The following is a 144179-nucleotide window of genomic DNA, read 5'->3' as shown; positions in this document are numbered from 1 at the left end:
CTGATACATCCACCTCATCATCACCAAACTGATACATCCACCTCATCATCACCCAACTGATACATCCACCTCATCATCACCCAACTGATACATCCACCTCATCATCACCCAACTGATACATCACCCACCTCATCATCACCAAACTGATACATTCACCTCATCTCAGCACCCCAAACTGAAACATTGACTTCATACATCACTGATCTAAATACATCAACCTCATTATCACCCAACTGATACATCCACCTCATCATCACCCAACTGATACATCCACCTCATCATCACCCAACTGATACATCCACCTCATCATCACCCAACTGATACATCCACCTCATCATCACCCAACTGATACATTCACCTCATCATCACCCAACTGATACATCCACCTCATCATCACCCAACTGATACATCCACCTCATCATCACCCAACTGATACATCCACCTCATCATCACCCAACTGATACATCCACCTCATCATCACCCAACTGATACATCCACCTCATCATCACTCCAACTGATACATCCACCTCATCATCACCCAACTGATACATCCACCTCATCATCACCCAACTGATACATCCACCTCATCATCACCCAACTGATACACCCACCTTAATCCAATGATACATCCACCTCATCATCACCCAACTGATACATCCACCTCATCATCACCCAACTGATACATCCACCTCATCATCACCCAACTGATACATCCACCTCATCATCACCCAACTGATACATCCACCTCATCATCACCCAACTCGATACATCCACCTCATCATCACCCCAACTGATACATCCCACCTCATCATCACCCAACTGATACATCCAACCTCATCATCACCCAACTGATACATCCACCTCATCATCACCCAACTGATACAATCATCACCTCATCATCACACCAAACTGATACAATCCACTTCATCATCACGCCAAACTGATACATCCACCTCATCATCACCCAAACTGATACATCCACTTCATTATCACCCAACTCTGCATACATCGACATCATCATCACCAAACTGATACATTAACACCATCATCATCACCCAACTGATACATCCACCTCATCATCACCCAACTGATACATCCACCTCATCATCACCCAACTGATACATCCACCTCATCATCACCCAACTGATACATCCACCTCATCATCACCCAACTGATACATCCACCTCATCATCACCCAACTGATTCATCCACTCATCATCACCCAACTGATACATTCACCTCATCATCACCGAACTGATACATCAACCTCATCATCACCCCAACTGATACATCCACCTCATCATCACCCAACTGATACATCCACCTCATCATCACCCAACTGATACATCCACCTCATCATCACCCAACTGATACATCCACCTCATCATCACCCAAATGATACATCCACCTCATCATCACCCAACTGATACATCCACCTCATCATCACCCAACTGATACATCCACCTCATCATCACCCAACTGATACATCCACCTCATCATCACCCAACTGATACATCCACCTCAGTCATCACACCAACTGATACATCCACCTCATCATCATCACCAAACTCATCACATGCATACCACACTCATCATCACCCAACTCATACATCCACCTCATCATCACCAAACTGATACATCCACTCTCATCATCACCAACTAGATACATCCACCTCATCATCACCAAAACTGATATTCATCATCCACCTCATCACATCATCACCAAACTGATACATCCACCTCATCATCACCCAACTGATACATCCACCTCATCATCACCAAACTGATACATCCACCTCATCATCACCCAACTGATACATCCACCTCATCATCACCCAACTGATACATCCACCTCATCATCACCCAACTGATACATCCACCTCATCATCACCAAACTGATACATCCACCTCATCATCACCCAACTGATACATCCACCTCATCATCACCCAACTGATACATCCACCTCATCATCACCCAACTGATACATCCACCTCATCATCACCCAACTGATACATCCACCATCATCATCACCCAACTGATACATCCACATCTCATCATCACCGAACTGATACATCCACCTCATTAATCACCCAACCTGATACATCTAGATACACATCCACCTCCATCATCACCCAACTGATACATCCACCTCATCATCACCCAACTGATACATCCACCTCATCATCACTCCACTGATACATCCACCTCATCATCACCCAACTGATACATCCACCTCATCATCACCCAACTGATACATCCACCTCATCATCACCCAACTGATACATCCACCTCATCATCACCCAACTGATACATCCACCTCATCATCATCACCCTAACTGATACATCCACCTCATCATCACCCAACTGATACATCCATCATCATCCAACTCAATGTATCATTCATCATCATCCAACTTGATACATCACCTCATCATCACCCAACTGATACATCCACCCATATACACCCAACTTGATACATCCACCTCATCATCACCCAACTCATACATCAACACCTCATCATCACCCAACTGATACATCAAAATTCATTATACCAACTGATACATCCCACCTCATCATCACCAAACTGATACATCCACCCTCATCATCACAAAACTGATACATCCACCTCATTATCACCCAACTGATTACATACATCCACCTCATCATCACCCAACTCATACATCCACGCTCATCATCACACCAACTGATACATCCACCTTTATCATCACCCAACTGATACATCCACCTCATCATCACCCACTGATACATCCACCTCATCATCACCCAACTGATACATCCACCATCATCATCACCCAGCCAACTGATACACTCCACCTCATCATCACCCAATGATACATCCACCTCATCATCACCCAAAACTGATACATCCACCTCATCATCACCCAACTGATACATCCACCTCATCATCACCCAACTGATACATCCACCATCATCATCCACCCAACTGATACATTCACCTCATCATCATCACCTGAACTCATACATCCACCTCATCATCACCCAACTCATACATCCACCTCATCATCACCCAAACTGATACATCCACCTCATCATCACCAAACTGATAACATCCACCCATCATCATCACCCAACTGATACATCCACCTCATCATCACCAAACTGATACATCCACCATATCATCACCCAACTCATACATCCACCTCATCATCATCCAACTGATACATCCACCTCATCATCACTCCAATGATACATCCACCTCATCATCACTCCAACTGATACATCCACCTCATCATCACCCAACTGATACATCCACCTCATCATCACCCAACTGATACATCCACCTCAAACACTGATACATCCACCTCATCATCACCCAACTGATACATCCACCTCATCATCACCCAACTGATACATCCACCTCATCATCACCCAACTGATACATCCACCTCATCATCACCCAACTGATACATCCACCTCATCATCACCCAACTGATACATCCACCTCATCATCACCCAACTGATACATCCACCCATCATCATCACCTCATACATACATCCACTCAACTCATCATCCACCTCATCATCACATCCAATCATCCATCTCATCATCACCCAACTGATACATCCACCTCATCATCACACCAACTGATACATCCACCTCATCATCACCAAACTGATACATCCAATTCATCATCACCCAACTGATACATCCACCTCATCATCACCCAACTGATACATCCACCTCATCATCACCCAACTGATACATCCACCTCATCATCACCCAACTGATACATCCACCTCATCATCACCAAATCTGATACATCCACCTCATCATCACCCCCAACTCATACATCCACCACCTCATCATCACCCAACTGATACATCACCTCATCATCACCCAAACTGATACATCCACCTCATCATCACACCAACTGATACATTCACCTCATCATCACCCAACTGATACATCCACCTCATCATTACCACAAAACTCATACATCCACCTCATCATCACCCAACTGATACATCCACCTCATCATCATCACCAACTGATACATCCACCTCATCATCACCCAACTGATACATCCACCTCATCATCATCACCCAACTGATACATCCACCTCATCATCACCCAAATCTGATACATCCACCTCATCATCACCCAACTGATACATCCACCTCATCATCACCCAACTGATAACATCCACCTCATCATCACCCAACTGATACATCCACCTCATCATCACCCAACTGATACATCCACCTCATCATCAAACTGATACTGATACATCATCACCACCTCATCATCACCCATCACTCAACTGATACATCACCTCATCATCACCCAACTGATACATCCACCTCATCATCACCCAATGATACACATCCCTCATCATCACCAAAACTGATACATCATCATCACCCAACTCATACATCACCTCATCATCACCCACTTGATACATCACCTCATCATCACCCAAACTGATACATCCACCTCATCATCACCCAACTGATACATCCATCATCATCACTCAACTCATCATCCCAACTGATACATCCAACTCATCATCATCACCCAACTGAATGATACATCCACCTCATCATCACCCAACTGATACATCCACCTCATCATCACCCAACTGATACATCCACCTCATCATCACCCAACTGATACATCCACCTCATCATCACCCAACTGATACATCCACCTCATCATCACCCAACTGATACATCAACCTCATCATCACCCAACTGATACATCCACCTCATCATCACCCAACTGATACATCCACCTCATCATCATCACCCAACTGATACATCCACCTCATCATCATCACCAACTGATACATCACATCTCATCATCAACCCAACTGATACATCACCTCATCATCACCAAACTGATACATCCACCTCATCATCACCAAACTATGATACATCAACCTCATCATCACCAAACTGATACATCCACCTCATCATCACCCAACTGATACATCCACAACTCATCATCACCCAACTGATACATCCACCATCATCATCATCACCCAACTGATACATCCACCCCATCATCACCCAACTGATACATCCACCTCATCATCACCCAACTGATACATCCACCTCATCATCACCCAACTGATACATCACCATCATCACCAACTGATACATCCACATCATCATCACACCAACTCATACATCCACCTCATCATCACTCAACTGATACATCAACTCTCATCATCACCCAACTGATACATCCACCTCATCATCATCATCCCAACATCATACATCATCACCTCATCATCACACTCAACTCATACACATCCAACTCATCATCATCACCATCATCACTCAATATACATCCACCTCATCATCACCAAACTGATACATCCACCTCATCATCACCCAACTGATACATCCACCATCATCATCATCCAAACTGATACATCCACCTCATCATCACCCAACTGATACATCCACCTCATCATCATCAACAAAACTGATACATCCACCTCATCATCACCCAACTGATACATCACAATCATCATCATCCACTCATACATCCATCATCACATCAACATGATACATCATTCACCTCATCATCACCACACTCATCACATCCACCTCATCATCACCCAACTGATACATCCACCCATCATCATCACCAAACTGATACATCCACCTCATCATCACCAAACTGATACATCCACCTCATCATCACCCAACTGATACATCAACCTCATCATCACACCAACTGATACATCATGATCATCATCATCCACAACATCATCATCATCATCACCAACTGATACATCCACCTCATCATCACATCACATCATACATCCACTCATCATCATCATCAACTGATACATCCACCTCATCATCACCCAACTGATACATCCACCTCATCATCACCCAACTAATACATCCACCTCATCATCACCCAACTGATACATCCCACCTCATCATCACCCAACTGATACATCATCACATCATCATCACCTCACTCATCATCACCATACATCCACCTCATCATCATCCCCAACTGATACATCCACCTCATCATCACCCAACTGATACATCCACCTCATCATCACTCCAATGATACATCCACCTCATCATCACCCAAACTGATACATCCACCTCATCATCACCCAACTGATACATCCACCTCATCATCATCACCAACTGATACATCCACATCCTCATCATCATCATCACATCCACCTCATCATCACCCAACTGATCATCATCATCACCACAATCTGATACATCCACATCATCATCACCCAACTGATACATCCACCTCATTCATCACCCAACTGATACATTCACCTCATCATCACCCAACTGATACATCCACCTCATCATCACCCAACTGATACATCATCACACTCATCATCACCCAACCTGATACATCATCATCCACCTCATCATCATCATCTGATACATCAACCTCATCATCACCCAACTGATACATCCACCTCATCATCACCCAACTGATACATCCACCTCATCATCACCCAACTGATACATCACCTCATCATCACAATCACATACATCCACCTCATCATCACTCAACTGAAACATCCACCCTCATCAATCACCATCATCACCAACTGATACATCACCACCTCATCATCACATCCAATACATCCACTCATACATCCACCATCATCATCATCACCAAACTACATACACATCACCTCATCATCACCCAACTGATACATCATCCACCTCATCATCACCCAACTGATACATCCACCTCATCATCATCCCAACTGATACATCCACCTCATCATCATCCAACTGATACATCCACCTCATCATCACCCAACTGATACATCCACCTTCATCATCACCCAACTGATACATCCACCTCATCATCACCTAACTGATACATCCACCTCATCATCAACACCACATGATTCATCACATCCTCATCATCATCCAAGTACATACACCACCTCATCATCACCCAACTGATACATGAAACCTCATATTCACTCCACTCATACATCCGCCCATCATCATCACTCCAACTTATACATCCACCTCATCATCACCCAAACTCATACACCAACCTCATCATCACAAACTGATAACATCCAAACATCCACCTCATCATCACCATCAAACTGATACATCCCACCTCATCATCACCAACTGATACATCCACTCATCATCACCCAACTGATCCCACCTCATAATCACCAATACTGATATCATCCCACCACATCAACATCCCAACTGATACACATCACATCCATCATCACTCAAACCTGATACATCCCACCTCATCATCACCCCAACTCATACATCCACACTCATCATCACCCAACTGATACATCCACCTCATCATCACCCAACTGATACATCCACCTCATCATCACCCAACTGATACATCCACCTCATCATCAACCCAACTGATACATCCACCTCATCATCACCCCAAACTGATACATCCACCTCATCATCACCAACTGATACATCACCTCATCATCACCCAAACTCATACATCCACCTCATCATCATCACCAAACTGATACTCACCCTCATTCATCACCAACTGATACATCCACCTCATCATCACCCAACTATACATCCACCTCATCATCAACCCAACTCATACATTCCACGTCATCATCACCAATCCACCTCATCATCACCCAACTCATACATCCACCTCATCATCACCAAACTGATACATCCACCTCATCATCACCCAACTCATACATCCACCTCATCATCACCCAACTGATACATTCATCACCTCATCATCACCCAACTCATACATCACCTCATCATCACCCAACTCATACATCCACCATCATAATCACCAACAACTGATACATCCCACCTCATCATCACCCAACTGATACATCATCATCACTCTAATATACATCCACTCACATCAAACTGATACATCCACCTCATCATCACCCAACTGATACATCCACCTCATCATCACCCAACTGATACATCCACCTCATCATCACCCAACTGATACATCCACCTCATCATCACCCAACTCATACATCCACCTCATCATCACCCAACTGATACATCCACCTCATCATCACCCAACTGATACATCCAACCACCTCATCAATCACCCAAACTGATACATCCACCTCATCATCACCCAACTGATACATCCAATCACCTCATCATCACCATCAACTGAAACATCCAACTCATCATCACCCAACTGATACATCCACCTCATAATCACCAAACTGATACAATCCACCTCATCATCACCCAACTGAGATACATCCACCTCATCATCACCCAACTAGAATACATCACCTCATAATCACCAAACTGATACATCCACCTCATAATCACAAACTGATACATCCACCTCATCAACATCACCAAACTGATACATCCACCTCATCATCACCCAAAATGATACATCCACCTCATCATCACCAAACTGATACATTCATCCACCTCATCATCACCCAACTCATACATCCACCTCATCATCACTCAACTCATAACATCCAACTCAATCATCACCCAAATCATACATCCACCTCATCATCACACCATCTCATACACCCATCATCATACATCCAACTCATCATCACTCCAATGATACATCCACCTCATCAATCACCCAACTCATAACATCCACTTCATCATCACCCAACTGAAACATCCACCTCATCATCACCCACACTGATACATCCACTTCATCTTCACCACATTTGATACATCCACCTCATCAACATCACCCAACAGATTCATCCACCTCATCATCACCCAACTGATACATTCACCTCATCATCACCCAACTGATACAATCCACCTCATTATAACCAAACTGATACATTCACCTCATCATCACCCCACTTATACATCAAACCTCATCCCTCACCCCACTTATACATCCACACCATCATAACCAAACTGATACACCCACCTCATCATACACCCAACAATACATACATCCACATCATTCATCACCACAACATGATACATCATCACCAAATCTTAAATCATCATTATCACAACCCAAACTCATAACATCCACCTCATCATCACCCAAATCATATACATCCACCTCATCATCACCCAACTGATTACATTCCAATTCATCATCACCCAACTGATACATCCACCTCATCATCACCCAACTGATACATCCACCTCATCATCACCAAACTGATACATCCACCTCATCATCACCCAACTGATACATCCACCTCATCATCACCCAACTGATACATCCACCTCATCATCACCCAACTGATACATCCACCTCATCATCACCAAACTGATACATCAACCTCATCATCACCCAACTGATACATCCACCTCATCATCACCCAACTGATACATCCACCTCATCATCACCCAACTGATACATCCACCTCATCATCACCCCACTGATACATCCACCTCATCACATCATCATCACCCATCATCAACATGATACATCATCATCACCCAACTGATACATCATCTCATCATCACCCAACTGATACATCCACCTCATCATCATCACCATCAACTGATACATCCACTTCATCATCACCCCAATCATACATCCACCTCATCATCACCCAACTGATACATCCACATCATCATCACCCAACTGATACATTCACCTCATCATCACCCAACTGATACATCAACCTCATCATCACTCAACTGATACATCCACCTCATCATAAATCCAATGATACATCACACCTTATCATCACGTCCAATGATACATCCACCTCATCATCACTCCAATGATACATCCACCTCATCATCACTCAAATCACCTGATTCATCCACTCATCATCACGCAAACTGATACATTCCACCTCATCATCACCGAACTGATACACCCACCTCATCATCATCCAACTGATACAATACCAAACCTCATCATCAGCTAACTCATACATCCACCCTCATCTTCACCCAACTTATACATCCACCCTCACATCATCACCAAACTGATAAATCCAATTCATCATCACTCAACTGATACATCCACCTCGTCATCACCAAACTGATGCATCCACCTCATCATCACCAAACTGATACATCCACTTCATTATCACCCAACTCATACATCGATTTCATCAATCACCCAAACTGATACATCCGCCTCACATCAACCAAATGAATCATCCACCCCATCATCACCCAAGTGATACATCCACCTCATCATCACCCAACTGATACATCCACCTCATCATCACCCAACTGATACATCCACCTCATCATCACCCAACTGATACATCCACCTCATCATCACCAAACTGATACATCCACCTCATCATCACCCAACTGATACATCCACCTCATCATCACCCAACTGATACATCAACCCATCATCACCCAAGTGATACCATTCACATCATCATCACACAAGTGATATACCCACCTCGTCATCACTCCACCGATACATCAACCTCATCATCACCCTCTGATACATCCACCTCATCATCACCAAACTAAAACATCCATTTCATCATCACCCAACTGATACATCCACCTCATCATCACCCAACTGATACATCCACCTCATCATCACCCAACTGATACATCCACCTCATCATCACTCCAATGATACATCCACCTCATCATCACCCAACTGATACATCCACCTCATCATCACCCAACTGATACATCCACCTCATCATCACCCAACTGATACATCCACCATCATCATCACCCAACTGATACATCCACCTCATCATCACACAACTGAATACATCCACCTCATCAATCACTAATACAATCCATACATCACATTCCATCATCATCACCCAACTGATAAATTTCACCTCATCATCACTCCACCGATACATCCAGATCTCTAACCTCAATCACCCACCTGAAACATCCACCTCATCCATCACCAAACTGATACATCATCCACCATCATCATCATCACCTCATCATCAACACCCTATCTGATACATCCACCTCATCATCACCAAACTGATACATCCACTTCATCATCACCCAACTGATACATCCACCTCATCATCACCCAACTGATACATCCACCTCATCATCACCAAACTGATACATCCACCTCATCATCACCAAATGAATACATCCACCTCATCATCACCCAACTGATACATCCACCTCGTCATCACCAACTGATACATCACCTCATCATCACACAACTGATACATCACCTAATCATCACCCATCTGATACATATCCACTTCATCATCATCACCAAACTGATACATCAACCTCATCATCACCCAACTGATACATCCACCTCATCATCACCAAACTGAAAACATCCACTTCATTATCACACAACTGATACATCCGCCGCCATCATCAACCAAACTGATACATCCACACCATAATTACCCAACTGATAAATCACCTCATCACACAACCAACTGATACATCCACCTCATCATCACTCCAACATGATACATCCAACCTCATCATTAACAACTGATACGATCCACCTCGTTTATCACACCAACTGATACATCAACCTCATCATCACCCAACTGATACATCCACCCTCATCATCACCCAACTGAAACATCCACCTCATCATCACTCAAACTGATACATCACCTCATCATCACCCAACTGATACATCCACCTCATCATCACCCAACTGATACATCCACCTCATCATCACCCAACTGATACATCCACCTCATCATCACCCAACTGATACATCCACCTCATCATCACCCAACTGATACATCCACCTCATCATCACCAAACTGATACATCCACCTCATCATCACCCAACTGATACATCCATCCTCTTCATCACCAACTGATACATCACCAATCATCATCAACTGATACATCCTCAACTCATCATCACCCGAACTGATACATCCACCGTCATCATCACCCAACTGATACATCCACCTCATCATCACCAACTGATACATCCACCTCATCATCACCCAACTGATACACTCCACCTCATCATCACCCAACTGATACATCCACCTCATCATCACCCAACTGATACATCCACCTCATCATCACCCAACTGATACATCCCACCTCATCATCACCAAATGATACATCCACCTTCATCATCACCCAACTGATACATCCACCTCATCATCACCCAACTGATACATCCACCTCATCATCACCCAACTGATACATCCACCATCATCATCACCCAACTGATACATCACCTCATCATCACCAATCTGATACATCACACCTCATCATCACCCAACTGATACATCCACTTCATCATCACCCAACTGAATACATCCACCTCATCATCACCCAACTGATACATCCACCTCATCATCACCAACTGATACATCCACCTCATCATCACCCAACTGATACATCAACCTCATCATCACCCAACTGATACATCCACCTCATCATCACTCAACTGATACATCCACCTTCATCATCACCCAACTGATACATCCACCTCATTCATCACCCAACTGATACATCCACCTCATCATCACCAAACTGATACATCCACCTCATCATCACCCAACTGATACATCAACCTCATCATCACCCAACTGATACATCCACTCATCATCATCACCAAACTGAATACATCCACCTCATCATCACCCAACTGATACATCCACACTCATCATCATCACCAACCTGATATCATCCACTTCATCATCACCAACTGATACATCCACCTCATTATCACCCAACTGATACATCAACCTCATCATCACCCAACTGATACATCCACCTCATCATCACCAAACTGATACATCCACTTCATCATCACCCAACTGATACATCCACCTCATCATCACCCAACTGATACATCCACCTCATCATCACCCAACTGATACATCCACTTCATCATCAACCAAACTGAAACATCCACCTCATCATCACTCAAATGATACATCCACCCCCTCATTACCCAACTGATACATTTCACCTCATCATCACCCAACTGATACATCCACCTCATCATCACCCAACTGATACATCCACCTCATCATCACCCAACTGATACATCCACCTCATCATCAACCAAACTGATACATCAACCTCACCTCATCATCACCTCATCATCAACCAAACTGATACATCAACCTCCATCATCAACCAAACTGATACATCCACCTTCATTATCACACCCAACTGATACATCCACCTCATCATCACCCAACTGATACATCACCTCATTATCACCCAACTGATACATCCACATCAACCTATCATCACCAACTGATACATCCACCTCATCATCACTCCAACTGATATATCCACTTCATCATCACCACACTGATACATCCACCTCATCATCACCCAACTGATACATCCACTTCATCATCACCCAACTGATACATCACCTCATCATCACCAACTGATACATCCACTTTCATCATCACCCCACTGATACATCCACCTCATCATCACCCAACTGATACATCCACTTCATCATCACCCAACTGATACATCACCTCATCATCACCCAACTGATACATCCACTTCATCATCACCCAACTGATACATCCACCTCATCATCACCAAAACTGATACATCCACCTCATCATCACCCAAATGATACATCCACCTCATCATCACCCAACTGATACATCCACGATCATCATCACCCAACTGATACATCCACCTCATCATCACCAAACTGATACATCCACCATCATCATCACCCAACTGATACATTTCACCTCATCATCACCCAACTGATACATCAACCTCATCATCACTCAACTATACATCACTTCCATTATCACCCAACTGATACATCATCATCATCACCCCCACTGATATATCCACCTCATCATCACCCAACTGATACATTTACCTCATCATCACCCAACTGATACATTTACCTCATCATCACCCAAACTGATACATCCAACCTCATCATCACTCAACTGATACATCCACGTTCATCATCACCAAACTGATACATCCAACCTCATCATCACCCCACTGATACATCCACCTCATCATCACCAACCTGATTACATTCACACCTCATCATCACCCAACTGATACATCCAACCTCATCATCACCCAAACTCATACATCCAATTCATCATCACCCAACTGATACATCCACTCATCATCACCCAACTGATACATCCACCTCATCATCACCCCACTGATACATCCACCTCATCATCACCCAACTGATACATCCACCTCATTATCACCCCAACTGATACATCAACCTCATCATCACCAACTGATACATCCACTTCATTATCACCCAAACTGAAACATCCACCTCATCATCACCCAACTGATACATCCACCTCAACATCACCGATCTGATACATCAACTTCATCATCAGCCAAATGATACATCCATCCTCCTTATCACCCAAATGATATTCCACCTCATCATCACAACAACTGATACATCCACTTCATCATCACCCAACTGATACATCCACCTCATCATTACCCAACTGATACATCCACCTCATCATCACCAACTGATACATCCACTTCATTCATCACCCAACTGATACATCCACCTCATCATTACCCCACTGATACATCATTATCCCCAACTGATACATCCACCTCATCATCACCCAACTGATACATCCACCTCATCATCACCCAACTGATACATCCACCTCATCATCACCCAACTGATACATCCACCTCATCATCACCCAACTGATACATCCCACCTCATCATCACCAAACTGATACATCCACTTCATCATCACCCCACTGATATATCCACCCATCATCATCACCAAACTGATACATCCACCTCATCATCACCCAACTGATACATCCAACTTCATCATCACCCAACTGATACATCCACCTCATCATCACCCAACTGATACATCCACCTCATCATCACCCAACTGATACATCCACCTCATCATCACCCAACTGATACATCCACTTCATCATCACCCAACTGATACATCAACTTCATCATCACCCAACTGATACATCCACCTCATCATCACCCAACTGATACATCCACTCATCATCACCCAACTGATACATCCACCTCATCATCACCCCAACTGATACATCCACCTCATCATCAACCAACTGATACATCCACCTCATCATCACCCAACTGATACATCCACCTCATCATCACCCAACTGATACATCCACCTCATCATCATCATCCACTGATATATCCACCTCATCATCAATCACTGATACATCTCACTCATTATCAACAACTGATACATCAACCTCATCATCACCCAACTGATACATCCACCTCATCCTCACCCAACTGAAACTATCCAACTCATCATCACTCCACAGATACATCCACCTCATCATCACTTCACTTGATTACATCCACCTCATCATCACTCCACTTATACATCCACCTAATCATCACTCCACAGATACATCAAATTCATCATCACTCCACTTGATACATCCACCTCATCATCACTCCACAGATTCATCCACTCCATCATCACCCAACTCATACATCCACCTCATCATCATCACCCAACTTGATACATCCCACATCATCATCACCCACTGATACATCCACCTCATCCATCACTCCACTGATAAATCCACCTCATCATAAACCAAACTGATACATCACACTCATCATCAACCAGCTGATACATCAACCTCACTCCATCTCATCCAAACTGATACATCCACCTCATCATCACCCAACTGATACATCCACCTCATCATCACCCAACTGATACATCCACCTCATCATCACCCAACTGATACATCCACCTCATCATCACCCAACTCATACATCCACCTCATCATCACCCAACTGATACATCCACCTCATCATCACCCAACTGATACATCCACCTCATCATCACCCAACTGATACATCCACCTCATCATCACCAAACTGATACATCCACCTCATCATCACCCAACTGATACATCCACCTCATCATCACCCAACTGATACATCCACCTCATCATCACCCAACTGATACATCCACCTCATCATCACCCAACTGATACATCCACCTCATCATCACCCAACTGATACATCCACCTCATCATCACCCAACTGATACATCCACCTCATCATCACCCAACTGATACATCCACCTCATCATCACCCAACTGATACATCCACCTCATCATCACCCAACTGATACATCCACCTCATCATCACCCAACTGATACATCCACCTCATCATCACCCAACTGATACATCCACCTCATCATCACCCAACTGATACATTCACCTCATCATCACCCAACTGATACATCCACCTCATCATCACCCAACTGATACATCCACCTCATCATCACCCAACTGATACATCCACCTCATCATCACCCAACTGATACATTCACCTCATTATCACCCAACTGATACATCAACCTCGATCATCACCCAAACAACGATCATACATCAAGCGCTCATCCTCACACCCAATCTCCAACATCCGCCTCATCATCACCCAATTCATACATGCACCTCATCATCACCCTATTGATATCAAAATGCTTGGTAGACGACGATAAAGTAGATGACACAATTAAGCATTGAAGTCAACATCTAGTTTAATACTTCATTGTGTTTGCATGTTATCTCAAAATATCCTAATAGTAACATGTTTCGTTTAATTATTTCATATGTCTTCATACTTGATTATACAACTTTCATTAGCAATGATCGTAATAGCCAATGTCATATGACATTTGTCATTTGCTTAATTAAGGTGAACCACCAGAAGAGCCACGCGTTGCTATAGAAACACCTTATGTGATGAATGCCGGGAACTCCATTACTCTTGTGTGTTCAGTAGCTGGTGGCATACCAAAACCAACGATAAGATGGGAGAGAGATGGTGCAAGTTTGGTTACCTTTGAAACCTGGGCACCTCCTGGCAACAAAACAATGTTTTTCGGGAGAACATCCTTTACGACCTCGCCTGGTGACAACAATGCATGTGTAGTTTGTGTCGTTCATTACCAACGGAGTGACTTGTATTATAGACGTAATATCACCTTGGATGTGCATTGTAAGTATTTGCATTATAGACATAACATCACGGCCATGCACCCTTGATATCCATTGTAAGTATTTGTATCATAGAGGTAACATCACCCTCGATGTCCAATGTAAATATTTGTATTATAGAGGTAACATCACCCTCGATATGCATTGTAAGTATTTGTATTATAGACGTAACATCACCCTCGGTAAGTATTTGTATCATAGACGTTACCTCACCCTCCATGTCCATTGTAAGTATTTGTATTATAGACGTAACATCACCCTCGGTAAGTATTTGTATCATAGACGTTACCTCACCCTCGATGTCCATTGTAAGTATTTGTATTATAGACGTAACATCACCCTCGATGTCCATTGTAAGTATTTGTATTATAGACGTAACATCACCTCTCGGTGTCCATTGTATGTATTTGTATATAGAGGTAACATCACCCTCGATGTCCATTGTAAGTATTTGTATTATAGACGTAACATCACCCTCGATGTCCATTGTAAGTATTTGTATTATAGACGTAACATCACCCTCGGTGTCCATGTAAGTATTTGTATTTAGATGTAACATCATCCTTATGTCCACTGTAAGTATTTGTATTATAGACGTAACATCACCATCGATGTCCATTGTAAGTATTTGTATTATAGACGTAACATCACCCTCGATGTCCATTGTAAGTATTTGTATTATAGACGTAACATCACCCTCGATGTCCATTGTAAGTATTTGTATTATAGACGTAACATCACCCTCGATGTCCATTGTAAGTATTTGTATTATAGACGTAACATCACCCTCGATGTCCATTGTAAGTATTTGTATTATAGACGTAACATCACCCTCGATGTCCATTGTAAGTATTTGTACTATATAGACGTAACATCACCCTCGATGATCCATTGTAAGTATTTGTATTATAGACGTAACATCACCCTCGATATCCATTGTAAGTATTTGTATCATATAGACGTAACATCACCTCGATGTCCATTGTAAGTATTTGTATTATAGACGTAACATCACCCTCGATGTCCATTGTAAGTATTTGTATTATAGACGTAACATCACCCTCGATGTCCATTGTAAGTATTTGTATTATAGACGTAACATCACCCTCGATGTCCATTGTAAGTATTTGTATTATAGACGTAACATCACCCTCGATGTCCATGTAAGTATTTGTATTATAGACGTAACATCACCCTCGATGTCCATTGTAAGTATTTGTATTATAGACGTAACATCACCCTCGATGTCCATTGTAAGTATTTGTATTATAGAGGTAACATCACCCTCGATATCCATTGTAAGTATTTGTATTATAGACGTAACATCACCCTCGATGTCCATTGTAAGTATTTGTATTATAGACGTAACATCACCCTCGATGTCCATTGTAAGTATTTGTATTATAGACGTAACATCATCCTCGATGTCCAATGTAAGTATTTGTATTATAGACGTAACATCACCCTCGATGTCCATTGTAAGTATTTGTATTATAGACGTAACATCACCCTCGATGTCCATTGTAAGTATTTGTTATAATAGACGTAACATCATCCTCGATGTCCATTGTAAGTATTTGTATTATAGACGTAACATCACCCTCTATGTCCATTGTAGTTTTAGAGTATTTGTTATTATAGATGTAACATCACCCTCTATGTCCATGTAAATATTTGTATAATAGATGTAACATCATCCTTTATGTCCATTGTAAGTATTTGTATCATAGACGTAACATCACCCTCGGTGTCCATTGTAAGTATTTGTATCATAGACGTAACATCACCCTCGATGTCCATTGTAAGTATTTGTATTATAGAGGTAACATTACCCTCATGTCCACTGTAAGTATTTGTATAATAGACGTAACATCACCCTCGATGTCCATTGTAAGTATTTGTATTATAGAGGTAACATCACCCTCGATGTCCATTGTAAGTATTTGTATTATAGACGTAACATCACCCTCGTGTCCATGTAAGTATTTGTATTATAGACGTAACATCACCCTCGATGTCCATTGTAAGTATTTGTATTATAGACGTAACATCACCCTCGTATGTCCATGTAAGTATTTGTATTATAGACGTAACATCATCCTTTATGTCCACTGTAAGTATTTGTATAATAGATGTAACATCACCCTCTATGTCCATGTAAGTATTTGTATTATAGACGTAACATCACCCTCGATGTCCACTGTAAGTATTTGTATTATAGACGTAACATCACCCTCGATGTCCATTGTAAGTATTTGTATTATAGACGTAACATCACCCTCGATGTCCATTGTAAGTATTTGTATTATAGACGTAACATCACCCTCGATGTCCATGTAAGTATTTGTATTATAGACGTAACATCACCCTCGATGTCCACTGTAAGTATTTGTATTATAGATGTAACATCACCCTCGATGTCCATTGTAAGTATTTGTATTATAGACGTAACATCACCCTCGATGTCCATGTGTAAGTATTTGTATTATAGAGACGTAACATCAACCTCGATGTCCATGTAAGTATTTGTATATAAGGTAACATCAACTCGATGTCCATGTAACATCACAATTCCATGATAGTACGAACCAGTAATCCAGGTTAAGTATTCTGTTTCATCTACATTTAAATCTACACATAACTTTTACTTTTGTATGTACTTGGTCGTTATTTCGCACTTTGATATCGACAACCTATATTTTTTCTAACCGAAATTTAATGTAAATGAAGGATTATATTTGAAGACATACAATTATAATACCAATATATCAAGTTACAAATATTTCAGTTCCACCAAGAATTTCGTTGGTAGACATTACAGTTATTGATGAAATGGATGAAGTCAGCCTGCTGTGTAATGCCACATCGAACCCTCCGGCAACTGTTGTATGGACTGCACCAAACGGAAGTGACATTTCAACGAAAACGGCCTTGAATTTTACCCGTATATACCGTACAGACATAGGGAATTACACATGTAGTGCTGAAAATACTCTCGGCACGCACGAGAACAAGACTGATTTATACATAAATGGTGAGTGTATCAAACTAACACGATATTGCATTAAAATATGTTGCCACGTAAAATCATTTAGAATAGAACAATATAATTTATGCAGTTACAGGTAAGACTACAATAACATTAATCACTGTAGTAACATGCTTCTTAAACAAATAAGGAAGTAAACATTTCTTATGGCAATACTAAAGAATATAAAACACATTATTTGGGGATATAGGTCAAGTAGCGCAAATAGAAAACAACATTATTTCAACAGTTATAGGTAAAATAGACAAAAAAGTAAAAGTGTTAACATCTTAAGAATATTTGAACCTGGTCGATCATGCTTGGGAGCTTTACATATTTGACAAGAAGTAATGTAACCAACGCAGAATCGATCAGTACGATTGACCAGTGCCTTCCTACTTAGCCAACATAACATTAAAAATTTTGTTTCTATTATAATTTTTCTCTTCTTTAAGTATGAATACTTGATCACACGGGAAATCCTTTCGGATTTTATCTTTTATAATATAGTTGAATATATTCCATAGTGTATATTTTAGTCAGTATATAAATAGGGTAATTATTCAGAACCATTCACGAATAAACATATGCTTTAACATTGCACTAGATGACCTACCGAGGGAGTGTGAATGAAAATGATTAATATGTCTAAATAGATGGTGATATAAAGTTGGAAGTATGTTTTTGTTAACATATGTAAAAAGAGAACCAATGAGTGTAAACGAGAATTAAAATTAATGTAAAAAACCATTACCAAATAGAACATCAGAATTTTCCATATTGAATTTAAAACTGCCAGATATGAGTATCGCTAACATTCCAATTTCATTTCAGCACCTCCAAAATTGTGTCTACATCAGTATGCGTTCACGGACGGAAATCAAACCATGACGATAAGATGTTCCGCCACAGGAATTCCAACTCCGACCATAACCTGGTATAAGAACAAAGAGATGATCACTGGTTCTGCCACTACATCCACCGTGACCCGAGTCGGCCCTACCAATCCCTACCTGGTGGTCAGTACCCTGAATGTGTCTGATACAGGAGACGAGGATGTGTTAGGGTACACATGTAACGTCACTAATGCAAATGGCATCAAGCACAAAAAGTTTAGGATCCGTGAGTATAACATACATCTGTCATATATGTACTACTGGCGACATAGCATTATTATGGATATGTAGATTATCATATACGTATATGTTGTTGACGCTTTTTATGGATTAGTTGATTATGTCATACAAATATACTGTTGGCGCCTTTATTATGGCTTAGTCGATTATCATATACATATATACTGTTGGCGCCTTTATAATGGACTATTAAATTATCACATGCATATCTACTGTTGGCGCCTTTATTATGGATTAATAGATTATATCATATTCATATCTAATGTTGGCGCCTTTATGATGAATTAGTAGATTATCACATACATATCTACCGTTGGCGCCTTTATTATGGCTTAGTAGATTATCATATACATATCTAACGTTGGCGCCTTTATTATGGAGTGGATAAGTAGATTTTCATAGTATGGATAAGTAGATTTTCACATACATATTTACTATTGGCGCCTTTATTATGGAAAAGTAGATTATCATAAACATCTATACTGTTGGCGACTTTTTTATGGATTAATAAATTATCCCATACATATCTACTGTTGGCGCCTCTATTTAAGGATTAACTTGAATAGATTTGTTTATGTTATAGGGATTGGATTTCGTTTTTATGTTAACCATGCATGCATTGCATCCATCGAACACAAGTGAATTTGTTTTATCTATCGATGGCAATATGGATCTAAGCGTAGATTATATAATCACATGGCTCCCAAGGATGTAAAACCGTCAAGTCAGACGACAATTCAAACACATTGAGCTACTTGAAAATCGGTATTCCACAACTTCGGCAAACTCCAGTGTGTAAGCGTGCGTCAGCTTCGCCTCGCTGCACAATAACGGTCACCGAGTTCACACATGTGGCCGAGTATAAATTCTTTATGTTATTACGCTATATATTAACTTTTAGCAAAATTGAATATATATTTCAAGTTCTGATCTAATTAAATAAAAGTATCTCTGAAATTTACTTTGTTTGTCATGTTTATTTTACACTAAAATATTGAACTTTTTTGTCGTCGCGGATGAATAATTCTACCTTACGTGAAGCGTCATCATTCGCTGTTCAATTGAGTAAGCTCCTCCCACTTTTGACCGACTTTTATTGAATAATTACGTCACTTTCAAATGACGATTTTATTGCATTAAATATAAATAAAAAGTCGTGTGAGTGTAAATATAGGGATTGGATTTCGTTTTTATGTTAACCATGCTTGTATGGAGCAATTCCTCTAAGAATATATTCAATTGAACAGCGAATGATGACGCTTCACGTTAAGGTAGAATTATTCATCCGCGACGACAAAAAAGTAAAAGTTCAATATTTTAGTGTAAAATAAACATGACAAACAAAGTAAATTTCAGAGATAATTTTATTTAATCAGATCAGAACTTTAAATATATATTCAATTTTGCTAAAAGAACAAAGACAAGAGGATATGTTTATAACTGACCTCTATCAGAGGGTCTCACGCACGTCCACCCCAAAGGCTCGATCGTAGGACGAACATAGGCACAGAGGTAATGTTTACATTTGACACCCATCATTTTTAACAAAAATGAACACGTAATGTTGCGTCAAAATGTAAACAAAGCCATGTGTTTCTTTTTTTTAAAAGTAGTCCTTTTACGTTGCACAGAACATTTTCGTACGCAAGTTCAAAGTTCAATGTTACCATGCAATTATGGTAAACAAAATCGGCTAGTATTAGCGTATAGTGACCAAGCCTAGCAAGTGTAAATATATGGAGATATAACACAAAAAAATGAATGTACTCTAAATAAACTGCGAAACGGTTTTATGATGAGAGTACACTCATATTTTTGTGTTATATCTCCATAACGTAAAACATGTATTCAAAATAATCCTTATAATTAAATTTACTAAAGATAATATCTTCAATATTCAAAATTAATTTTCGAACTTTTTGTCTATGAAATCATAACGCCGTCATCTCAGCCAATCAGAAGCAGCGTTACAAACGGCGACGCCTTTTCCTTTATGGGGTGATAAAGTAATTTTTAAGCCAATGTAAATGGTCGTATCAAGAAAAATAAATTATAATGGATTAGTAGATTATCACGTACATATATACTGTTGGCGCCTTTAATATGGAAAAGTAGATTTTCACTTACATATCTACCAATGGCGCCTTTATTATGAATTAGTAGATTATCATATACGTATCTAATGTTAGCGCCTTTATGATGAATTAGTAGATTTTCACAAACATAAATAATGTTGGCGCTTTTATTATGGATTAGTAAATTATCATATACATATCTACCGTTGGCGCCTTTATCATGGCTTAGTAGATTAGCACATACATATCTAATAATGGCGCCTTTATTATGGATTAGTAGATTATCATATACATATCTACCGTTGGCGCCTTTAGTATGGATAAGTAGATTTTCACATACATATTTACTGCTGGCGCCTTTATTATGGATAAGTAGATAATCATATACATATTACTATTGACGACTTAATCATGGATTAATAAATTATCCCAAGCATATCTACTGTTGGCGTCTTTAATATGGATTAGTTGATTATCATAAACATCTATACTCTTGGCGACTTTTTTTATGGATTAATAAATTATCCGTATGGTCGTATCAAGAAAAATGAATTATAGTGGATTAGTAGATAATCACGTACAAATATACTGTTGGCGCCTTTAATATGGAAAAGTAGATTTTCACTTACATATCTACTGTTGGCGCCTTTATTATGGATTAGTAGATTATCATATACATATCTGCTGTTGGCTATGAAGTATGGTGTACACAATATACACCAAACCATTGTACATTATCGGGGGATTCATTCCTTATCAGTCACTAGATTGAAAAGGGGTCAAATTATTTGTTAAAGTATTTCAACCTTAAAATGTAAAATAAAAATTATATTTTATCTGAATGTATACAGCATTACATGTAAATGAAAATGTAGTTTGATGCCGATTTAACTATAGTTATATTCGTCTGTTTTAGAAAGGAAATTGAAATGCAGATGTCTCTCTCGGCTACTACGAAACTGTGAGCCGTTAATATTCGCACCGGAAGAATTAGATGCAATAATGCAAGAGACAAAGGAGGAGCTTACCGTGGACAAAAGTCAATTAACAATAACAAAAATAAAATTAATATCGGCGAAAGATGGTCGAACTTCTTCGTCCGCGATTGGAGCTGTTGGGGTCGTGATATTGTTAACATTCAGCGTTATCTTGATTGCCTGTGACGCCATTGGGCATATCGTTATCAAAGTATAAACTTCTTAGCCAAGGTTTTGAAAACAACATGAATCCTGGGCTAGAACTCCGAGCCTTAAAGCAGTGGAAACGTTGGTTAATTTGTGCTCCCACTGGTGTAGACTGTCTGCGATGTTCCGAAAACCTTTTCGTCAGAGGACTCCCCGTCATGCCTACACATGTAGAGGGGCAATCTTAACACCGGATGTGGTCCACTGCCCCTGTCCGACGTCAGAGTTATGTCCTTTGGAGACACAAGTATACCACGGATGGTGGTAGACGGTTGATATGAATCATAACATCCAGCTTCCGGATCATCCTGGAAATAGTCTCTCACACACAGCCTACATAAGGGTTGATGATTTGACGCTTGGGTGGACTTTGCTGTAAATGGGTGAAGGGTTTTCCGAAAACTCATATCAGTAGTGTTATTTATTCAAATGAATCCTACTTAACGTATCGCCTTATAAAACACACAGCAACGTGGACATTGACCTCTATATGAAAGGTTAATACATCCGTATCATCGCATATGCTATAAACATCCTTATGTAAATATGCTTAGTCTATAACTTTTTTTTATTCTTTTTTAGTATTTTTTTTTATTTTTCAAGTTTCCATATATCATGGCAGAACATATATGACACAACACGCATATACCCTCACTTAAGAAACTCACTCTCAAAACCACACACATATCATAGTCATTATTAACTTACATTATATATAATAATAATAATAAAAATACTGTAAGAGATATCTTCATAATTCCAATTGTTCTGAAATCAGAACGATTTTTTAAGTGTTCCAGCAAAATTAATGTAGTGTAACTTACTTACTTTTGGAGAAAATCGTCTTTTTGTGTCCCAATTTCCCTGATGCAAATTTTCACTTGGAAGGTCTTTATCACTACGGTGTTTATTCACGTTGAAAACAAGCGTTCTGACGCCCTTCGCGGGTTAAGTTCATTTTACGAATTTAAAATCAACAAAAGGAGCGGAATAATATCAAGAAACAATGCATTTTCAGCTGTAATATCGACATTAGTCGGGCACAAAACCCGATATCGGATAATAAGAATTTCCTGTAATAGTTGCAATAGGAAAATATTACGATGTCAGTAAATAAATGTTTAATTTCTTTCGTTTGATTCAATTTCTAAATTTGTTGACTTGATCCCCAACATTCCAGTGACGTCACTTTTAGTAGGAGTGAATGAAACGGCAGTCAGTCCCGCCAAACAGTGACGTCACAATCATCGGAACATATTTCCCACGGTAGTAAAAAGGAGTACACACTCATTCGGTTTAGTGGAAGCGTTCCGCCTTAAGCGAAATCGTGAAAATAACAGACAATTTGCTTTCGTTTTGAATACCATCTTCTGTATGTATAATGAAAAAGTTACAGGATAAACAGAATGCCCGGTCATTATCTTACAATACAAGTTTTATTTTGGTGTCGACAGGGAAAACAGAGATAACTCTGCAAAACCTCCTCATCTCATCTCATCGCAAAAACGATAGCAGCATCGATATTAATTATAGCAAAATAAAAATGTCCAACATTGGAAATTATAGCAAAATAAAAATGTCCAACATTGGAAATATTGCAAGTACATTCATTATTTACATAAACCAGTAATTAGAATAATCATTTATTTCATCTAGACTAAATAATTTGCGAATCCCATACACCGCCTGCAAGGAGACGACCTGGGCCTATCGCTAGTCACGATGCTCTCGATCGTGGTCTTATATTATGTAACTTTTCATGGGATATTAAATCTAGATATGTCTGTTTTCGACAGTTAAATTTCTATGAACATGTGTAAAACAAGCAGTTTCAACTGCTATTCCGAGGCCGTAAAATGCAATCTTGATCACCTCAGCCAAAACACCGGGGCACGCAAATTATGACATAAACGTTTACTAGTAATTTGATACGTATGTCATTTTAAAGTATTGGAGACGTTTTGATATGCACGTGTATATATCATAGCGTTTCAAGTGGTTGCCCGTATTATTTTTTTTGTGAAAAATGAATTATATATATCATATATATGTTATAAAATTCGGTTAGCTTTTTTATTGTCATTATTGTTATATACACTGTGTGTGATATTTAAACGAAAACACATATTTTACCTAAGAAGCCAATTATATATTAAACAAATATTTCATGGGTTACTGTGCTCTAGTTCATAATATTTAACCCGAGGTGATGGTAATCAGCACATGTTATATTGCACGAGGCCAAAGGCCGAGTGCAATATAATTTTTGTTGATTACCATCACCAAGGGGTAAATATTATGAACTAGAGATCAGTAACCATGGAATTTTTGTTTTATTACATAATCACCAGTTTTTCAGTTGAATATCTTTTTTATAAAACGAATACGACAATCACTTAACAAAATCATCAACACCGTACCGTACGAAAAAAACCTTAATATCCTATTGAAGATTGACGTATAGCCCACGTACGTCACGTTGTAACTCCGGTTTGGATGTCTTATTGTCTGTTTTCACATTATTAGACCTGCTTGCAGCCTTTTGATCTAATACATTCATCGTGTTCGTCCTTTACTCGGTACAGTAAACGTCTACATGACGTGCTTGATTCGAGATCTATAAATCCAGCGCGAAATTGAGCGTGAACCTTTGTGACGTCATAATAACGTAACTCACTGTTACTCGCAGTTCCTCGGAAGTTTTCTACAAAACTGAACAACAACAGCGAGGTGTTCCTAAAGCCGTGCAATATAACATTTCGAACCGTGCAATATAACGTTTCCATGGAAGCGTGCAATATAACTTCGAACCGTGCAATATAACAAGGTTTTATTGAACGGTCGGTGTAATAGTTGAAAATATTATATTTCTTCATATATAGATTGGTGTAAACAAATTATGTAATAAATAATGTAAGTATCGGTTAGCTTGTTAACTTACAATAAATATAATAATAATAATAATAATAATACTGTAAGAGATATCTTCATAATTTCAATTGTTCTGAAATCAGAACGATTTTTTAAGTGTTCCAACAAAATTAATGTAGTGTAACTTACTTACTTTTGGAGCAAATCGTCTTTTTGTGTCCCTAATTCCCTGATGCAAATATTCACTTGGAAGGTCTTTATCACTACGGTGTTTATTCACGTTGAAAACAAGCATTCTGACGCCCTTCGTGGGTTAAGTTCATTTTACGAATTTAAAGTAAACAAAAGAAGCGGAACAATATCAAGACACAATGCATTTTCAGCACTAATATCGACATAAGTCGGACGCAGAGTTCGATACCGGATAATAAGAATTTCCTGTAATAGTTTCAATAGGAAAATTGTACGATGTCAGTAAATAAATGTTTAATTTCTTTCGTTTGATTCAATTTCTAAATTTGATGACTTGATCCCGACCATTCCAGTGACGTCACTTTTAGTAGGAGTGAATGAAACGGCAGTCAGTCCCGCCAAACAGTGACGTCACAATCACCGGAATGACGTCACTTACATATTTCCCACGGAAGTAAAAAGGAGTACACACTCATTCGGTTTAGTGAATGCATCTTTTCTTGATCATCAAAGAAGCGTTTCGCTTTGAGCGATAACAGGCAATTTGCTTTCGTTTTGAATACCATCTTCTGTATGGATACTGAAAAAGTTACAGGATAAACAGAATACCCGGTCATTATCTTACAATACAAGTTTTATTTTGGTGTCGACAGGGAAAACAGAGATAACTCTGCAAAACCTCCTCATCTCATCTCATCGCAAAAACGATAGCAGCATCGATATTAATTATAGCAAAATAAAAATGTCCAACATTGGAAATATTGCAAGTACATTCATTATTTACATAAACCAGTAATTAGAATAATCATTTATTTCATCTAAACTAAATAATTTGCGAATCCCATACACCGCCTGCAAGGAGACGACCTGGGCCTATCGCTAGTCACGATGCTCTCGATCGTGGTCTTATATTATGTAACTTTTCATGGGATATTAAATCTAGATATGTCTGTTTTCAACAGTTAAATTTCTATGAACATGTGTAAAACAAGCAGTCTCAACTGCTATTCCGAGGCCGTAAAATGCAATCTTGATCACCTCAGCCAAAACACAGGGGCACGCAAATTATGACAGAAACGTTTACTAGTAATTTGATACGTATGTCATTTAAAAGTATTGGAGACCTTTTGATATGCACGTGTATATCAGGACGTTTAAAGTGGCTGCCACTTTTTTTGTGAAAATGAATTATACATATATGTTATAAAATTCAGTTAGATTTTTTATTATCATTATTGTTATATACACTGTATGTGATATTAAAACGAGAACAGATATTTTACATAAGAAGCCAATGGTATATATAATGTAAGTATCGGTTAGCTTGTAATAAACTTACATTATATATAATAATAATAACAAAAATACTGTTAGAGATATCTTCATAATTCCAATTGTTCTGAAATCAGAACGATTTTTTAAGTGTTCCAGCTAAATTAATGTATTGTAACTTACTCACTTTTGGAGAAAATCGTCTTTTTGTGTCCCTATTTCCCTGATGCAAATTTTCACTTGGAAGGTCTTTATCACTACGGTGTTTATTCACGTTGAAAACAAGCGTTCTGACGCCCTTCGCGGGTTAAGTTCATTTTACGAATTTAAAATCAACAAAAGGAGCGGAATGATATCAAGAAACAATGCATTTTCAGCTCTAATATCGACATTAGTCGGGCACAAAACCCGATATCGGATAATAAGAATTTCCTGTAATAGTTGCAATAGGAAAATATTACGATGTCAGTAAATAAATGTTTAATTTCTTTCGTTTGATTCAATTTCTAAATTTGTTGACTTGATCCCCAACATTCCAGTGACGTCACTTTTAGTAGGAGTGAATGAAACGGCAGTCAGTCCCGCCAAACAGTGACGTCACAATCACCGGAATGACGTCGCTTACATAATTCCCACGGTAGTAAAAAGGAGTACACACTCATTCGGTTTAATGTATAATGAAAAAGCTGCAGGATAAACAGAATACACGGTCAATATCTTACAATACAAGTTTTATTTTGGTGTCGACAGGGAAAACCGAGATGACTCGGCAAAACCTCCTCATCTCATCTCATCGCACAAACGATAGCAGTATCGCTATTAATTATAGCAAAACAAAAATGTCCAACGTTGAAAATATTGCAAGTACATTCATTATTTACATAAACCAGTAATTAGAATAATCATTTATTTCATCTAGACTAAATAATTTGCGAATCCCATACACCGCCCGCAAGGAGATGTCCTTGGCCTATCGCTACCCACGATGCTCTCGATCGTGGTCTTATATTATGTAACTTTTCATGGGATATTAAATCTAGATATATCTGTTTTCGACAGTTAAATTTCTATGAACATGTGTAAAACAAGCAGTCTCAACTGCTATTCCGAGACTGTAAATTGCCATCTTGGTCACCTCAGCTAAAACACAGGGGCACGCAAATTATGACAGAAACGTTTATTAGCAATTTGATACGTATGTCATTAAAAGTATTGACCTTTTGATATGCACGTGTATATCATGACGTTTCAAGTGGCTGCCCGTATTATTTTTTGTGAAAAATGAGTTATACATATATGTTATAAAATTAGGTTAGCTTTTTGATTGTCATTATTGTTATGTACACTGTATGTGCAATCTAATTAAAATTAGAACTTCTATGTCGCTCTCCGTACCGTCCGCTCATAGAAGTTCTAAAGTTTTAGAAGACGCTAATTTAAACGAAAACACGTATTTTAATAAGAAGCCCATGATATATATAATGACGTATGGTTAGAACAATTATAATAATAATAAAACACGCAGGCATAATTATATATCCAGATCGCTAATCATACTATACATCCCGACTATTAATAAGTTCAGTATTATCTATCTCATGATTAAAGCAGCATTCGGGCTGCCCCCAATGTTTTCATTCATGCAGAAACAACAGCAACATGCACAATACATTTCCAACATGCATTTTTCGATTTTCAAATAAAAGGTTGACATACTCTATCATAACAACAATGAACCATCTGCTATTCGGTGCTTTGGGCGTCTCGGCGAAAAAATAATCAAAGTAATAAAAATAAAACAGACAAATCTGGTTAGATGTTAACGTGCAGTATCCTTCTTGATTCTTTCAGATTATCACCAGCTTACGCGGACAAATTTTTTTTTTTCGTTTATTTTTTTTTTTAATATAACATGCAAACAAGACTATGTCAAGCTATTCAACAAATAACTTGCGAGGGCTACATGTACATATACTCTAAGACTACAGAATAAATAATTTATATATCGTGATGATTTACATCGATATACTACATGGTCAGTTCTACAGTAGCTATGCCAAGGACGAGTCCTTGAATAGTGCCTTTTAGTTTTATTTTGGAGTTGACACGAAAGACGAGATGACTTCCTGTCCTCCTGGACATTAAAACAAATCAATTGCGAGGGCTTGATGGGACAACTTAGGCAAATAATAATTTGAAAAATTCCATATAACCGCCCAGCAAGGAGGACCGTTTTTTATGGAAGAGAGTTCCAGTGATTGATGATCCGCTCCTTGAATGAATACTTTCTCAAATTTAGACGACTTCGTCGTTTTAACAATGTCAAAGAGTGGCCCCTAGTTCTTTTGTTGTTATTTTGAATTAAAAATCCCTCTACGACGACTCGATCATATCCTCCATGTATCAATTTATATACTTGGATCATGTCTCCTCTAAGCCTTCTGTGTTTTAGTGTAGGTAACTTCAGGATCCTCAGCCTGTTTTCATAGGTTAAATCTTTCATTCCCGGTATTTGTTTTGTTGCTCTTCTTTGTACATTTTCTATCTCGTTTATTTGTGTTTGTAAGTACGGGTTCCATATACAGGCTCCATATTCCAAATGTGGTCTGACAAGTGCTTTATATAATAGACAGAATGTTTGATTATCTAAATAATTATAGGTTCTTCGGATAGTTCCCATTATTCTATTTGCTTTATTGACGGCACCATGAATATGTTCACTGAAGCTTAGGCTGTTGTCTGTTGTTATCCCAAGATCCTTTTCTTTAAAGACCTCCTCTAATTGTACCTGTATTCTTCCTTCCAAAGTGTCTTTATATAAATGTAGGGCCGTTTTATTTGTGTTCTTCCCTAGATATAGCACCTTACATTTATCAGGATGAAATTTGAAAAGCCATCGATCAGACCATTGTTGGAGTTAAGATCATCCTGTAGATTTGTGTTTTCGTTAAATTTAAAAAGTTTAGTATCATCTGCAAACAAGTTGCTGATTTAATAGTTTCTGGAAGGTCATTAATATAGATTACAAACAGAATCGGTCCTAAAACACTTCCCTGGGGGATACCACTTGTCACCTCCATCCATTTTGACAGTTCTCCGTTTACCGATACTTGCTGTTTCCGGTTAGTTAAAAAACTTTCTACCCATTTGATGATTTCAGGTGATAATCCGTATGATTTTAATTTGCCGATGAGCCGTAGGTGTGGGACTGTGTCAAAGGCTTTCATGAAGTCTAGATAAATGGTTTGGATTGATCCTCCTTGGTCGATAACTTCTGTCCACTTATCAATAACTTTAAGTAACTGTAAAATAGTTGATCTTCCCTTGATGAATCCATATTGCTGTTTACTAAGAAGATTATTCTTATCTAGATGATCCATTATTCTTTTCCTCACAATTTTTTCCATAGTTTTACAAAAAACACTTGTCAAACTTACTGGCCAGTAATTCCCTGGATTTTTCTTGTCTCCTTTTTTGTTGATCGCAGTTATCTGACTTTCCTTCCAGGTATTGGGGAGTTCACCTGTTTTCAGTGACCAGTTAAATATTTCACACAAAGGAGTCTTCAGTATGTCCGCTGTTTCTTTTAGTACTTTCGGGTGAACATTATCTGCTCCTGGTGATTTGGTTGGATTTAATGATTTCAAAATATTTAATACTTCCAGTTCTGATATATCAGTGTTAATAAATGGATTTTCTATGCTAAGTTTCTTCAATACGGGAATATCATCTTGTGGTTCTACGGTGAAAACACTTGAAAAATAGTCCGCTAATGCGTTTGCTTTATCTTGATCAGAGTGGGCGATGGTCAGTTCGTTTCCACATTTAAAATGCAGCTCTGTGATTCCGGATTTCGATTTAGTTTTTTAATTTGCATATCTCCAAAACTTTTTCGGGTTCGTCTTGACATCTTTAGCGATATCCTTTTCTAAACGCTGTTTAAATTTCCTTACTAATGTTTTAACTTTGTTTCTTGCTTTCACGTATTCGTTATATTTCCGCACTTCCCTGGTTTCAAGATATCTCTGCCAGCTCCTATAGCCTGTACAGTTTGAATGTCGAGAGGATTTTGCCTTTTCTTCGTTTCTTGAATGTTCTTTGGTATATTCATATCAATAGTGGATTTTACAATCTTCTGAAATAATTCGTATTTTGATTTAGTGTCCGGTGCGCGCTGTAATATTTCCTTTCAATCTATCGATAGATCTGTCCTTATTTGTTTGTAATCGCCCTTGTTGTAGTTATACTTAATTGTTTTGCTAATGTTATAAGTTTTTGTACAGTTCAGTTCAAAAAATATAGTACCATGGTCGCTCTTTCCTAATCCGCTTTTTATTGCAATGTTACTAATCATATCTTGTTCGTTTGTAAATATTAGGTCTAAAATACTGGGTTCATTATTGGCTCTGATTCTCGTTGGATTCCTTATATGTTGAAATAAAAACGCATTAGCAAATGTGATATTTTCATCTCTACTATATTGGTAAGTAGCGCGCACAAATCTCTGTTGTTTTCATCCTCGCTGTTTGGACTCCAGTACGGGCACCCAATAGTTAATACGTTTCCATTATCAAGATTTATTTTTACCCACAATTGTTCATTAAATGTTTTGTTGATTGATGTTTCCGTGGCTCCTAGTTTGTGTGTCGTGTATATAATAATTCCTCTCGATCCATTTTTTTGCTCCATCTCTCCGGGAAAAGCTTCAAATCCATCAATATTCAACTCAGACTTGTTTATTTGGTATCTGGAATTTTTAGGAAAAGCCTCGACAACTCCTATGATATCTAACTCTTCATGATTTATTAAAGATTTAAGTTCCTCGATTTTGTTGGTGAGAGTATCTGCATCTATAAACGTACATCGGAATTTTTCGACATGCATTAATCTTTTCTTACTACCAGGCGGACGATTTTCCTGTTCCACGGCGGTCCCCGTACCCGATGCATGAATTCCCCCGATTCTTTCTTTTCCCTTTCCTTCGGCTCATTTCTAAGAGCAGTTTTCGCTTCCCTTTCTTGTTTTGTGAGGTCGTTACTGATACGAATTTCTTTGTATTTATCGCTGTTTTTCAATTCAGATATATGTCTGAAGAGTGATTTCTTTCTCTCGGAGGATACAAAAGAAACCAACAGCGGTCTCGATTTCACATTTGTTTTGTCAAATTTGCCAAGTCTTATAACTTTAGCTACATTGTCATCATAAACAACTTTGCATGTTTTGAGCATCTCCCGTATTTCCTTCTCATCCGCTGCTTTTCCCGCGGACCCGTCTGCACCGGATGACTCCTTAATTCCGAAGACAATGATGTTTGCTTCCCTGGTTTTTCTCTCATTGATTTCCGTGATAACATCCAGTTGATGGGTTGTGGCTTCCTTTCCATTTTTCTTAGTTTCGTGCTGTTCGCTTTCTTCTTCACTTTTCTTCAACTCGTGTCTTATCATTTTCTTAATATGTTCTTCATTACATTATTAAGAACTCTTGCCTCCAGCGATTTGATTCTTTCCTCAAACATTTCTCTTAATTCTGCACACTTCTGTTCAATTTGTATTTCTGTCTGGAGGTTTTTCTCTACTGTGGAAAGGCAAGGAGGACAAAACCACATGGAGTCCACAGAGTTACTTAATACGGCATGCTCGTTGTCATTTTTGTTGACACATTTGATGCAGTATTCATGACTACATCTCCGATATACTTACAGTTGTATACACATCAAACAGCCACGTACAATCACACATTTTTACTTACACGCATGTACACTCATCAAATATATGTACACCTGTTCAACATCTTAGACTTATTTAAGCAATAAACTGTTACCAGATTGGACATACAGTTGATATGAAGCCCATCCGGAAGGAAGATAAATAGAATGGCGCCCGTTAGGGCGCCATGAATATTTATCTTTCGGACGGATGGGCTTCATATCAACTGTATGTCCAATCTGGTAACAGTTTATTACTTATATTTCCATTACGATTATTAAAATTCAACACTATACATGTATACCCTTTGAATTTCCCCGCTTGTGCTTGTGTTGACGTCACCAAGTTTAATAAACGGAACAGCCATATCATTAGACTGGTTCCCTTCCCTTAGTTCTCTACTCTCCGCCAGGCTGCGCTCCGCTCACTAGGGACCGGAAGCGGGTAACCATGATGATTTTTTTGATTGGTCAAATATCCGGTTCGCTGGCATCACTTTTTTTAGGCGTGGGAAACCCCTTTACGCACGAAGCGACGGATCTTAACGTAAAGAATAAATAATTTATTTGAACGATATATAAACAAAAGTAAATAAGATCTTAAGTTTTGAAATAATTTCGTGCTAACAGAGTTTAGAGTGTTCATAGGAACGACGTTAATGACGTTATTTTCTCTTAACGGAAGTAGCCGTCTCCATGATGACATATCATGCGCAGAAATGATGCGCACTACTCTGGAGTTGGAATTCCCACTCAAGATGGCTACTCGCTACCGGTCCTCAGTGAAGCGTACGCAAGGGAGGTAACTGAGGCGGGAACCAGTCTACCATATCAGCAGCTTCTGAATATAGTTCAACACAAAACGGTTTGAAACAAGCGAACAAATGAAAATTATGCGATGATATTTTTTAATACATGCTTCTTTGTAAACATGATAATACTATTAAATTTCATAGACCACACAACTTTAAAACCACTTTTTAAATTATTTGACCGTTATGTATAAGCGTAAGTATACATGTATATTGTATACACTGTCCGTGACGCGGCGGAAACGTTAACTATACATACGCTTGACCAGATTGGAGTTCATAGCGTGATATTGCCCATCTGGTTTAACATAGATCAAACGGGAAACTGAAAGTAGAATGGAAATATATATATATAATAAAATTACTTTTCTTAACAATGTGGTTGGTGTATGCCGGATGTAACTTGTTGTGCCATGGCTCGTGAGGTTCATGTCGATGTAGTTGTAGAGTTGAAATGATAATTGAGGCGTTGATATTTAGTTCAGTTGCATAGTTTTTATTTGATTCTATATGCATACTTAGTATAGTGGATAAAGGACCGTATAGTCCTATACATCCTGACGGGAATTACACTAATATTTCTCCGTCCTACGAAATACATTCTACAAAATAATTACCATGCTTCCTAGTGTTGGTATCTGCAGAGGTGTCCTGGTGTGAAGTGTGTCATGTCTGTAGTGTATGTTGTGTCCGGAGTGTCTGTTGTGTATATTGTCTATGGAATGTTTTAAAGAATATCCCTAGTCTCTTATATATTCGATACCAGGAAGCAGGAATGGCGTAAAGATCACGATTCCCTAAAATGATGTCAGGCAATAATTGAATAACAACTTCCTAGATATGAAATAACTTCCTATATGGACTTTATTCGTAGACGAGATGTTCCTGAATCAACTGCCTGAATATATATTCACATTGGCCAATCAAATTATCAAGTTATATACTGTATATAGCTTACTTTAACTTAAATCTTCGAATTAAATTTCCATATTTTAAACATAGGATTTCACATAGAAATATACATTCACATTCTTTTACCTAAACACACCAACATATAACTATCACACACACACACACATTCACACACAGACATATACAATTAAAAACAATTGCTTACAATATAGCATACCATATCCAATAAATGCCTGCAAAGTTTAAACTACATAAATAAATAGTTATAGACCACTTAGAATATATAATATACAAAGTCTAATTATTTTAAAATATTGAAAAGAAGACATGTAATTTTTTTTTTAATTTTCCACTTTTTGGGATATATCATTGCATTATTGGACATAGTATGAGTATAAAATTGAAGAAATAACACCAGAAAAAGAAAACAAAATGTGTAGATTGATAGGCACATAAGTAACCAAATAAATAAAAAAATAAATAAATGAGTAAATAATTAAAATAAGGAAGAAAACAAAAATCAGGAAATGAATAAAATCATTATGGGTAGGAGAAAGAAATAGAAAGAAAAGAGAAGATTGAAATAAAAGAAAAATGAAGGGGAGGGGGGAGGGGGTAAAAGAAGCAGAGGGATGGGGTGTTGGATGCACTGTGTATTATAATTTGGTTTAAAGAAGGAACAGCATATTATTTTATCGCACCTCGGACAGAAATGTCCCCGAATGATTGGCGGAGAGCCGTCACGTGGTGACCCCCTATCACTTTATAGGGGTCAGTAAATTTTATTATGGTGCAATATGGCGGCTCTCGCCCTCGCTTCAAAATTTAAACACATTATCTTCAACTAAATATACCACTTCATTACCGTAAAACTATATATAATTGTCTTCAAATTACATGAAATGCATTTTTTTAAATACGAGTTGCTTCCCCTACGCCAGTTTGAAAGTTGATGACGCGGCGAAAGTCAAACGTAACAATTCAAGCGTTTTCTAGACTGTGATTATAAACAAATGGAGGTGTTCGTACCTACAGATCAATCTTCACTCTACAATCAATTTATCGGCATAACTTTTAAGTGATTATCTCAGCGAGAATGCACAGATTATCAAGGAGATTGTGTTTAAAATGTTAGATGGATGTTTGTGTCACTCTTGTTTGTGACGCTTTCAATATACAGACGGTCTGGTGTCGTATTGAGGTAGGCATAGGAATGTCGAAATTATTGTTCATTTATGAATTATTCATTATTATTCTGCAGGTTCCTAATTTAGTATATTTGAAAATTCTTGAAAGAAATACATAGATAAATATGTAGCCTAGGCCAATTATTTTAAAAGTGTCGATTGTTTGTTATCATTCGCACAAGTATGATTTAGCCTAAATTTGATTTCAGATTCTTGACCAAACAAATAGGAAACAAGAATAAATAAAACAAATAAATGGCCCTCGATGCGATAAATTCGTTATATAGTCAGTTACTGATCCCCTATAAAGGCATAGAGGGTCAGTAAGAAGTATAGGAGGCTCGGGCTACGCCCTCGCCCCCTTTAAATCTTACTGACCCTCTATGCCTTTATAGGGGGTCAGTAACTGACTATATAACTAATAATAATTTATTGCAAAAATTCAGGGTTGACATTATTACATAATATACCTATTAAAAGATATATGCATTTGACACAGTAGGGCAGGCCAATACATAAAGATAGACAAACCGTTTGCTATATATGTAATCTTTATGAGGAGCACTTATCAATCAACAAATAAATTAAAGATCCAATGAAGTTTTCCATTTTCTTCATTCCATTTCAAACATTTTTTTATACCTTATTTTTACTCTGATAAGATATATTATACTTTTGAACATTATAATTATCCTTAAATTTATTAAGCGAGGTATATATATTCAAAGATTTATAAAGACGTCCTGTTTTGTACATATATTGTTTAATAATTATCAATATTTCATTATCAGCCTTACTACATTTTTGTTCAACAATTCCAAAGAGGAAAGTTTCTTTATTATAAGCAATTAGAATAAAAAGTACATCCAGCAAAGATTCAAATTGTTTTAATAATGTTTGAATCTCATTACACTCCCATAAACGGTGTATCATTGATTCATTCTCCAAATTACAAAAAGGTACACAATGGACTAGGTATTAAGTTGATCTTGAATAGAAATATGTTTGTAACCAAAATATGGTGAATAATTCTTGCCTGAAACCATAAGCTTTGAGTTATTAGTAACTGAAAAAGGCAATGTATGATTTTTTTCCATTTATCATCGTGAAAGTCAAATTCTATTTCGTAGTGCCAGTAGGCCTCGGTAGTGTTACTAACTTACAACTATAAAAGTCTTTACACCCTCTTTTACTCTTGATGACCAATTTTAAATTTGATTGTATAATAGGAAACGATATCTTTTCTGTATTTTTAACAATATTTCTTATTGTTTACATACCATTATCATTCCATGATATTATAAGAACTTACAGTTAACATTAAACTTTTGTGAAAAATCCTCGAATGATAGGAAATTAAGTTGTTAAAATCAGTATCCTTTATTGGATCATTTATCATATAAATGCCTTTTAGTTTTAGGTACCAGCTCTGGAAGAAGACAAAATCCTATTTATTTAAATTTCATTGTTGTACCAAAGTGGAGATTTAAGAAAATTTTCCTTTTTGTACTGTTTCATATTTTCAGAATTATTTAGCAATTTCCAGGCTTTGAAAACATCTGTCCAAAATTTATTTTACAGTTTAAAATACATAAATTCACATATTCTTTTCCACATTGATAAAACTTATTGTAATCAATATCTAGCTTCAATATGGATGTCCATTTACCAGATACACTAGTTAATCTCCTTATCCACCCTAGCTTAAGGGAGTTGATGAAACATAACAAATCAATCATTTAAAAAAAACCTTTTATATAATTCTGTACAATAACATCCTTCTTAATTTGATGTCTATTGCCATTCCATAAAAAAGTTATATATGATAGAATTCAACTTGGAAATGTATTTTTCTGAAGGCTACGGAAGGGTAATAATAAATAGTTTAGTTGTGTCTAGTGTTTAGCTTAGTCTATAACTTAAGGCGGTATTTAATTGCGGTTAAATTTATGATTGTTGATATTTATAGGCGTATTAACAGTACCTGGTATACATTACAGGTTTGATTTTTAAAAAAATAACAGAAAATGTTAATACAAGCATTAAAATGCCTTCTTGGGGGATTTGTGGTCCTATAATTCCCCTAGGATTTCGGACAAACTAATCACGTTAATCAATTTCTCTGTAATCCCGAGAGAATTATAGAACCATAAATCTCCCAAGAAGGCAGTTCATTACTTAAATAAACGAATTAAGCAATGGCCCCATGATTTTCAAATTGATGAACATGTACATGACTGTATATCAACATATTTGATAAAAGTTTGTTTATCATTTGGTTATAATATCCCCCTATTAAACATATTGTTGCAAAACTACAAAGTAATAGGTAACTATTTGTAAAGTGTAACCAACCATCGTTGTGCAAAATATCAGCGCTCTAGCTCACAAACGCATTTTTCAAACAAAATCTTTGGCAGTCGAAATCCCTGCCATTTCGAAATTTGCGAGACGGAGAGTTTGACAAATGATACCACTTGCAATTGTTTATCGTTTTACAAAAAATAGCGCTCTAGCTCACAACACTATTTTCATATTTTAGGAGGTATTTCCACCTTGGTTACCGTAGTGATGTTTAAGTGTATACAGTAGGTAATTTCTCCTTGGTTACCATAGTGATATAAAAGTATACAATAGGTAATTTCTCCTTGGTTACCATCGGTATTTATCATAGTATACAATGGGTAATTAATCCTTGGTTACCATAGTGATATAAGAGTATACAATAGGTAATTTCTCCTTGCTTACCATAGTTATTTATCAAAGTATGCAGTAGGTAATTTCCCCTTGGTTACCATAGTGATATATAAGAGTGTATACAGTAGGTAATTTCCCCTTGGTTACCATAGTATATATAAGAGTGTTTACAGTATGTAATTTTCCCTTGGTACCCATAGTAATATATAAGAGTATACAGTAGTCAAGTATCCTTATTTACCATATCAATATATATAAGAGTAAACAGTAGTTAATTTCTCCTTGGGAACCATAGTGATATATAAGAGTATGCAGTAGGTAATTTCTCCTTGGTTACAATAGTGATATGCGAGTATACGCTTATGCTATAAACATCCTTATTTAAATATGCCTAGTCCTTTAAGGCGCTATTTGATTGCTATTAAATTTAAGATGCATTCATTATCGCAAAAACAATATATTATTAGCGGTGTTTCTATTTGACATTTCTCCATTAGCATAAACAATTAAAGAAACAAAGTGAAAAGTGGATATTATTCGACTTGACAGCTCGTCTTCTACCGCTCTGAACTGCACACAAAAGGGTGACCTTATTGTTGTTCAACTTTACAGCTCGTCTTCTACCGCGCTGAACTTCACACAAAGGGTGACCTGGCTGCCGTTCGACTTAATGGTTCGTCTTCTAACGCTCTGAACTTCACACAAAGTGTGACCTGGCTGTCGCTCAACTAGACAGCTCGTCTTCTACCGCTCTGAACTTTACACAAAGGGGGACCTGGCTGTCGTTTGACTTGATAGCTCGCTATCGCTCTGGACTGCACACAAAGGGGGCCTGGCTGTCGTTCGACTCGATGGCTCGTATTCTACTGCTTTGAACTTCACACAAAGGGGGACCTGACTATCGTTCGACTTGACAGCTCGTCTTCTACCGCTCTGAACTACACAAAAAGGGAGACCTGACTGTCGTTCGACTTGACAGCTCGCTACCTCTCTGAACTTCACACAAAGGGGACCTGGGTGTCGTTCAATTTAACAGCTCGTCTTGTTCCGCTCTGAACTACACACAAAGTGGGACTGATTGTTGTTCAAACTTACAGCTCGTCTTCTACCTCTCAGAACTTCACACAAAGGGGGACCTGACTGTCGTTCGACTTGACAGCTCGCTACCTCTCTGAACTTCACACAAAGTGGGACTTGACTGTCGTTCAACCTGACAGCTCGTCTTCTACCGCTCTTTACAGCACACAAGGGGGGTGACGCTGACTGTCGTTCAACTTGACAGCTCGTCTTCTACCGCTCTGAACTTCACGCAAAGGAGACCTGGCTGTCGTTCAACTTGACAGCTCGCTACCTCTCTTAACTTCACACAAAGGGGACCTGGGTGTCGTTCAACTTGACAGATTGTCTTCTACTGCTCTCACTTCAGAGCAAATGGACGGACAACTAAATGTCATTCATCTTCTATCGCTCTGGAAGAAGAGGAAAAATATTTCGGCTTGACTTCTTATGCTGTTTACGAGAGGTGGCTGTAATGGGATCGGACACGTTTTCCTCATTGTCTGGTTGGAGAGGTGGCTATAATGGGGTCGGACACGTTTTCCACATTGTCTGGTTGGAGAGGTGGCTGTATCGGGATCAGACACGTTTTTCTCATTGTCTGGTTGGAGAGGTGGCTGTAATGGGATCGGACACGTTTTCCTCATTGTCTGGTTGGGGAGGTGGCTATAATGGGATCGGACACGTTTTCCTCATTGTCTGGTTGGAGAGGTGGCTGTAATGGGATCGGACACGTTTTCTTCATTGTTTGCTTGGAGTGGTGGCTGTAATGGGATCGGACATGTTTTCCTCATTGTCTGGTTGGAGAGGGTCGCTGTAATGGGATCGGACACGTTTTCCTCATTGTCTGGTTGGAGAGGTGACACGTTTTCCTCATTGTCTGGTTGGAGAGGTGGCTGTAATGGGATCGGACACGTTTTCCTCATTGTCTGATTGGAGAGGTGGCTGTTATGGGATCGGACACGTTTTCCGTTGGTTCCTTTCCTCATTGTCTGGTTGGAGAGGTGGCTGTAATGGGATCGGACACGTTTTCCTCATTGTCTGGTTGGAGAGGTGGCTGTAATGGGATCGGACACGTTTTCCTCATTGTCTGGTTGGAGAGGTGGCTGTAATGGGATCGGACACGTTTTCCTCATTGTCTGGTTGGAGAGGTGGCTGTAATGGGATCGGACACGTTTTCCTCATTGTCTGGTTGGAGAGGTGGCTGTAATGGGATCGGACACGTTTTCATCATTGTCTTGTTGGAGAGGTGGCTGTAATGGGATCGGACACGTTTTCCTCATTGTCTGGTTGGAGAGGTGGCTGTAATGGGATCGGACACGTTTTCCTCATTGTCTGGTTGGAGAGGTGGCTGTAATGGGATCGGACACGTTTTCCTCATTGTCTGGTTGGAGAGGTGGCTGTAATGGGATCGGACACGTTTTACTCATTGTCTGGTTGGAGAGGTGGCTGTAATGGGATCGGACACGTTTTCCTCATTGTCTGGTTGGAGAGGTGGCTGTAATGGGATCGGACACGTTTTCCTCATTGTCTGGTTGGAGAGGTGGCTGTAATGGGATCGGACACGTTTTCCTCATTGTCTGGTTGGAGAGGTGGCTGTAATGGGATCGGACACGTTTTCCTCATTGTCTGGTTGGAGAGGTGGCTGTAATGGGATCGGACACGTTTTCCTCATTGTCTGGTTGGAGAGGTGGCTGTAATGGGATCGGACACGTTTTCCTCATTGTCTGGTTGGAGAGGTGGCTGTAATGGGATCGGACACGTTTTCCTCATTGTCTGGTTGGAGAGGTGGTTGTAATGGGATCGGACACGTTTTCCTCATTGTCTGGTTGGAGAGGTGGCTGTAATGGGATCGGACACGTTTTCCTCATTGTCTGGTTGGAGAGGTGGCTGTAATGGGATCGGACACGTTTTCCTCATTGTCTGGTTGGAGAGGTGGCTGTAATGGGGATCGGACACGTTTTCCTCATTGTCTGGTTGGAGAGGTGGCTGTAATGGGATCGGACACGTTTTCCTCATTGTCTGGTTGGAGAGGTGGCTGTAATGGGATCGGACACGTTTTCCTCATTGTCTGGTTGGAGAGGTGGCTGTAATGGGATCGGACACGTTTTCCTCATTGTCTGGTTGGAGAGGTGGCTGTATCGGGATCAGACTCGTTTTCCTCATTGTCTGGTTGGAGAGGTGGCTGTAATGGGATCGGACACGTTTTCCTCATTGTCTGGTTGGAGAGGTGGCTGTAATGGGATCGGACACGTTTTCCTCATTGTCTGGTTGGAGAGGTGGCTGTAATGGGATCGGACACGTTTTCCTCATTGTCTGGTTGGAGAGGTGGCTGTAATGGGATCGGACACGTTTTCCTCATTGTCTGGTTGGAGAGGTGGCTGTAATGGGATCGGACATGTTTTCCTCATTGTCTGGTTGGAGAGGTGGCTGTAATGGGATCGGACACGTTTTCCTCATTGTCTGGTTGGAGAGGTGGCTGTAATGGGATCGGACACGTTTTCCTCATTGTCTGGTTGGAGAGGTGGCTGTAATGGGATCGGACACGTTTTCCTTATTGTCTGGTTGGAGAGGTGGCTGTAATGGGATCGGACACGTTTTCCTCATTGTCTGGTTGGAGAGGTGGCTGTAATGGGATAGGACACGTTTTCCTCATTGTCTGGTTGGAGAGGTGGTGTAATGGGATCGGACACGTTTTCCTCATTGTCTGGTTGGAGAGTGAAGAGTATGTTATGTCCTCATGTTGTTCATCATCTTGTTGTAGCAGTATATAAATAGTATGTTATGTCCTCTTGTTCATCATCTTGTTGTAGTAGTATAAATAGTATGTTATGTCCTCTTGTTCCATCATCTTGTTGTAGTAGTATAAATAGTATGTTATGTCCTCTTGTTCATCATCTTGTTGTAGTAGTATAAATAGTATGTTATGTCCTCTTGTTCATCATCTTGTTGTAGCAGTATAAATAGTATGTTATGTCCTCTTGTTCATCATCTTATTGTAGAGTATAAATAGTATGTTATGTCCTCTTGTTCATCATCTTGTTGTAGTAGTATAAATAGTATGTTATGTCCTCTTGTTCATCATCTTGTTGTAGCAGTATAAATAGTATGTTATGTCCTCTTGTTCATCATCTTGTTTGTAGCAGTATAAATAGTATGTTATGTCCTCTTGTTCATCATCTTATTGTAGCAGTATAAATAGTATGTTATGTCCTCTTGTTCATCATCTTGTTGTAGCAGTATAAATAGTATGTTATGTCCTCTTGTTCATCATCTTGTTGTAGTAGTATAAAATAGTATGTTATGTCCTCTTGTTCATCATCTTGTTGTAGCAGTATAAATAGTATGTTATGTCCTCTTGTTCATCATCTTGTTGTAGTAGTATAAATAGTATGTTATGTCCTCTTGTTCATCATCTTGTTGTAGTAGTATAAATAGTATGTTATGTCCTCTTGTTCATCATCTTGTTGTAGTAGTATAAATAGTATGTTATGTCCTCTTGTTCATCATCTTGTTTGTAGTAGTATAAATAGTAGTATGTTATGTCCTCTTGTTCATCATCTTGTTGTAGCAGTATAAATAGTATGTTATGTCCTCTTGTTCATCATCTTATTGTAGCAGTATAAATAGTATGTTATGTCCTCATGTTCACCATCTTGTTGTAGTAGTATAAATAGTATGTTATGTCCTCTTGTTCATCATCTTGTTGTAGTAGTATAAATAGTATGTTATGTCCTCTTGTTCATCATCTTGTTGTAGCAGTATAAATAGTATGTTATGTCCTCTTGTTCACCATCTTGTTGTAGTAGTATAAATAGTATGTTATGTCCTCTTGTTCATCATCTTATTGTAGCAGTATAAATAGTATGTTATGTCCTCTTGTTCATCATCTTGTTGTAGTAGTATAAATAGTATGTTATGTCCTCTTGTTCATCATCTTGTTGTAGTAGTATAAATAGTATGTTATGTCCTCTTGTTCATCATCTTGTTGTAGTAGTATAAATAGTATGTTATGTCCTCTTGTTCATCATCTTGTTGTAGCAGTATAAATAGTATGTTATGTCCTCATGTTCACCATCTTATTGTAGTAGTATAAATAGTATGTTATGTCCTCTTGTTCATCATCTTGTTGTAGCAGTATAAATAGTATGTTATGTCCTCTTGTTCATCATCTTGTTGTAGCAGTATAAAATAGTATGTTATGTCCTCTTGTTCATCATCTTGTTGTAGCAGTATAAATAGTATGTTATGTCCTCTTGTTCATCATCTTGTTGTAGCAGTATAAATAGTATGTTATGTCCTCTTGTTCACCATCTTGTTGTAGCAGTATAAATAGTATGTTATGTCCTCTTGTTCATCATCTTATTGTAGTAGTATAAAGAGTATGTTATGTCCTCTTGTTCATCATCTTATTGTAGCAGTATAAATAGTATGTTATGTCCTCTTGTTCATCATCTTGTTGTAGTAGTATAAATAGTATGTTATGTCCTCTTGTTCATCATCTTATTGTAGTAGTATAAATAGTATGTTATGTCCTCTTGTTCATCATCTTGTTGTAGTAGTATAAATAGTATGTTATGTCCTCTTGTTCATCATCTTATTGTAGCAGTATAAAGAGTATGTTATGTCCTCTTGTTCATCATCTTGTTGTAGTAGTATAAATAGTATGTTATGTCCTCTTGTTCATCATCTTATTGTAGCAGTATAAATAGTATGTTATGTCCTCTTGTTCATCATCTTATTGTAGCAGTATAAATAGTATGTTATGTCCTCTTGTTCATCATCTTGTTGTAGTAGTATAAATAGTATGTTATGTCCTCTTGTTCATCATCTTGTTGTAGTAGTATAAATAGTATGTTATGTCCTCTTGTTATCATCATCTTATTGTAGTAGTATAAATAGTATGTTATGTCCTCTTGTTCATCATCTTGTTGTAGTAGTATAAAGAGTATGTTATGTCCTCTTGTTCATCATCTTGTTGTAGTAGTAGTATAAATAGTATGTTATGTCCTCTTGTTCATCATCTTGTTGTAGTAGTATAAATAGTATGTTATGTCCTCTTGTTCATCATCTTGTTGTAGCAGTATAAATAGTATGTTATGTCCTCTTGTTCATCATCTTGTTGTAGTAGTATAAAGAGTATGTTATGTCCTCTTGTTCATCATCTTGTTGTAGCAGTATAAATAGTATGTTATGTCCTCTTGTTCATCATCTTGTTGTAGTAGTATAAATAGTATGTTATGTCCTCTTGTTCATCATCTTGTTGTAGTAGTATATAAATAGTATGTTATGTCCTCTTGTTCATCATCTTGTTGTAGTAGTATAAATAGTATGTTATGTCCTCTTGTTCATCATCTTGTTGTAGTAGTATAAATAGTATGTTATGTCCTCTTGTTCATCATCTTGTTGTAGTAGTATAAAGAGTATGTTATGTCCTCTTGTTCATCATCTTGTTGTAGTAGTATAAATAGTATGTTATGTCCTCTTGTTCATCATCTTGTTGTAGTAGTATAAAAGTATGTTATGTCCTCTTGTTCATCATCTTGTTGTAGTAGTATAAATAGTATGTTATGTCCTCTTGTTCATCATCTTGTTGTAGTAGTATAAATAGTATGTTATGTCCTCTTGTTCATCATCTTATTGTAGTAGTATAAATAGTATGTTATGTCCTCTTGTTCATCATCTTATTGTAGTAGTATAAATAGTATGTTATGTCCTCTTGTTCATCATCTTGTTGTAGTAGTATAAATAGTATGTTATGTCCTCTTGTTCATCATCTTGTTGTAGTAGTATAAATAGTATGTTATGTCCTCTTGTTCATCATCTTATTGTAGCAGTATAAATAGTATGTTATGTCCTCTTGTTCACCATCTTGTTGTAGCAGTATAAATAGTATGTTATGTCCTCTTGTTCATCATCTTGTTGTAGTAGTATAAATAGTATGTTATGTCCTCTTGTTCATCATCTTGTTGTAGTAGTATAAATAGTATGTTATGTCCTCTTGTTCATCATCTTATTGTAGTAGTATAAATAGTATGTTATGTCCTCTTGTTCATCATCTTATTGTAGTAGTATAAATAGTTATGTCCTCTTGTTCACCATCTTGTTGTAGCAGTATAAATAGTATGTTATGTCCTCTTGTTCATCATCTTGTTGTAGTAGTATAAATAGTATGTTATGTCCTCTTGTTCATCATCTTATTGTAGTAGTATAAATAGTATGTTATGTCCTCTTGTTCACCATCTTGTTGTAGTAGTATAAAGAGTATGTTATGTCCTCTTGTTCATCATCTTGTTGTAGTAGTATAAATAGTATGTTATGTCCTCTTGTTCATCATCTTGTTGTAGTAGTATAAATAGTATGTTATGTCCTCTTGTTCATCATCTTGTTGTAGTAGTATAAATAGTATGTTATGTCCTCTTGTTCATCATCTTATTGTAGCAGTATAAAGAGTATGTTATGTCCTCTTGTTCATCATCTTGTTGTAGCAGTATAAATAGTATGTTATGTCCTCTTGTTCATCATCTTGTTGTAGTAGTATAAATAGTATGTTATGTCCTCTTGTTCATCATCTTGTTGTAGTAGTATAAATAGTATGTTATGTCCTCTTGTTCATCATCTTGTTGTAGTAGTATAAATAGTATGTTATGTCCTCTTGTTCATCATCTTGTTGTAGCAGTATAAATAGTATGTTATGTCCTCTTGTTCATCATCTTGTTGTAGTAGTATAAATAGTATGTTATGTCCTCTTGTTCATCATCTTGTTGTAGTAGTATAAATAGTATGTTATGTCCTCTTGTTCATCATCTTGTTGTAGTAGTATAAATAGTATGTTATGTCCTCTTGTTCATCATCTTGTTGTAGCAGTATAAATAGTATGTTATGTCCTCTTGTTCATCATCTTATTGTAGCAGTATAAATAGTATGTTATGTCCTCTTGTTCATCATCTTGTTGTAGTAGTATAAATAGTATGTTATGTCCTCTTGTTCATCATCTTGTTGTAGTAGTATAAATAGTATGTTTATAACTAGTATGTATGTGTAGACTTAGCAGGCCCTTTGTGACTGTTGAGTGATATAACTAGTATGTACATGTAGACTTAGCAGGCCCTTTGTGACTGTTAGGTGATATAACTAGTATGTACATGTAGACTTAGCAGGCCCTTTGTGACTGTTGAGTGATATAAATAGTATGTACATGTAGGACTTAGCAGGACCTTTGTGACTGTTAGGTGATATAACTAGGTATGTACGTGTAGACTTAGCAGGCCCTTTGTGACTGTTTGAGTGATATAAAAAACTAGTATGTACTTAGCATGTAGTGACTTGAGTGACTAGGCAGGACCTTTGTGACTGTTAGAGTGATATAAACTAGTATGTATGTAATGTAGACTTAGCAGGCCCTTTGTGGACTGTTAGGTGATATAACTAGTATGTATGTGTAGACTTAGCAGGCCCTTTGTGACTGTAGGTGATATAACTAAGTATGTACGTGTAGACTTATTAGGTCCTTTGTTTGATCGTTAGTGATATAACATGGTAATGTAGGTATAGACTTTAGCAGGCCCTTTGTGACTGTTGAGTGATATAATCTAGTTTGTACGTGTAGACTTAAGCAGGCCTTTGTGACTGTTAGGTGATAAAAAACTTGTATGTACGTGTAGACTTAGCAGGCCCTTTGTGACTGTTGTGTGATTGGTGTGTTATAACTAGTATGTACGTGTAGACTTAGCAGGCCCTTTTGTGACTGTTAGGTGATATAACTAGTATGTACGTGTAGACTTAGCAGGCCCTTTGTGACTGTTGAGGTGATATAACTAGTATGTATGTGTACGTGTAGACTTAGCAGGCCCACTTTGTGACTGTTAGGTGATATAACTAGTATGTATGTGTAGACTTAGCAGGCCCTTTGTGACTGTTGAGTGATATTTAACTAGTATGTACGTGTAGACTTAGCAGGCCCTTTGTGACTGTTAGGTGATATAACTAGTATATTTGTGTAGACTTAGCAGGCCCTTTGTGACTGATGGGACTGAGGTGATATAACTAGTATGTACGGGTAGACTTAGCAGGACCCTTTGTGACTGTTGAGTGATATAACTAGTATTATGTATGTGTAGACTTAGCAGGCCCTTTGTGACTGTTAGGTGATATAATATAACTAGTATGTAATGTGTAGACTTAGCAGGCCCTTTGTGACTGTTAGGTGATTTCTAACTAGTATGTACGTGTAGACTTAGCAGGCCCTTTGTGACTGTTGAGTGATATAAACTAGTATGTATGTGTAGTAGACTTAGCAGGCCCTTTGTGACTGTTAGAGTGATATAACTAGTATGTACAAGTGTAGACTTAGCAGGCAGTTGAGGTGATATAAATAGTATGTACGTGTGTAGACTTAGCAGGCCCTTTGTGACTGTTAGGTGATATAACTGTATGTACGTGTGTAGACTTAGCAGGCCCTTTGTGACTGTTAGGTGATATAAACTAATGTATGTGTAGTTAGCAGGCCCTTTGTGACTGTTGAGGGATGATAACTAGTATGTACGTGTAGACTTAGCAGGCCCTTTGTGACTGTTAGGTGATATAACTAGTATGTACTGTGTAGACTTAGCAGGCCCTTTGTGACTGTTGAGGGATATAACTAGTATGTACGTGTAGACTTAGCAGGCCCTTTGTGACTGTTAGGTGATATAACTAGTATGTATGTGTAGACTTAGCAGGCCCTTTGTGACTGTTGAGTGATATAACTAGTATGTATGTGTAGACTCAGCAGGCCCTTTGTGACTGTTAGGTGATATAACTAGTATGTACGTGTAGACTTAGCAGGCCCTTTGTGACTGTTGAGTGATATAACTAGTATGTATGTGTAGACTTAGCAGGCCCTTTGTGACTGTTGAGTGATATAACTAGTATGTACGTGTAGACTTAGCAGGCCCTTTGTGACTGTTAGGTGATATAACTAGTATGTATGTGTAGACTTAGCAGGCCCTTTGTGACTGTTGAGTGATATAACTAGTATGTATGTGTAGACTTAGCAGGCCCTTTGTGACTGTTAGGTGATATAACTAGTATGTACGTGTAGACTTAGCAGGCCCTTTGTGACTGTTGAGTGATATAACTAGTATGTACGTGTAGACTTAGCAGGCCCTTTGTGACTGTTAGGTGATATAACTGGTATGTATGTGTAGACTTAGCAGGCCCTTTGTGACTGTTGAGTGATATAACTAGTATGTACGTGTAGACTCAGCAGGCCCTTTGTGACTGTTGAGTGATATAACTAGTATGTACATGTAGACTCAGCAGGCCCTTTGTGACTGTTGAGTGATATAACTAGTATGTACGTGTAGACTTAGCAGGCCCTTTGTGACTGTTAGGTGATATAACTAGTATGTATGTGTAGACTTAGCAGGCCCTTTGTGACTGTTAGGTGATATAACTAGTATGTACGTGTAGACTCAGCAGGCCCTTTGTGACTGTTAGGTGATATAACTAGTATGTACGTGTAGACTTAGCAGGCCCTTTGTGACTGTTGAGTGATATAACTAGTATGTACGTGTAGACTTAGCAGGCCCTTTGTGACTGTTAGGTGATATAACTAGTATGTACGTGTAGACTTAGCAGGCCCTTTGTGACTGTTAGGTGATATAACTAGTATGTACGTGTAGACTTAGCAGGCCCTTTGTGACTGTTGAGGTGATATAAACTAGGTATGTACGTGTAGACTTAGCAGGCCCTTTGTGACTGTTAGGTGATATAACTAGTATGTACGTGTAGACTTAGCAGGCCCTTTGTGACTGTTAGGTGATATAACTAGTATGTACGTGTAGACTTAGCAGGCCCTTTGTGACTGTTGAGTGATATAACTAGTATGTACGTGTAGACTTAGCAGGCCCTTTGTGACTGTTAGGTGATATAACTAGTATGTACGTGTAGACTTAGCAGGCCCTTTGTGACTGTTAGGTGATATAACTAGTATGTACGTGTAGACTTAGCAGGCCCTTTGTGACTGTTGAGTGATATAACTAGTATGTACGTGTAGACTTAGCAGGCCCTTTGTGACTGTTAGGTGATATAACTAGTATGTACGTGTAGACTTAGCAGGCCCTTTGTGACTGTTGAGTGATATAACTAGTATGTACGTGTAGACTTAGCAGGCCCTTTGTGACTGTTAGGTGATATAACTAGTATGTACGTGTAGACTTAGCAGGCCCTTTGTGACTGTTGAGTGATATAACTAGTATGTATGTGTAGACTTAGCAGGCCCTTTGTGACTGTTGAGTGATATAACTAGTATGTACATGTAGACTTAGCAGGCCCTTTGTGACTGTTAGGTGATATAACTAGTATGTATGTGTAGACTTAGCAGGCCCTTTGTGACTGTTGAGTGATATAACTAGTATGTACGTGTAGACTTAGCAGGCCCTTTGTGACTGTTAGGTGATATAACTAGTATGTACGTGTAGACTTAGCAGGCCCTTTGTGACTGTTGAGTGATATAACTAGTATGTATGTGTAGACTTAGCAGGCCCTTTGTGACTGTTGAGTGATATAACTAATGTACATGTATGTACAGTTGTGACGTTGGTGATATAATGTATGTGTGTAGACTTAGCAGGCCCTTTGTGACTGTTAGTGATATAACTAGTATGTACATGTAGACTTAGCAGGCCCTTTGTGACTGTTAGGTGATATAACTAGTATGTACATGTAGACTTAGCAGGCCCTTTGTGACTGTTGAGTGATATAACTAGTATGTACGTGTAGACTTAGCAGGCCCTTTGTGACTGTTAGGTGATATAACTGGTATGTACGTGTAGACTTAGCAGGCCCTTTGTGACTGTTGAGTGATATAACTAGTATGTACATGTAGACTTAGCAGGCCCTTTGTGACTGTTGAGTGATATAACTAGTATGTACGTGTAGACTTAGCAGGCCCTTTGTGACTGTTGAGTGATATAACTAGTATGTATGTGTAGACTTAGCAGGCCCTTTGTGACTGTTAGGTGATATAACTAGTATGTACATGTAGACTTAGCAGGCCCTTTGTGACTGTTAGGTGATATAACTAGTATGTATGTGTAGACTTAGCAGGCCCTTTGTGACTGTTGAGGTGATATAACTAGTATGTATGTGTAGACTTAGCAGGCCCTTTGTGACTGTTGAGTGATATAACTAGTATGTATGTGTAGACTTAGCAGGCCCTTTGTGACTGTTAGGTGATATAACTAGTATGTACGTGTAGACTTAGCAGGCCCTTTGTGACTGTTAGGTGATATAACTAGTATGTACGTGTAGACTTAGCAGGCCCTTTGTGACTGTTAGGTGATATAACTAGTATGTATGTGTAGACTTAGCAGGCCCTTTGTGACTGTTGAGGGATATAACTAGTATGTACGTGTAGACTTAGCAGGCCCTTTGTGACTGTTGAGTGATATAACTAGTATGTACGTGTAGACTTAGCAGGCCCTTTGTGACTGTTAGGTGATATAACTAGTATGTACATGTAGACTTAGCAGGCCCTTTGTGACTGTTAGGTGATATAACTAGTATGTACATGTAGACTTAGCAGGCCCTTTGTGACTGTTGAGTGATATAACTAGTATGTACGTGTAGACTTAGCAGGCCCTTTGTGACTGTTGAGTGATATAACTAGTATGTACGTGTAGACTTAGCAGGCCCTTTGTGACTGTTAGGTGATATAACTAGTATGTACGTGTAGACTTAGCAGGCCCTTTGTGACTGTTAGGTGATATAACTAGTATGTACGTGTAGACTTAGCAGGCCCTTTGTGACTGTTGAGTGATATAACTAGTATGTACGTGTAGACTTAGCAGGCCCTTTGTGACTGTTGAGTGATATAACTAGTATGTACGTGTAGACTTAGCAGGCCCTTTGTGACTGTTGAGTGATATAACTAGTATGTACGTGTAGACTTAGCAGGCCCTTTGTGACTGTTAGGTGATATAACTAGTATGTACGTGTAGACTTAGCAGGCCCTTTGTGACTGTTAGGTGATATAACTAGTATGTACGTGTAGACTTAGCAGGCCCTTTGTGACTGTTAGGTGATATAACTAGTATGTACGTGTAGACTTAGCAGGCCCTTTGTGACTGTTAGGTGATATAACTAGTATGTACGTGTAGACTTAGCAGGCCCTTTGTGACTGTTGAGTGATATAACTAGTATGTATGTGTAGACTTAGCAGGCCCTTTGTGACTGTTGAGTGATATAACTAGTATGTACGTGTAGACTTAGCAGGCCCTTTGTGACTGTTAGGTGATATAACTAGTATGTATGTGTAGACTTAGCAGGCCCTTTGTGACTGTTGAGTGATATAACTAGTATGTACGTGTAGACTTAGCAGGCCCTTTGTGACTGTTGAGTGATATAACTAGTATGTACGTGTAGACTTAGCAGGCCCTTTGTGACTGTTAGGTGATATAACTAGTATGTACGTGTAGACTTAGCAGGCCCTTTGTGACTGTTAGGTGATATAACTAGTATGTACATGTAGACTTAGCAGGCCCTTTGTGACTGTTGAGTGATATAACTAGTATGTACATGTAGACTTAGCAGGCCCTTTGTGACTGTTGAGTGATATAACTAGTATGTACGTGTAGACTTAGCAGGCCCTTTGTGACTGTTGAGTGATATAACTAGTATGTATGTGTAGACTTAGCAGGCCCTTTGTGACTGTTGAGTGATATAACTAGTATGTACGTGTAGACTTAGCAGGCCCTTTGTGACTGTTAGGTGATATAACTAGTATGTATGTGTAGACTTAGCAGGCCCTTTGTGACTGTTGAGTGATATAACTAGTATGTACGTGTAGACTTAGCAGGCCCTTTGTGACTGTTAGGTGATATAACTAGTATGTACGTGTAGACTTAGCAGGCCCTTTGTGACTGTTGAGTGATATAACTAGTATGTATGTGTAGACTTAGCAGGCCCTTTGTGACTGTTGAGTGATATAACTAGTATGTACGTGTAGACTTAGCAGGCCCTTTGTGACTGTTAGGTGATATAACTAGTATGTACGTGTAGACTTAGCAGGCCCTTTGTGACTTTGGGATTAGTATGTGAGTGACTGTATGATATACTAGTATGTACATGTAGACTTAGCAGGCCCTTTGTGACTGTTGGTGATATAACTAGTATGTACATGTGTAGACTTAGCAGGCCCTTTGTGACTGTTAGAGTGATATAACTAGTATGTACGTGTAGACTTAGCAGGCCCTTTGTGACTGTTGAGTGATATAACTAGTATGTACGTGTAGACTTAGCAGGCCCTTTGTGACTGTTAGGTGATATAACTAGTATGTACGTGTAGACTTAGCAGGCCCTTTGTGACTGTTGAGTGATATAACTAGTATGTACGTGTAGACTTAGCAGGCCCTTTGTGACTGTTGAGTGATATAACTAGTATGTATGTGTAGACTTAGCAGGCCCTTTGTGACTGTTAGAGTGATATAACTAGTATGTATGTGTAGACTTAGCAGGCCCTTTGTGACTGTTAGGAGTGATATAACTAGTATGTACGTGTAGACTTAGCAGGCCCTTTGTGACTGTTGAGTGATATAACTAGTATGTACGTGTAGACTTAGCAGGCCCTTTGTGACTGTTAGGTGATATAACTAGTATGTATGTGTAGACTTAGCAGGCCCTTTGTGACTGTTGAGTGATATAACTAGTATGTACGTGTAGACTTAGCAGGCCCTTTGTGACTGTTGAGTGATATAACTAGTATGTATGTGTAGACTTAGCAGGCCCTTTGTGACTGTTAGGTGATATAACTAGTATGTACGTGTAGACTTAGCAGGCCCTTTGTGACTGTTAGGTGATATAACTAGTATGTACTGTAGACTTAGCAGGCCCTTTGTGACTGTTGAGTGATATAACTAGTATGTACGTGTTAGACTTAGCAGGCCCTTTGTGACTGTTAGGTGATATAACTAGTATGTATGTGTAGACTTAGCAGGCCCTTTGTGACTGTTGAGTGATATAACTAGTATGTACGTGTAGACTTAGCAGGCCCTTTGTGACTGTTAGGTGATATAACTAGTATGTATGTGTAGACTTAGCAGGCCCTTTGTGACTGTTGAGTGATATAACTAGTATGTATGTGTAGACTTAGCAGGCCCTTTGTGACTGTTAGGTGATATAACTAGTATGTACGTGTAGACTTAGCAGGCCCTTTGTGACTGTTGAGTGATATAACTAGTATGTACGTGTAGACTTAGCAGGCCCTTTGTGACTGTTGAGTGATATAACTAGTATGTACGTGTAGACTTAGCAGGCCCTTTGTGACTGTTGAGTGATATAACTAGTATGTACGTGTAGACTTAGCAGGCCCTTTGTGACTGTTAGAGTGATATAACTAGTATGTACGTGTAGACTTAGCAGGCCCTTTGTGACTGTTAGGTGATATAACTAGTATGTACGTGTAGACTTAGCAGGCCCTTTGTGACTGTTGAGTGATATAACTAGTATGTACGTGTAGACTTAGCAGGCCCTTTGTGACTGTTGAGTGATATAACTAGTATGTACGTGTAGACTTAGCAGGCCCTTTGTGACTGTTAGGTGATATAACTAGTATGTATGTGTAGACTTAGCAGGCCCTTTGTGACTGTTGAGTGATATAACTAGTATGTACGTGTAGACTTAGCAGGCCCTTTGTGACTGTTAGGTGATATAACTAGTATGTACGTGTAGACTTAGCAGGCCCTTTGTGACTGTTAGGTGATATAACTAGTATGTACATGTAGACTTAGCAGGCCCTTTGTGACTGTTAGGTGATATAACTAGTATGTACGTGTAGACTTAGCAGGCCCTTTGTGACTGTTAGGTGATATAACTAGTATGTATGTGTAGACTTAGCAGGCCCTTTGTGACTGTTGAGTGATATAACTAGTATGTACGTGTAGACTTAGCAGGCCCTTTGTGACTGTTAGGTGATATAACTAGTATGTACGTGTAGACTTAGCAGGCCCTTTGTGACTGTTGAGTGATATAACTAGTATGTACGTGTAGACTTAGCAGGCCCTTTGTGACTGTTAGGTGATATAACTAGTATGTATGTGTAGACTTAGCAGGCCCTTTGTGACTGTTGAGTGATATAACTAGTATGTACGTGTAGACTTAGCAGGCCCTTTGTGACTGTTAGGTGATATAACTAGTATGTACGTGTAGACTTAGCAGGCCCTTTGTGACTGTTAGGTGATATAACTAGTATGTACGTGTAGACTTAGCAGGCCCTTTGTGACTGTTGAGTGATATAACTAGTATGTACGTGTAGACTTAGCAGGCCCTTTGTGACTGTTGAGTGATATAACTAGTATGTACGTGTAGACTTAGCAGGCCCTTTGTGACTGTTGAGTGATATAACTAGTATGTACGTGTAGACTTAGCAGGCCCTTTGTGACTGTTAGGTGATATAACTAGTATGTACATGTAGACTTAGCAGGCCCTTTGTGACTGTTGAGTGATATAACTAGTATGTACGTGTAGACTTAGCAGGCCCTTTGTGACTGTTGAGTGATATAACTAGTATGTACTTAGTATGTACGTGTAGACTTAGCAGGCCCTTTGTGACTGTTAGGTGATATAACTAGTATGTACATGTAGACTTAGCAGGCCCTTTGTGACTGTTGAGTGATATAACTAGTATGTACATGTAGACTTAGCAGGCCCTTTGTGACTGTTAGGTGATATAACTAGTATGTACGTGTAGACTTAGCAGGCCCTTTGTGACTGTTGAGTGATATAACTAGTATGTACGTGTAGACTTAGCAGGCCCTTTGTGACTGTTAGAGTGATATAACTAGTATGTACATGTAGACTTAGCAGGCCCTTTGTGACTGTTAGGTGATATAACTAGTATGTATGTGTAGACTTAGCAGGCCCTTTGTGACTGTTAGGTGATATAACTAGTATGTATGTGTAGACTTAGCAGGCCCCTTTGTGGACTGTTAGGTGATATAACTAGTATGTACGTGTAGACTTAGCAGGCCCTTTGTGACTGTTAGGTGATATAACTAGTATGTATGTGTAGACTTAGCAGGCCCTTTGTGACTGTTAGGTGATATAACTAGTATGTACATGTAGACTTAGCAGGCCCTTTGTGACTGTTGAGTGATATAACTAGTATGTACGTGTAGACTTAGCAGGCCCTTTGTGACTGTTGAGGTGATATAACTAGTATGTACATGTAGACTTAGCAGGCCCTTTGTGACTGTTAGGTGATTACTAGTATGTGTGTATTAGCAGGCCCTTTGTGACTGTTGAGTGATATAACTAGTATGTACGTGTAGACTTAGCAGGCCCTTTGTGACTGTTAGGTGATATAACTAGTATGTACGTGTAGACTTAGCAGGCCCTTTGTGACTGTTGAGTGATATAACTAGTATGTACGTGTAGACTTAGCAGGCCCTTTGTGACTGTTGAGGTGATATAACTAGTATGTATGTGTAGACTTAGCAGGCCCTTTGTGACTGTTAGGTGATATAACTAGTATGTACGTGTAGACTTAGCAGGCCCTTTGTGACTGTTGAGTGATATAACTAGTATGTATGCTGTAGACTTAGCTTAGGCCCTTTGTGACTGTTGAGTGATATAACTAGTATGTATGTGTAGACTTAGCAGGCCCTTTGTGACTGTTAGGTGATATAACTAGTATGTACGTGTAGACTTAGCAGGCCCTTTGTGACTGTTAGGTGATATAACTAGTATGTACGTGTAGACTTAGCAGGCCCTTTGTGACTGTTAGGTGATATAACTAGTATGTACGTGTAGACTTAGCAGGCCCTTTGTGACTGTTGAGTGATATAACTAGTATGTACGTGTAGACTTAGCTCAGGCCCTTTGTGACTGTTGAGGTGATATAACTAGTATGTATGTGTAGACTTAGCAGGCCCTTTGTGACTGTAAGAGGTGATGGTGATATAACTAGTATGTACGTGTAGACTTAGCAGGCCCTTTGTGACTGTTGAGTGATATAACTAGTATGTACATGTAGACTTAGCAGGCCCTTTGTGACTGTTGAGTGATATAACTAGTATGTACATGTAGACTTAGCAGGCCCTTTGTGACTGTTAGGTGATATAACTAGTATGTACGTGTAGACTTAGCAGGCCCTTTGTGACTGTTAGGTGATATAACTAGTATGTACGTGTAGACTTAGCAGGCCCTTTGTGACTGTTGTGATAAAACTGTTAGTTCATGTAGACTTGAGGCCCTTTGGTGACTGTTAGGTGATATAAATTAGTATGTATCTTGTAGACTTAGCAGGCCCTTTGTGACTGTTAGGTGATATAACTAGTATGTACGTGTAGACTTAGCAGGCCCTTTGTGACTGTTAGGAGTGATATAACTAGTATGTACGTGTAGACTTAGCAGGCCCTTTGTGACTGTTGAGGTGATATAACTAAGTATGTACGTGTAAGACTTAGCAGGCCCTTTGTGACTGTTAGGTGATATAACTAGTATGTATGTTGCTAGACTTAGCAGGCCCTTTGTGACTGTTTGAGTGATATAACTAGTATGTATGTGTAGACTTAGCAGGCCCTTTGTGACTGTTAGGTGATATAACTAGTATGTAGGTGTAGACTTAAGCAGGCCCTTGTGGAACTGTTGTAGGTGATATAACTAGTATGTACATGTGAGCCTCAGGGCAGGCCCTTTGTGACTGTTAGTGATATAAACTAGTATGTATGTGTAGAGCTATAGCAGGCCCTTTGTGACTGTTAGGTGATATAACTAGTATGTATGTGTAGACTTAGCAGGCCCTTTGTGACTGTTAGACGTGATATAAACTAGTATGTATGTGTAGACTTAGCAGGCCCTTTGTGACTGTTGAGTGATATAACTAGTATGTACTTGTAGACTTAGCAGGCCCTTTGTGACTGTTGAGTGATATAACTAGTATGTACTTGTAGACTTAGCAGGCCCTTTGTGACTGTTAGGGTGATATAATAGTATGTACGTGTAGACTTTAGCAGGCCCTTTGTGACTGTTGAGTGATATAACTAGTATGTACGTGTAGACTTAGCAGGCCCCTTTGTGACTGACTGTTGAGGTGATATAACTAGTTGATGTACTGTGTAGACTATAGCAGGCCCTTTGTGACTGTTTAGGTGATATAACTAGTATGTGTACATGTGTAGACTTAGGCAGGCCCTTTGTGACTGTGAGTGATATAACTAGTATGTATGTGTAGACTTAGCAGGCCCTTTGTGACATGTTGAGTGATATAACTAGTATGTACGTGTAGACTTAGCAGGCCCTTTGTGACTGTTGAGTGATATTATAACTAGTATGTACGTGTAGACTCAGCAGGCCCTTTGTGAGACTGTTTAGGTGATATAACTGTTATGTACGATGTAGACTTAGCAGGCCCTTTGTGTGACTGTTAGCGTGATATAACTAGTATGTACGTGTAGACTAAGCAGGCCCTTTGTGGCTGTTAGGTGATATAACTAGTATGTACGATGTAGACTTAGCAGGCCCTTTGTGGACCTGTTAGGTGATATAACTAGTATGTACGTTGTAGACTTAGCAGGCCCTTTGTGACTGTTGAGGTGATATATAACAGGTATTGTGTAGACTTAGCAGGCCCCTTTGTGACTGTTCAGGTGAGATAATAACTAGTATGTACGTGTAGACTTAGCAGGCCCTTTGTGACTGTTGAGTGATATAACTAGTATGTACGTGTAGACTCAGCAGGCCCTTTGTGACTGTTGAGTGATATAACTAGTATGTACGTGTAGACTCAGCAGGCCCTTTGTGACTGTTAGGTGATATAACTAGTATGTACGTGTAGACTTAGCAGGCCCTTTGTGACTGTTAGGTGATATAACTAGTATGTACATGTAGACTTAGCAGGCCCTTTGTGACTGTTGAGGTGATATAACTAGTATGTACATGTAGACTTTGCAGGCCCATTTGGTGACTGTTAGGGTGATATAACTAGTATGTACGTGTAGACTTAGCAGGAGCAGCCCCTTTGTGACTGTTTGATGATATAACTAGTATGTACATGTAGACTCTAGCAGGCCCTTTGTGACTGTTTGAGTGATATAACTAGTATGTATGTGTAGACTCAGCAGGCCCTTTGTGACTGTTCATGGTGATATAACAGTATGTACTGTGTAAGACTTAGCAGGCCCTTTGTGACTGTTGTAGTATGTGATATAACTAGTATGTACGTTGTAGACTATCAGCAGGCCCTTTGTGACTGTTGAGTGATATAACTAGTATGTAAGTACGTGTAGACTTAGCAGGCCCTTTGTGACTGTTAGGTGATATAACTAGTATGTATGTGTAGACTTAGCAGGCCCTTTGTGACTGTTGAGTGATATAACTAGTATGTATGTGTAGACTTAGCAGGCCCTTTGTGACTGTTGAGTGATATAACCTAGTATGTATGTGTAGACTTAGCAGGCCCTTTGTGACTGTTAGGTGATAGTATAACTAGTATGTACATGTAGACTCAGCAGGCCCTTTGGACTGTTATGGTGATATAACTAGTATGTATGTGTTTTTTTTTGTAAAAAAAAACTTATCAGGCCCATTGTGACTGATGAGTGATATAACTAGTATGTACGTGTAGACTTAGCAGGCCCTTTGTGACTGTTGAGTGATATAACTAGTATGTACATGTAGACTTAGCAGGCCCTTTGTGACTGTTGAGTGATATAACTAGTATGTACGTGTAGACTTAGCAGGCCCTTTGTGACTGTTGAGTGATATAACTAGTAGTATGTACATGTAGACTTCTAGATAGCAGGCTACTTTGTGACTTAGCAGGCCCTGAGTTGATACTATTACTATGTATGTGTAGAAGACTTAGCAGGGCTTTGTGGCTGTTAGATTGATATAACTAGTATGTACGTGTAGACTCAGCAGGCCCTTTGTGACTGTTAGAGTGATATAACTGAGTATGTACGTGTAGACTTAGCAGGGCCCTTTGTGTGGAACATGTTAGTGATATAACTAGTATGTACATGTAGACTTAGCAGTAGACTTAGCAGGCCCTTACTAGTGACTGTTTGAGTGATATAACTAGTATGTAGTATGTGTAGACTTAGCAGGCCTTCTTTGTGACTGTTGAGTGATATAACTAGTATGTACAAGTAGACTAAGTGCAGGCCCTTTGTGACTGTTTGTGTCGGTTGGGTGATATAATTATGTACTTGTAGACTTAGCAGGCCCTGATGTATAATGATACTAGTATGTAATGTGTAGACTTAGCAGGCCCTTTGTGACTGTTAGGTGATATAACTAGTATGATACATGTAGACTTAGCAGGCCCTGTTGTGACTGTTGAGTGATATAAACTAGTATGTACGTGTAGACTTAAGCAGGCCCTTTGTGACTGTTGGTGAGGTGATATAACTAGTATGTAAACGTGTAGACTCAGCAGGCCCTTTGTGACTGTTAGGTGATATAACTAGTATGTATGTGTAGACTTAGCAGGCCCTTTGTGACTGTTAGGTGATATAACTAGTATGTACGTGTAGACTTAGCAGGCCCTTTGTGACTGTTGAGTGATATAACTAGTATGTACGTGTAGACTTAGCAGGCCCTTTGTGACTGTTGAGTGATATAACTAGTATGTACGTGTAGACTTAGCAGGCCCTTTGTGACTGTTGATTGTTAGTATGTATATAGACTATTTTGTATGTATAACTGTAGACTTAGCAGCAGGCCCTTTGTGACTGACTGATATAATTAGTATGATATATGAAGACTAGCAGCAGGCCCTTTGTGACTGTTACGTGATAATAACTAGTAGTACGTGTAGACTTAGCAGGCCCTTTGTGACTATTGATTGATATAACTAGTATGTACGTGTAGACTCAGCAGGCCCTTTGTGACTGTTAGGTGATATAACTAGTATGTATGTGTAGACTTAGCAGGCCCTTTGTGGCTGTTAGGTGATATAACTAGTATGTATGTGTAGACTTAGCAGGCCCTTTGTGGCTGTTAGGTGATATAACTAGTATGTACGTGTAGACTTAGCAGGCCCTTTGTGACTGTTGAGTGATATAACTAGTATGTACATGTGTAGACTTAGCAGGCCCTTTGTGACTGTTAACTGATGATGTGATATAACTAGTATGTATAGTGTGTAGACTTAGCAGGCCCTTTGTGACTGTTAGGTGATATAACTAGTATGTATGTGTAGACTTAGCAGGCCCTTTGTGACTGTTGAGTGATATAACTAGTATGTATGTGTAGACTTAGCAGGCCCTTTGTGACTGTTGAGGATATAATGAGTATGTACATGTAGACTAAGCAGGCCCTATGACTGTTGTGTATCGTGTAGACTAGTAGGCCCCTCTTGTGACTAGCAGGCCCTTTGGTGTGATATAACAACTAGTATGTACGTGTAGACTTAGCAGGCCCTTTGTGACTGTTAGGTGATATAACTAGTATGTACGTGTAGACTTAGCAGGCCCTTTGTGACTGTTAGGTGATATAACTGGTATGTACGTGTAGACTTAGCAGGCCCTTTGTGACTGTTAGGTGATATAACTAGTATGTACGTGTAGACTTAGCAGGCCCTTTGTGACTGTTGAGTGATATAACTAGTATGTACGTGTAGACTTAGCAGGCCCTTTGTGACTGTTAGGTGATATAACTCTAGTATGTATGTGTAGACTTAGCAGGCCCTTTGTGACTGTTGAGTGATATAACTAGTATGTACGTGTAGACTTAGCAGGCCCTTTGTGACTGTTAGGTGATATAACTAGTATGTACGTGTAGACTCAGCAGGCCCTTTGTGACTGTTGAGTGATATAACTAGTATGTACGTGTAGACTTAGCAGGCCCTTTGTGACTGTTGAGTGATATAACTAGTATGTACATGTAGACTTAGCAGGCCACTTTGTGACTGTTAGGTGATATAACTAGTATGTACATGTAGAGGACTTAGCAGGCCTTTGTGACTGTTAGGTAGATATAACTTAGTATGTATGTGTAGACTATAGACTCAGGCCCTTTGTGACTGTTGAGGTGATATAACTAGTATGTACATGTAGACTTAGCAGGCCCTTTGTGACTGTTGAGTGATATAACTAGTATGTACATGTAGACTTAGCAGGCCCTTTGTGACTGTTAGGTGATATAACTAGTATGTACTTGTAGACTTAGCAGGCCCTTTGTGACTGTTAGGTGATATAACTAGTATGTACGTGTAGACTTAGCAGGCCCTTTGTGACTGTTGTAGTGATATAACTAGTATGTACGTGTAGACTTAGCAGGCCCTTTGTGACTGATATAACCTGTTAAGGTGATTAGTAACCCATAGTGACTGTTATATAACTAGTATGTACCTTAGGTAGTACTTAGCAGGCCCTTTGTGTCTGTTGAGTCTGTTAGTATGTACATGTTGGACTTAGCAGGCCCTTTGTGACTGTTAGGTGATATAACTAGTAGTACGTGTAGACTTTAGCAGGCCCTTTGTGACTGTTAGGTGATATAAACTAGTATGTACGTGTAGACTTAGCAGGCCCTTTGTGACTGTTAGGTGATATAACTAGTATGTACGTGTAGACTCAGCAGGCCCTTTGTGACTGTTGAGTGATATAACTAGTATGTACGTGTAGACTTCAGCAGGCCCTTTGTGACTGTTGAGTGATATAACTAGTATGTACGTGTAGACATTAGCAGGCCCTTTGTGACTGTTGAGTCGTGATATAACTAGTATGTACGTGTAGACTTAGCAGGCCCTCTTTGTGACTGTTGAGGGCCACCACGATATAACTAGTATGTACGTGTGTAGACTTAGCAGGCCCTTTGTGTGACTGTTGTTAGTGATATTAACTAGTATGTATGTGTAGACTTAGCAGGCCCTTTGTGACTGTTAGGTGATATAAGTAGTATGTACGTGTAGACTTAGCAGGCCCTTTGTGACTGTGACTGTTGAAGTGATATAACTGTAATGTACGTGTAGACTTAGCAGGCCCTTTGTGACTGTTGTGTGTGAGGTGATATAACTAGTATGTACGTGTAAGACTTAGCAGGCCCTTTGTGGACTGTGATATAACTTATGTTGTGTAGATATTTGAGTGACTATGATAATGTATAACTTGTATGTTGTAGACTATATTAGCAGGCCCTATGTGACTGTTGAGTGATGTTATAACCTAAGTAATATGTACGTGTAGGACTCAGCAGGCCCCTTTGTGACTGTTAGGTGATGTAAACTAGTATGTATATGTGTAGACTTAGCAGGCCCTTTGTGACTGTTAGGTGATATAACTAGTATGTACGTGTAGAGTCTTAGCACCCTTTGGTGGACTGTTTAGAGTGCCAACTAGTTGTACGTGTAGACAGTGGACCTGTTGAGTGATATAACTAGTATGTATGTGTAGACTTAGCAGGCCCTTTGTGACTGTTGATTAGGTGATATAATTAGTATGTACGTGTAGACTTAGCAGGCCCTTTGTGACTGTTTGAGTGATATAAACTAGTATGTACCGATGTAGACTTAGCAGGCCCTTTGTTGACTGTTGAGTGGATATAATTAGTATGTACATGTAGACTTTAGCAGGCCCTTTGGTGACTGTTAGTGATATATAACTAGTATGTACATGTAGACTTAGCAGGCCCTTTGTCATGACTGTTTGAGTGATATAATTAGTATGTACATGTAGACTTAGCAGGCCCTTTGTGGACTGTTGAGAGTGATATAACTAGTATGTACATGTAGACTTAGCAGGCCCTTTGTGGCTGGTTGAGTGATATAACTAGTAATGTACGTGTAGACTTAGCAGGCCCCTTTGTGACTGTTGAGGTGATATTAACTAGTATGTACATTGTAGACTTAGCAGGCCCTTTGTGACTGTTGAGCTGATATAAATAGTATGTATGTGTAGACTTAGCAGGCCCTTTGTGGCTGTTAGGCCAGGTGATATAACTAGTATGTACGTGTAACTTAGCAGGCCCTTTGTGACTGTTGAGGGTGATATAACTAGTATGTACGTGTAGACTTAGCAGGCCTTTTTGTGACTGTTGAGGTGATATAACTAGTATGTATCGTGTAGACTTAGCAGGCCCTTTGTGACTGTTAGGTGATATAACTAGTATGTATGTGTCAGACTTAGCAGGCCCTTGTGTCTGTTGAGTGAAATATTAGGTATGATAATTAGTATGTACATGTAGACTTAGCATGCCCTTTGTGATATATACTGTTGAGACATAGCATGATATAAAACTAGTATGTACGTGTAGACTTAGCAGGCCCTTTGTGACTGTGTTAGTGACATAACTAGTATGTACATGTAGAGACTTAGGCATGGCCTTTGTGACTGTTGAGTGATATAAATAGTAATGTTACATGTAGACTTAGCAGGCCCTTTTGTGACTGTTGAGTGTGATATAACTAGTATGTATGTGTAGACTTAGCAGCCCCTTGTGACTGTTGAGTGATATAACTAGTATGTACATGTAGACTTAAGCAGGCCCTTTGTGACTGTTGAGTGATATATATTAGTATGTATGTGGTAGACTTAGTCAGGCCCTTTGTGACTGTTGACTGTGGTAGATATAAATAGTATGTACGGTGTAGACTTAGCAGGCCCTTATGTTGACTGTGATTGATATAAAGGCCCTAGTATGTAGGGTGTAAGACTTAAGCAGGCCCTTTGTGACTGTTAGGTGATGATAAGACTTAGCAGTATTTGTGACTTTGATTGAGTGTAACTAGACTTATGTTTAGCAGGCCCTTTGTGACTGTTTGAGTGCAATAATAATTAGTTATGTATGTGTAGACTTAGCAGGCCCTTTTAGTGAAGCTGTTGAGTGATATAACTTGTATGTAGTGTAGACTTAGCAGGCCCATTTGTGACAGTTAGAGTAGATATAACTAGTATGTAACCTGTAGACTTAGCAGGCCCTTTGTGACTGTTGAGTTGATATAAACTAGTGGTAAGTACGTGTAGACTCAGCAGGCCCTTTGTGACTGTTGGGTGATATAAACTAGTAAGTATGTGTAGGACTTAGCAGGACCGGCTTTGCAGACTGTTAGGTGATATAACTGTATGTATGTGTAGACTTAGCAGGCCCTTTGTGACTGTTGAGTGATATAATCTAGTATGTTCCATGTAGACTATGGCAGGCCTTGTTGACACTTGTTAGGTGATATAACTAGTATGTATGAGTAGACTTAGCAGGCCCTTTGTGACTGTATGAGTGATGATAACTAGTAAGTACTGTGTAGACTTAGCAGGCCCTTTGTGACTGTTAGGTGGATTTAACTGGTATGTGTGTAGACTTTAGCAGGCCCTTTGTTGTACGTGTGTAGAGTGATATAACTATATGTACATGTAGACTTAGCAGGCCCTTTGTGACTGTTAGTTGATATAACTCAAGTATGTACGTGTAGACTTAGCAGGCCCTTTGTGACATGTTGAGTGATATAACTAGTATGTACTTGTTAGACTTAGCAGGGTCCCTTTGTGACTGTTGCTGTGATATAACTAGTATGTACATGTAGACTTTAGCAGGCCCTTTGTGACTGTTAGGTGATATAACTTAGTGTATGTACAAATGTAGACATTAGCAGGCCCTTTGTGACTGTTAAGGTGATATAACTAGTATGTACGTGTAGACTTAGCAGGGCCCTTTGTGACTGTTAGGTGATATAACTAAGTATGTACGAATGTAGATCTTAGCAGGCCCTAATGTGACACTGTTGAGATGATATAAACATAGTATAGTACCATGTAGACTTAGCAGGCCCTTTGTGACAGTTAGGTGATGATATAACTAGTATGTTACTGTAGGACTTAGCAGGCCCTTTGTGACTGTTAGGTGTTATATAACTAAGTATGTAATGTGTTGTAGACATTAGCAGGCCCTTTGTGACTGTTTGAGTGGATATAACTAGTATGTACGTGTAGACTTAGCAGGCCCTTATGTGAACTGTTGAGGTAATTAGTATTATCGCTCCTCCACGACGTTAGTACTTGACACGTGTAGACATTTATATGTGTAGACTCAGGGGGTCCCAATTGTGACATGGATGTAGGTCTAGGGTATATAACTAGTTTATGTATGTGAGTGAAATAACTAGAAGTACATTAGACTCAGGCCCTTTGTGACTGTTAGGTGATATAACTAGTGATGTATTCTCGTGTAGACTTAGCAGGAGCCCTTTGTGACTGCTTGAGGTGATTAAAACTAGTTATGTACGTGTAGACTCAGCAGGCCCTTTGTGACTGTTAGAGTGATATATAAATAAAGAATGTACGTATAGCACGTAGCAAGCCCTTTGTGGCTGTTGGGTGATATATACTGGTTTCTATGTGTAGACCATGCAGGCCATTTTGTGACTGTTTGTAGTGTGATAACTAGTAAGGTACGTGTAGACTCAGACTTACCAGGGCCCTTTGTGACTGTTAGGTGAGATATAACTAGTATGTACGATCATGTAGACTCAGCAGGCACCTTCTCCGTTGTGACTGTTGTAGTGATATAACTAGTATGTACACTGTAGAACTTTAGCAGGCCCCTTGTTGACTGTTAGGTGATAATAACTGTATGTACAATGTAGGACTCAGCAGGCCCTATGTGACTGTTTGAGTGATATAAACTAGTTATGTACGTGTGAGACTTAGCAGGCCCTTTGTGACTGTTAGGTGATATAACTAGTATGTACATGTAGACTTAGCAAGCCCTCGTGGTGGCATGTTAGAGTGATATAAATAGTATGTACAAGTAGACCCTTAGCAGGCCCTTTGTGGCTGTTAGGTGATATAACAAGTATTGTTTGTGTAGGACTTAGCAGGCCCTTTGTGACTGTTAGGTGAATAGTAAGCTAGTATGTATGTGTAACTTAGCCGGCCCTTTGTGACTGTTGAGTGATATAACTAGTATGTATGTGTAGTTTTAGCAGGGCCCATGTGTGGAACATGTTAGGGATATAACTAGTATGTACGTGTAGACTTATGCAGGCACCTTTGTGTGACTGTTATGTGAATATAACGTGGTTTGTACGTGTAGATACATAAGCAGGCCCTTTGTGGCTGTTAAGTCCGATATAACTCAGTATGTACTGTGTTGAACTTAGCTGGCCCTTTGTGGCTGTTAGGTGATATGGCTGAGTATGTAACTGTAGACATAGCACGCCCTTTGTGGCTGTTAGGAGGTGAATATAACTATATGTATGTGTAGACTGTAGCAGGGCCCTATTGTGGCTGTTATGTGATATAACTAGTATGTAACGCTGTAGACTTAGCAGTCCCTTTGTGGCTGTTAGGTGATATAACTGGTATGCTATGTATAGACTTAGGGCATGGCCCTTTGTGGCTGTTAGAGTGGATACAACTAGTATGTAACGTGTAGGACTTAACAGGCCCTTTGTGAACTGTTGAGTGATATTGAACTAGTATGTACGATGTTGTCTTAGCAGGCCCTTAATTGACTGATGAGGTGATATATATTAGTATGTATGGTATACTTAGCAGGCCCTTTGTGGCTGTTAGTTGATATAAAACTAGTATGTATGTGTAGACTTAGCAGGCCCTTTGTGGCTGTTGAGTGATATAAACAGTATGTCATGTAGACTTAGCATTGTTCACATGTTGAGTGATATAACTAGTATGTTATGTAGACTTAGCAGGCCCTTTGTGACTGTAATGTGATATAACTTGTATGTAGTTGATAACAACCAATTATTGACTGTTGATATGTACGTGTAGACTTAGCAGGCCTTTGTGACATGTTATTGTACAATATAACAGTATGTACTGTAGACTTAGCAGGCCCTTTGTACAGTGTGATACAACTTTATGTAGTAGACATAATTTTGTGTTGTACATGTTAGTACACAGTAGTTAGCATCTTTGTGACTGTTGTAGAGTAAAACTAGTATGTTATGTGTACTCTTACAGGTTCATCATCTTTGTGACTGTACAGTAACATAGTATGTATGTACTTATATGTACAAACAACACAGGGATTAGTACATCATCTTATGTGTACAAACAGTGTATACTAGTATGTATGTGTCCCTTTGTGATCATCATGATTGTACATAACACAGGGATCATGTTATTGTACTATTAGGGATCATCATCTTTATAGTACAAACACAAGGTAGATCATAACCTCTTGTTCATGTACAACATAAGTGTAGTATTAGCAGCCTTATGTGTCCTTATTGTGACAAACAATATGTATCATTTCCTATAGTACAAGAGGCCCTCACCTTATTGTTACAAACAAGAGGGATATATAATAGTATGTTATGTGTAGACTTTTCAGGGATCATCTTATTGTACAAAACATCAGGTGATATGTCTCTTGTATCTATTGTACAGTGTAGACAATCAGCAGTTGTTTGTACAAACACAGGGATCATCATCTTATTGTAATACAAACACATGATTTATGTCCTCTTGTTCATTTCACATCATCTAGTGATTGTAGTAGTTATCAAGTTTATATTTATACCTCATAATGTTCATCTCTTGTTGTAGTATAAACATAGTATGTATGTCCAATCACAAAGTACAAAGAGTGCCATATAAGTATTATGTACATTTTTTTACACAGGGATCACATCTTATTTAGTGTGTACACCAACAGAGGTATGTTTAGTATGTTGGTCTTATTCACAGGCCATTTGTTGTGTTGAGTACATAACACCTAGTATGTACATGTCATCAGTTCAACATCTTATTTGTACACAGGATCAGATTATGTAATATATGTATGTCTGTATCATGTATTGTACATTAAACATCATAAGGCCCTTGTGTGATCATCATATTTGTACATGTAATTATAATAGTATGTATATTGTACAAACTTGTTCATCATCTTGTTTGTAGTGTATAAACACAGGTATCATTATTTCCTTTGTTGTACAAACACAGGTTGATCATAACTTATATGTACAAAAACATCAGTGACTTTTGTAAACAGTATCCCACATAGTATGTTACAACTCACAGGCTTATGTCTAGTTATAAATGTACAAAACACATGGATCATCATCTTATTGTACAAACACATGTTATGTCATCATGTTCATAAACACAGGGATCTTATTGTAGAGTAAAAATAGTATGTTATGGATCATTTTCACATCTTGTATATACATAAAAGGCAGTAGTCTATTATCATTTTAATTATTGTTATGCAAATACATAGTAGTGTTATGGCCTCTCATTCACATCTTATTGTACAATAAAAGCAGGGATGTCTATCCTTATTGTCCCTTTTGTTCATCTCTTGTTGTACAAACACAGTATCAATAGTATGTTATGTCCAACACATAGGGACTCACATTATAGTACAAACACAGTATAATCAGTTATGTACAAACACAGGGATATCATCAACTAGTATTGTACATTGTACATATAGTTATGTTATGTTAGGGATCATCAACTTATTGTACAAACAGTAATATCATCCCTATATTGTACAAACATCTAGGGATCATGTAACCCTTATTGTACAAACACAGGGATCATCATCCTTTTGTAGACACAGGGATCATACCTTTTGTACAAAACAGTATGGATCATCACTCTTAATGTACATCTTGTATCCAATTATGTAGTATAAACAGGGATGTTATGTCAAGATACTATTGTTCATCATCTTATTGTAGAGTTTCATAACTATATGTTATGTAACCTCAGGGTTTTGTCATCATATTGTTGTACATAACACAGGGATATCGACTTATTGTACAAACACAGTTATCATCCTTATTGTTCAGGGATCATCACCTTATTTGTACAAAAAAAGGATTGTATGTTATTCATTATTGTTTCAAACACTTAGGGTATCATAGGGATCAAAGTATGTTGTGTACAAACACAGGGATTCATCATCTTATTGTACAAAAAACAGTATGTCATCATCTTATTGTACAAACTAACTGTTATTGTATAAATATATGTTATTGTCAACAAATAACAGGTTGTCATCAACAGTTTATTGTACAAATCACAGGGATCATTAAACATCTTATTGTAGTACAAACACAGGGTTCATCGTCCTTATTGTTCAAACTCACAGGGATCATCACTTATTGTACAAACACAGGGATCATCACTTATTGTACAAAACACAGGGATCATGTCACCTTATTGTACAAACATAAGGGATCATCACTTATTGTATGTACAGTATCCTCAGATTATTTATTATTGTACAAAACACAGGTTCATAGTTATTGTACAAACACAGTATGTCCATCATCCTTATTGTACAAACATAGGGATCATCATGTTATTGTACAAACACATAGGGATCATCTTTGTTCATCATCTTATTGTACAAACACAGGGATCTTATTATTGTACAAATAAGGGATCATCATTTATAGTACAAACACATGGGATCATCACTTATTGTTATAACATAAATAAAATACACTAGTTCACCTTTGTGTTTGATCATAACCTTAGTATGTATGTCAAACACAGGGGATCATCTTGACTGTTAGTATTATACAAGGTATGTATGTTTATCATCACCTTGTTGTACAAAAACAATAGATGTAATAGACTCATCAGGCCTTTTGTACAAACACAGGTATATAAAATAGTATTTTATTGTACAAACCTTAGGGATCATCATCTTATTGTACAAACACAGGGATATCAAAGTATGTTATGTGTAGACTTAGCATCATCACTTATTGTACAAACACATAGATATCATATAGTATTGTACAAAACACAGGGATCATCACATTGTGACAGTATTACAAAACACACAGGGATTTATCCTCAGTTATTGTACAAACAAGTAGATATATTATATTGTACAAACACAGGGATCATCATCTTATTGTACAATAAACAGTATGTTATGTCCTTATTGTACAAAACCAGTCACAGTGATCCACCTTTATGATAAACAGTACGTAAGCTTATTGTAACTAAACACGGGAACTATGTCTTTCAATTATTGTACAAACACATGTGACTTTGTTGATCAATCGTTGTAGTAGTTAAATATTGTACAAACACAGGGAATCATCAATCTTATTTACAATAAACAGTGGATCATCATCGTCTTATTGTACAAAATACAGGTATCCCTTGTTTATTATTGTACAAACACAGGGATCATTTAATTATTGTACAAACACAGGGATTACTCACTCTTATTGTACAAACACAGTGGATCATCATCTTATTGTACAAAAAAACAGTATGTTATTGTACAAACATCATATCACTCTATTGTTGGAGTATATAAATAGTATGTACATTTAACACAGGGATCATCACCTTATTGTATAAACATTTAAAGGTTGATCCACTTTAGTTCATCATCTTATTGTACATAACACAGGATATCATGTTAGTGTACAAACACATCTGTGTATCATGTTCAAACGGGGATCCACTATATGTACAAACACAGGGATCATCACTTATTGTACAAACACACAGGGATCATAATAGTATGTTATTACAAACCACAGGGATATCATCTGATCTTATTGTACAAACAGGGATCAATTGTATTATTGTACAAACATGTGGGATCATCTTTGTGACTTGTAGTTATAAAACAGGGATCATCCGTTATTGTCCTAACTTGTTCATCATTGTACTTGTTAGGTGTAAGGGATATCTTGTTATAACCCTCTTATGGTTTGTCATAATCTTATTGTATATAATACAATAGTATGTTATGTCCTTATTGTACAAACACAGGGAGTCATAATCCTTATTGTACAAAACAGGGATCATCATAATGCCTTATTGTGTACATGTAGGGATCCTAAACACCTTATGTATGTCAAACACAGGTTCTCATTTTATTGTATGTACAGGGATCCTAACTTATTGTCAAATCACAGGTGACATCATTATTGTATAAAACACAGTATTAGGTAATTATTTTTGTACACAAACAGGGTCATCCTTGTTATGTACAAACTATACAGGGATCATCGTCCCTTATTGTACAAACACAGTCCATCAATTAGTGATCATTATTGTTGTAAAACAACACAGGGTCCTCTTGTACATCACATCTTATGTAGTAAAATACAGGTCATGTATGTTATTGTACAAACACAGGGATCATCCATTATTATTGTACAAACACAGGGATCATTCATCATTATTGTAAGCAGTAAACACAGGGATCATCATCCTTATTGTATACAAACACAGGGATCATCACCTTATTGTATTTCACAGGATCATCACCTTATTGTTAAACCTCTTGATCATCATGTATTGTAGTACAAACACATGTTATGATCATCACCTTATTGTACAAACACAGGGATCATCAGCTTATTGTACAGTTTTTACAGGGATCATCGCCTTTTGTACAAACTTGTCATCACCTATATAAAATGCAGGGATCCTCGCCCTTATTGTACAATTGTAACACAAGTTATCATAGTATGTTAACTTATGTTCATCATCTTGTTGTAGTCAGTATAACATAGATAGAGTTATTGTACAAACTTTGTTATCATCTTATTGTAGAGTAAAACAGGGAGTATGTTATATGTACCTCACAGATCATCATCTTATTGTACAAAAAGGGATATCATCTATGTCCTGTTGTTCAGGGATATCTTATTGTACAAACACACAAGGATCATCAATTATTTTACACAACAATACCTTTACTTAAATGTCATCTTATGTACAAACACTTGGATCATCATGTTATTGTACAAGTACACAGGGATAGTTATTATTTGTACAAACACAGGATCATCATGTATTGTACAAACAGGGGTTTGATAATCCCTTGTTGTACAAACACAATCAACCTTATTGTACAAATCACAGGGATCCTCACCTTATTGTACAAACACACTGTATGATTGATCCTCTTGTTTCAACACAGGGATCTTACACTCTATTGTAGTATGTAATCAATAATTGTACATCACCCCTTGACCTATGGCCTTATTAACAAACCACAGGGTTCATCATTCCTTTTTGTACAAAAGGTGTTGTAGGATCATCACGATCAGAGTTATGTACAAACACAGGTCCGTCACCTTATTGTACAAACACAGGGATCAAAGTTATTGTACAAACACATCTGTTCATCACCTTATTCAGTATAAATGTACATGTTATGTCCTCTTGTTCATCATCTTATTGTAGCAATAAATCTAGTTATGTTATGTCCTATTTGTTCAATCACATTATTAAAAGTATAAGTATATCAATTATTATCAAACACTTGTTCATCATCTTGTTGTACAGTAGTATAAATAGTTAGGATTATCCACTTGTTCATCATCTTAATGTACAACAGTATAAATAGTATGTTATGTCACAACTTGTTCATCATCAATCTCGTAGTACACAAAACACAGGGATATGTTTATTAGATTACACAGCTTGATTCATCATCTTATTGTACCCACATAACACAGTATCCTTATGTCCTTTTTGTTCACATCACAGGGATTGTAGTTAGTGTATAAATAGTATGTTATGTCCTCTTGTTCAACATCTTGTTGTGTGTAGTATAAAGAGTATGTTATGTCCTCTTGTTACATCATCTTGTTTGTGTAGTAAAAGTATATGGATTCAATCACATGTCAATAGTTTGTTAGTTAAAATCTTATTTTACAAAACACCTCATTCGTTAACTATTTTACAAATACAGAGTATTGTCATTCAAAATGTTCATCACTTGTTGTAAGTAGTAGTATAAATAGTATGTTTATGTCCTCTTGTTCATCATCTTATTGTAGCCTATAAATAGTATGTTACGTCCTCATGTTCACCATTTTATTGTAGTAGTATAAATATTATAGTTATGTCCTTTTGTTCATTATCTTGTTTGTAGTAGTTAAAATTTTATGTTATCCTTGAGGAATTATCTATGTTGTGTAGTAGTATAAAGAGTATGTTATGTCCTCTTTTCATCATCTTTTAAACACCATAATAAATAGTATGTTATGTCCTCTTGTCATCATCATGTTGTAGTAGTATAAAAGTTTCATGTTATGTCCTGCTTGTTCATCATCTTGTTGTAGTAGTATAAATAGTATGTTATGTCCTCAAGTTGTTCATCATCCTTATTGTAGCAGTATAAAATAGTATGTTATGTCCTCTTGTCAAATTGGTTTAGTAGTATAAATAGTATGTTATGTCCTCTTGTTCATACATATCTTATTAGTAGTATGTATAAATAGTTTGTTATTATCTTGTGTCATCATCTTGTTGTAGTAGTATATTTAATATTATTAAATGTTATCCTCTGTTCATACATCTAGTACTTGTACTGTTAGTTTAAGGTATGTTATTATCATTTGTTCAGTACATCTTGTTGTAGCGTTAGTATAAAAGAAATGTCCTCAAGTTCATCATTTTGACTTGTGTAGTAGTATAAAGAAAGGTATGTTATGTCCCTTGTATATCTTTGACTAGTTATAGTGTAGTAGTTATGTCCTCTGTTTCAATCATCTTGTTGTTAGTACAGAGTAAAGTTTATGTTATATCCTCTATTTATGGATCATTATCTTAATGTGAATTGTAGCAGTATTAACATATCTAAACTGTATTATTCAGTATTGTTTTTCATCAATTCTTGCAATCATTGGTAATATAAAGTATCTGTCCCCTAAACTTGTTCATGTTACATATATCTAGTGTAACGTTTACAATATAGTCGTTAGTTACTCCTTATGTCATTTTGTTCATTTCATTGTTTGTATCAGCTTAATTAAAAGTATTTTGGACAAAACCATTGTGATCATTATCAGTGTATTCCCAGTAAAACTATTATTTTATGTTTCCTCTTTTACATTAATGTTATTTTAAACAGTCGTATTATCAAGTGTCTTATTACAAATTGTGATGAAATTATCAAATACGTTATAAAACTGTAATTATTATCAAGTTCAGAATTAAATGTTTTACATTTGTTCATATCTTGTATGTAGTAATGTATTTAAATAGTGTGTTATGTATCCCTGTAAACTGTGGTTCGTTATTATCATTCTTAGTCATATATAACAAGGTCAGGCATTACACAACAGCAAGTGGCCCCAGTTTCTTGTAGTGTTTGTAGTATGTATAATGTAACTACTTGAGCATTTCAGTAATACCCCATTTATTGTTGATTTGAATAAATGTCCCAGAGGTGGTTATTAATGTAATATGTCAACATCATTTCTTATTATCACTGTCAAACGGGCCCCTAAACTTATAAGTAACTCATTGTGATTTACAGAAGTGTTCAATTATAATCTGTAGCAGTTTTAAATACGTATTTAATTCCTCAGTGATATGTTTTCTATTCATATTATTATCAAATATAAGTAAACTGTTGTGTCATTGTAATTCATCAATCATGTGTATGATAATCTGTGATAAATTTTAGTAAATTAAGTAGTATTGCCTTCACCTTGCAATATTTATTTATTTATATTTTCATGTCCCCCAGTATAACATTGTGAACGTATAAAGGTAAGTTATGTCCCTTTTAACAGTTGAGTGTCCCTTTGTTTATTATATATAAGCGTAAGTGCCTTGTTTGTTAACAGTATAAACTTAATCAAGTTATGTCCTCAAGTGTTTATCCTAGTAAACTGTTATCGTTAGCATCAGTGTCCATAAATGTATGTTATTATGTGTCCCCAGTTGTTTATCATTTATTGTATATAAAAGCAAGTGTGTCCCATGTAATACGTCAAGTGTCCCCAGTAAGTGATGTCCCTTTGTTTATCATTATGTTGTAACAGTATAAAGCGTAAGTTATGCCCCTTTGTTTTATCATCTATGTATGTAACAGTATAAAGATTAAGTGATGTCCCTTTGTTTATCATAATGTTTTAGTAGCAGTAAAAAGCGTAAGTTATGTCCCTTTGTTTTTATCTTGTAGCAGTATAAACTGTAAGCGTAAGTGATTGTCAATGTGTCCCAGTAACCCCCCCTATACTGTAGCAGTAATGTTTAAGTCTTGTAGTTCAGTATAAAAGCGTAAGTGATGTCCCTTTGTTTATCATAATGTTGTAGCAGTATAAAGCGTAAGTGATGTCCCTTTGTTTATCATATATGTTGTAGCAGTATAAAGCGTAAGTTATGTCCCTTTGTTTATCATGATGTCCCAGTAGCAGTGTGTCGTTAAGTGTAAGTTATGTTCCCTTTGTTATTATCATTAATGTTGTATAGCAGTTTATAAAGGCGTAAGTTATGTCCTTTGTCTATCTTGTAGCAGTATAAGCGTAGGTGATGTCCCTTTCGTTTATCATAATGTAGCAGTATAAAGCTGTGTAAGTGAAGTGTCCCCATTTGTATACTCATATAATGTTGTAGGCAAGTATAAAGCGTAAGTTATGTCCCTTTGTTTATCATGATGTTAGTTCAGTATAAAGTGTAAGTTATGTTCCTTTGTTTTGTCATATAATGTTTTGTAGCAGTAGTAAAGCGTTATACGTGAAGTGATCCCTTTGTTTTCCATAACTGTATAGCCAGTATAAAAGCGTAAAGTTATGTGATCCCTTTGTTTATCAAATGTTGTATAGCAGTATAAAAGTGTACGGTATGCGCTTTGTTTATCAAGTGTAACAATATAAAGCGTTTTTACTCTATATTTATACCGTGGTGACCATTTTCTCGTCTATCATTCAGGGAAACCTCCAACAATACAATGTGTATAGTAATAATTATCATACCTTTGCTTCCTTTTCACTATAGAAAGAGTAGAGAATAGAAATGCTATTCAAATCCAATTGTAATCCGGTCGTTTAAAACCGCTATTTACCGGGTAAATAGTCATTCGAACTATTTACCTGAAAATGAGCTATTTACCTGCATTCAAATTTTCGCGGACTTTTGCTTAATCATGAATTTGATTGGATAACGCATTGGGAGTACTTCATTCGGAACCTCTCTGACTGTATCTCACTTCCAACGAAAAAACACAAAGCGCTTAGGTGATCTAGATTTGACGCTGCAGACGACAACTTGTTTACAACATGGTCTCCAGATTCATCAACCTAGACGAGGAATCTCTCGAAAAATTGTTGACCGATAGGGACAGTGGAAATACACAGCAAGTTGTTAAAACAGCAGTTAATATTTTAAAGGACTTCATACGAGAAAAATCACTGGGCACTATCGATTATATGGAATGTGGAACAAGTGAAAATATCAACGGATTATATTTTATAGCATTTTTCTCAACGGTATAATAAATCACTCATTGAATGGGTTTATTCGGGAAATAGCACTTTTATTGTCCCCCTTCGCCTCGGGAAATAGTTTATCTCTCGGGGGACAATAAAAGTGCTATTTCCCTCATACCCATTCAATAACTGTATACTGTTTACACCAAACTATTGTTTCCTTTAGGACAAGAAAACGTCATAAGATAATAATGCATCGGGAAAATCATTTTAAATGTGTTTCAAATAAAATCTTAGAGGTAGACTAGTAGAAGTAAATCTATGACAGTATTTTTTTCTGTTTGAGAGTCAATCAAAAATGAAATATCTGATATATAGTTTAGGCAATAGATTATTACCGAAACAGTCTAACTGTGTGACGGTAATCTGTTTTTGCTCGAGACGGATGGCAATATGATACATACATGTATGTAGCCTATATGTCTGGTGACTATATTACAGTAACGTTTACGACTATAGTCGACTTTCTCCTTAATACACCGTTTACTGATGAGAGTTTTATTTTTAAGGAGACTATTTGTGTTCATTTTGGCGATATAAATCTAACCAAAACAATTTTTTTTATGTTTTTTTTTACGAGAGCGCATCTTTAAACAGTCTGGTACCAAGGGAGGTAACTCCGTCATTACAACGTAACACAACAGGATGAGTGGAAATACTAATACTCTGGTAGCAGTGGTGAGTACATGATTCATGTAGTTACACTTTGTTGTGTAGTTGCACTATGTCGTGTTACTGTTATACCCGATACTGTGTAACGTAGAGTACAGCCACAGCATATATATATATATAAGAATTGTTTACAACAGTGCCGACTACATCCTGGTAGGACAACAGCTAAACCAGTACCCACAATTTATTGTAGTAGATAATAAAACACCGCACTGATTACATACGAGTAAGTAACCACTTGCGAACGTAAAGTGATCAGCCAAAGTTTTGTGTTATATGCCTTTATCTTGGCTATTTTACAGGAATAAAAGGAAGTATACTTTGAGTAGACGAAATAATAAGTGTCATGTGTACGTGTAATGGGAGATAACTCTTACAGCGTTATGTTTTTAATTTATCAAGGTAACTGGTGCTAACAAAGGTGTTGGATTCGGTGTAGTGCGAGGACTGTGTAAACAGTTTAAAGGTGATGTCTATTTAACAGGTAAGTTTATATATAATGCCAAATAATATCTAGGTGACATTTCAGTATACACATAAGGCTGATGTCTATTTAACAGGTAAGTTTATATATAATGCCAAATAATATCTAGGTGACATTTCAGTATACACATAAGGCTGATGTCTATTTAACAGGTAAGTTTAATGCCAAATAATATCTAGGTGACATTTCAGTATACACATAAGGCTGATGTCTATTTAACAGGTAAGTTTATATATAATGCCAAATAATATCTAGGTGACATTTCAGTATACACATAAGGCTGATGTCTATTTAACAGGTCAGTTTATATATAATGCCAAATAATATCTCGGTGACATTTCAGTATACACATAAGGCTGATGTCTATTTAAAAGGTAAGTTTATATATAATGCCAAATAATATCTAGGTGACATTTCAGTATACACATAAGGCTGATGTCTATTTAACAGGTAAGTTTATATATAATGCCAAATAATATCTAGGTGATATTTCAGTATACACATAATGGCTGATGTCTATTTAACAGGTAAGTTTATATATAATGCCAAATAATATCTAGGTGACATTTCAGTATACACATAAGGCTGATGTCTATTTAACAGGTAAGTTTATATATAATGCCAAATAATATCTAGGTGACATTTCAGTATACACATAAGGCTGATGTGTATTTAACAGGTAAGATTATATATAATGCCAAATAACATCTAGGTGACATTTCAGTATACACATAAGGCTGATGTCTATTTAACAGGTAAGTTTATATATAATGCCAAATAATATCTCGGTGACATTTCAGTATACACATAAGGCTGATGTCTATTTAACAGGTAAGTTTATATATAATGCCAAAAAACATCTAGGTGACATTTCAGTATACACATAAGGCTGATGTCTATTTAACAGGTAAGTTTATATATAATGCCAAATAATATCTAGGTGACATTTCAGTATACACATAAGGCTGATGTCTATTTAACAGGTAAGTTTATATATAATGCCAAATAATATCTAGGTGACATTTCAGTATACACATAAGGCTGATGTCTATTTAACAGGTAAGTTTATATATAATGCCAAATAATATCTAGGTGACATTTCAGTATACACATAAGGCTGATGTCTATTTAACAGGTAAGTTTATATATAATGCCAAATAATATCTAGGTGACATTTCAGTATACACATAAGGCTGATGTCTATTTAACAGGTAAGTTTATATATAATGCCAAATAATATCTAGGTGACATTTCAGTATACACATAAGGGTGATGTCTATTTAACAGGTAAGCTTATGCCAAATAATATATAGGTGACATTTCAGTATACACATAAGGCTGATGTCTATTTAACAGGTAAGCTTAATGCCAAATAATATATAGGTGACATTTCAGTATACACATAAGGCTGATGTCTATTTAACAGGTAAGTTTAATGCCAAATGATATCTAGGTGACATTTCAGTATACACATAAGGCTGATGTCTTTTTAACAGGTAAGTTTATATATAATGCCAAATAATATCTAGGTGACATTTCAGTATACACATAAGGGTGATGTCTATTTAACAGGTAAGCTTATGCCAAATAATATATAGGTGACATTTCAGTATACACATAAGGCTGATGTCTATTTAACAGGTAAGTTTAATGCCAAATAATATATAGGTGACATTTCAGTATACACATAAGGCTGATGTCTATTTAACAGGTAAGTTTAATGCCAAATAATATCTAGGTGACATTTCAGTATACACATAAGGCTGATGTCTATTTAACAGGTAAGTTTAATGCCAAATAATATCTAGGTGACATTTCAGTATACACATAAGGGTGATGTCTATTTAACAGGTAAGTTTATATATAATGCCAAATAATATCTAAGTGACATTTCAGTATACACAATAACGTGTACGTTACGTCTATTTAACAGCTAAGCTTAATGCCAAATAATATATAGGTGACATTTCAGTATACACATAAAGCTGATGTCTATTTAACAGGTAAGTTTAATGCCAAATAATATCTAGGTGACATTTCAGTATACACATAAGGGTGATGTCTATTTAACAGGTAAGTTTATATATAATGCCAAATAATATCTAGGTGACATTTCAGTATACACATAAGGGTGATGTCTATTTAACAGGTAAGTTTATATATAATGCCAAATAATATCTAGGTGACATTTCAGTATACACATCAGGGTGATGTCTATTTAACAGGTAAGTTTAATGTAACAGAGTCGGAATTCGGAATGGGTCTTGGCCGAAGGACAAGTAACGGCACTGACTTTGTTTCATGACATGTTTATTCACATTGTCAGAAATAGGAATAAAGACAACTCCCTGTAACCAAACAATAGCTATCTTCAATATACATGTACACATCAAACTTTACAACAACGGCACGTACTTTAAAATAGTTACGGGAAATACATTCACAGCTTAGAATACATTTAACACATATTCGATAATAAAACTATTTAAGTTTATGTTTAATTAAAATTATAAATGAATACATATGTATATATATTAGAATGGAACATCCGCGGGACGAACCTATACCGATACAATAAATATTGATTTTAAATAGCAATCAAATCTAACCAAGTAGAAAATGAGCAATAAATAATAATAATTTAGAATAACAATTTCATTGTACTCACTTGGCATGTGGTGCCCAGGACGTATATTATGAAAAGGCATATATCTGGTAATAAATGCTAAATGACGTCGTCCCTGACCAATGTCCAGAATGATAGTGGGGGAAAGAGCGCCACAAAATAGGATAGAAAGAAAGAAGTAGAGCAGTGCGCATGTCCTATTCTGTCTGTCATCAGTCAAACCAGTTTATTAATCATATTTATATCATCCGAGCTTTCTCACCGGACACTCACGAATCACACATACAAAGTACGTACATAACTGACGGCTACCTGTAACACAGCATATATAGGATACGCACAACGTGACAACCACACAACGAGTACAGAACGTTTACATGAGCAACGAACACATCAACACAACATGGGATACGAACAGCACAAATATAACCCATAAAATAAAACAGCACAATTAAAATAACCAAAGATAACAGGGTGCCACATTAATGCCAAATAACATCTAGGTGACATTTCAGTATACACATAAGGGTGATGTCTATTTAACAGGTAAGTTTATATATAATGCCAAATAATATCTAGGTGACATTTCAGTATACACAATAACGTGTACGTTACGGTAACTTTATTTATAATGCCAAATAATATCTAAGGTAAGTTTATTTATAATGCCAAATAATATCTAGGTGACATTTCAGTATACACAATTACGTGTACGTTACGGTAAGTTTATATAATGCCAAATAATATCTAAGTGACATTTCAGTATACACATAAGGCTGATGTCTATTTAACAGGTAAGTTTATATATAATGCCAAATAATATCTAGGTGACATTTCAGTATACACATAAGGCTGATGTCTATTTAACAGGTAAGTTTATATATAATGCCAAATAATATCTAGGTGACATTTCAGTATACACATAAGGCTGATGTCTATTTAACAGGTAAGTTTATATATAATGCCAAATAATATCTAGTGACATTTCAGTATACACATAAGGCTGTGTCTATTTAACAGGTAAGTTTATATATAATGCCAAATAATATCTAAGTGACATTTCAGTATACACAATAACGTGTACGTACTGTACATTTAACAGGTAAGTTTATATATATATGCCAAATAATATCTAAGTGACATTTCAGTATACACAATAACGTGTACGTTACGGTAAGTTTATATATAATGCCAAATAATATCTAAGTGACATTTCAGTATACACAATAACGTGTACGTTACGGTAAGTTTATATATAATGCCAAATAATATCTAAGTGACATTTCAGTATACACAATAACGTGTATGTTACGGTTTATAATAATGCGGTAATACACAATAACGTTTTATTTATAATGCCAAATAATATCTAAGTGACATTTCAGTATACACAATAACGTGTACGTTACGGTAAGTTATATATAATGCCAAATAATATCTAAGTGACATTTCAGTATACACATAACGTGTACTTTACGGTAAGCTTTATATAATGCCAAATAATATCTAAGTGACATTTCAGTATACACAATAACGTGTACGTTACGGTAAGCTTATATATAATGCCGAATAATATCTAAGTGACATTTCAGTATACACAATAACGTGTACGTTACGGTAAGTTTTATATTATAATGCCAAATAATATCTAAGTGACATTTCAGTATACACAATAACGTGTACGTTACGGTAAGTTTATATATAATGCCAAATAATATCTAAGTGACATTTCAGTATACACAATAACGTGTACGTTACGTAAGTCTTTATTTATAATGCCAAATAATATCTAAGTGACATTTCAGTATACACAATAACGTGTACGTTACGGTAAGTTTATATATAATGCCAAATAATATCTAAGTGACATTTCAGTATACACAATAACGTGTACGTTACGGTAAGTTTATTTATAATGCCAAATAATATCTAAGTGACATTTCAGTATACACAATAACGTGTACGTTACGGTAAGTTTATATATAATGCCAAATAATATCTAAGTGACATTTCAGTATACACAATAACGTGTACGTTACGGTAGTTTATTTATAATGCCAAATAATATCTAGGTGACGTCTCAGTATACACAATTACCTGTACGTTACGGTAAGCTTATAATTGTATAACTTTCGGAACTATGTCCTATCGAATATAAGATTACAAAACAATCAAAAGTCGTTATATAAAAATAGTTATATGCACCAGAAATAAAGATATAAACAGAGATACACCTGTATGTACCACGGCTTTCTGGTATGCCTTGTAATTTGTTTTGCTATATTCCTCAGCAAGAAATGAAAAACTCGGTCTGAAAGCTGTAGAAGATCTTAAAAAAGAGGGACTGTCCCCTAAATTTCACATTTTGGATATCACTAAGCCAGAAACGATCACTGCATTAAAGACATTTCTACAGACAACGTATGGTGGACTAGACGTCCTTGTAAACAATGCTGGCATGGCCTACAAGGTATATATTCTGTGTTTGATATTTCACCTATATGATTTAGGTCTTAGTCTAAATGTTTTGTAACCTCCTTGAAATATAACTGTAACTATGTACATTTTGTAAAAAGTTATATAGAATAAATGTGGTTTTTAGTAAGTAAGGTTACCAGCATTGGTCTATAGAGCTAACCAGAAGCCCTATTCTGTTATACTTTATACACAAACTTTATATCACAATCTGCAAGCGCCTGTGGTTAGATTTTATATTGGGACGATTAGATTGTTTATTGACTGGTTTATTTGAATTCCTTTTGGTTAATACAATGATCGTTGCCATCTGTTGCAGGTTGTTCTAAATCCATTTCAAGAGTCTTTTTTTTTTCTTTTTTTTTATTATTATTATTATAATTTTTCAATATTTTGGAAAAGTGGTATATTTTTGGGTGGTGTTCAATAATTAATTCTCCCTACCAGCTTCCAGCATAATCATCTGACCAAAACCAGAATATCTGTCCATTGTGGTTTTTTTACCCATCATTCCCATTTGAATCCAATATGGCCCCCCTAAACCTTTGCTTGTCAGCTAGTGTGTAGGCCTGAATGTTGACCATTGGCGTATTTCCTATGCTTTCAGGAATGTGTCATCTTAGAAGTGTTTCGCGCTTCGTGCTTCACCCGTATTAAATCGCTTAAAAATCGCCAAAATAACATTGTTGAACGCTATTAACATCTTCTGACATACAAAATCTGTTTTTGTCTATATGACGAATATACTAACTTACTATGTATTTTGTTCAAGGTTTCATCTGATGCTCCGTTCGGGGAGCAGGCAGAGGTTACTGTAGGAACCAACTTCACGGGAACCTTGAACGTGTGTGAAGTATTATTTCCTATACTGCGACCACATGCAAGGTATCTATCATTGAATGTTCATATTGTATTTTATTGGGTGTGGTCTTTCACTGAAGTTGCCATCCATGGGTGCCATATTTTTACTTCAAATGCGAAATTCTTTATTAACATGGTTGAATTAATTCAATTGTTTGTTAGAAAAAATAATATAAAAGACTAAAGATTTGATTTATAAAAATTAAACATTATTCAATAGGCAAATGATTGTACTATAATTTTATTAGAATTATTTCCCTTGATTTCCGGAAGCTTATGGTGATTGGACAGGGCTGGAATACATGAACCTAGTTGCAAATTTTATAGTTATATGTAGGGACTATATGTTATGAATGAGTTGTCAATTACTGTGGAAATAACCAAATAGTTAATTATTGAATTTTTTTATACCATTAAATACCCATGATTCCTTACAAAAGTGAATCTATAGCACATGGCTGTATTAATATGTGTTCATAGAAATGTAAACTAGTCATGATTTGCATAATTTGACGGCAACATTTTGTTATTAAATATTTCTGTGTCCAAGATAGAACTTGGTAATGGACCATATTATAGGTGTAGTTGGCTCTTGAGGGAGAAAGTAGCAGCAGGTAAACTCTTTGTGGGGACATGTTAGATATGTAGTGATGACCTTTCACATGTATACCCACAGAGTGGGACACAATAGATATGTAGTTGATGACCTTTCACATGTATACCCACAGAGAGTGGGACACAATAGATATGTGACTGATGACCTTTCACATGTATACCCACAGAGTGGGGCACAATTAGATATGTACTGATGACCTTTCACATGTATACCCACAGAGTGGGACACAATAGATATGTAGTGATGACCTTTCACATGTATACCCACAGAGTGGGACGCGTTAGAGATATTGTAGTTGATTTACCTTTCACATGTATACCTTTCACAGAGTGGGACACAATAGATATGTAGTTGATGACCTTTCACATGTATACCCACAGAGTGGGACACAATTAGATATGTAGTTGATTACCTTTCACATGTATACCCACAGAGTGGGACACGTTAGAGATGTAGTTGATACTCATGATTACCTTTCACATGTATACCCACAGAGTGGGAACACGTTAGAGATGTAGTTGATGACCTTTCACATGTATACCCACAGAGTGGGACACAATAGATATGTAGTTGATGACCTTTCACATGTATACCCACAGAGTGGGAAACGTTAGAGATGTAGTGATGACCTTTCACATGTATACCCACAGAGTGGGACACATAGATATGTAGTTGATGACCTTTCACATGTATACCCACAGAGTGGGACACAATAGATATGTAGTTGATTACCTTTCACATGTATACCCACAGAGTGGGACACAATAGATATGTAGTTGATGACCTTTCACATGTATACCACACGTTAGAGTGGGACCTATACGATAAATGTAGTTGATGACCTTTCACATGTATACCCACAGAGTGGGACACGTTAGAGATGTAGTTGATGACCTTTCACATGTATACCCACAGAGTGGGACACGTTAGAGATGTAGTTGATGACCTTTCACATGTATACCCACAGAGTGGGACACGTTAGAGATGTAATTGATGACCTTTCACATGTATACCCACAGAGTGGGACGCGTTAGATATGTAGTGATGACCTTTCACATGTATACCCACAGAGTGGGACACAATAGATATGTAGTTGATTACCTTTCACATGTATACCCACAGAGTGGGACACAATAGATATGTAGTTGATTACCTTTCACATGTATACCCACAGAGTGGGACACGTTAGAGATGTAGTTGATGACCTTTCACATGTATACCCACAGAGTGGGACACGTTAGATATGTAGTTGATGACCTTTCACATGTATACCCACAGAGTGGGACACGTTAGAGATGTAGTTGATGACCTTTCACATGTATACCCACAGAGTGGGACACGTTAGAGATGTAGTTGATGACCTTTCACATGTATACCCACAGAGTGGGACACGTTAGAGATGTAGTTGATGACCTTTCACATGTATACCCACAGAGTGGGACACGTTAGAGATGTAGTTGATGACCTTTCACATGTATACCCACAGATTGGGAAACGGTTATCAAGTGTCCCAGTAAACTGTGATCGTTATTATCAAGTGTCCCCTAGTAAACTGTTATCGTAATTATCAAGTGTCCCAGTAAACTGTGATCGTTATTATCAAGTGTCCCTAGTAAAACTGTGATCGTTATTATCAAGTGTCCCAATGTAAACTGTGATCGTTATTATCAAGTGTCCCCCCCCAGTAAACTGTGATCGTTATTATCAAGTGTCCCCAGTAAACTGTGATCGTTATTATCAAGTGTCCAGTAAACTGTGATCGTTATTATCAAGTGTCCCCCAGTAAACTGTGATCGTTATTATCAAGTGTCCCCTGTAAACTGTGATCGTTATTATCAAGTGTCCCCAGTAAAACTGTGATCGTTATTATCAAGTGTCTCCAGTAAACTGTTTTATCGTTATTATCAAGTGTCTCCAGTAAACTGTGATCGTTATTATCAAGTGTCTCCAGTAAACTGTTATCGTTATTATCAAATGTCCCAGTAAACTGTGATCGTTATTATCAAGTGTCCCCATAGTAAACTGTGATCGTTATTATCAAGTGTCCCCCAGTAAACTGTGATCGTTATTATCAAGTGTCCCCAGTAAACTGTGATCGTTATTATCAAGTGTCCCCAGTAAACTGTTATCGTTATTATCAAGTGTCTCCCAGTAAACTGTGATCGTTATTATCAAGTGTCCCCTGTTATCGTTATTATCACTGTAAAACTGTGATCGTTATTATCAAGTGTCCCCCAGTAAACTGTGATCGTTATTATCAAGTGTCCCCAGTAAACTGTTATCGTTATTATCAAGTGTCCCCAGTAAACTGTGATCGTTATTATCAAGTGTCCCTAGTAAACTGTGATCGTTATTATCAAGTGTCCCCAGTAAACTGTGATCGTTATTATCAAGTGTCCCCAGTAAACTGTGATCGTTATTATTAAGTGTCAAGTGTCCCCCAGTAAACTGTGAATCGTTATTATCAAGTGTCTCCAGTAAACTGTGATCGTTATTATCAAGTGTCTCCAGTAAACTGTGATCGTTATTATCAAGTGTCCCCAGTAAACTGTTATCGTTATTATCAAGTGTCCCCAGTAAACTGTTATCGTTATTATCAAGTGTCCCCCAGTAAACTGTGATCGTTATTATCAAGTGTCCCCAGTAAACTGTGATCGTTATTATCAAGTGTCTCCAGTAAACTGTTATCGTTATTATCAAGTGTCCCCTGTAAACTGTGATCGTTATTATCAAGTGTCCCCAGTAAACTGTGATCGTTATTATCAAGTGTCCCCAGTAAACTGTGATCGTTATTATCAAGTGTCCCCAGTAAAACTGTGATCGTTATTATCAAGTGTCCCCAGTAAACTGTAAAATGTGATCGTTATTATCAAGTGTCCCCAGTAAACTGTGATCGTTATTATCAAGTGTCCCCAGTAAACTGTTATCGTTATTATCAAGTGTCCCCAGTAAACTGTGATCGTTATTATCAAGTGTCCCCAGTAAACTGTTATCGTTATTATCAAGTGTCCCCAGTAAACTGTGATCGTTATTATCAAGTGTCCCTAGTAAACTGTGATCGTTATTATCAAGTGTCTCCAGTAAACTGTGATCGTTATTATCAAGTGTCTCCAGTAAACTGTGATCGTTATTATCAAGTGTCCCCCAGTAAACAGTGATCGTTATTATCAAGTGTCCCTAGTAAACTGTGATCGTTATTATCAAGTGTCCCCAGTAAACTGTGATCGTTATTATCAAGTGTCCCCAGTAAACTGTGATCGTTATTATCAAGTGTCCCCAGTAAACTGTGATCGTTATTATCAAGTGTCTCCAGTAAACTGTGATCGTTATTATCAAGTGTCCCCCAGTAAACAGTGATCGTTATTATCAAGTGTCCCTAGTAAACTGTGATCGTTATTATCAAGTGTCCCCAGTAAACTGTGATCGTTATTATCAAGTGTCCCCAGTAAACTGTGATCGTTATTATCAAGTGTCCCCAGTAAACTGTGATCGTTATTATCAAGTGTCCCCAGTAAACTGTGATCGTTATTATCAAGTGTCCCCAGTAAACTGTGATCGTTATTATCAAGTGTCTCCAGTAAACTGTGATCGTTATTATCAAGTGTCCCCCAGTAAACTGTGATCGTTATTATCAAGTGTCCCCAGTAAACTGTGATCGTTATTATCAAGTGTCCCCAGTAAACTGTGATCGTTATTATCAAGTGTCCCCAGTAAACTGTGATCGTTATTATCAAGTGTCCCCAGTAAACTGTGATCGTTATTATCAAGTGTCCCCAGTAAACTGTGATCGTTATTATCAAGTGTCCCCCAGTAAACTGTGATCGTTATTATCAAGTGTCCCCAGTAAACTGTGATCGTTATTATCAAGTGTCCCCAGTAAACTGTGATCGTTATTATCAAGTGTCTCCAGTAAACTGTGATCGTTATTATCAAGTGTCCCCAGTAAACTGTGATCGTTATTATCAAGTGTCCCCAGTAAACTGTGATCGTTATTATCAAGTGTCCCCAGTAAACTGTGATCGTTATTATCAAGTGTCCCCAGTAAACTGTGATCGTTATTATCAAGTGTCCCAGTAAACTGTGATCGTTATTATCAAGTGTCCCCAGTAAACTGTTATCGTTATTATCAAGTGTCCCCAGTAAACTGTGATCGTTATTATCAAGTGTCCCCAGTAAACTGTTATCGTTATTATCAAGTGTCCCAGTAAACTGTTATCGTTATTATCAAGTGTCCCCAGTAAACTGTGATCGTTATTATCAAGTGTCCCCAGTAAACTGTTATCGTTATTATCAAGTGTCCCCAGTAAACTGTGATCGTTATTATCAAGTGTCCCAGTAAACTGTTATCGTTATTATCAAGTGTCTTCAGTAAACTGTGATCGTTATTATCAAGTGTCCCCAGTAAACTGTGATCGTTATTATCAAGTGTCTCCAGTAAACTGTGATCGTTATTATCAAGTGTCCCCAGTAAACTGTGATCGTTATTATCAAGTGTCCCCAGTAAACTGTGATCGTTATTATCAAGTGTCCCCAGTAAACTGTGATCGTTATTATCAAGTGTCCCCAGTAAACTGTGATCGTTATTATCAAATGTCTCCAGTAAACTGTGATCGTTATTATCAAGTGTCCCCAGTAAACTGTGATCGTTATTATCAAGTGTCCCCAGTAAACTGTGATCGTTATTATCAAGTGTCCCCAGTAAACTGTGATCGTTATTATCAAGTGTCCCCAGTAAACTGTTATCGTTATTATCAAGTGTCCCCAGTAAACTGTGATCGTTATTATCAAGTGTCCCAGTAAACTGTGATCGTTATTATCAAGTGTCCCCAGTAAACTGTGATCGTTATTATCAAGTGTCTCCAGTAAACTGTGGTCGTTATTATCAAGTGTCCCCCGGTAAACGGTGATCGTTATTATCAAGTGTCCCCCAGTAAACTGTGATCGTTATTATCAAGTGTCCCCAGTAAACTGTGATCGTTATTATCAAGTGTCCCCAGTAAACTGTGATCGTTATTATCAAGTGTCCCCAGTAAACTGTGATCGTTATTATCAAGTGTCTCCAAGAAAACTGTGATTATTATTATCAAGTGTCCCCCAGTAAACAGTGATCGTTATTATCAAGTGTCCCCAGTAAACTGTGATCGTTATTATCAAGTGTCCCCAGTAAACTGTGATCGTTATTATCAAGTGTCCCCAGTAAACTGTTATCGTTATTATCAAGTGTCTCCAGTAAACTGTGATCGTTATTATCAAGTGTCCCCCAGTAAACTGTGATCGTTATTATCAAATGTCCCTTGTAAACTGTGATCGTTATTATCAAGTGTCCCCCAGTAAACTGTGATCGTTATTATCAAGTGTCCCCAGTAAACTGTGATCGTTATTATCAAGTGTCCCCAGTAAACTGTGATCGTTATTATCAAGTGTCTCCAGTAAACTGTGATCGTTATTATCAAGTGTCCCCCAGTAAACAGTGATCGTTATTATCAAGTGTCCCTAGTAAACTGTGATCGTTATTATCAAGTGTCCCCCAGTAAACTGTGATCGTTATTATCAAGTGTCCCCAGTAAACTGTGATCGTTATTATCAAGTGTCCCTAGTAAACTGTGATCGTTATTATCAAGTGTCCCCAGTAAACTGTGATCGTTATTATCAAGTGTCCCCTGTAAACTGTTATCGTTATTATCAAGTGTCCCCAGTAAACTGTGATCGTTATTATCAAGTGTCCCCAGTAAACTGTGATCGTTATTATCAAGTGTCTCCAGTAAACTGTGATCGTTATTATCAAGTGTCCCCAGTAAACTGTGATCGTTATTATCAAGTGTCCCCAGTAAACTGTGATCGTTATTATCAAGTGTCCCCAGTAAACTGTGATCGTTATTATCAAGTGTCCCCAGTAAACTGTTATCGTTATTATCAAGTGTCCCCAGTAAACTGTGATCGTTATTATCAAGTGTCCCCAGTAAACTGTGATCGTTATTATCAAGTGTCCCCCAGTAAACTGTTATCGTTATTATCAAGTGTCCCTAGTAAACTGTGATCGTTATTATCAAGTGTCTCCAGTAAACTGTGATCGTTATTATCAAGTGTCCCCAGTAAACTGTGATCGTTATTATCAAGTGTCCCCAGTAAACTGTGATCGTTATTATCAAGTGTCCCCAGTAAACTGTTATCGTTATTATCAAGTGTCCCCCAGTAAACTGTGATCGTTATTATCAAGTGTCCCCAGTAAACTGTTATCGTTATTATCAAGTGTCCCCCAGTAAACTGTGATCGTTATTATCAAGTGTCCCCAGTAAACTGTGATCGTTATTATCAAGTGTCCCCAGTAAACTGTGATCGTTATTATCAAGTGTCCCCAGTAAACTGTGATCGTTATTATCAAGTGTCTCCAGTTAACTGTGATCGTTATTATCAAGTGTCCCAAGTAAACTGTAATCGTTATAATCAAGTGTCCCAAGTAAACTGTGATCGTTATTATCAAGTGTCCCCAGTAAACTGTGATCGTTATTATCAAGTGTCCCCAGTAAACTGTGATCGTTATTATCAAGTGTCCCCAGTAAACTGTGATCGTTATTATCAAGTGTCCCCAGTAAACTGTGATCGTTATTATCAAGTGTCCCCAGTAAACTGTTATCGTTATTATCAAGTGTCCCCAGTAAACTGTGATCGTTATTATCAAGTGTCCCAGTAAACTGTGATCGTTATTATCAAGTGTCTCCAGTAAACTGTGATCGTTATTATCAAGTGTCCCCCAGTAAACTGTGATCGTTATTATCAAGTGTCCCTAGTAAACTGTGATCGTTATTATCAAGTGTCCCCAGTAAACTGTGATCGTTATTATCAAGTGTCCCCAGTAAACTGTGATCGTTATTATCAACAAAACTGTGTCTTATTATAAACCAGTAACTGTGATCGTTATTATCAAGTGTCCCCAGTAAACTGTGATCGTTATTATCAAGTGTCTCCAGTAAACTGTGATCGTTATTATCAAGTGTCCCCAGTAAACTGTGATCGTTATTATCAAGTGTCCCCAGTAAACTGTTATCGTTATTATCAAGTGTCCCCAGTAAACTGTGATCGTTATTATCAAGTGTCCCCAGTAAACTGTGATCGTTATTATCAAGTGTCCCCAGTAAACTGTGATCGTTATTATCAAGTGTCCCCAGTAAACTGTGATCGTTATTATCAAGTGTCCCCAGTAAACTGTGATCGTTATTATCAAGTGTCCCCAGTAAACTGTGATCGTTATTATCAAGTGTCCCCAGTAAACTGTGATCGTTATTATCAAGTGTCTCCAGTAAACTGTGATCGTTATTATCAAGTGTCCCCCAGTAAACTGTTATCGTTATTATCAAGTGTCCCCAGTAAACTGTGATCGTTATTATCAAGTGTCCCCAGTAAACTGTAATCGTTATTATCAAGTGTCCCCAGTAAACTGTTATCGTTATTATCAAGTGTCCCCAGTAAACTGTGATCGTTATTATCAAGTGTCCCCAGTAAACTGTTATCGTTATTATCAAGTGTCCCCAGTAAACTGTGATCGTTATTATCAAGTGTCCCCAGTAAACTGTGATCGTTATTATCAAGTGTCCCCAGTAAACTGTGATCGTTATTATCAAGTGTCCCAGTAAACGTCGTTATTATCAAGTGTCCCCAGTAAACTGTGTTATTATCAAGTTCCCATTATCATTATCAAGTGTCCCAGTAAACTGTTATCGTTATTATCAAGTGTCCCTAGTAAACTGTGATCGTTATTATCAAGTGTCCCCAGTAAACTGTGATCGTTATTATCAAGTGTCCCCCAGTAAACTGTGATCGTTATTATCAAGTGTCCCCAGTAAACTGTGATCGTTATTATCAAGTGTCCCCAGTAAACTGTTATCGTTATTATCAAGTGTCCCCCAGTAAACAGTGATCGTTATTATCAAGTGTCCCCAGTAAACTGTTATCGTTATTATCAAGTGTCCCCAGTAAACTGTGATCGTTATTATCAAGTGTCTCCAGTAAACTGTGATCGTTATTATCAAGTGTCCCCAGTAAACTGTGATCGTTATTATCAAGTGTCTCCAGTAAACTGTGATCGTTATTATCAAGTGTCCCCCAGTAAACTGTGATCGTTATTATCAAGTGTCCCCAGTAAACTGTGATCGTTATTATCAAGTGTCCCCAGTAAACTGTGATCGTTATTATCAAGTGTCCCCAGTAAACTGTGATCGTTATTATCAAGTGTCTCTTCAGTAAACTGTGATCGTTATTATCAAGTGTCCCCAGTAAACTGTGTCGTTATTATCAAGTGTCCCCAGTAAACTGTGATCATTATCAGTGTCCCCAGTAAACTGTGATCGTTATTATCAAGTGTCCCCAGTTAATCAAGTGTCCCCAGTAAAACTGTGATCGTTATCAAGTTCCCCAGTAAACTGTGATCGTTATCAAGTGTGTCTGTGATCGTTATTATCAAGTGTCCCCAGTAAACTGTTTATGTTATTATCGTTCCCCAGTAAACTATCGTTATTATCAAATGTCTCCAGTAAAATCTGTATCAAGTGTCAGTAAACTTATCGTTTCAAGTGTCCCAGTAAACTGTGATCGTTATTATCAAGTGTCCCCAGTAAACTGTGATCGTTATTATCAAGTGTCCCAGTAAACTGTGATCGTTATTATCAAGTGTAAATCCCCAGTAAACTGTGATCGTTATTATCAAGTGTCCCCAGTAAACTGTGATCGTTATTATCAAGTGTCCCCAGTAAACTGTGATCGTTATTATCAAGTGTCCCCAGTAAACTGTGATCGTTATTATCAAGTGTCGTTATTATCAAGTGTCCCTAGTAAACTGTGATCGTTATTATCAAGTGTCCCCAGTAAACTGTGATCGTTATTATCAAGTGTCTCCAGTAAACTGTGATCGTTATTATCAAGTGTCCCCAGTAAACTGTGATCGTTATTATCAAGTGTCTCCAGTAAACTGTGATCGTTATTATCAAGTGTCCCCCAGTAAACTGTGATCGTTATTATCAAGTGTCCCTAGTAAACTGTGATCGTTATTATCAAGTGTCCCCAGTAAACTGTGATCGTTATTATCAAGTGTCCCCAGTAAACTGTGATCGTTATTATCAAGTGTCCCCAGTAAACTGTGATCGTTATTATCAAGTGTCTCTAGTAAACTGTGATCGTTATTATCAAGTGTCTCCAGTAAACTGTGATCGTTATTATCAAGTGTCCCCAGTAAACTGTGATCGTTATTATCAAGTGTCCCCTGTAAACTGTGATCGTTATTATCAAATGTCCCCAGTAAACTGTGATCGTTATTATCAAGTGTCCCAGTAAAACTGTGATCGTTATTATCAAGTGTCCCCAGTAAACTGTGATCGTTATTATCAAGTGTCTCCAGTAAACTGTGATCGTTATTATCAAGTGTCCCCAGTAAAACTGTGATCGTTATTATCAAGTGTCCCCCAGTAAACTGTGATCGTTATTATCAAGTGTCCCCAGTAAACTGTGATCGTTATTATCAAGTGTCCCCAGTAAACTGTGATCGTTATTATCAAGTGTCCCCAGTAAACTGTGATCGTTATTATCAAGTGTCTCCAGTAAACTGTGATCGTTATTATCAAGTGTCCCCAGTAAACTGTGATCGTTATTATCAAGTGTCTCCAGTAAACTGTTATCGTTATTATCAAGTGTCCCTAGTAAACTGTGATCGTTATTATCAAGTGTCTCCAGTAAACTGTGATCGTTATTATCAAGTGTGTCCCCAGTAAATGTAAGTAGTAGAGTACACTGTGATATTTTAATCAAGTGTCCCATGTAAATACTTTATAAATATTCCCTCAATGGTATCCCAAACTCTTATCCATGTTTTTAAATTAATATCAGTGTCAAGAAAAGAAAAGTAAAAAATAATATCTGGAATAAAAGGTTGTTATAAATAACCATTATTATTGTATTTGGCTACAGATAATCAACGGTGTTTTATATTGTTGCTAAGTATCGTAATCAAAAGGCTCGAAGTTAGGTTTTAAAATATCCCTCACTATATGGTTAACAAAAGCTAAAGGTAGGTTTAAAATACCACTTCCGTTTATGGTAATCAAAAGGCTTGAAGGTAGGTTTAAAAATATCCCGCACTATATGATTAACAAAAGGCTTGAAGTTAAATTTGAAATATCTCTCACTTATATGGCTAACAAAAGGCTTGAAGGTAGGTTTAAAATATCCCTCAATATATGGTTAAACAAAAGTCTTGAAGGGAGGTGTAAAATAACCCTTCGTACATTGTAATCAAAAGGCTCGAAGGTAGGTTTAAAATATCCCCCCAATATATGGTTAACAAAGGCTTGAAGGTAGGTTTAAACTATCCCTCACTATATGGTTAACAAAAGGCTTGAAGGTAGGTTTAAACTATCCCTCACTATATGGTTAACAAAAAGGCTTGAAGGTAGGTTTTAAACTATCCCTCACTATTTGGTTAAAAAAGTCTTGAAGGGAGGTTTAAAAATATCCCTCACTATATGGTTAACAAAGAGTTTGGATGCGGGGTTTAAACTATCCCTCACTATATGGTTAACAAAAGTCTTGAAGGGAGGTTTAAAAATATCCCTCATTTATTGGTTAACAAAAGGCTTGAGGTAGGTTTTACTACTAAAACTATAGACCAAGGTAGGTTTAAGATAACCCGCCATTTATGGTAATCAGAAGTCTTGAAGGTAGGTTTAAAATAACCCTCCGTGTATGGTAATCAAAAGGCTTGAAGGGAGGTTTAAAATAACCCTTCGCATATGGTTATCAAAACAGTCTTGAACGTAGGTTTAGAATAGCCCTTCGTACATTGTAATCAAAAGGCTCGAAGGTAGGTTTAAAATACCCCCGTAGATGGTAATCAAAAGGCTTTAAGGAAGGTTTAAAATATTCCTCACTATTTGGCTAAAACAAAAGGCTTGAAGGTAGCTTTAAGATATTCCTCCGTATATGGTAATCAAAAGGCTCGAAGGTAGGTTTAAAATATTCTTCCGTATATGGTAATCAAAAGTCTTGAAGGTAGGTTTAAAATATCCCTCAATATATGGTTAACAAAAGGCTTGAAGGGAGGTTTAAATAGCTCTTCGTATATGGTAATCAAAACAGTCTTGAAGGTAGGTTTAAAATAGCCCTTCGTACATTGTAATCAAAAGGCTCGAAGGTAGGTTTAAAATATCCCTCACTATATGGTTAACAAAAGGCTAAAGGTAGGTTTAAAATACCACTCCGTATATGGTAATCAAAAGGCTTGAAGGTAGGTTTAAAATATCCCGCACTATATGATTAACAAAAGGCTTGAAGTTAAATTTGAAATATCTCTCACTATATGGCTAACAAAAGGCTTGAAGGTAGGTTTAAAATATCCCTCAATATATGGTTAACAAAAGTCTTGAAGGGAGGTGTAAAATAACCCTTCGTACATTGTAATCAAAAGGCTCGAAGGTAGGTTTAAAATATCCCCCAATATATGGTTAACAAAAGGCTTGAAGGTAGGTTTAAACTATCCCTCACTATATGGTTAACAAAAGGCTTGAAGGTAGGTTTAAACTATCCCTCACTATATGGTTAACAAAAGGCTTGAAGGTAGGTTTAAACTATCCCTCACTATATGGTTAACAAAAGGCTTGAAGGTAGGTTTAAACTATCCCTCACTATTTGGTTAAAAAAGTCTTGAAGGGAGGTTTAAAATATCCCTCACTATATGGTTAACAAAGCGTTTGGATGCGGGTTTAAACTATCCCTCACTATATGGTTAACAAAAGTCTTGAAGGGAGGTTTAAAATATCCCTCATTATATGGTTAACAAAAGGCTTGAGGTAGGTTTTACTATCCCTTACTATATGGTTAACAAAAGGCTTGAAGGTAGGTTTAAAATATCCCTAACTACATGGCTAACAAAATGCTTTGAGCGAGGTTTAAAATATCCCTTAGGTTTAAAATATCCCTTACTTTATGGTTACCAAAAGGCTTGAAGGGAGATTTAAAATATCCCTCACTATATGGCTAATAATAGGCTTGGAGGGAGGTTTAAAATATCCCTCACTAATAATAGGCTTGAAGGTAGGTTTAAAATATTCCTTACTGTATAATTAACAAAAGACTTTGAGCGAGGTTTAAAATATCCCTTACTATATGGTTAACAAAAGGCTTGAAGGGAGATTTAAAATATCCCTCACTATATGGCTAACAAAAGGCTTGGAGGGAGGTTTAGAATATCCCTCACTATATGGTTAACAAAAGGCTAGAAGGGATGTTTAAAACACTCCATATAATAGTATGTTAATCAAAATATCTCTTCTACGTTTATAATTAACAAAAGGCTTGACAGCAGGTTTTAAGAGCAATAACCCATCGCATATTGTAATCAAAAGTCGTCTAAGCGTGATTTTAGTTAAAACCTTTTGTGTTGTAGGTGCGGATACCCCCGTCTACCTGGCGATGTTACCCCGAAACACTCTTAGTCCCAAAGGTGATTACGTCTCCGATAGGAAAATTGGCAAATGGGAATAAAATACTGGATATTATGTAAATACGCAACTGACATGAAACTAACAATTGGACAAAGCTGTTTTGTTTTGCTACATGATATATATATAGCTTTCTCTCCTTGTGGCTGTTGATTTTGTAAAGGAGTAAACCCTTTTAACCACACGACTGTGTTGAATGTGTCTCTCGATAACCTCACGACTGTGTTGAATGTGTCTCTAGATAACCACACGACTGTACATGTGTTGAATGTGTCTCTCGATGAGGACACGACTGTGTTAAATGTGTCTCTCGATGACCACACGACTATGTTGAATGTGTCTCTCGATGGCCACACGACTGTGTGAGATGTGTCTCTCGATAACCACACGACTGTGTTAGATGTGTCTCTCGATAACCACACGACTGTGTTAAGATGTGTCTCTCGATAACCACACGACTGTGTTAGATGTGTCTCTCGATAACCACACGACTGTGTGTTAGATGTGTGTCTCTCGATAACCACACGACTGTGTTAGATGTGTCTCTCGATAACCACACGACTGTGTTGAATGTGTCTCTCGATAACCACACGACTGTGTTAGATGTGTCTCTCGATAACCACACGACTGTGTTAAATGTGTCTCTCGATAACCACACGACTGTGTTGAATGTGTCTCTCGATAACCACACGACTGTGTTGACTGTGTCTCTCGATAACCACACGACTGTGTTAAATGTGTCTCTCGATAACCACACGACTGTGTTAAATGTGTCTCTCGATAACCACACGACTGTGTTAGATGTGTCTCTCGATAACCACACGACTGTGTTTGATGTGTCTCTCGATAACCACACGACTGTGTTAAATGTGTCTCTCGATAACCACACGACTGTGTTAAATGTGTCTCTCGATAACCACACGACTGTGTTTAATGTGTCTCTCGATGACCACACGACTGTGTTAGATGTGTCTCTCGATAACCACACGACTGTGTTAGATGTGTCTCTCGATAACCACACGACTGTGTTAAATGTGTCTCTCGATAACCACGACGACTGTGTTAGATGTGTCTCTCGATAACCACACGACTGTGTGTTAATGTGTCTCTCGATAACCACACGACTGTGTTGAATGTGTCTCTCGATAACCACACGACTGTGTTAAATGTGTCTCTCGATAACACACGTGAGTCTCTCGATAACCACACGACTGTGTTAGATGTGTCTCTCGATAACCACACGACTGTGTTAATGTGTCTCTCGATAACCACACGACTGTGTTAGATGTGTCTCTCGATAACCACACGACTGTGTTAGATGTGTCTCTCGATAACCACACTGTGTTACTGTGTCTCTCGATAACCACACGACTGTGTTAGATGTGTCTCTCGATAACCACACGACTGTGTTAGATGTGTCTCTCGATACCACACGACTGTGTTAGATGTGTCTCTCGATAACCACACGACTGTGTTAGATGTGTCTCTCGATAACCACACGACTGTGTTAGATGTGTCTCTCGATAACCACACGACTGTGTTAGATGTGTCTCTCGATAACCACACGACTGTGTTAGATGTGTCTCTCGATAACCACACGACTGTGTTAAATGTGTCTCTCGATAACCACACGACTGTGTTAGATGTGTCTCTCGATAACCACACGACTGTGTTAGATGTGTCTCTCGATAACCACACGACTGTGTTTTGAGATGTGTCTCTCGATAACCACACGACTGTGTTAGATGTGTCTTCTCGATAACCACACGACTGTGTTAAATGTGTCTCTCGATAACCACACGACTGTGTTAAATGTGTCTCTCGATAACCACACGACTGTGTTAGATGTGTCTCTCGATAACCACACGACTGTGTTAAATGTGTCTCTCGATAACCACACGACTGTGTTAGAATGTGTCTCTCGATAACCACACGACTGTGTTAGAATGTGTCTCTCGATGACCACACGACTGTGTTAGATGTGTCTCTCGATAACCACACGACTGTGTTAGATGTGTCTCTCGATAACCACACGACTGTGTTAGATGTGTCTCTCGATAACCACACGACTGTGTTAGATGTGTCTCTCGATAACCACACGACTGTGTTAAATGTGTCTCTCGATAACCACACGACTGTGTTAGATGTGTCTCTCGATAACCACACGACTGTGTTAGATGTGTCTCTCGATAACCACACGACTGTGTTAGATGTGTCTCTCGATAACCACACGACTGTGTTAGATGTGTCTCTCGATAACCACACGACTGTGTTAAATGTGTCTCTCGATAACCACACGACTGTGTTAGATGTGTCTCTCGATAACCACACGACTGTGTTGAATGTGTCTCTCGATAACCACACGACTGTGTTAAATGTGTCTCTCGATAACCACACGACTGTGTTAGATGTGTCTCTCGATAACCACACGACTGTGTTAAATGTGTCTCTCGATAACCACACGACTGTGTTGACTGTGTCTCTCGATAACCACACGACTGTGTTTAAATGTGTCTCTCGATAACCACACGACTGTGTTAGATGTGTCTCTCGATAACCACACGACTGTGTTAAATGTGTCTCTCGATAACCACACGACTGTGTTAAATGTGTCTCTCGATAACCACACGACTGTGTTAGATGTGTCTCTCGATAACCACACGACTGTGTTAAATGTGTCTCTCGATAACCACACGACTGTGTTAGATGTGTCTCTCGATAACCACACGACTGTGTTAGATGTGTCTCTCGATAACCACACGACTGTGTTAGATGTGTCTCTCGATGACCACACGACTGTGTTAATGTGTCTCTCTCGATGACCACACACGACTGTGTTAGAATGTGTCTCTCGATAACCACACGACTGTGTTAGATGTTGTCTTCTCGATAACCACACGACTGTGTTAGAATGTGTCTTCTCGATAACCACACGACTGTGTTAGATGTGTCTCTCGATAACCACACGACTGTGTTAGATGTGTCTCTCGATAACCACACGACTGTGTTTAATGTGTCTCTCGATAACCACACGACTGTGTTAGATGTGTCTCTCTCACACGACGTGTGTTAGATGTGTCTCTCGATAACCACACGACTGTGTTAAATGTGTCTCTCGATAACCACACGACTGTGTTAGATGTGTCTCTCGATAACCACACGACTGTGTTAGAATGTGTCTCTCGATAACCACACGACTGTGTTAGATGTGTCTCTCGATAACCACACGACTGTGTTAATGTGTCTCTCGATAACCACACGACTGTGTTGACGTGTCTCTCGATAACCACACCACACGACTGTGTTAGAATGTGTCTCTCGATAACCACACGACTGTGTTTAAATGTGTCTCTCGATAACCACACGACTGTGTTAAATGTGTCTCTCGATAACCACACGACTGTGTTAGATGTGTCTCTCGATAACCACACGACTGTGTTAAATGTGTCTCTCGATAAACCACACGACTGTGTTAATGTGTCTCTCGATAACCACACGACTGTGTTAAATGTGTCTCTCGATAACCACACAACTGTGTTAGATGTGTCTCTCGATAACCACACGACTGTGTTAGATGTGTCTCTCGATGACCACACGACTGTGTTAAATGTGTCTCTCGATAACCACACGACTGTGTTAAATGTGTCTCTCGATAACCACACGACTGTGTTACATGTGTCTCTTGATGACCACACGGCTGTGTTAAATGTGTCTCTCGATGACCACACGACTGTGTTGAATGTGTCTCTCGATAACCACACGACTGTGTTGAATGTGTCTTTCGATAACCACACGACTGTGTTGAATGTGTCTGTCGATGACTACACGACTGTGTTAGATGTGTCTCTCGATGAGGACACTTAAGGTCTACGAGACAAACCGCGTGTACACGGACGGATAGACCTATGTTGAGGTTGTATTTATATCTATCATATTGTATATCATATTGGTATCATTTACAATTTACAACATATGCATGTGAAATAGTTGTTTTATTTTATTATACATTGTTTTCTTTATTAATGCGGTTTTTTTAGATAGTGATTGTTTCATTTTCATGTCTTGGAATAAAGTACGATGTTCGTAGAAAATGATATTTTTTGCTTTATTTATTTTCATTATTTTGCAACTACAGATTACATGATGACAAATAGAAAATACACGTAAAAAAAAACAAAATTGAAAACTACAATTGATTTAGTGGTGATGGTATCACAAGCGTTTTGATATGTGTAAGCAATCTTTAAATGGTTCGATGATTATATATTGTCAATTGAATTAAATTGTTTATTTCTTAGACAAAGATGTAGACGAACACATTGTGTTATTTTGGACTGAATAAATATTCCATATAAATGATTTTTGATTTTACTTATAATAATTTTACAAATAAAATTCACACTAACTTACCCTGTCGCAGTTTATACACAAGGATATAGATGACTTGTGTGTTTACACGGGAGTATGGGAGTGCGCTAACATCCGGTATGGTAAACACTCGGCGGATTCCTCGAACAGAGAGGAGTGTAGGTCCTGGTTATATAAAACCTTGTACTGGTTCTAACATTGTTTAGATCTAGAGGACTACTCGGGTTAGGTGTGATAAAAAGCTAATACTTACTAAACACATCATTTTACGGTGATCTACAGGAGTATAAAGACACCTATAACAACATTGAACAACAGCAATGTCCACTACAAAATCTGTGGCAGTGGTAAGATATAGGATTTTTTATTATAGTGGTAAGATATGGGATGTTTTATGATAGTGGTAAGATATGGGATTTTTTTTATTGTAGTAGTAAGATATTGGATGTTTTATTATAGTGGTAAGATATGGGATTTTTTTACTATAGTGGTAAGATATGGGATTTTTTTATTATAGTGGTAAGCTATGGGATTTTTTTATTATAGCGGTAAGATATGAGACTTTTTATTTTAGTGGTAAGATATGGGATATAACACGTTAACTATTATAGTGGTAAATATGAGATATAACACATTTATTATAGTAGTAAGATATGGAGATATGACTTGTTTATTAGTTGGTTATTAGATATGGTGAAATAACACATTTTATTACTAAAGTGGTAAGATATGGAAATATAACACATTTATTATTATAGTGGTAAGATATGCGGATATCAGACATTTGTTATAGCTGTAAGATATGGATATATAACATATTTGTTATTATAGCTGTAAGATATGGATATATAACATATTTATTATTATAGTGGTAAGATATAGAAATTTAACATATTTATTATTAATAGTGGTATAATAAGTTAATCAGCCCCATGACATTTTGTCAGGTGAAACAATTATGAGGAAATAAAATTTATTGTATAAGCAAGATATTTAAGGGACAATTCACTCAGGCTAAGTCTTTTACATAACCAAGAAGCAAAATATGCCATAAATGACGTTACGTCATTGTTTAGTATTTTAATTGATACCGTTGTAATTACAAATCGTTGATCAATACGATTAAGCAGGTACAATATGTACGCTATACCAATAGCCGAGCCAAAGTAACGCACGTTAAAAAAATGAACTACATAACCGCTGTGGAGGTGATATAATGATTTTTTAGGCAAGACAATTCATCTAATAAGGTAAACACATTTCTGTCAAAGCGATTTGAGATCTTCTAGACAAAAGTAGCATTACTCTACGAGCAAGGGACTGGGTTCGGCATACAAGATATTCGACCACACTGTGTAATGGCGGACAGCGAGTTTGAAAATTTCACACGCATTTCAACACCATGGGATTTTCTGACATATCACAGTAAAACCGACTGATCTAATTTCCATTAGAACTGGGGGTTTTCCGATATATATACAAATTTTAATGTTCTCGTAGAATGAATTGTCCCTTTAATTGATGTTTTATTCAAATTTGTTGGAACTGAAAAAAATTCAAATAGTTTGTTTTATTTCTTGTAAAACAAGTGTATCTCAAGGGTGATAAGAGGTCTTCCTGGTTTATAAGGCAACACGTGTAGCGTGATATAAAACATCCAATATTATTTGATCCACAACGTCTTTATATGATTGCACAGGTAACAGGGTCTAACAAAGGTATTGGTCTACAAATTGTCAAGGGCCTGTGTCAGAAATTTGATGGGGACGTATATCTTACAGGTAAGGACTAACATGATAGGGACGTATACCTTACAGGTAAGGACTTATATTATAGGGACGCATATCTTACAGGTAAGGACTAATTGATAGGGACGTATACCTTACAGGTAAGGACTAATATAATAGGGACGTATACCTTACAGGTAAGGACCGATTTGATGGGGACGTATAACTTACAGGTAAGGGCTAATATTATAGGGACGTATACCTTACAGGTAAGGACTAATTGGTAGGGACGTATACTTTACAGGTAAGGATAAATTGGATGGGGACGTATACCTTACAGGCAATGACCAATTTTATGAGAACGTATACCTTACAGGTAAGGAGCAGATTGATATGTACGTATACCTTACAGATAAGGGCTAATATTATAGGGACGTATACCTTACAGGTAAGGAATAATTGATAGGGACGTATACTTTACAGGTAAGGATAAATTGGATGGGGATATATACCTTACAGGTAAGGACCAATTTGATAGGAACGTATACCTTACAGGTAAGGAGCAGATTGATAGGGACGTATACCTTACAGGAAAGGACCAATATGATGGAGACGTATACCTTACAGGAAAGGGCCAAATTGATAGGGATGTAAACCTTACAAGTAAGGACCGATTTGATAGGGACATATACCTTACAGGTAAGGACCAATTGATAGGGACGTATACCTTACAGGTAAGGGCCAAATTGATAGGAATGTAAACATTACAGGTAAGGACCGATTTGATAGGGACATATACCTTACAGGTAAGGACCAATTGATAGGGACGTATACCTTACATGTAAGGGCCAAATTGATAGGGATTTGATAGGAATGTAAACATTACAGGTAAGGACCGATTTGATAGGGACGTATACCTTACAGGTAAGGACTAATTGATAGGGACGTATAAAACCTTACAGGTAAGGGCCAATTTGATAGGGATGTAAACCTTACAGGTAAGGACCGATTTGATAGGGATGTAAACCTTACATGCAAGGACCGATTTGATAGGGACGTATACCTTACAGGTAAGGGCCAAATTGATAGGGATTTGATAGGAATGTAAACATTACAGGTAAGGACCGATATGATAGGGACGTATACCTTACAGGTAAGGACTAATTGATAGGGACGTATACCTTACAGGTAAGGACCAATACGATGGAGACGTATAACTACATGTAATAGGTAAGGACCAATTTGATAGGGACGTACACCTTACAGTAAGGACCAAATTGATTGAGGGACGTAAACCTTACAGGTAAGGACCGATTTGATAGGGAATGTAAACCTTACAGGTAAGGACCGATTTGAATAGGGATGTAAACCTTACATGTAAGGACCGATTTGATAGGGACGTATACCTTACAGGTAAGGACCAATTTGATGGGGACGTATACCTTACAGGTAAGGACCGATTTGATAGGGATGTAAACCTTACAGGTAAGGACCGATTTGATAGGGATGTAAACCTTACAGGTAAGGACCGATTTGATAGGGACATATACCTTACAGGTAAGGACCAATTTGATGGGGACGTATACCTTACAGGTAAGGACCGATTTGATAGGGATGTAAACCTTACAGGTAAGGACCGATTTGATAGGGATGTAAACCTTACAGGTAAGGACCGATTTGATGGGGACGTATACCTTACAGGTAAGGACCAATTGATAGGGACGTATACCTTACAGGTAAGGACCAATTTGATGGGGACGTAAACCTAAGAGATAAGGACTAGGTATTGCACATACAATTAAATAGGCTTGGATCACGCGTTTTCCATAATATGATGAATTACATTAACGTACCGACATTATATATAAGATAAAATATATCAGTAACTCGAATTAATTAATAAAATAGCATTTTCTTGAGAAGCACCATTTCGTATTTCTAACGTTAATAAATGTTGTGAAAACGATGCTGCTTTCCTATCTGACAGCCCGAAATGAGGAGCTGGGTCTTCAGGCTGCCCAGACTTTGAAAGCCGAAGGACTGGATCCTAAGTTTTACCAGCTTGATATAACTGATGTTCTCAGTATCAACAGACTTAGAGACCATATACAGAACGAATATGGTGGTCTGGATATTCTCGTCAATAACGCAGGCATAGCATTTAAGGTAAGAATTGGTGCTGTCAGATAACAGCTAGTTTCTCGTTAATAACGCAGGCATAGCATTTAAGGATCTGCTCTGGTGAGGTTTCAGCCTTGTTGAAATCTCGTTTCAACATCAATCAAAGCGTTTTTTTAATTCCAAAAACTAATTGTATCAGTTTGTAGCAAGTTGCCATATAGGATATATGTCAAGATTAGACTTCTATTGGATTTTTATGCACAAATGTTAACAAATGATGAAATTGGCGGCCATTTTGAAAAGGTGCATTAATTTTCTTACGCTTTGTAGAGAGGTGAAATTTCAAGTTTTAGCTACTTTAAGTCAATTTTTGCTTTAAATCTTTTTTAGGCTCCCTGAGATGAAATATTAGTTTTATTTTTTTTTTACATTTTAATGAAGATAAAATAATTTGAATTTTTAGCAGAAAATGCTTAAAAATTACAAATTTTATAACAGGACAAAGAATCAAGCACACTGACCCCCTATTTTTATGATGGTTTGAGAAACAGCAACTTGTTTTCTTTTGAACTGCAAAAAAGAAGTTAATCATAAGAACTTTTTCTATAAAGCGTTGCATCTGTCAAAAATTGTAAAATCTAGGTATTTTTATCTTCAAAATTTAGTAGGTAAGATAAACATATACAGCTGTTCTGACCAAAAATAATGAGTTTACAGTGTAATATTATTATTTTCGGAAAGAAAATATTGGTTTTGTCAATTTTTTTTAATATTCATACTTATCAGACATCTGACAGCTAATTTGCGAAATATTGGTTAAGTTCGTCGTCTGTATGCTCAAAACATTGAAATTCCAGAAAAATCACAATTAACGTCAAATAGCTATCTTTGATTTTAATAAATTCAAGCACACCATGAGCACCATATTGGGTTTTTTTTACATTTTTAACTTGGGTATGGATATCTATTTCCAAAAATCTCTATTAGAAAAAAAGTTAGTCATCAGAATTTTTTTTTACCAAAGCAGATCCTTAAGGTAATATTTTATATTGACAAATAACAGCCGAGTTTCTCGTCACAATGAAAATTAACTTGGCGTTTAAAACTACTTGATACTATCCTTACATTTCAGGGATAGCAATTGAATTAACGCCATTCAATTAACTACTAACATTACTATAATATAGGCCAGTCTCTTGTTAAACTATATTTGAAACTGTAACAGTCATAAAATTGGGATAGTATTTAAAATAACATTTTGTATAATGTACTGTATAAATGTAGTGACTGACATTATATAACGTTTCTCTATCAAATTATTAATAAAGCTTTTTTTTAATTAATAGCATGTAATATCATTTGAAAATAATGTCTTGAAATAATTTCTTTTTTAAAATCCATGTTTATATATGTTGTATGTCACTTTACCTCCTACACAGAAAAACACAGACTCACCATTTTCCGAGCAGGCCCGTGTTACATGTCGGGTGAATTTCTTCTCCCAGGTAGACGTCTGTGACGCTCTGTTTCCTCTTCTCCGTCCTAACGCAAGGTAAAATCTCAAAATGTCAAAGATGTGGGTCTCTTTCTTTTCGTCGATGGTTCAATTATTTTACACTTTGATTTGCTGTTAATACGCAGAATGAATTATTCCTTAAAGTTATAGTAATATACTATAAAAACGTTCTGCCAATTCCCTTGTCTGTACCAGAAATAAGCGATATACCAGAAATAGGCGGTATACCAGAAATAAGCGATATACCAGAAATAAGCGATATACCAGAAATAAGCGATATACCAGAAATAGGCGGTATACCAGAAATAGGCGGTATACCAGAAATAAACAAAACAATCCTCTTGTTTTTATCATAACTTGATGATTTATCAGAAATAAAAAAAAAATATCTTGTTTGTACCAGAAATAAGCGATATACCAGAAATAAACAAAAAAAATATTTTGTTTGTATCAGAGCTAGATGATATACCAGTTATATAAAAAATCCTCTTGTTTGTATCAGATGATATATAAAAAAATCTCTTGTTTGTATCAGAACTAGATGATATACCAGTTATATAAAAAAAAATCCTCTTGTTTGTATCAGAACTAGATGATATACCAGTTATATAAAAAAAATCCTCTTGTTTGTATCAGAACTAGATGATATACCAGTTATATAAAAAAAATCCTCTTGTTTGTATCAGAACTAGATGATATACCAGTTATATAAAAAAAATCCTCTTGTTTGTATCAGAACTAGATGATATACCAGTTATATAAAAAAAATCCTCTTGTTTGTATCAGAACTAGATGATATACCAGTTATATAAAAAAAAATCCTCTTGTTTGTATCAGAACTATATGATATACCAGAAATTAAAAAAATCCTCTTGTTTGTATCAGAACTAGATGATATACCAGTTATATAAAAAAATCCTCTTGTTTGTATCAGAACTAGATGATATACCATGATATACCAGTTATATAAAAAAAATCCTCTTGTTTGTATCAGAACTAGATGATATACCAGTTATATAAAAAAAATCCTCTTGTTTGTATCAGAACTAGATGATGATATACCAGTTATAAAAAAAAATCCTCTTGTTTGTATCAGAACTAGATGATATACCAGTTATATAAAAAAAATCCTCTTGTTTGTATCAGAACTAGATGATATACCAGTTATATAAAAAAAATCCTCTTGTTTGTATCAGAACTATATGATATACCAGTTATAAAAAAAAATCCTCTTGTTTGTATCAGAACTATATGATATACCAGAAATTAAAAAAATCCTCTTGTTTGTATCAGAACTAGATGATATACCAGTTATATAAAAAAATCCTCTTGTTTGTATCAGAACTAGATGATATACCAGTTATATAAAAAAAATCCTCTTGTTTGTATCAGAACTAGATGATATACCAGTTATATAAAAAAAATCCTCTTGTCTGTATCAGAACTATATGATATACCAGAAATAAAAAAAAATCTTCTTGTTTGTATAAGAACTACATGATATACCAGTTATATAAAAAATCCTCTTGTTTGTATCAGAACTAGATGATATACCAGTTATATAAAAAAATCCTCTTGTTTGTATCAGAACTAGATGATATACCAGTTATATAAAAAATCCTCTTGTTTGTATCAGAACTAGATGATATACCAGTTATATAAAAAATCCTCTTGTTTGTATCAGAACTAGATGATATACCAGTTATATAAAAAAAAATCCTCTTGTTTGTATCAGAACTAGATGATATACCAGTTATATAAAAAAAATCCTCTTGTTTGTATCAGAACTACATGATATACCAGTTATATAAAAAAATCCTCTTGTTTGTATCAGAACTAGATGATATACCATTTATATAAAAAAATCCTCGTGTTTGTATCAGAACTACATGATGCACCAGAAATAAAAAAATCCTCTTGTTTGTACCAGAAATAAGCGATATACCAGAAATAAACAAAACATTCCTCTTATTTGTATCAGAACTAGATGATATTCCAAAAATGTTAACAAAAAAAAACAAAAAACAAAATCCTTGTTTGTATGAGAAATAAATGATTTTTCGAAACAAAAAAGAAGACTTTAGTCAAAACTTTAGTTTTTCTAATTATATAACTTATATGAACAATTCTGATTTAAGTCAGTGTTTGAGTAAAGTTTGTTTCGAGAAATCGTAAATAAATGATATACCGGGGTCCGATTTCTCGAAAGAAAATTTCAGACTTTAGTCAAAAGTCCTTAAAAAGTTATTTTAATTTTTTTACTTAAGTTTGTTTCGAGAAATGGAGGCCAGAAATATAAAAAAAGATATCTTGTTTTTAATATGAAAAATCCCCTTATTTGTATCATAAATAAATGATATACCAGCAATATAAAAACAATCCCTTCTTTGTAACATAAATAAATGATACACCAGAAATATAAAAAACAATGGTAGCCAACAATTAAACTGATGCTTTCTTTTACATTCATATATATTTCAATTAATGATATCATTTCTATTTATTTTCCAATTACTTTTTTTTTGCTTTATTTTTCCCTATCCTTAAGATATGTTATCTCACTTTTTTGTTTTGTTAGTACATTGCACCTTTTGTTTGTATTCATATATATCCATGTAACTCTTCGTTTACGGAGGAATGAAGATATGAATGAACGATTGTTTTATCATTTGTTTGACTAGGGTGGTAAATATGTCAAGTGTTGCTGCTCAGTGGTCAATCGTGAAGTGTAGTGCGGACATCCAGGCCAGATTGAAGGATGCCGCAAATACCACACCAAAATTGAAGGCTATGGTGCAGGAATTTGTCGAGTGAGTCACTAAGCAGTATATATGTACTAAGGGACATAATCACAATTGTTCAAGTAAAAACATAGATAATATACCTTAACAATAAAAAAAAATCTTTGCTTTCCTTGGAACGATAATGAATAAAAATACTAATATGTCAATAATTATATGGTTAATCTAAATTTCGCTTTTTGTTGATGAAAACCTATTATATTTGCAGATGACCGCGAGATACGGCTAAACTGGTTACTATTAACACAATAAGACTGCCAATATATATGACAGCTAACTTTATTTTCCAGGGCAGCACAGAATGGTGAGCACATCAAACAAGGATGGGCCGATATGGCGTATGGAGTTTCCAAAATAGCAATGACAATTCTGACCTTCATTCAACATCGTGAACTTTGTAAGGACAGTCGACGGGGAATTATTATTAATTGTGTAAGTAAATACACTTAAGCGCCTTGATTTAAATTGATTCAATGCAACTATGATTTTAAAAAGGACGTCCTGTTTAACATATCCTCATAAGTTGTAGTGTAGTTTCACATATCCTCATATATTGTAGTGTTGTTTCATATATCCTCATATATTGTAGTGTTGTTTCATATATCCTCATATATTGTAGTGTTGTTTCACATATCCTCATATATTGTAGTGTTGTTTCACATATCCTCATATATTGTAGTGTTGTTTCATATATCCTCATATATTGTAGTGTTGTTTCACATATCCTCATATATTGTAGTGTTGTTTCACATATCCTCATATATTGTAGTGTTGTGTTGTTTCATATATCCTCATATATTGTAGTGTTGTTTCACATATCCTCATATATTGTAGTGTTGTTTCACATATCCTCATATATTGTAGTGTTGTTTCACATATCCTCATATATTGTAGTGTTGTTTCGCATATCCTCATATATTGTAGTGTTGTTTCACATATCCTCATATGTTGTAGTGTTGTTTCGCATATCCTCATATATTGTAGTGTTGTTTCACATATCCTCATATATTGTAGTGTTGTTTCACATATCCTCATATATTGTAGTGTTGTTTCACATATCCTCATATATTGTAGTGTTGTTTCACATATCCTCATATATTGTAGTGTTGTTTCGCATATCCCCATAGGTTGTAGTGTTGTTTCGCATATCCTCATATGTTGTAGTGTTGTCCAGGCTATGTCAAAACAGATCTGACATCAAACCAAGGCCAAAAGACTCCAGAACAAGGTATAATGTCAACATCTCGTTTTATCAATCCAGCCATAACGGATTAAACATAACTGAACTGATAGAGGTACATTTTATATAACGATTTTTAAATGGGTATATCCATGATATAATTATAGTTCATGAATATACAGATAATTTCAAATGCATATGTCCATGTGTATAATGATATTCTATATAAACAATGGTAAAAGAGTATATCCTTGATAAAGTTATATATGTCCAATCCTCCTTGAGAAAATGTGAAGCCACCATAAAATCAAATTTACATGATTATTGTTTTCGTTATTGAACTGTGTATTTGATCCAGGTGCGGACACTCCTCTATATCTGGCTCTCCTTCCTCCCACTACCACGTCACCTAGCGGAGAGTTTGTATCAGACCGGGAAATACTCAAGTGGGGATAACTCTACGTTAAAGTTCTTTCAATTGTTTTTCTACGTTAGTGTCTCACGTGTAACATGTTTTATTCATGTTTTAGTCTCCAGGAGTATCATTGTTTACTAAGTAAGAGCGTAGACTTCATTTGCTAGATCTGCAATGTGTGATACAAAGATATGATTACCAGTACATCAATGATATTCATAATATATTTGATATGGATATAAAGGCAAATTATGCCTGCGTCCATTAACTAACTATGTAACTCTTTACTTTCCATGCCATAATAGTATAGCCTTCCTTTGTACAGAGAAGGCTACGTTCCGTGCCGTAATGAGAGTAGCCTCCCTTTGCACAGAGAAGCACGAGCGAGACCATTCAGATCTAATGCTGTTTTCTCCATTAAAGGAAAGATAGCAGAATAGAATTCCATGTGTCCTGACTGACATTTTATTGACCCTCCTTGTTTGAGCTAACACTGTTTGTAGAGTTTGTGTAACCCTTCCCTCGTCTTTATGACGTACTAGATTGTATAGTATTAACAAAGCCTTTACATGCTAAGAGTATTCCTTGGTTCGAAAACCTTGTAACACAATTTTATCATTTTTCAACGAAGGGTATCTTTACATTTTCTGTTAAAGAAACACAATATTTCGGAATTAAGCTGTAGATGAGAGTTACGTGAAAGAAGAACTGAGTTTATTTCAGTTTTATTTCTGTTTATACTCACCTTGCGTCTTGGAGATAAATAAGTGATTTGAAATCTCTGTGCATTTGTTTCATAATGACACTGAAACCAAAACTGCAAAATAAATAACGAAATACCAATGTAAATAATTACAATAATGAGTTTGGTCCATAATACCTCCAACAAGTGATTATTACATGCTACCAAAATTATGCTCAAAACACCACTAACGTATTCTTATGGGCATTTTAAGTATGCATCCTATGTGTGAAAGAACCATATATTTATTCTAATCTCCAAAAACTAATAATATTTATTCGGATGAACAATAAATTACATAAGCAAGATTAGAGCTAAAAATGAACTATTGTCGTTATTTCAAAATACATAATCATTACATCTTTAAGTATATCTTCCTTATAGCTTTTATCAATAAAATTAGCACCACTGGTCGGTTAAAGCATAGTTTGATCGTTTTTGAAATAAAATTTGATGAAATAAAAGCCTTGCCTTTGTGTTTTGAGACACGCTGTAATAAGTTGTTGCCGTTCTTTTTCTTTATGTTGAAATGGCACTATAATTATTTTCATACTAAATTCGACTTTCTGATTGGCAGATACTTTTTCTTTATAAACTATGAAGAAAATAATCCGAGAATGGCGCGAAATCCAACATTATCATGACGTCACAATAGAGATGTCGATGTTGCGTATTGATTTAGAAAAAAAATCCCTTGGAAAGTCAATGGAATCATACGTTTAAACGTGTTTTATGTTATCAAATAGTCTGGGAAAAAACTAATTATAAGCATTGATGTTACTTTTTTTTAATTCATCGGGTTATTAAATGAATTTTGTTAGCAAACTTATGGGAGAATCCGCTACGCGGATTCACTCAGTTTGTTAACAAAATTTCTTTCATACCCCGATGAAGTTAAAAACATTGTGACATCAATGCTTAAGTGAAAGAAATGTTCAAGAAATTTCGAGTTTGGAGCATTCTTTGAACATTAACGATACGGGATTGGTGATACAGTGGCACACTATCTGTGTTACCATTTACTCATTGTGAAATAAAATATGTGTCTTTTTCAATTAAACCTGATAGCTTATACGGAATTCATTATTATAGCAACTGGTTAATAATTAATTTAGTATGCAACATATGCCCTACCCATTTAATATGATACAGAAGTACGTGTAAACTCGACAATACGTATTACAGTGTTATTACGGTTGAAACTTTACCCGTTTTCCATTACATCAAATTGAACGTGAGTTACAAACAAAGTAAAGTACAGGCGCACTCCACGATATCACCCGACAGCACGATCTGTAGGGACGGTTTGTCATCTAGTGATGAGCCAGCAGAGGTGTGTTCAGGATGGCGAGTCCTCGCAAGCGTTCGCGGGCGCTCGTTTCTGAACGGACATGAACGGAGCCCTTTTTTGGGAATTAATACAAAACATATATATTCTGATAATTGTGCCAAAGCAAGAGACCACCATATCGAATGGGTGTTCGAGCACCACCTACCGCTCTGAAAATTTCTTGTCTCGCGAGCACTCGCAATCCTGAACACGCCTCTGTGTTTAACCTAGTACCATGTCGCTTATTGCACACTTAGTCAATGCAAATGTCATTACATCATCTGTCCAATACACACTTCCTCTGACGAAAAAAAAATTGTAATATATCGTTTTAATACGAAGATTTAGATAATTTATACAAATTAGGTTTAACTATGTATAGGAATATTGGAATTGAAATTTAGAAATTTCCGTATTCGGATGTATTCGTGAAGCGCTTACTTAATAGGAGCATTAGGGATATTTTGAACTGACAATGATTTTCTTGTATGTAATATAATCTGTTACATGTAAAACATACATCATTTTAAATATTTACCATGTTTATGTACCAACAATTTAAGCTATTTTATTGTGGTATAACTGGACAAATAATTTGACGTGCTATTTTTCTTCAATAATATCTTGTATAGCATAAATTTGGATGAATTAAGCTGTGAAAACCACGGACAAAAATATAAGATTCTTTCTAGACATTAGTGACGACCACATACTTTTTGTTTTATGTATGTTTAAATGTGTTATATCTGTATAAATAGATTTACGATTAATGGTGTCACTGTATAAATAGATTTATGATCAATGGTGTCATTGTATAAATAGATTTATGATCAATGGTGTCACTGTATAAATAGTGTCACTGTTTTATAATTAATGGTGTCACTGTATTAATAGTTTTATAATAAATGGTGTCACTGTATCAACAGTTTGATAATTAATGGTGTCACTGTATAAATAGTTTTATAATTAATGGTGTCACTGTATAAATAGTTTTATGATTAATGGTGTCACTGTATAAATAGTTTTTTTAATTAATGGTGTCACTGTATAAATAGTTTTATAATTAATGGTGTCACTGTATAAATAGTTTTATGATCAATGGTGTCACTGTATAAATAGTTTTATGATTAATGGTGTCACTGTATAAATAGTTTTATAATTAATGGTGTCACTGTATAAATAGTTTTATGATTAATGGTGTCACTGTATAAATAGTTTTTTTAATTAATGGTGTCACTGTATAAATAGTTTTATGATTAATGGTGTCACGTATAAATAGTTTTATGATTAATGGTGTCACTGTATAAATAAAGTTTTATAATTAATGGTGTCACTGTATAAATAGTTTTATGATTAATGGTGTCACTGTATAAATAGTTTTATAATTAATGGTGTCACTGTATAAATAAATAATTAATGGTGTCACGTATGTATATAATAATTTATATGGTGTCACTGTATAAATAGTTTTATAATTAATGGTGTCACTGTATAAATAGTTTTATGATTAATTGTGTCACTGTATAAATAGTTTTATAATTAATGGTGTCACTGTATAAATAGTTTTATAATTAATGGTGTCACTGTATAAATAGTTTTATAATTAATGGTGTCACCGTATAAATAGTTTTATGATTAATGGTGTCACTGTATAAATAGTTTTATAATTAATGGTGTCACTGTATAAATAGTTTGACGTGTTACTGTATAAATAGTTTTATGATTAATGGTGTCACTGTATAAATAGTTTTATAATTAATGGTGTCACTGTATAAATAGTTTTATGATTAATGGTGTCACTGTATAAATAGTTTTATGATTAATGGTGTCACTGTATAAATAGTTTTATGATTAATGGTGTCACTGTATAAATAGTTTTATAATTAATGGTGTCACTGTATAAATAGTTTTATGATTAATGGTGTCACTGTATAAATAGTTTTACGAACTTATAAATAGTTTTATGATTAATGGTGTCACTGTATAAATAGTTTTATGATTAATGGTGTCACTGTATAAATAGTTTTATGATTAATGGTGTCACTGTATAAATAGTTTTACGATTAATGGTGTCACTGTATAAATATATTTATGATTAATGGTGTCACTGTATAAATAGTTTTATGATTAATGGTGTCACTGTATAAATAGTTTTATGATTAATTGTGTCACTGCATAAATAGATTTATGATTAATGGTGTCACTGTATAAATAGTTTATGTTAATGTGTCACTGTATAAATAGTTTTATTTAATGTGTCACTGTATAAATATTTTATGATTAATGGTGTCACTGTATAAATAGTTTTATGATTAATGGTGTCACTGTAAATAGTTTTATGATTAATTGTGTCACTGCATAAATAGATTTATGATTAATGGTGTCACTGTATAAATATATTTATGATTAATGGTGTCACTGTATAAATAGTTTTATTAATTAATGGTGTCACTGTATAAATAGATTTATGATTAATGGTGTCACTGTATAAATAGTTTTATGATTAATGGTGTCACTGTATAAATAGTTTTATGATCAATGGTGTCACTGTATAAATAGTTTTATGATTAATGGTGTCACTGCATAAATAGTTTTATAATTAATGGTGTCATTGTATAAATAGATTTATAATTAATGGTGTCACTGTATAAATAGTTTTATAATTAATGGTGTCACTGTATAAATATATTTATGATCAATGGTGTCACTGTATAAATAGTTTTATAATTAATGGTGTCACTGTATAAATAGTTTTATAATTAATGGTGTCATTGTATAAATAGATTTATAATTAACGGTGTCACTGTATAAATAGATTTATAATTAATGGTGTCACTGTATAAATAGTTTTATAATTAATGGTGTCACTGTATAAATAGTTTTATAATTAATGGTGTCACTGTATAAATAGATTTATAATTAATGGTGTCACTGTATAAATAGTTTTATAATTAATGGTGTCACGGTATAAATAGTTGTATGATTAATGGTGTCATTGTATAAATAGTTTTATAATTAATGGTGTCACTGTATAAATGTTAATTTAATGATGGAGCACACATTGGCTTCTTGGGTTTATATCATAAGAATATTTGTGCTGTGTTTTGTTGATTATTTGTTTTCGGACCGTTGATATTGGGTTAAATTAGAAGGACACAAAACAAAGAGTTCGATTGGCTTGTACTCGTTTCTTGTAATGTTAATTTGAATTTGGTTTTCATATCATAAATTAACAAAATAGTGGCACATTAGTTAGAAAGTAAATTTAAATTCTCTGGTATTGGTAATCGAATATAGACAATATATGGTTTACAGGTAAGCCGGATGTAATATAATGTATTATCACAGGTAAATATACTGGACAATGAATTGAACGAGGGTACATCTACCCACGCCTATGACGTAACTAATGCCCATAGAAAGTGTTGAGATTAAAACACTAGACATGTAATCTTGGCATTGTGCTAATCGATGTACTTATTTAAGGATTAACTTGAATATATTTTCATATTATGGAGATATAACACCAAAATCTATCTTATAATTCAATTTACTGAAGATGATCTCTTCAATATTCAAAATTTATTTCTGGACTCTTTTGTCTATAAAATCACTACGCCGTCATCTCAGTCAATCAGAAGCGGCGTTACAAACGGCGACGCAATTTTTTCCTTTATTGGCTGATAAAGTAAATGTTAAGCCAATGAAAATTCTCGTAACAGCAAAATGGAATTATATAAGACTAGCTAGTGAACAAAGAAAACATGTATTCTCTGTGATATTAACCACTTGTACTCATTTTACTGCACTGTGAACTCAAATATCATGATTTATGGAAGTACTGCCAAAATTAATTTTGAACTCGTACTTTTTTGGAGTTTGTACAATTAAATTCTATGCATTGTAAGTATTTTCACTAAAAATGTTGCTGCTTTTTGTCGTGAATAACGTATTAAAAGTTCTTCTTGAGTCATGAGTATGGAAATTATGGCACATATATTTTCAAAATCTCTTATGAATTTCGTGTCGATGTTAACAGTAATACGTATTTAATTCTTTATTATGGTTAAACCTAGAATTGTGATTTTATGGTTTATTGTTATTTTTTCGATATTGTGAAGGTATCAAAAAGCTGATTCAAGTCCCTTATCAAGCAACAACAAAAGTCGTTGACCTTGGTCGTATACAAGTGGAGACGTCAATCCTCAAAGCAATCACTTGTTGTGAAATGAATACTGTTTGAAAACTATTACCTTTTCACCCATTTATTAACTTTTAATATGACATCATCTTATTAAATCAATCTTTCACTGATTTATGAACTACACATCTTATTTAAGATTTTCAAATAGAATCTTTTGAATTGTATTTTTTATAAACATCTAAATACTAAAGCATTCAGGGCAGCTTAATATCCAAAACTGTTCTCATCATACCGAGCTAGACATCCTAAACATGCCAATTGGTAATAGCGAAATACAATTTAAATACAAACCACTTTTCTTTAAACAATGGTGTATATATGGAATTATATAGTGATGAACTATATTACCTTGGAAAGAATATAACAATCAATATACACAATTGAATACCCTTGAATGGTTGTACCCTGCAATAATCCCAAAAGCGAAGGCTGTTTGCTATTTTTGAGTTTTGGGAGGGTCTGCGTTTTAAGACATAAACAAATAATTGATCAGTTTACCACATATATCTGGAAAAGATAGGGCATTGAAAATTAAATTGATTGCACTATTAGAGCAGTAAGTATGATTGTAATAGAATGAGAAAATGTAGAACGAGAGAGGATAACATTGATTTAAAATCTATATTATCTAATATAATTAGCATTATCGATGATAATTAGCATTATTGATGATAATTAGCATTATTGATGATAATTAGCATTATTGATGATGCTAATTTGTTGATGCGCTATAATGGAAATATATGTGAACAAATGTGTTGAATGAAATGTGAGTTCGGTTATTAAAATATCTAAGTCATAGAACACAATGTGAAATGGAGATATATAAGAGAAAAAAGAAGGATACGTATTGAATGAAAGATGAGTAAGTAAGAGAGTGATGACCATGTACAAGTAGTATGGAACGACAGACCTGTCTCATACTATATGTGTGTTTATTACATTATATGATTCTATCATATGATTTGATTATCTTTATTTAATTTGATTTCATCTTTATTAGATTGATTTTACCATTATTTGAGTCTACTTAACATTATTCACAAAAATCATTAATTCATTACATATATTCTTTATATGGTTATACTTTTCCATTTCATGATTGTACTTTATCATTATATTGATATGCATTTTCATTGTGTGATTGTACTGTTTAATTGTATGTATGAGTGATGTAAGCGCCACTACGACTCCGATTTTTCCATGGGTTATTTTCTGTCTTGTTTCGATACAAGTACTCATTTTAGTACACAAGAGACAATTTACAAACTTGCAGTGTTTACAATAGCAAGAGTTCCAATGCCTCAAGTCATATAAAGGAAAGATATAACCATATAAAGTATATATGCAATCAAATACTGATGTTTGTGAATAATATTTGATTTTACTTTGAATTTATTTTGGCATTTTATTTCGGATTATTAATATGCTAGCTTTACACCGCTTATATCTCATTATGAATGTAAAGTAATAATGGTATATCAATTCAAATAAAGATGAAATCAAATAATATAACGATAAATGAAAATGATGATAACATCAAATAAAACAATGATAGATATCAATCAAATATATATGTCACCAAATCGCGTCATTGTGAGATCTATTTACATAATAATAAAAGAAAATAATACCATGGCAAATGAAAATAAGATAATGGTAGAAGCAAATGATACATTGGTCAAATCAAATCAACTATTACACCTTTTATTGATAAGTTCAAATCTTATATGATAAAACCATATAATATAATGAAAACACCTTATATTATAGTATACGAGAAAGCTATGGCGCTCCATAAGTAGTTTGAATGCGAACTATTTTATGTAAAATGAGAGTAAATCTAGAAACAATGGTAACACGTGCAACAGCTTTACCTATATTATAGGTAAAGTAGTGGCATTAGTTAATAGTCAGAACTTATGGAAGTAGAATCATTGAGTAATCTTGACTATCCCCGCCAGAAATCTGTAATGGAATTGACTGCTACAATAGCCCGATTTATATCCTGTACAATTCCTTTTTTTTTTTTTTTTTATGCATTCTTCAGCAATATTTATTGTAGCATAAAAGATATCATGAAAAGTACAATATAAATTAATCGGATCCGCATGGAAGATCTTTGATGTATCCCAGAAATATTGTCATTATAATTATGACGTCTGCATGTCTAGTTTTAAAATCATTTATGCACCAATGTGTTATATTTTTGTCTATCAATAATGTAATCTTGCTTGCAATGACCACTTTCTCTTGCTAAAATGTACTTGGACACTTTTTTTCAATAACCAGTAGTTTCCTTGTTACAACGAAGAACTTGCCCCAAAGTGTTGGTCTGTGTAATCTGTACATGCTTCTATACCGAAGCGGCTCATTTTGAAAAGCAACCCATTAATAAACACTATGTATTATGAATAAGCGAAACCAACATGAAATAGACAACGTAGAAAGTTTTTTGAATTCAAAAGGATTTCACCAAAATGTTGATCTCTATAATGTATGTGGTGCGTATTCGAAAGAAAGCAAAATACATAGCACAGCGATTATCAATACAAAACGAATGTAACAATGTTTAGAAAGTAAGAACTTACTGATAATGTAATGACTACTTAACATAACACGATTGATTGAAGATAACATGATGAAAAATACAATATCAGTTCAGAACGTTATCAAAGTTTTTTCCCATTAAGTTGAATAACAAATTATCTTCAACATTGACAAAAATGTTACATATCAAACTACAGATGGACTTATCAAATGTGTTCACCATTCTCTTGTTGAACAGTAGGCTAATGTCATTTTTGGTTTTCAAAGGCTCAGTACATATTTTCACAACCTTTATCTACTTTGGTATTCTGAAAGTTTGTCTTTTTTCCCATTAGTTACAACTTCTTTACTAAATGGAAACTTTTAAAAGAAAAAAGAACAACACAAAGATAAATTGACAGACAAAAAACATAGTAGGCTGTCAATTACTCACTTTTGGTCAAACGTGCACAGCCTATTGGGCAAAGATGGCAAAAAAAATAGTCTAGGCGAATTGTCAGATATGTTTCTGGTATATTTCACAAGGCGCATCCCTGACACAAATGTTAATCAAAATAATTTTATATGTCCGAATTCATATAAATTAAAAAATCAACAGTGTTGGTAACAAAACGACATACTTGGATACAAGAAAACACACCAAAGCAGACTCTGTCAAACAGTTTAGCGACGTCCCTCCAGGAACAAGATTGACCTGTACATTTAGCACAAGACTGTCTCTCTACTGTAGTGTCACTGCACTGATCCTCCTTTAAGCAAGAACGATGATCAACATTTGGTATCTTGTTTTTGTCAGAAATATGGACCTTATCCTTTACCAATTGTTCATCAATTGCTTGAACTTGAATATGTCTCCATTTTGGTGCTTTGGGGCGTTTTATATTGTGTTCGGTGCACGAAGGGCGATCCTTCGTACACGAGACTACTACCCTTTGAATCCATCCAGGAATGGGTGCATCCTTTTTGGTATGGAGTTTCAGACCCAGTATCGTAAACAACATGATGAGTCCACTCATAATCAAATCAAATAGAAGGTACAGACAGACACGAGCTATGTGTGGATCTGATGTACTCGGAAGCTTTTCGGATACAGTGGACAGAAAAACGGCCATGGCCAGCATTAATGTCACCCCATAACAGCTCCGCTCACCTGGCTCAGGTGGTAGCAGGAACACAAATGGGTTCAGGACTCCAATAACATTAACAGGTAGAAGGAAAATTAACAATACGAAAAGGGGACGTCTTTGAAATTTGACAGTCATGCCAACGTAATTTCCAATCGGATCGAACATCTTCTTGGTTTCGGCTGATAGAAGACTCCAAATCCCATTTTCAAAGAAACTTGTTATCACAACAAAGTCGTAGGGTACACTAAAATTATAGTTTTGTCCGAAGTTGTATGGTATAACATACATGATACACTTCTGTTTATCAATGGGGTAATAGGCAATATCTGCTCCGCATGTAACGTGGTATAAGTCTGTAATAAACCATATCGCATGGCCTTCATCACCGTACTCTACATTAATGACGTCACTAGCTACTCCTTTGACGTCATCAAATGTACAATTCCTTTTAACCTTTCCGAACATGACACGGCTATATGTTCCGAAAATCTTAAAGTGTACACAAGGGCGATTATATCTGGATCTGCGGGGAACACGTTATAGATCCACCTTAGGCCACGTATTACCATATTATATCTAGATCTGCAGTTAGACATTATATATCCACCTTAGGGCACGTATTACTTTATTATATATGGATCTGAAGTTACACGTTATATATCCACCTTAGGGCACGTATTATCATATTATATCTCGATCTGAAGGTACACGTTATAGATTCACCATAGGGCACATATTACCATATTATATCTGGATAGACGTTATAGATCCACCTTAGGGCACGTATTACTATATTATATCTAGATCTGCAGTTAGACGTTATAGAACCACCATAGGCACATATTACCGTATTATATCTGGATCTGCAGTTAGACCTTATATATCCACCTTAGGCACGTACATTTGTATATCCGGATCAGCAGGTGGAAGTTATAGATCAACATTAGGGCACGTATTACCATATAATATCTGGATCTGCAGGTATACGTTATAGATCCACCTTAGGGCACGTATTTCCATATTATATCAGGATCTGCAGTTAGACGTTATAGATCCACCCTAGGCACGTACATTAGTATATCTGGATCTAAAGTTACACGTTATAGATTCACCATAGGGCACGTATAACAATATTATATCTGGATCTGAAGGTTGACGTGATAGATCCACCTTAGGGCACGTATTACCATATCATATCTGGATCAGCAGGTAGATGCTATATATTCACCTTAGGGCACATATTACCATATTATATCTGGATCTGCAGGTAGATGTTATAGATTCACCTTAGGGCACATATTACCATATTATATCTGGATCTGCAGGTACACGTTATATATCAAACCTTAGGGCACATATTACCATATTATATCTGGATCTGCAGGTAGATGTAATAGATCCACCTTAGGGCACATATTACCATATTATATCTGGATCTGCAGGTACACGTTATATATCAAACTTAGATCACATATTACCATATTATATCTTGATCTGCCGGTAGACCTTATAGATCCACCTCAGGATACATATTACCATATTATATCTGAATCTGAAGTTAACCGTTATAGTTCCACCTTAGGGCACGTTTTACCATATTATATTTGGATCTGCAGGTAGACGTTATAGAGCCAACTTTGGGCACGTATTACCATATTATATCTGGATCTGCATGTAGACGTTATAGATCCACCTAAGGACACGTATTACCATATCATATCTGGATTTGAAGTTACACATTATAGATCCACCTTAGGGCACGTATTATCATATTATATCTGTATCTGCAGGTAGACATTATATATTCACCTTAGGGCTCGTATTACCATATTATATCTGGATCTGCAGGTAGACGTTATAGATCCACCTTAGCGCATATATTACCACATTATATCTGGATCTGCAGGAAGGCGTTATAGATCCACCTAAGGGCACGTATTACCATATTATATCTGGATCTGAAGTTACACATTATAGATCCACCTTAGGGCACATATTACCATATTATATCTGGATCTGCAGGTAGACGTTATAGATCCACCTTAGGGCACGTATTACCATATTATATCTGGATCTGCAGGTAGACGTTATAGATCCACCTTAGGGCTCGTATTACCACATTATATCTGGATCTGCAGGTAGACGTTATAGATCCACCTAAGGGCACGTATTACCATATTATATCTGGATCTGCAGTTAGACGTTATAGATCCACCTTAGGGCACGTATTACCATATTATATCTGGATCTGCAGTTAGACGTTATAGATCCACCTTAGGGCACGTATTACCATATTATATCTGGATCTGCAGTTAGACGTTATAGATCCACCTTAGGGCACGTATTACCATATTATATCTGGATCTGCAGGTAGACGTTATAGATCCACCTTAGGGCACGTATTACCATATTATATCTGGATCTGCAGTTAGACGTTATAGATCCACCTTAGGGCACGTATTACCATATTATATCTGGATCTGAAGTTACACGTTATAGATCCACCATAGGGCACGTATTTCCATATTATATCTGGATCTGAAGTTATACGTTATAGATCCACCTTAGGGCACGTATTACCATATTATATCTGGATCTGCAGGTAGATGTTATAGATCCACCTTAGGGCACGTATTACCATATTATATCTGGATCTGAAGTTACACGTTATAGATCCACCTTAGGGCACGTATTACCATATTATATCTGGATCTGCAGGTAGACGTTATAGATCCACCTTAGGGCACGTATTATCATATTATATCTGGATCTGCAGGTAGACGTTATAGATTCACCTTAGGGCACGTATTACCATATTATATCTGGATCTGAAGGTAGACGTTATAGATCCACCTTAGGGCACGTATTTCCATATTATATCTGGATCTGCAGGTAGACGTTATAGATTCACCTTAGGGCACGTATTACCATATTATATCTGGATCTGAAGGTAGACGTTATAGATTCACCTTAGGGCACGTATTACCATATTATATCTGGATCTGAAGGTAGACGTTATAGATCCACCTTAGGGCACAAATTATCATATTATATCTGGATCTGCAGGTAGATGTTATAGATCCACCTTAGGGCACCTATTACCATATTATATCTGAATCTGAAGTTAACTGTTATAGATTCACCTTAGAGCACGTATTACCATATTAAATCTGGATCTGCAGGTAGATGTTATAGATCCACCTTAGGGCACATATTACCATATTATATCTGGATCTGCAGGTACACGTTATAGATCAAACTTAGATCACATATTACCATATTATATCTTGATCTGCCGGTAGACCTTATAGATCCACCTCAGGATACATATTACCATATTATATCTGAATCTGAAGTTAACCGTTATAGAACCACCTTAGGGCACACGTATTACCATATTATATCTGGATCTGAAGTTAGACGTTATAGATCCACCTTAGGGCACGTATTACCATATTATATCTGGATCTGCAGGTAGACGTTATAGATCCACCTTAGGGCACGTATTACCATATTATATCTGGATCTGAAGGTAGACGTTATAGATCCACCTTAGGGCACGTATTACCATATTATATCTGGATCTGCAGGTAGACGTTATAGATCCACCTTAGGGCACATATTACCATATTATATCTGGATCTGCAGTAGACGTTATAGATCCACCTAAGGGCACGTATTACCATATTATATCTGGATCTGAAGTTACACATTATAGATCCACCTTAGGGCACGTATTACCATATTATATCTGGATCTGCAGGTAGACGTTATAGATCCACCTTAGGGCACGTATTACCATATTATATCTGGATCTGAAGTTACACGTTATAGATCCACCTTAGGGCACGTATTACCATATTATATCTGGATCTGCAGGTAGACGTTATAGATCCACCTTAGGGCACGTATTACCATATTATATCTGGATCTGCAGGTAGGGCACGTTATAGATCCACCTTAGGGCACGTATTACCATATTATATCTGGATCTGCAGGTAGACGTTATAGATCCACCTTAGCGCACGTATTACCATATTATATCTGGATCTGCAGGTAGACGTTATAGATCCACCTTAGGGCACGTATTACCATATTATATCTGGATCTGAAGTTACACGTTATAGATCCACCTTTGGGCACATATTACCATATTATATCTGGATCTGAAGTTAGACGTTATAGATCCACCTTAGGGCACGTATTACCATATTATATCTGGATCTGCAGGTAGACGTTATAGATCCACCTTAGGGCACGTATTACCATATTATATCTGGATCTGAAGGTAGACGTTATAGATCCACCTTAGGGCACATATTACCATATTATATCTGGATCTGCAGGTAGACGTTATAGATCCACCTTAGGGCACGTATTACCATATTATATCTGGATCTGCAGGTAGACATAATAGATCCACCTTACATATTACCATATTATATCTGGATCTGAAGTTATACGTTATAGATCCACCTTAGGGCACGTATTACCATATTATATCTGGATCTGCAGGTAGACGTTATAGATCCACCTTAGGGCACGTATTACCATATTATATCTGGATCTCAAGTTACACGTTATAGATCCACCTTAGGGCACGTATTACCATATTATATCTGGATCTGTAGTTAGATGTTATAGATCTGATCCACCTTAGGGCACGTATTACCATATTATATCTGGATCTGCAGGTAGACGTTATAGATCCACCTTAGGGCACATATTACCATATTATATCTGGATCTGCAGGTAGACGTTATAGATCCACCTTAGGGCACATATTACCATATTATATCTGGATCTGAAGGTAGACGTTATAGATTCACCTTAGGGCACGTATTACCATATTATATCTGGATCTGCAGGTAGACGTTATAGATCCACCTTAGGGCACGTATTACCATATTATATCTGGATCTGCAGGTAGACGTTATAGATCCACCTTAGGGCACGTATTACCATATTATATCTGGATCTGAAGTTAGACGTTATAGATCCACCTTAGGGCACGTATTACCATATTATATCTGGATCTGCAGGTAGACGTTATAGATCCACCTTAGGGCACGTATTACCATATTATATCTGGATCTGAAGGCAGTACATTATTTATAGATCAAACTTAGATCACATATTACCATATTATATCTGAATCTGAAGTTAACCGTTATAGTTTCACCTTAGAGCACGTATTACCATATTATATCTGGATCTGCAGGTAGACGTTATAGAACCACCTTAGGGCACGTATTACCATATTATATCTGGATCTGAAGTTACACGTTATAGATTCACCATAGGGCACGTATTACCATATTATATCTGGATCTGCAGGCAGACATTATATATCCACCTTAGGGCACGTATTACCATATTATATCTGGATCTGCAGGTAGACGTTATAGATCCACCTTAGGGCACGTATTACCATATTATATCTGGATCTGAAGGTAGACGTTATAGATCCACCTTAGGGCACGTATTACCATATTATATCTGGATCTGCAGGTAGACGTTATAGATCCACCTTAGGGCACGTATTACCATATTATATCTGGATCTGAAGTTACACGTTATAGATTCACCATAGGGCACGTATTACCATATTATATCTGGATCTGAAGGTAGACGTTATAGATCCACCTTAGGGCACAAATTATCATATTATATCTGGATCTGCAGGTAGATGTTATAGATCCGCCTTTGGGCACATATTACCATATTATATCTTGATCTGAAGGCAGATATTATACAAATGTAAACTTAAGGCAAATATTACCATATTATATCTGGGTCTGCAGGTAGACGTTATAGATTCACCTTAGGGCACATATTACCATATTATATCTGGATCTGCAGGTACACGTTATAGATCCACCTTAGGGCACGTATTACCATATTATATCTGGATCTGAAGGCAGACATTATATATCCACCTTAGGGCACGTATTACCATATTATATCTGGATCTGCAGGTAGACGTTATAGATCCAACTTTGGGCACGTATTACCATATTATATCTGGATCTGAAGTTACACGTTATAGATTCACCTTAGGGCACGTATTACCATATTATATCTGGATCTGCAGGCAGACGTTATAGATCCCCCTTAGGGCACGTTATTACCTATATTATATCTGGATCTGAAGGTTACACGTTATAGATCAACCTTAGGGCACGTATTACCATATTATATTGGGATCTGAAGGCAGACGTTATAGATCCACCTTAGGGCACGTATATTACCATATTATATCTGGATCTGCAGTTAGACGTTATAGATCCACCTTTGGGCACGTATTACCATATTATATCTGGATCTGCAGGTAGACGTTATAGATCAACCTTAGGGCACGTATTACCATATTATATCTGGATCTGAAGTTAGACGTTATAGATTCCACCTTAGGGCACGTATTACCATATTATATCTGGATCTGCAGGTAGACGTTATAGATCCACCTTAGGGCACGTATTACCATATTATATCTGGATCTGAAGTTACACGTTATAGATTCACCAAAGGGCACGTATTACCATATTATATCTGGATCTGAAGGTAGACGTTATAGATCCACCTTAGGGCACGTATTACCATATTTATATCTGGATCTGCAGGTAAGACGTTATAGATCCACCTTAGGGCACGTATTACCATATTATATCTGGATCTGAAGTTACACATTATAGATCCACCTTAGGGCACATATTACCCATATTATATCTGGATCTGAAGGTAGACGTTATAGATCCACCTTAGGGCACGTATTACCATATTATATCTGGATCTGAAGGTAGACGTTATAGATCCACCTTAGGGCACGTATTCCATATTATATCTTGGATCTGAAGGAGACGTTATAGATCACCTTAGGGCATGTATTAACATATTATATCTGGATCTGAAGTTAGACGTTATAGATCACCTTAGGGCACGTATTACCATATTATATCTGGATCTGCAGGTTAGACGTTATAGATCCACCTAAGGGCACCGTATTACCATATTATATCTGGATCTGAAGGTAGACGTTATAGATCCACCTTAGGGCACGTATTTCCATATTTTATCTGGATCTGAAGTTATACGTTATAGATCCACCTTAGGGCATGTATTACCATATTATATCTGGATCTGAAGTTATACGTTATAGATCCACCTTAGGGCATGTATTACTATATTATATCTGGATCTGAAGTTACAAGTTATAGATCCACCTAAGGGCACGTATTACCATATTATATCTGGATCTGAAGGTAGACGTTATAGATCCACCTTAGGGCACGTATTTCCATATTATATCTGGATCTGCAGGTAGACGTTATAGATCCACCTTAGGGCACGTATTACCATATTATATCTGGATCTGAAGGTAGACGTTATAGATCCACCTTAGGGCACGTATTACATATTATATCTGGATCTGAAGTTAGACGTTATATAGATCCACCTTAGGGCACGTATTACCATATTATATCTGGATCTGAAGGCAGACATTATAGATCCACCTTAGGGCACGTATTACCATATTATATCTGGATCTGAAGTTACACGTTATAGATCCACCTTTAGGGCACGTATTACCATATTATATCTGGATCTGAAGGTAGACGTTATAGATCCACCTTAGGGCACGTATTACCATATTATATCTGGATCTGCATAGGTAGACGTTATAGATCCACCTTAGGGCACGTATTACCATATTATATCTTGGATCTGAAGGTTAGACGTTATAGATCCACCTTAGGGCACACGTATTACCATATTATATCTGGATCTGAAGTTAGACGTTATAGATTCCACCTTAGGGCACGTATTACCATATTATATCTGGATCTGAAGGCAGACATTATAGATCCACCTTAGGGCACGTATTACCATATTATATCTGGATCTGAAGGTAGACACGTTATAGATCCACCTTAGGGCACGTATTACCATATTATATCTGGATCTGAGGTTAGACGTTATTAGATCCACCTTAGGGCACGTATTACCATATTATATCTGGATCTGCAGGTAGACGTTATAGATCCACCTTAGGGCACGTATTTCATATTATTATATCTGGATCTGAAGTTATACGTTATAGATCCATCTTAGGGCATGTATTACTATATTATATCTGGATCTGAAGTTACACGTTATAGATCCACCTTAGGGCTCGTATTACCATATTATATATGGATCTGCAGGTAGACGTTATAGATCCACCTTAGGGCACGTATTACCATATTATATCTGGATCTGCAGGTAGGACGTTATAGATCCACCTTAGGGCACGTATTATCCATATTTTATCTGGATCTGCAGTTAGAGAACGTTATAGATCCACCTTAGGGCACGTATTACCATATTATATCTGGATCTGCTGACGTTATAGATCAACCTTAGGGCACGTATTACATATTATATCTGGATCTGAAGTAGACGTTATAGATCCACCTTAGGGCACGTATTACCATATTATATCTGGATCTGAAGTTACACGTTATAGATCCAACCATTAGGGCACGTATTACCATATTATATCTGGATCTGCAGGTAGACGTTATAGATCACCTTAGGGGCACGTATTACCATATTATATCTGGATCTGAAGTTAGACGTTATAGATTCCCTTAGGGCACGTATTACCATATTATATCTGGATCTGAAGGTAGACGTTATAGATCAACCTTAGGGCACGTATTACCATATTATATCTGGATCTGAAGTTAACACGTTATAGATTCCACCTTAGGGCACGTATTACCATATTATATCTGGATCTGCAGGTAGACGTTATAGATCCAACTTAGGGCACATATTACCATATTATATCTGGATCTGACAGGTTAGACCGTTATAGATCCACCTAGGGCACGTATTACCATATTATATCTGGATCTGCAGTTAGACGTTATATAGCATCCACCTTAGGGCACGTATTACCATATTTATATCTGGATCTGAGTTATCACGTTTATAGATCCACCTTAGGGCAAGTATTACCATATTATATCTGGATCTGCAGGTACACGTTATAGATTCCAACCTTAGGGCACGTATTACCATATTATATATCTGGATCTGAAGTTAGACGTTATAGATTGCACCTAGAGGGCACGTATTACCATATTATATCTGGATCTGAAAGGTAGACGTTATAGATCCACCTTAGGGCACGTATTACCATATTATATCTGGATCTGCAGGTACGACGTTATAGATTCAACCTTAGGGATACGTATTACCATATTATATCTGGATCTGAAGGCAGACATTATAATGTAGATCCCACCTTAGGGTACGTATTACCATATTTTATCTGGATCTGCAGGTAGACGTTATAGAACACCTTAGGGCACCCGTATTACCATATTATATCTGGATTGCAGGTAGACGTTATCAGATACCCGTTTCGTTGCCAGGGCCCCCCCACTATATACCATATTTATATTTATGATCTGAAGTTACACGTTATAGATCAAACTGTAGGGCACATATTACCATATTATATCTGGATCATGCAGATAGACGATTTTTGGATACCCGTTAGTGGGCACTTATTACCATATTATATTTGGATTGACTTTTCACGTTATAGATCAACATTAGGGCACTTATTACCATATTATATCGTGGATCTGAAGTTACACCGTTATAGATTCACCTTAGGGCACGTATTACCATATTATATCTGGATCTGCCAGGTAGGACGTTATCTGATCCACTTTAGGGCACGTAAATTACCATAGTTATATCTGGATCTGCAGTTACACGTATAGTTTAAACTCCGTTATATTATATCTGGATCTGAAGGTAGACGTTATAGATCCTCTTGGGCACAATATTACCATATTATATCTTGATCTGAAGGTAGGACGTTATAGATCAAAATTTGAGATCACATATTACCATATTATATCTGGATTGCACATTATTATATTTCCCCTCTTATGGGCACGTGATTTACAATATTATATCTGGATCTGAAGTTACACGTTATAGAATCCAACTTAGGGCACGTATTACCATATTAATATTCTGGATCTGAAGTTACACATTTATAGATCAAGCACTTTAGGGCACGTATTACCATATTATATCTGGATCTGCAGGTCGACGTTATAGAACACACTCTTTGGGCACGTATTACCATATTATATCTTGGGAATCTGAAGTTTACACGTTCTATTGATTCCACCATAGGGCACGTATTACCATATTATATCCTGGATATGCAGGCAGACTATTAAAGAACCACCTTAGTGCACGTAAATTACAATAATATATTTGGATCTGTAGGTTACACGTTATAGATTCACCATAGGATACGTTATTACATTTTTGTTTTCTTGATCAGCAGGCAGACATTATATATCCACCATTGTGGCACTTATTACCATATCATATCTGTGATCTGCAGGATAGACGTATAGATCCACGTTTTGGCACTTATTTTCATCATTATATTTAGGAATCTGAAGGGTACACGTTTAAGATTCAAACTTAAATATCATAATATTGCCATATTATATCTGGATATGCAGGTAGACGACCCCCCTCATTATAGATACCGTTTGGCACTTAACGCATATTATATTTGGATCTGAAGTACATGTTATAGATCAAACTTAGATCACATATTAACATATTTATCTGGATCTGCAGATAGACGTTTTTAGATTTAACCGTTTGGGCACTTAACCATAATTATATTTGGATCTGAGTTTCACGTTATAGATATCAACCTTAGGGCAAATATTACCATTTTATTATCTGGATCTGCAAGAGACTTCTATAGAATCAACCTTAGGCCACGTATTACCATATTATATATGGATCTGCAGTTTGGACATATCATGTCCACCTTTGGGCACGTATTACCATATTATATCTGGATCTGCAGGTAATAACAGACGTAATAGATATCACCTAGGGCACGTATTACCATATTATATCTGGATCTGAAGGTAGACGTTATAGATCCACCTCTAGATTATTACCATATTATATCTGAACAAGTTTATACACGTTACATGGATATCCACCTTAGGGCACGTATTACCATATTATATCTGGATCTGCAGGTATTACGTATAAATGGGTTACACTGGGCCGGTCCACCTTTGGGCAATATTACCATGATTATCTGGATCTGAAGGGCAGGTATATACTGGATCTGATATAGGATTCACCTTAGGGCACGTATTACCATATTATAAATGGATCTGAAGTTACAGTTATAGATAGACCAACTTGTGGGCACATATTACCATATATTATATCTTGGATCTGAAGGTAGACGTTATAGATCCACCTTAGGGCACAAATTATTATCATATTATATCTGGATCTGCAGGTAGACGTTATAGATCCACCTTAGGGCACGTATTACCATATTTATATCTGGATCTGCAGGTAGAGATCCACCTTATAGGCATATTTTACATTTGATATTATATTAATATCTGAGATCATTACGTTATAGAATCCACCTTAGGGCACGTATTACCATATTATATCTGGATCTGAAGTTATGTTATAATGATCACCTTAGGGCACGTATTACCATATTATATCTGGATCTGAAGGTAGACGTTATAGATTCACCTTAGGGCACACGTTTACCATATTATATCTGGATCTGCAGGTAGACGTTATAGATCCACCTTAGGGCACATTATTACCATATTTAATATCTGGATCTGAAGGTTAGATGTTATATTTTTCCTTAGTGCACGTAACCATGTTATTTATCTGGATCTGCAGGCTAGAATTATATTTCCACCCTTAGGGCACATATATTACCATATTATATCTGTGATCTGCAGGTGCACGATATGCCACCTACGTTACCTAAGCAGGGCACGTTTACTGGATTTTTCTTCTTCTGGAATCCAATATTAGAACCCATTTATAGATCGCACGATATTACCATATTATTCTATGAGACCGGTCCATCTGCCAATGAAGTTGGACACACTATAGATCCACCAAGGGCACGTATTATCCAATTATATCTGGATCTGCAGAGAATGTCGTATAGATCACCTTTGGGCACGTACGTAATCATACCATATTATATCTGGATCTGAGGCATCGAGAATGATCGTACTTATGACTGTATTACACGGGCATTTCAGGGAGAGTTGCATAAATTCCCACATACTTAATATCTGGATAGCCAAAATTATAGATAACCTTAGGGCTCGCATATTTGATATATATATCTGGATCTGCTAAGGCAGTCGTTATAGATCCACCTATATGGCAGTATCATATTACCATCTGGATCCAGTTAGACGTTATGATATCCACACATAGATTTATGAATGCACGTTATTACCAAGCATTTTATCTGGATCTGAAGTTACACACTAAATAGTATTCACACTAGGGCCACGTATTAATGCATATTATATCTGGATCTGAAGTTGGCAAATATAGATCACACCTTTGGGCACGTATTTACATATTATATCTGGATCTGCAGGTTAGACGTTTATAGTTATTCAACCACCAATCATGGTAGACATGATTGTCTATCTGATATGGTAGAAATGGTACATAGATCCACCTTAGGGCTCCAATTAATATGTTACTGAATGCGACAAATGGTCACAGGTTTTATCACTAGCAGTACCCAATACCTACAGGGCAACTATATTAACATATTAATATCCATGGATCTTGATAGCCAAAATATGTTACAGTTCTGGAATGTGAATAAATGATTGTCACCTGGGCCCACTTACGCCAATATGGATTATATCTGTCTGAAGGTAGAATCGTTATAAATTGAGGGCCGACCAACCTCAATCACGTATTACCAAATATTCTGGATCTACAAAAATCTGTTACATTACATGTCGCTATAATTCACACTTCACCACTACACGTATTACGGCAATCATATAGCCAAAATATGTTACAGGAGAATGTAGAGTCGCTAAATGGTCACACTGGGCCGGTCCATTGGCCAATCATGGATACCAATAGATCCGCTAAATGGTCCACACTTAGGGCACGTAATATTACCATATTTACTGGATCTGAATGTCGCTAAATGGTCATTTCCACCTTCATTATATATAGCCAAAATATGTTACAGGATCGCTAAATGGTCACACTGGGCCGTATAGATCCACGCCCTATTGGGCATGGATACCATATTATATTACAGGAGAATCTCGCTAAATGGACGTTATCACACTGGAAGGGCAAGATCATGTAACCGTCATTACGTAATCATGACGTATATGCCAAAAATGGTTACAGGAGAATTGTCGTAATTTACTAATTGGTCCTGATCCACGGTTAATCATGGGCCAAAATATGTTATTACAGGAGTGTCCGCTAAATGTCACACTGCAGGTAGACACGGTTAATATTGATAGCCATAAAATATGTTACAGGAGAATGTCGCTAAATGCACTGGGCCGGTATTACGGTACGAAACATATGTAAATGTAAAGCTGAGGATGGGCCGATATTTACAATCATGGATATCTATGGAGGACGAAAGTCTGAAGTTACACTGTTATAGATCCACCTATAGGGCACGTATTACCAATATTATATCTGGATCTGAATGTCGCTAAATGGTCACCACATACTAGGGATAATGTCGCGGTCCCACGGCCAATCACCATTAAATCATCATGACCATATTTTATGTTACAGGAAATGGATCTGCAGGAAATGGTCACACTTGGGCCGGTCCACGGCCAATCATGATAGCCAAAATATGTTACAGGATTGTATCTGGACTGAATGTCGGTTGACGGTAAATCATGGTCACACTTGGTCACACTGGGCCGGTACGATAGCCATTTACAGGAGAATTATCTGCAATGGGCGGCCACGGGCCAATCACACTTAGGGCCACGGTTACAATAATATTATGATGGATAGCCAAAATATGTTAACAGGAGAATGTCGCTAAATGGTCACACTGGGCCGTCACGGACAATCATGGGATAGCCAAAATATGTTACAGGAAGAATGGATCTAAATGTTCACACTGGCCCGGTCCACGGCCAATGCATGGTATAGATGTTACAGTGTTATAGAACCTTAGGGCACATAATATTACATATTATATCTGGTCCATCTGCAGGATAGCCAAAATTACAGTTCGCTAAATGGTCACCTAGGCCGGTCCAACAATCATTATTACCATAAATATGGATCAGACAGAATAGTATGTTACTGGATAATGTCGCTAATGTCACACTGGGCCGGTCACGGCCATTCATGTATAGCCAAAATATGTTACAGGAGAATCTCGCTTAAGTTACACTGTTTAGATTCATCACGGTCAATCACGTATAGCAAAAATGATTACAGGAGAATGTCGCTTAAATGGTCACACTGGGCCGGTCACGGCCAATCATGGGTAGCCAAAAATTCACCAAAATAGGGAGAATGTCGCTACGTATTCCACCAATATTATATCCAAAAATGGATACTGAGAATGTCGCTAAATGGTCACACTGGGCCGGTCCACGGCCAATCATTAGGGCCAAAATATGTTACAGGATATTATATCTGGATCTGGCAGGTCCACGGCCGATCATGATAGCCACGTTATAGATCAACCACCTTAAAAGGTGAAATGTCGCCTACACATGGGCCGAGTCCCGGCCGGCCCAATCATGTATAGACCAAATATTTACAGGACAATCTAACCAAATATATAATGTCGCTAAATGGTCACAACTGGGCCGGCCACGGCCAATCATGGATAGCCAAAATATGTTACATTGGATCTGAAGTTACACGTTATAGATTTCCACTGGGGCAATCATATATTACCAAAATATGTTACAGGAGAATGTCGCTAATATGGTACACTGGGCCGGTCCACGGCCAATCATGAATAGCCAAAATATGTTACAGGAGAATGTCGCTAAATGATATCACACTGGCCGGGCCCACGTAATCATATAGCCATATTATATCTGGATCTGCAAGTCCTACGTTATGATCCACGGCCAATCATGGATACCAAAATATTATTTACAGGAGAATGTCGCTAAATGGTCACACTGAAGTCCACGTAATCATGGATAGCCAATATATGTTACAGATCCTAAATGGTCACAGGGCCGGCACACGGCCATTCATAATTATAGCCATATTACCTGGAATGTCGCTAAATGGTTACAGATCTCCCCACGGCCAATCATTGGTTAGCCAAAATATCATGTTACAGGAGAATGTCGCTAAATGTCACAAATAGCTGGGCCGGTCCACGGCCAATCATGGATAGCCAAAATATGTTACAGGACAATGTTTAAATTCAACTGGGCCAGTCCACGGCCAATCATGGATAGCCAAAATATGTTACAGGAGAATGTCGCTAAATGGTCACACTGGGCCGGCCCACGGCCAATCATGGATAGCCAAAATATGTTACAGGAGAGGTCCTAAATGGTCACACTGGCCGGTCCACGGCCAATCATGTCATAGCCAATTATATATGGTTGTCAGGTTAGAATCGTTATAGAATCCAAATAAGGGCACGGCCAATTGGACCAAAATATGTTATATTGGATCTGTCACAGGTTAGATAGCCAAACATATACATGTATCACATGTCATGGATAGGTTCACACTGGGCCGTTCATCATTATAGCCAATAATATATGTTACAGGAGAATGTCGCTAAATGGTCACACTGATTCCACGGCCTAGGCATGTATTACCAAAATTATGTTTGGATCTGGAGGAATGTCGCTATATAGATCCATTAGGGCACGGTCATTAAATTAGGGTAGGCCAAAATATGTTACAGGAGAATTCGCTAAATGTCACACTAGGGCCGTCCACGGCAATCATGTATAGCATAAATATGTTTGCAGGAGTATATCGCTAATGAAACCACACTTAGGGCACATATGTTTCACGGATTATATATGGATCTACAGGAGAATGACGTTATAGATCCACACTATAAGGGCACGTATTACCATATTATATCTTGTCTGCAGGCAGACGTTAGTATAATCCACCTTAAGGGCACGTTATTACCATATTACAGAGATCTGGATCTGATAGTCCATACTGGGCACGTCACGGCCATATCATGGATAAGAAAAATGCATATGTTTCTACAGGTTTGTATTATGATCCAAATGGTCACACTGGCCGGTCCACGGCCAATCATGGATCTGAAGTTACAGGATAATGATCGCTAAATCACGTCAATACATAGCCATATCCTGGATCTGCACAGGTTAAATGTCGCTATATGGTCACACTGGGCCGGGTCGTAATCATGGTATAGCAAAATGGTTTTACAGGAGAATTGTCGCTAATGGTCACACTGGGCCGGTCCACGGTCAATCATGGATAGCCAAAATATTTTCAGGAGATATCGCTTATAAATGGTCACACTGGGCCGGTCCATTTGGCCAATCTGGATAGCCAGACGTTATAGATTGTCGCTACCGTCATAGGGCCGGTCCACGGCCAATGTATAGCAAAATATGTTACAGGAGAATGTCGCTAAATGGTCACACTTAAACAAATTATGGATAGCCAAATATATTTACAGGAGAATGTCGCTAAATGTTGGGCACACTGGGCCTATCATTATAGCACCTATAGGGCCAAATGTTCCACTGGGCCGGTCCACGGCCAATCATGGTATATCCAAAATATTTAATTACTAGAGGTATGTCGAAATGACACACTTAGGCCGGTCGTATTAATCATGGTCAAATATTGTTACTGAGAATGTCGCTAAATGCACACTGTTCCGGTCACGGTCTATCATGGTATAGCCAAATATGTTACAGGAGATATGAATGGTCACACTTTCCACGGCCTTATAAATGGATAGCAAAATTTTTACAGGAGAATGTCGCTAAATGGTCATACTGGGCCGGTCCACGGCCATTCATGGATACCAAAATATATGATTAGGAGAATTCGCTTAAAGATCACACTGGGCCGAGTTACGGGGATAGCAAAGTATTTACAGGAGATTATATGGTCACACTGGGCCGGTCCACGGACAATCATGGATAGCCAGTAGTTATAGATTACAGGAGAATGTCGGCTACGTATTACCATTCATTATCACGGCCATCTGATGTATAGCATAAATAGTTACAGGAGTGAGGGAGAAATGGCACATGGGCCGGTCACACGAAATCATGCACCTCAATATGTTACAGGAGAATGTCGCTAAATCTGGTCACACTGGGGCCGGTCACGGCCAATCATTTAGCCAAATATGTTACCGCTTAAATGGTCACACTGGGCAGTCCTAATCATGGATAACAGGTAATATTTACAGGAGAATGTCGCTAAATGCACACTGGGCCGGTTACCATATTACCTTATGGAGGAATATGATAGGTACAGGAACAATGTACTAATGGTTTCCTACCTGGGGCCGGCCACGATTATCATATATACGCTAAAATGTTTAAGGTACATATGTCGTTATAATGGTCCTAACTGGGCCACACGGCCCAATCTTGGGCACGTATTTACCATATTATATGGATCTGGAAGTTAGATGTTACAGAGAATGTCACTATATGGTCAGACGTATTACCATATAGCCAAAATAATGGAGTACTAAATGGTCACAAGGGCCGGTCCACGGTAAATCATTTAGCCAAAATTGTTACGGGCACGTATGTGCTTTATCACAAATGGATCTGAAGGGTAGACGGCGTTATTGATAGCCAAAATAGGAGAATTACTCTAGGTTCCATCTAATGTATAAATGGTCAGTCTTTGCTGACACGGCCAATCATGGATAGCCAAAATGTTTTTACATTAATTCAAATGTTCACACTGGGCCGGGGCATGTATAGCGCAAAATATTACAGGAGAATGTCGCTTCTTACATGGGCTCCACGGCATTATTGTATATCCAAAATATGTTACAGGAGAATGTCGCTTTAATGGTTCACACTGGAGGTCCACATATCATATCATGGATAGCCACAATATGTTACAGGAGAATGTCGCTAAATGGTCCACCTTGGGGCATACGGTCAATCATTCATATATGTTACAGGAGAATGTCGCTAAATGGTCACACTGGGCCGGTCATCAATCATGGATCTAAACATGTTACAGGAGAATATCGCTTAATGGTCACACCTGGGCCAATAATCCACGGTAATCATGGATAGCCAAAATATGTTACAGGAGAATGTCGGTAGACTAAATGGTCACACTTGGGCACGGCCCACCATTAATCATGATAGCCAATGTTACAGGAGAATGTCGCTAAATGGTCACCTCTTGGGCGGTACCACGGCCGATCATGGATAGCCAAAAATGTTTCACGGTGACGAAATGTTCACTCTTAGGGTCCACGGCCAATAAAGGATAGCCAAAAATAGATTACAGGTAGAGGTTAAGGTCAGCTAATGGTCACACTATTACCATATTAATGATGGATAGCAAAATATGTTACAGGAGAATGTCGCAAAATTGGTCACACTGGGCCGGTTACGGCCCAAATACCATATCTGTGAAATATATTTACAGGGAGATCAGTAAATAGGTCGCATGGGCCGGTCCACGGTCAATCATGTATAGCCAAAATATGTTACATATTCGCTATAATGGTCACACTGGCCACATTTAGCCAAAATTTCGTTCTAAACATATAACTGGCCAGATCCCACGGAATCATGTTAGCCATTATTTAAGGAGAATGTCGCATCTAATTACTCAGACTGGGTCCGGTTTCGGTCATTATCTATGGATAGCCCAAAATATGTTTCAGGAGATATGTCGCTAAATAGTTACACTGGGCCGGTCCTACGGTCAATAATGTTAGCCAATATTTACATATGTCGCTAAAATCACCTTAGGATAGGACTTAAATCATGGATAGCTCCTTATGTACTTCAGGAGGACGCTATAATGGTCACACCTTGGCCGGTCCACGGCCAATCATTTTAGCCAAAATATGGTATAGTCTGAGAATGTCGCTAAATGGTATCCACTGCTTCCACGGCCAATATTATGGATTTACCAAAATATAATTTAAAGTAGACTATTGTCGCTAAATGGTCCACTGGGCGGTCCACGGCAATCATTCATAGCCAAAATTGTTACAGGAGAATGTCGCTAAATGGTCACACTGGGCCGGTCCACGGATCAATCATTGATTAGCCAAAACCATGTTACAGGAGATGGTCGCTAAATGGTCACACTGGGCCAGCTCCACGGTCAATCATGGATAGCCAAAATATATTACAAGAATGTCCTAATGTTCACACTGGGCCGGTCCACGGCCATTCATGGATAGCCAATGGATTTGATGTTACAGGAGAATGTCGCTAAATGGTCACACTTGGGCAGACGTATTATTATGTATAGCCCACCTAAATATCTGCAAGAATGATCCAGATAATTGTCATAGGGCCGGTCCTACGGCCAATCCATGGATAGCCAAAATATGTACAGGAGAATGTCGCTAAATGGTCACACTTGGGCCATTCCACGGTCAATCATGGTTAGCCAAAATATGTTACAGGAGAATGTCGCTAAATGTTCACACTGGGCCGGTCACGGTCAATTATATAGCCAAAATTTGGACATATGTTACATAGATGTCCCTTTATAAACCAATGGCACGTTCTAGAATCATATAGCCAAAAATCCTACAGGAGGATGTCGCTAAAACCACACTGGGTAATACGGTATAGAATATGGATCCCAAAATATATCATGTTACAGGAGTATGTCGCTTAAGAATGGTCAACTGTACGGTCCACTATGGATAGCTGGATCTTACAGGAGAATGTCGAAGCGATTAATGCCACCACTGGGCCGTCCACGGTACAATCATTGATAGCCAAAATATTTAAACAGGAAATGTCGCTAAATGGTCACACTGACCGGTCCACGGTCAATCATGGGTATAGCCAAAATATGTTACAGAGAATGTCATTAAATGGTCACACGGACCGTCACGGCCAATCATGGATACCCAAAATATGTTACAGATGTTAATGTCGTTTAATGGGTCACACCATGGCCAGTATACGGCCAATCATGTAGCCACAAATAGTCACATCACGGAGCCAATCTGTGTATAGCCAAAATATGTTACATCAATGTCGCTAAATGGTCAAAGGTCCAACGGCCAATCATTGATAGCCAATTACAGGATAATGTCGCTTCTAAATGGTCACTGTACCGGGTACGGCCAATCCATGGATACCAAAATATGTTACAGAGAATGTCGCTAAATTTCACACTGGCCGGTAATCAACTATGTACTAATGTCCAATCTGTTGGATACAAGAGAATTAAATGTTACAACTGTAAAACCGGTAGACGTCAATATTGGATACCAATTTTATCTGGTCAAGAGTAATGTCGTAGTCCACTGATCCAACTCGTCCACGGATACCAATCATGTATAGCGCAAATCATATTACATAGAATGTCGTTTGCAAACTGGTCCAAAACAATTGGGCCATAGACCCACGGCAATCATGTGTATAGCCAAAATATTTACGATATAGTATATGCTTCCAATGGTCATACATGGGCCGGTCCACGAATAACTTTTCATGGATAGCAAAATATGTTACAGGAGAATGTCGTAAACTGTGTCACACTCTCCACTGGAATCATGGGATAGCAGAAAATATGTTACAGGATAATCTGAATGGTCACACTGGCGGCCCACGTCATGTACTTTTCTATGTCGCTAAATGTAACTGGAATGTCCGTTCACACTTTTGGCATGCAAGTAGCCAAAATGGGATGGTTACAAGATATTGACGCAAAATACTTCAATGGGCTGGTCAAAGCCAATATGGATTTCCAATATGTCGGAGAATGTCGCTATGCACACTACTTCTTAATCATGTAATCCCATATGCCGTTTATGTAGTCACAGAAATTGCTAAATGGTTAATACTAATGGTTGGCCGTACAAAATCAGATATATGTTACTTCCAAATGTCGCTAAAAATGGTCACAACTTTGGGGCCGGTGCCAGCGGTCCAACATGCGGTATAGGGCCGATGGAAATAAGTTCCAGTGGAATATATCGCAAAATGTCACACCGAGCCGCGGACCAACGGCCCATACATGGGAGTAGCCCAAAATAAATTTAACAAGGAAGAAAGTCGCCTAAATGGGTTCAGCGACTGGAGACCTGGCGTCCGCCGTCAAACACGTAATAGCCAAAACATGTTTACAAGCATGCATGAGAATGATCGCTAATATGGTCACAACCTGGGGCCGGTCCCGCTGTCAATACAAGTTATAGACCAATATAATGTTCAAGGAACACTTGTCCGCTACATGGTCATAGGCTGGGGCCGGTCCCCCCGGTCAATCATGTGAAAAATGCCGAAGAAATAATTTACATGGACAATGTCGCTAGAATGGTCACACTGGGCCAGGTATTCCACGGCCAAGTCAAATGGTGAATAGCCAATATATAGTTACAGGAGAAAGTCGCTAAAAATTGTGTCACACAGGTCCGTCCCACGGACAATCATAGGGATAGCCGAAATGTGATACAGTGAGAATGTGGCCGCTGAAAATGTGTTCACGCAACTGTGGGCCGGTCCAGCAGGCCAATCATGGATAGAGCCAAGAATAGAATGTTCAAAGAGAATGTCGACTAAAGGATTCCACACGTGTGCGGCCAGAACCACGTCCAATCAATTG

At 37.2% G+C, this 144179-nt stretch overlaps 4 protein-coding genes across 4 annotated transcripts; all 4 read left to right on the top strand.

Moving 5' to 3' along the window:
- Positions 1–16615: 16615 nt before the first annotated feature.
- Positions 16616–25900, top strand: LOC138326980 (neural cell adhesion molecule 1-like). Its single transcript, XM_069272938.1, has 4 exons — positions 16616–16923; positions 19711–19956; positions 20785–21072; positions 24078–25900. The coding sequence occupies exons 1-4, from the start codon at positions 16668–16670 to the stop codon at positions 24353–24355; spliced, it is 1068 nt and encodes a 355-aa protein (XP_069129039.1). The 5' UTR covers positions 16616–16667; the 3' UTR covers positions 24356–25900.
- A 52420-nt stretch (positions 25901–78320) lies between these two features.
- Positions 78321–98607, top strand: LOC138326769 (carbonyl reductase [NADPH] 1-like). Its single transcript, XM_069272776.1, has 7 exons — positions 78321–78885; positions 79282–79363; positions 84281–84459; positions 85237–85482; positions 87428–87501; positions 96560–96597; positions 98369–98607. Exons 1-7 carry the CDS (start codon positions 78853–78855, stop codon positions 98464–98466), a joined length of 750 nt encoding a protein of 249 aa, XP_069128877.1. The 5' UTR covers positions 78321–78852; the 3' UTR covers positions 98467–98607.
- A 283-nt stretch (positions 98608–98890) lies between these two features.
- On the top strand, positions 98891–100947 carry LOC138326768 (ankyrin repeat and KH domain-containing protein 1-like). The gene is made up of 2 exons (XM_069272775.1): positions 98891–99484; positions 100369–100947. The coding sequence occupies exons 1-2, from the start codon at positions 98891–98893 to the stop codon at positions 100945–100947; spliced, it is 1173 nt and encodes a 390-aa protein (XP_069128876.1).
- Positions 100948–102943: 1996 nt separating this feature from the next.
- On the top strand, positions 102944–113757 carry LOC138326979 (carbonyl reductase [NADPH] 1-like). Its single transcript, XM_069272937.1, has 8 exons — positions 102944–103138; positions 104491–104572; positions 106506–106684; positions 108079–108191; positions 110837–110965; positions 111247–111388; positions 112121–112184; positions 112495–113757. The coding sequence occupies exons 1-8, from the start codon at positions 103112–103114 to the stop codon at positions 112590–112592; spliced, it is 834 nt and encodes a 277-aa protein (XP_069129038.1). The 5' UTR covers positions 102944–103111; the 3' UTR covers positions 112593–113757.
- Positions 113758–144179: the final 30422 nt, after the last annotated feature.

The sequence above is a fragment of the Argopecten irradians genome, chromosome 7, assembly GCF_041381155.1.
Source record: "Argopecten irradians isolate NY chromosome 7, Ai_NY, whole genome shotgun sequence".
Classification (NCBI taxonomy): domain Eukaryota; kingdom Metazoa; phylum Mollusca; class Bivalvia; order Pectinida; family Pectinidae; genus Argopecten; species Argopecten irradians.
This window is presented reverse-complemented; position numbering and strand designations above follow the sequence as displayed.

Excerpts from the sequence above, each read along its gene's own strand:
- LOC138326768 (XM_069272775.1), top strand. The coding sequence starts at position 98,891 with ATGTGTCTCTCGATAACCACACGACTGTGTGTTAGATGTGTGTCTCTC. Across the intron at positions 99,485-100,368 it reads TCGATAACCACGACGACTGT|AATGTGTCTCTCGATGACCA; the intron begins GTTAGATGTGTC and ends CGACTGTGTTAG.
- LOC138326769 (XM_069272776.1), top strand. The coding sequence starts at position 78,853 with ATGAGTGGAAATACTAATACTCTGGTAGCAGTG. Across the intron at positions 79,364-84,280 it reads AGGTGATGTCTATTTAACAG|CAAGAAATGAAAAACTCGGT; the intron begins GTAAGTTTATAT and ends TATATTCCTCAG. Across the intron at positions 85,483-87,427 it reads TTGAATTAATTCAATTGTTT|ATTGGGAAACGGTTATCAAG; the intron begins GTTAGAAAAAAT and ends GTATACCCACAG.
- LOC138326979 (XM_069272937.1), top strand. The coding sequence starts at position 103,112 with ATGTCCACTACAAAATCTGTGGCAGTG. Across the intron at positions 103,139-104,490 it reads CTACAAAATCTGTGGCAGTG|GTAACAGGGTCTAACAAAGG; the intron begins GTAAGATATAGG and ends ATGATTGCACAG. Across the intron at positions 110,966-111,246 it reads ATGGTGCAGGAATTTGTCGA|GGCAGCACAGAATGGTGAGC; the intron begins GTGAGTCACTAA and ends TTTATTTTCCAG.
- LOC138326980 (XM_069272938.1), top strand. The coding sequence starts at position 16,668 with ATGAATGCCGGGAACTCCATTACTCTTGTGTGTTCAGTAGCTGGTGGC. Across the intron at positions 16,924-19,710 it reads TATCACCTTGGATGTGCATT|TTCCACCAAGAATTTCGTTG; the intron begins GTAAGTATTTGC and ends CAAATATTTCAG. Across the intron at positions 19,957-20,784 it reads GACTGATTTATACATAAATG|CACCTCCAAAATTGTGTCTA; the intron begins GTGAGTGTATCA and ends ATTTCATTTCAG.